This window comes from Parasteatoda tepidariorum, chromosome 8 (genome assembly GCF_982258835.1).
Source record: "Parasteatoda tepidariorum strain Cologne lab strain chromosome 8, Ptep-v5.0, whole genome shotgun sequence".
Taxonomy (NCBI): Eukaryota; Metazoa; Arthropoda; class Arachnida; order Araneae; family Theridiidae; genus Parasteatoda; species Parasteatoda tepidariorum.
In genome coordinates this window covers 107,861,776-108,005,954 of record NC_141762.1, presented here as the reverse complement: position 1 = coordinate 108,005,954, position 144,179 = coordinate 107,861,776, and the positions used below count along the sequence as shown (strand labels likewise).

At 31.2% G+C, this 144,179-nt stretch overlaps 2 protein-coding genes across 7 annotated transcripts; both read right to left on the bottom strand.

Annotated features, from left to right (window-relative positions):
- Nucleotides 1-24,067: 24,067 nt before the first annotated feature.
- LOC107447168 (major facilitator superfamily domain-containing protein 6) lies at nt 24,068-42,819 on the bottom strand. The gene is made up of 4 exons (XM_016062017.4): nt 42,654-42,819; nt 33,574-33,728; nt 27,891-29,177; nt 24,068-24,386 (listed from the first exon to the last, which is right to left on the bottom strand). The coding sequence occupies exons 2-4, from the start codon at nt 33,710-33,712 to the stop codon at nt 24,199-24,201; spliced, it is 1,614 nt and encodes a 537-aa protein (XP_015917503.1). The 5' UTR covers nt 33,713-33,728; nt 42,654-42,819; the 3' UTR covers nt 24,068-24,198.
- A 12,340-nt stretch (nt 42,820-55,159) lies between these two features.
- On the bottom strand, nt 55,160-135,312 carry LOC107442238 (uncharacterized). Of its 6 annotated transcripts, XM_087149250.1 has the most exons (18): nt 135,025-135,188; nt 134,224-134,374; nt 131,982-133,342; nt 128,876-128,954; nt 124,987-125,050; nt 119,916-120,357; nt 114,081-114,138; nt 107,954-108,131; nt 105,405-105,605; nt 98,602-98,819; nt 94,543-94,698; nt 88,076-88,280; nt 83,722-83,814; nt 82,851-83,011; nt 74,090-74,272; nt 68,563-68,636; nt 63,187-63,291; nt 55,160-55,329 (listed from the first exon to the last, which is right to left on the bottom strand). In XM_087149250.1, exons 3-18 carry the CDS (start codon nt 133,216-133,218, stop codon nt 55,184-55,186), a joined length of 3,600 nt encoding a protein of 1,199 aa, XP_087005376.1. In that variant the 5' UTR covers nt 133,219-133,342; nt 134,224-134,374; nt 135,025-135,188; the 3' UTR covers nt 55,160-55,183. The 6 variants fall into 6 exon arrangements, with proteins under 6 accessions (XP_087005376.1, XP_087005379.1, XP_087005375.1 ...); XM_087149253.1 differs by lacking the exons at nt 134,224-134,374; nt 135,025-135,188 and adding an exon at nt 135,203-135,312; XM_087149249.1 differs by lacking the exon at nt 134,224-134,374 and having other exon boundaries at nt 135,114-135,209.
- Nucleotides 135,313-144,179: the final 8,867 nt, after the last annotated feature.

Sequence of the window (144,179 nt, the reverse complement as noted above, 5' to 3'; positions counted from 1 at the left end):
TGTAAAAATAATTTAAAACAATGGAAATAAGCAAATTTTCCTGGATTTTTCCAGTTTTTACCCATTATTCGCCATTTTACCAATTAAAAACAACTATTTCCTATATGTGGGATCCTCTAAAATATAGAAAAACACATTGAAAAAATATTATAATGCAAAATAGGCTAAAGAAAAAAAAAAGAATTTTTTTTGAAAAGTTGATAAAGCAGGGATTCGAACCTGCTCCTCTTCTCCCCAGCCGTCAGTTACTTCTCCGGTGTCTTGACCACCAGACCACTCGAACAGTAGAAGTCAGTCACGATATCGCTTCAAAAGCCCTCTCACTGTCAGCTATGCAATGGAACTTTGAGGTCCCCCCTGCACCTCCTAATTACCTTATAAAAATTTCCTGCAACAGATATGTTTGGACCATAGACCCCTACTTAGAGAGTCCGAGTTTGAAAAATATAACTTAATATTAAAGGGAATTAGACGGCTTCGAAATTTGAACTCCACCCCGACATTTTATTTTATTTATTATAGTTTTTTTATTATTCCATTATGCGTTCTTTAACAAAGAAAGATGCACAATTTTACTCATAGAACACCTTACGCTTGAGAAACTGTCGAATATATTGTAAAAATAATTTAAAACAATGGAAATAAGCAAATTTTCCTGGATTTTTCCAGTTTTTACCCATTATTCGCCATTTTACCAATTAAAAACAACTATTTCCTATATGTGGGATCCTCTAAAATATAGAAAAACACATTGAAAAAATATTATAATGCAAAATAGGCTAAAGAAAAAAAAAGAATTTTTTTTTGAAAAGTTGATAAAGCAGGGATTCGAACCTGCTCCTCCTCTCCCCAGCCGTCAGTTACTACTCCGGTGTCTTGACCACCAGACCACTCGAACACTAGAAGTCAGTCACGATATCGCTTCAAAAGCCCTCTCACTGTCAGCTATGCAATAGAACTTCGAGGGCCCCCCTGCACCCCCTAATTACCCTATAAAAATTTCCTGCAACAGATATGTTTGGACCATAGACCCCTACTTAGAGACCGAGTTTGAAAATTATAACTTAATATTAAAGGGAGTTAGACGGCTTCGAAATTTGAACTCCACCCCGACATTTTATTTTATTTATAGTTTTTTTATTATTCCATTATGCGTTCTTTAACAAAGAAAGATGCACAATTTTACTCATAGAACACCTTTCGCTTGAGAAACTGTCGAATATATTGTAAAAATAATTTAAAACAATGGACGTAAGCCAATTTCCTGGATTTTTTCCAGTTTTTACCCATTATTCGCCATTTTACCAATTAAAAACAACTATTTCCTATATGTGGGATCCTCTAAAATATAGAAAAACACATTGAAAAAATATTATAATGCAAAATAGGCTAAAGAAAAAAAAAGAATTTTTTTTGAAAAGTTGATAAAGCAGGGATTCGAACCTGCGCCTCCTCTCCCCAGCCGTCAGTTACTACTCCGGTGTCTTGACCACCAGACCACTCGAACACTAGAAGTCAGTCACGATATCGCTTCAAAAGCCCTCTCACTCTCAGCTATGCAATAGAACTTCGAGGGCCCCCCCTGCACCCCCTAATTACCCTATAAAAATTTCCTGCAACAGATATGTTTGGATCATAGACCCCTACTTAGAGTCCGAGTTTGAAAATTATAACTTAATATTAAAGGGAGTTAGACGGCTTCGAAATTTGAACTCCACCCCGACATTTTATTTTATTTATAGTTTTTTTATTATTCCATTATGCGTTCTTTAACAAAGAAAGATGCACAATTTTACTCATAGAACACCTTACGCTTGAGAAACTGTCGAATATATTGTAAAAATAATTTAAAACATTGGAAATAAGCCAATTTTCTTGGATTTTTCCAGTTTTTACCCATTATTCGCCATTTTACCAATTAAAAACAACTATTTCCTATATGAGGGATCCTCTAAAATATAGAAAAACACATTGAAAAAATATTATAATGCAAAATAGGCTAAAGAAAAAAAAAAGAATTTTTTTTTGAAATGTTGATAAAGCAGGGATTCGAACCTGCGCCTCCTCTCCCCAGCCGTCAGTTACTACTCCGGTGTCTTGACCACCAGACCACTCGAACACTAGAAGTCAGTCACGATATCGCTTTCAAACGCCCTCTCACTGTCAGCTATGCAATAGAACTTCGAGGGCCCCCCTGCAACCCCTAATTACCCTATAAAAATTTCCTGCAACAGATATGTTTGGACCATAGACCCCTACTTAGAGACCGAGTTTGAAAATTATAACTTAATATTAAAGGGAGTTAGACGGCTTCGAAATTTGAACTCCACCCCGACATTTTATTTTATTTATTTTAGTTTTTTTATTATTCCATTATGTGTTCTTTAACAAAGAAAGATGCACAATTTTACTCATAAAACACTTTACGCTTGAGAAACTGTCGAATATATTGTAAAAATAATTTAAAACATTGGAAATAAGCCAATTTTCCTGGATTTTTCCAGTTTTTACCCATTATTCGCCATTTTACCAATTAAAAACAACTATTTCCTATATGAGGGATCCTCTAAAATATAGAAAAACACATTAAAAAAAAATATAATGCAAAATAGGCTAAAGAAAAAAAAAAGAATTTTTTTGAATAGTTGATAAAGCAGGGATTCGAACCTGCGCCTCTTCTCCCCAGCCGTCAGTTACTACTCCGGTGTCTTGACCACCAGACCACTCGAACAGTAGAAGTCAGTCACGATATCGCTTCAAAAGCCTCTCACTGTCAGCTATGCAATGGAGCTTTGAGGTCCCCCCTGCACCCCCTAATTACCCTATAAAAATTTCCTGCAACAGATATGTTTGGACCATAGACCCCTACTTAGAGACCGAGTTTGAAAATTATAACTTAATATTAAAGGGAGTTAGACGACTTCGAAATTTTAACTCCACCCCGACATTTTATTTTATTTATTATAGTTTTTTTATTATTCCATTATGCGTTCTTTAACAAAGAAAGAAGCACAATTTTACTCATAGAACACCTTACGCTTGAGAAACTGTCGAATATATTGTAAAAATAATTTAAAACAATGGAAATAAGCAAATTTTCCTGGATTTTTCCAGTTTTTACCCATTATTCGCCATTTTACCAATTAAAAACAACTATTTCCTATATGTGGGATCCTCTAAAATATAGAAAAACACATTGAAAAAATATTATAATGCAAAATAGGCTAAAGAAAAAAAAAAGAATTTTTTTGAAAAGTTGATAAAGCAGGGATTCGAACCTGCTCCTCTTCTCCCCAGCCGTCAGTTACTTCTCCGGTGTCTTGACCACCAGACCACTCGAACAGTAGAAGTCAGTCACGATATCGCTTCAAAAGCCCTCTCACTGTCAGCTATGCAATGGAACTTTGAGGTCCCCCCTGCACCTCCTAATTACCTTATAAAAATTTCCTGCAACAGATATGTTTGGACCATAGACCCCTACTTAGAGAGTCGAGTTTGAAAAATATAACTTAATATTAAAGGGAATTAGACGGCTTCGAAATTTGAACTCCACCCCGACATTTTATTTTATTTATTATAGTTTTTTTATTATTCCATTATGCGTTCTTTAACAAAGAAAGATGCACAATTTTACTCATAGAACACCTTACGCTTGAGAAACTGTCGAATATATTGTAAAAATAATTTAAAACAATGGAAATAAGCAAATTTTCCTGGATTTTTCCAGTTTTTACCCATTATTCGCCATTTTACCAATTAAAAACAACTATTTCCTATATGTGGGATCCTCTAAAATATAGAAAAACACATTGAAAAAATATTATAATGCAAAATAGGCTAAAGAAAAAAAAAGAATTTTTTTTGAAAAGTTGATAAAGCAGGGATTCGAACCTGCTCCTCCTCTCCCCAGCCGTCAGTTACTACTCCGGTGTCTTGACCACCAGACCACTCGAACACTAGAAGTCAGTCACGATATCGCTTCAAAAGCCCTCTCACTGTCAGCTATGCAATAGAACTTCGAGGGCCCCCCTGCACCCCCTAATTACCCTATAAAAATTTCCTGCAACAGATATGTTTGGACCATAGACCCCTACTTAGAGACCGAGTTTGAAAATTATAACTTAATATTAAAGGGAGTTAGACGGCTTCGAAATTTGAACTCCACCCCGACATTTTATTTTATTTATAGTTTTTTTATTATTCCATTATGCGTTCTTTAACAAAGAAAGATGCACAATTTTACTCATAGAACACCTTTCGCTTGAGAAACTGTCGAATATATTGTAAAAATAATTTAAAACAATGGACGTAAGCCAATTTTCCTGGATTTTTTCCAGTTTTTACCCATTATTCGCCATTTTACCAATTAAAAACAACTATTTCCTATATGTGGGATCCTCTAAAATATAGAAAAACACATTGAAAAAATATTATAATGCAAAATAGGCTAAAGAAAAAAAAAGAATTTTTTTTTGAAAAGTTGATAAAGCAGGGATTCGAACCTGCGCCTCCTCTCCCCAGCCGTCAGTTACTACTCCGGTGTCTTGACCACCAGACCACTCGAACACTAGAAGTCAGTCACGATATCGCTTCAAAAGCCCTCTCACTCTCAGCTATGCAATAGAACTTCGAGGGCCCCCCCCTGCACCCCCTAATTACCCTATAAAAATTTCCTGCAACAGATATGTTTGGATCATAGACCCCTACTTAGAGTCCGAGTTTGAAAATTATAACTTAATATTAAAGGGAGTTAGACGGCTTCGAAATTTGAACTCCACCCCGACATTTTATTTTATTTATAGTTTTTTTATTATTCCATTATGCGTTCTTTAACAAAGAAAGATGCACAATTTTACTCATAGAACACCTTACGCTTGAGAAACTGTCGAATATATTGTAAAAATAATTTAAAACATTGGAAATAAGCCAATTTTCCTGGATTTTTCCAGTTTTTACCCATTATTCGCCATTTTACCAATTAAAAACAACTATTTCCTATATGAGGGATCCTCTAAAATATAGAAAAACACATTGAAAAAATATTATAATGCAAAATAGGCTAAAGAAAAAAAAAAGAATTTTTTTTTGAAATGTTGATAAAGCAGGGATTCGAACCTGCGCCTCCTCTCCCCAGCCGTCAGTTACTACTCCGGTGTCTTGACCACCAGACCACTCGAACACTAGAAGTCAGTCACGATATCGCTTCAAACGCCCTCTCACTGTCAGCTATGCAATAGAACTTCGAGGGCCCCCCTGCAACCCCTAATTACCCTATAAAAATTTCCTGCAACAGATATGTTTGGACCATAGACCCCTACTTAGAGACCGAGTTTGAAAATTATAACTTAATATTAAAGGGAGTTAGACGGCTTCGAAATTTGAACTCCACCCCGACATTTTATTTTATTTATTTTAGTTTTTTTATTATTCCATTATGTGTTCTTTAACAAAGAAAGATGCACAATTTTACTCATAGAACACTTTACGCTTGAGAAACTGTCGAATATATTGTAAAAATAATTTAAAACATTGGAAATAAGCCAATTTTCCTGGATTTTTCCAGTTTTTACCCATTATTCGCCATTTTACCAATTAAAAACAACTATTTCCTATATGAGGGATCCTCTAAAATATAGAAAAACACATTAAAAAATAATATAATGCAAAATAGGCTAAAGAAAAAAAAAAGAATTTTTTTTTGAATAGTTGATAAAGCAGGGATTCGAACCTGCGCCTCTTCTCCCCAGCCGTCAGTTACTACTCCGGTGTCTTGTCCACCAGACCACTCTAACAGTAGAAGTCAGTCACGATATCGCTTCAAAAGCCCTCTCACTGTCAGCTATGCAATGGAACTTTGAGGTCCCCCCTGCACCTCCTATTTACCTTATAAAAATTTCCTGCAACAGATATGTTTGGACCATAGACCCCTACTTAGAGTCCGAGTTTGAAAAATATAACTTAATATTAAAGGGAATTAGACGACTTCGAAATTTGAACTCCACCCCGACATTTTATTTTATTTATTATAGTTTTTTTATTATTCCATTATGCGTTCTTTAACAAAGAAAGAAGCACAATTTTACTCATAGAACACCTTACGCTTGAGAAACTATCGAATATATTGTAAAAATAATTTAAAACATTGGAAATAAGCCAATTTTCCTGGTATTTTCCAGTTTTTACCCGTTATTCGCCATTTTACCAATTAAAAACAACTATTTCCTATATGTGGGATCCTCTAAAATATAGAAAAACACATTGAAAAAATATTATAATGCAAAATAGGCTAAAGAAAAAAAAAAGAATTTTTTTTTTGAAAAGTTGATAAAGCAGGGATTTGAACCTGCTCCTCCTCTCCCCAGCCGTCAGTTACTACTCCGGTGTCTTGACCAGCAGACCACTCGAACACTAGAAGTCAGTCACGATATCGCTTCAAAAGCCCTCTCACTGTCAGCTATGCAATAGAACTTCGAGGGCCCCCCTGCACCCCCTAATTACCCTATAAAAATTTCCTGCAACAGATATGTTTGGACCATAGACCCCTACTTAGAGACCGAGTTTGAAAATTATAACTTAATATTAAAGGGAGTTAGACGACTTCGAAATTTGAACTCCACCCCGACATTTTATTTTATTTATTATAGTTTTTTATTATTCCATTATGCGTTCTTTAACAAAGAAAGAAGCACAATTTTACTCATAGAACACCTTACGCTTGAGAAACTGTCGAATATATTGTAAAAATAATTTAAAACATTGGAAATAAGCCAATTTTCCTGGTATTTTCCAGTTTTTACCCGTTATTCGCCATTTTACCAATTAAAAACAACTATTTCCTATATGTGGGATCCTCTAAAATATAGAAAAACACATTGAAAAAATATTATAATGCAAAATAGGCTAAAGAAAAAAAAAAGAATTTTTTTTTGAAAAGTTGATAAAGCAGGGATTCGAACCTGCTCCTCCTCTCCCCAGCCGTCAGTTACTACTCCGGTGTCTTGACCACCAGACCACTCGAACACTAGAAGTCAGTCACGATATCGCTTCAAAAGCCCTCTCACTGTCAGCTATGCAATAGAACTTCGAGGGCCCCCCTGCACCCCCTAATTACCCTATAAAAATTTCCTGCAACAGATATGTTTGGACCATAGACCCCTACTTAGAGACCGAGTTTGAAAATTATAACTTAATATTAAAGGGAGTTAGACGACTTCGAAATTTGAACTCCACCCCGACATTTTATTTTATTTATTATAGTTTTTTTTATTATTCCATTATGCGTTCTTTAACAAAGAAAGAAGCACAATTTTACTCATAGAACACCTTACGCTTGAGAAACTGTCGAATATATTGTAAAAATAATTTAAAACATTGGAAATAAGCCAATTTTCCTGGTATTTTCCAGTTTTTACCCGTTATTCGCCATTTTACCAATTAAAAACAACTATTTCCTATATGTGGGATCCTCTAAAATATAGAAAAACACATTGAAAAAATATTATAATGCAAAATAGGCTAAAGAAAAAAAAAAGAATTTTTTTTTGAAAAGTTGATAAAGCAGGGATTCGAACCTGCTCCTCCTCTCCCCAGCCGTCAGTTACTACTCCGGTGTCTTGACCACCAGACCACTCGAACACTAGAAGTCAGTCACGATATCGCTTCAAAAGCCCTCTCACTGTCAGCTATGCAATAGAACTTCGAGGGCCCCCCTGCACCCCCTAATTACCCTATAAAAATTTCCTGCAACAGATATGTTTGGACCATAGACCCCTACTTAGAGACCGAGTTTGAAAATTATAACTTAATATTAAAGGGAGTTAGACGACTTCGAAATTTTAACTCCACCCCGACATTTTATTTTATTTATTATAGTTTTTTTATTATTCCATTATGCGTTCTTTAACAAAGAAAGAAGCACAATTTTACTCATAGAACACCTTACGCTTGAGAAACTGTCGAATATATTGTAAAAATAATTTAAAACAATGGAAATAAGCAAATTTTCCTGGATTTTTCCAGTTTTTACCCATTATTCGCCATTTTACCAATTAAAAACAACTATTTCCTATATGTGGGATCCTCTAAAATATAGAAAAACACATTGAAAAAATATTATAATGCAAAATAGGCTAAAGAAAAAAAAAAGAATTTTTTTTGAAAAGTTGATAAAGCAGGGATTCGAACCTGCTCCTCTTCTCCCCAGCCGTCAGTTACTTCTCCGGTGTCTTGACCACCAGACCACTCGAACAGTAGAAGTCAGTCACGATATCGCTTCAAAAGCCCTCTCACTGTCAGCTATGCAATGGAACTTTGAGGTCCCCCCTGCACCTCCTAATTACCTTATAAAAATTTCCTGCAACAGATATGTTTGGACCATAGACCCCTACTTAGAGAGTCCGAGTTTGAAAAATATAACTTAATATTAAAGGGAATTAGACGGCTTCGAAATTTGAACTCCACCCCGACATTTTATTTTATTTATTATAGTTTTTTTATTATTCCATTATGCGTTCTTTAACAAAGAAAGATGCACAATTTTACTCATAGAACACCTTACGCTTGAGAAACTGTCGAATATATTGTAAAAATAATTTAAAACAATGGAAATAAGCAAATTTTCCTGGATTTTTCCAGTTTTTACCCATTATTCGCCATTTTACCAATTAAAAACAACTATTTCCTATATGTGGGATCCTCTAAAATATAGAAAAACACATTGAAAAAATATTATAATGCAAAATAGGCTAAAGAAAAAAAAAAGAATTTTTTTTTGAAAAGTTGATAAAGCAGGGATTCGAACCTGCTCCTCCTCTCCCCAGCCGTCAGTTACTACTCCGGTGTCTTGACCACCAGACCACTCGAACACTAGAAGTCAGTCACGATATCGCTTCAAAAGCCCTCTCACTGTCAGCTATGCAATAGAACTTCGAGGGCCCCCCTGCACCCCCTAATTACCCTATAAAAATTTCCTGCAACAGATATGTTTGGACCATAGACCCCTACTTAGAGACCGAGTTTGAAAATTATAACTTAATATTAAAGGGAGTTAGACGGCTTCGAAATTTGAACTCCACCCCGACATTTTATTTCATTTATAGTTTTTTTATTATTCCATTATGCGTTCTTTAACAAAGAAAGATGCACAATTTTACTCATAGAACACCTTTCGCTTGAGAAACTGTCGAATATATTGTAAAAATAATTTAAAACAATGGACGTAAGCCAATTTTCCTGGATTTTTTCCAGTTTTTACCCATTATTCGCCATTTTACCAATTAAAAACAACTATTTCCTATATGTGGGATCCTCTAAAATATAGAAAAACACATTGAAAAAATATTATAATGCAAAATAGGCTAAAGAAAAAAAAAGAATTTTTTTTTGAAAAGTTGATAAAGCAGGGATTCGAACCTGCGCCTCCTCTCCCCAGCCGTCAGTTACTACTCCGGTGTCTTGACCACCAGACCACTCGAACACTAGAAGTCAGTCACGATATCGCTTCAAAAGCCCTCTCACTCTCAGCTATGCAATAGAACTTCGAGGGCCCCCCCTGCACCCCCTAATTACCCTATAAAAATTTCCTGCAACAGATATGTTTGGATCATAGACCCCTACTTAGAGTCCGAGTTTGAAAATTATAACTTAATATTAAAGGGAGTTAGACGGCTTCGAAATTTGAACTCCACCCCGACATTTTATTTTATTTATTTAAGTTTTTTTATTATTCCATTATGTGTTCTTTAACAAAGAAAGATGCACAATTTTACTCATAGAACACTTTACGCTTGAGAAACTGTCGAATATATTGTAAAAATAATTTAAAACATTGGAAATAAGCCAATTTTCCTGGATTTTTCCAGTTTTTACCCATTATTCGCCATTTTACCAATTAAAAACAACTATTTCCTATATGAGGGATCCTCTAAAATATAGAAAAACACATTAAAAAATAATATAATGCAAAATAGGCTAAAGAAAAAAAAAAGAATTTTTTTTGAATAGTTGATAAAGCAGGGATTCGAACCTGCGCCTCTTCTCCCCAGCCGTCAGTTACTACTCCGGTGTCTTGACCACCAGACCACTCGAACAGTAGAAGTCAGTCACGATATCGCTTCAAAAGCCCTCTCACTGTCAGCTATGCAATGGAACTTTGAGGTCCCCCCTGCACCTCCTATTTACCTTATAAAAATTTCCTGCAACAGATATGTTTGGACCATAGACCCCTACTTAGAGTCCGAGTTTGAAAAATATAACTTAATATTAAAGGGAATTAGACGACTTCGAAATTTGAACTCCACCCCGACATTTTATTTTATTTATTATAGTTTTTTTATTATTCCATTATGCGTTCTTTAACAAAGAAAGAAGCACAATTTTACTCATAGAACACCTTACGCTTGAGAAACTGTCGAATATATTGTAAAAATAATTTAAAACATTGGAAATAAGCCAATTTTCCTGGTATTTTCCAGTTTTTACCCGTTATTCGCCATTTTACCAATTAAAAACAACTATTTCCTATATGTGGGATCCTCTAAAATATAGAAAAACACATTGAAAAAATATTATAATGCAAAATAGGCTAAAGAAAAAAAAAAAGAATTTTTTTTTTGAAAAGTTGATAAAGCAGGGATTCGAACCTGCTCCTCCTCTCCCCAGCCGTCAGTTACTACTCCGGTGTCTTGACCAGCAGACCACTCGAACACTAGAAGTCAGTCACGATATCGCTTCAAAAGCCCTCTCACTGTCAGCTATGCAATAGAACTTCGAGGGCCCCCCTGCACCCCCTAATTACCCTATAAAAATTTCCTGCAACAGATATGTTTGGACCATAGACCCCTACTTAGAGACCGAGTTTGAAAATTATAACTTAATATTAAAGGGAGTTAGACGACTTCGAAATTTGAACTCCACCCCGACATTTTATTTTATTTATTATAGTTTTTTATTATTCCATTATGCGTTCTTTAACAAAGAAAGAAGCACAATTTTACTCATAGAACACCTTACGCTTGAGAAACTGTCGAATATATTGTAAAAATAATTTAAAACATTGGAAATAAGCCAATTTTCCTGGTATTTTCCAGTTTTTACCCGTTATTCGCCATTTTACCAATTAAAAACAACTATTTCCTATATGTGGGATCCTCTAAAATATAGAAAAACACATTGAAAAAATATTATAATGCAAAATAGGCTAAAGAAAAAAAAAAGAATTTTTTTTTGAAAAGTTGATAAAGCAGGGATTCGAACCTGCTCCTCCTCTCCCCAGCCGTCAGTTGCTACTCCGGTGTCTTGACCACCAGACCACTCGAACACTAGAAGTCAGTCACGATATCGCTTCAAAAGCCCTCTCACTGTCAGCTATGCAATAGAACTTCGAGGGCCCCCCTGCACCCCCTAATTACCCTATAAAAATTTCCTGCAACAGATATGTTTGGACCATAGACCCCTACTTAGAGACCGAGTTTGAAAATTATAACTTAATATTAAAGGGAGTTAGACGACTTCGAAATTTGAACTCCACCCCGACATTTTATTTTATTTATTATAGTTTTTTTATTATTCCATTATGCGTTCTTTAACAAAGAAAGAAGCACAATTTTACTCATAGAACACCTTACGCTTGAGAAACTGTCGAATATATTGTAAAAATAATTTAAAACAATGGAAATAAGCAAATTTTCCTGGATTTTTCCAGTTTTTACCCATTATTCGCCATTTTACCAATTAAAAACAACTATTTCCTATATGTGGGATCCTCTAAAATATAGAAAAACACATTGAAAAAATATTATAATGCAAAATAGGCTAAAGAAAAAAAAAAGAATTTTTTTTTGAAAAGTTGATAAAGCAGGGATTCGAACCTGCTCCTCCTCTCCCCAGCCGTCAGTTACTACTCCGGTGTCTTGACCACCAGACCACTCGAACACTAGAAGTCAGTCACGATATCGCTTCAAAAGCCCTCTCACTGTCAGCTATGCAATAGAACTTCGAGGGCCCCCCTGCACCCCCTAATTACCCTATAAAAATTTCCTGCAACAGATATGTTTGGACCATAGACCCCTACTTAGAGACCGAGTTTGAAAATTATAACTTAATATTAAAGGGAGTTAGACGACTTCGAAATTTTAACTCCACCCCGACATTTTATTTTATTTATTATAGTTTTTTTATTATTCCATTATGCGTTCTTTAACAAAGAAAGAAGCACAATTTTACTCATAGAACACCTTACGCTTGAGAAACTGTCGAATATATTGTAAAAATAATTTAAAACAATGGAAATAAGCAAATTTTCCTGGATTTTTCCAGTTTTTACCCATTATTCGCCATTTTACCAATTAAAAACAACTATTTCCTATATGTGGGATCCTCTAAAATATAGAAAAACACATTGAAAAAATATTATAATGCAAAATAGGCTAAAGAAAAAAAAAAGAATTTTTTTTGAAAAGTTGATAAAGCAGGGATTCGAACCTGCTCCTCTTCTCCCCAGCCGTCAGTTACTTCTCCGGTGTCTTGACCACCAGACCACTCGAACAGTAGAAGTCAGTCACGATATCGCTTCAAAAGCCCTCTCACTGTCAGCTATGCAATGGAACTTTGAGGTCCCCCCTGCACCTCCTAATTACCTTATAAAAATTTCCTGCAACAGATATGTTTGGACCATAGACCCCTACTTAGAGAGTCCGAGTTTGAAAAATATAACTTAATATTAAAGGGAATTAGACGGCTTCGAAATTTGAACTCCACCCCGACATTTTATTTTATTTATTATAGTTTTTTTATTATTCCATTATGCGTTCTTTAACAAAGAAAGATGCACAATTTTACTCATAGAACACCTTACGCTTGAGAAACTGTCGAATATATTGTAAAAATAATTTAAAACAATGGAAATAAGCAAATTTTCCTGGATTTTTCCAGTTTTTACCCATTATTCGCCATTTTACCAATTAAAAACAACTATTTCCTATATGTGGGATCCTCTAAAATATAGAAAAACACATTGAAAAAATATTATAATGCAAAATAGGCTAAAGAAAAAAAAAAGAATTTTTTTTTGAAAAGTTGATAAAGCAGGGATTCGAACCTGCTCCTCCTCTCCCCAGCCGTCAGTTACTACTCCGGTGTCTTGACCACCAGACCACTCGAACACTAGAAGTCAGTCACGATATCGCTTCAAAAGCCCTCTCACTGTCAGCTATGCAATAGAACTTCGAGGGCCCCCCTGCACCCCCTAATTACCCTATAAAAATTTCCTGCAACAGATATGTTTGGACCATAGACCCCTACTTAGAGACCGAGTTTGAAAATTATAACTTAATATTAAAGGGAGTTAGACGGCTTCGAAATTTGAACTCCACCCCGACATTTTATTTCATTTATAGTTTTTTTATTATTCCATTATGCGTTCTTTAACAAAGAAAGATGCACAATTTTACTCATAGAACACCTTTCGCTTGAGAAACTGTCGAATATATTGTAAAAATAATTTAAAACAATGGACGTAAGCCAATTTTCCTGGATTTTTTCCAGTTTTTACCCATTATTCGCCATTTTACCAATTAAAAACAACTATTTCCTATATGTGGGATCCTCTAAAATATAGAAAAACACATTGAAAAAATATTATAATGCAAAATAGGCTAAAGAAAAAAAAAGAATTTTTTTTTGAAAAGTTGATAAAGCAGGGATTCGAACCTGCGCCTCCTCTCCCCAGCCGTCAGTTACTACTCCGGTGTCTTGACCACCAGACCACTCGAACACTAGAAGTCAGTCACGATATCGCTTCAAAAGCCCTCTCACTCTCAGCTATGCAATAGAACTTCGAGGGCCCCCCCTGCACCCCCTAATTACCCTATAAAAATTTCCTGCAACAGATATGTTTGGATCATAGACCCCTACTTAGAGTCCGAGTTTGAAAATTATAACTTAATATTAAAGGGAGTTAGACGGCTTCGAAATTTGAACTCCACCCCGACATTTTATTTTATTTATTTAAGTTTTTTTATTATTCCATTATGTGTTCTTTAACAAAGAAAGATGCACAATTTTACTCATAGAACACTTTACGCTTGAGAAACTGTCGAATATATTGTAAAAATAATTTAAAACATTGGAAATAAGCCAATTTTCCTGGATTTTTCCAGTTTTTACCCATTATTCGCCATTTTACCAATTAAAAACAACTATTTCCTATATGAGGGATCCTCTAAAATATAGAAAAACACATTAAAAAATAATATAATGCAAAATAGGCTAAAGAAAAAAAAAAGAATTTTTTTTGAATAGTTGATAAAGCAGGGATTCGAACCTGCGCCTCTTCTCCCCAGCCGTCAGTTACTACTCCGGTGTCTTGACCACCAGACCACTCGAACAGTAGAAGTCAGTCACGATATCGCTTCAAAAGCCCTCTCACTGTCAGCTATGCAATGGAACTTTGAGGTCCCCCCTGCACCTCCTATTTACCTTATAAAAATTTCCTGCAACAGATATGTTTGGACCATAGACCCCTACTTAGAGTCCGAGTTTGAAAAATATAACTTAATATTAAAGGGAATTAGACGACTTCGAAATTTGAACTCCACCCCGACATTTTATTTTATTTATTATAGTTTTTTTATTATTCCATTATGCGTTCTTTAACAAAGAAAGAAGCACAATTTTACTCATAGAACACCTTACGCTTGAGAAACTGTCGAATATATTGTAAAAATAATTTAAAACATTGGAAATAAGCCAATTTTCCTGGTATTTTCCAGTTTTTACCCGTTATTCGCCATTTTACCAATTAAAAACAACTATTTCCTATATGTGGGATCCTCTAAAATATAGAAAAACACATTGAAAAAATATTATAATGCAAAATAGGCTAAAGAAAAAAAAAAAGAATTTTTTTTTTGAAAAGTTGATAAAGCAGGGATTCGAACCTGCTCCTCCTCTCCCCAGCCGTCAGTTACTACTCCGGTGTCTTGACCAGCAGACCACTCGAACACTAGAAGTCAGTCACGATATCGCTTCAAAAGCCCTCTCACTGTCAGCTATGCAATAGAACTTCGAGGGCCCCCCTGCACCCCCTAATTACCCTATAAAAATTTCCTGCAACAGATATGTTTGGACCATAGACCCCTACTTAGAGACCGAGTTTGAAAATTATAACTTAATATTAAAGGGAGTTAGACGACTTCGAAATTTGAACTCCACCCCGACATTTTATTTTATTTATTATAGTTTTTTATTATTCCATTATGCGTTCTTTAACAAAGAAAGAAGCACAATTTTACTCATAGAACACCTTACGCTTGAGAAACTGTCGAATATATTGTAAAAATAATTTAAAACATTGGAAATAAGCCAATTTTCCTGGTATTTTCCAGTTTTTACCCGTTATTCGCCATTTTACCAATTAAAAACAACTATTTCCTATATGTGGGATCCTCTAAAATATAGAAAAACACATTGAAAAAATATTATAATGCAAAATAGGCTAAAGAAAAAAAAAAGAATTTTTTTTTGAAAAGTTGATAAAGCAGGGATTCGAACCTGCTCCTCCTCTCCCCAGCCGTCAGTTGCTACTCCGGTGTCTTGACCACCAGACCACTCGAACACTAGAAGTCAGTCACGATATCGCTTCAAAAGCCCTCTCACTGTCAGCTATGCAATAGAACTTCGAGGGCCCCCCTGCACCCCCTAATTACCCTATAAAAATTTCCTGCAACAGATATGTTTGGACCATAGACCCCTACTTAGAGACCGAGTTTGAAAATTATAACTTAATATTAAAGGGAGTTAGACGACTTCGAAATTTGAACTCCACCCCGACATTTTATTTTATTTATTATAGTTTTTTTATTATTCCATTATGCGTTCTTTAACAAAGAAAGAAGCACAATTTTACTCATAGAACACCTTACGCTTGAGAAACTGTCGAATATATTGTAAAAATAATTTAAAACAATGGAAATAAGCAAATTTTCCTGGATTTTTCCAGTTTTTACCCATTATTCGCCATTTTACCAATTAAAAACAACTATTTCCTATATGTGGGATCCTCTAAAATATAGAAAAACACATTGAAAAAATATTATAATGCAAAATAGGCTAAAGAAAAAAAAAAGAATTTTTTTTGAAAAGTTGATAAAGCAGGGATTCGAACCTGCTCCTCTTCTCCCCAGCCGTCAGTTACTACTCCGGTGTCTTGACCACCAGACCACTCGAACAGTAGAAGTCAGTCACGATATCGCTTCAAAAGCCCTCTCACTGTCAGCTATGCAATGGAGCTTTGAGGTCCCCCCTGCACCTCCTAATTACCTTATAAAAATTTCCTGCAACAGATATGTTTGGACCATAGACCCCTACTTAGAGACCGAGTTTGAAAATTATAACTTAATATTAAAGGGAGTTAGACGGCTTCGAAATTTGAACTCCACCCCGACATTTTATTTTATTTATTATAGTTTTTTTATTATTCCATTATGCGTTCTTTAACAAAGAAAGAAGCACAATTTTACTGATAGAACACCTTACGCTTGAGAAACTGTCGAATATATTGTAAAAATAATTTAAAACATTGGAAATAAGCCAATTTTCCTGGATTTTTCCAGTTTTTACCCATTATTCGCCATTTTACCAATTAAAAACAACTATTTCCTATATGAGGGATCCTCTAAAATATAGAAAAACACATTGAAAAAATAATATAATGCAAAATAGGCTAAAGAAAAAAAAAAGAATTTTTTTTGAATAGTTGATAAAGCTGGGATTCGAACCTGCGCCTCTTCTCCCCAGCCGTCAGTTACTACTCCGGTGTCTTGACCACCAGACCACTCGAACAGTAGAAGTCAGTCACGATATCGCTTCAAAAGCCCTCTCACTGTCAGCTATGCAATAGAACTTCGAGGGCCCCCCTGCACCCCCTAATTACCCTATAAAAATTTCCTGCAACAGATATGTTTGGACCATAGACCCCTACTTAGAGACCGAGTTTGAAAATTATAACTTAATATTAAAGGGAGTTAGACGGCTTCGAAATTTGAACTCCACCCCGACATTTTATTTTATTTATTATAGTTTTTTTATTATTCCATTATGCGTTCTTTAACAAAGAAAGAAGCACAATTTTACTCATAGAACACCTTAAGCTTGAGAAACTGTCGAATATATTGTAAAAATAATTTAAAACAATGGAAATAAGCAAATTTTCCTGGATTTTTCCAGTTTTTACCCATTATTCGCCATTTTACCAATTAAAAACAACTATTTCCTATATGTGGGATCCTCTAAAATATAGAAAAACACATTGAAAAAATATTATAATGCAAAATAGGCTAAAGAAAGAAAAAAGAATTTTTTTTTTGAAAAGTTGATAAAGCAGGGATTCGAACCTGCGCTTCCTCTCCCCAGCCGTCAGTTACTACTCCGGTGTCTTGACCACCAGACCACTCGAACACTAGAAGTCAGTCACGATATCGCTTCAAAAGCCCTCTCACTGTCAGCTATGCAATAGAACTTCGAGGGCCCCCCCTGCACCCCCCAATTACCCTATAAAAATTTCCTGCAACAGATATGTTTGGATCATAGACCCCTACTTAGAGTCCGAGTTTGAAAATTATAACTTAATATTAAAGGGAGTTAGACGGCTTCGAAATTTGAACTCCACCCTGACATTTTATTTTATTTATTTTAGTTTTTTTATTATTCCATTATGTGTTCTTTAACAAAGAAAGATGCACAATTTTACTCATAGAACACTTTACGCTTGAGAAACTGTCGAATATATTGTAAAAATAATTTAAAACATTGGAAATAAGCCAATTTTCCTGGATTTTTCCAGTTTTTACCCATTATTCGCCATTTTACCAATTAAAAACAACTATTTCCTATATGAGGGATCCTCTAAAATATAGAAAAACACATTGAAAAAATAATATAATGCAAAATAGGCTAAAGAAAAAAAAAGAATTTTTTTTGAAAAGTTGATAAAGCAGGGATTCGAACCTGCGCCTCTTCTCCCCAGCCGTCAGTTACTACTCCGGTGTCTTGACCACCAGACCACTCGAACAGTAGAAGTCAGTCACGATATCGCTTCAAAAGCCCTCTCACTGTCAGCTATGCAATAGAACTTCGAGGGCCCCCCCTGCACCCCCTAATTACCCTATAAAAATTTCCTGCAACAGATATGTTTGGATCATAGACCCCTACTTAGAGTCCGAGTTTGAAAATTATAACTTAATATTAAAGGGAGTTAGACGGCTTCGAAATTTGAACTCCACCCCGACATTTTATTTTATTTATTTTAGTTTTTTTATTATTCCATTATGTGTTCTTTAACAAAGAAAGATGCACAATTTTACTCATAAAACACATTACGCTTGAGAAACTGTCGAATATATTGTAAAAATAATTTAAAACATTGGAGATAAGCCAATTTTCCTGGATTTTCCTGTTTTTACCCATTATTCGCCATTTTACCAATTAAAAACAACTATTTCCTATATGAGGGATCCTCTAAAATATAGAAAAACACATTGAAAAAATAATATAATGCAAAATAGGCTAAAGAAAAAAAAAAGAAATTTTTTTGAAAAGTTGATAAAGCAGGGATTCGAACTTGCGCCTCCTCTCCCCAGCCGTCAGTTACTACTCCGGTGTCTTGACCACCAGACCACTCGAACACTCGAAGTCAGTCACGATATCGCTTCAAAAGCCCTCTCACTGTCAGCTATGCAATAGAACTTCGAGGGTCCCCCTGCACCCCCTAATTACCCTATAAAAATTTCCTGCAACAGATATGTTTGGACCATAGACCCCTACTTAGAGACCGAGTTTGAAAATTATAACTTAATATTAAAGGGAGTTAGACGGCTTTGAAATTTGAACTCCACCCCGACATTTTATTTTATTTATTATAGTTTTTTTATTATTCTATTATGCGTTCTTTAACAAAGAAAGATGCACAATTTTACTCATAGATCACCTTACGCATGATAAACTGTCGAATATATTGTAAAAATAATTTAAAACAATGGAAATAAGACAATTTTCCTTGATTTTTCCAGTTTTTACACATTATTCGAAATTTTAAGAATTTAAAAAAATTATTTCCTCTAAGTAGGATCCTCTAAAATATGTAAAAACACATTGAAAAAATAATATAATGCAAAATAATCGGAAGAAAAAAAAAGAAATTCGTTTGAAAAGTTAATGAAGCTGGGATTCGAACCTGCGACCCCTCGCCCTTGCCGTCAGTTACTACAGCGGTGTCTTGACCACCAGACCACTCGAACACAAGAAGCCAGTTACGATTTCGCTTCAAAAGCCCTCTGACGGTCAGCTATGCAATACACCTTTGAGGGCTCCCCTGCACCCCCTAATTAACCTATAAAAATTTGTTCCAGTGGACAAGTTTGGACCATTGACCCCTACTTAGGGTTCGAGTTTTAAAATTATAACTTAATATTAAAGAGAGTTAGACGGCTTCGAAATTCGAACCCCCGTCCACCATTTTATTTTATTTTTTATTATTATTCCATTATGCGTACTTTAACAAAGAAAGATGCACACTTTTACTCAAAGAACACCTTACGCATGAGAAACTGTCGTATATATTGTAAAAATAATTTAATTTGCAACATTTTGGATTTTCCAGCATGCATGGGGTGTTTTCTGTGTGTGATGTCCAGCAAAGAAAGCGTAATGGAATAATAAAAAAAGAGAATAAAAATATAAAATGGCTTGAGAAAGATTCAAATTTCAAGACCCCCTAGCTCCCTTTAATATCAAGGTATAATTTTCAAACTCGGACCCTAAGTGGTGGTCTATGGTCCAATCAAGGCTGCTGAAGAGAATTTTTATAGGCCAATTACGGGGGTCACAGTGGGGCCCTAAAGGTATATTACGAAGATGAGAGGAGAGAGCTTTTGAGGCGAAATTTTTGCAGGCTTCGCGTATCACCGTGGACTTAAAGGTAGGCCACCAGACAAGCAAGTTCGCTGCAGGAGGGAGGGGTCCTGGGTTCAAATCCCATATATGATCAAATTTTCAAAAAATCTTCTTTTCTTTTTTTTTGTTTATTTTAAATTATATTATTTTTTTTATGTGTTTTTCGATATTCTTGAGGTTTCTGCAAGGAGGGAAAAAAAATTTTTTATTGGGAAAATGGGAAAAAACTGGAAAAATCCAGGAAAATCAGTTTATTTGCTCTTTTTCGACTTCTTTTGCAGCATTTTGGATATTCTAGCATGCATGGGGTGTTTTCTGTGTGTGAAGTCCTGCAAAGAAAGCGTAATGGAATAATAAAAAAAAAAGAATAAAAAAAAAAAAAAGACTCGAGAAAGGTTCAAAGAACCCCTAAAGGTGTATTGCGAAGATAAGAGGAGAGAGCTTTCGAAGCAAATCTGTGGTAGGCCTCAAGTATCCCCGTGGACTGGAAGGTAGGCCACCAGACAAGCAAGGTCGCTGCTGGAGGGAGGGGTCATGGGTTCGAATCCCAGTTACGGACAAATTTTCAAAAACTTTTCCTTTTTCTTTGTTTATTTTAAATCATATTATTTTTTATGTGTTTTTCGATATTCTGAAGGTTCCTGCACGTAGGGAAAAAATTTTTTTGGGAAAATGAGAAAAAACTGGAAAAATCCAGGAAAATCAGTTTATTTTCTCTTTTTCGACTTCTTTTGTAACATTTTGGATATTCTAGCATGCATGGGGTGTTTTCTGTGTGTGAAGTCCAGCAAAGAAAGCGTAATGGAAGAATAAAAAAAAAAGATTAAAAAAATTAAATGGCTCGAGAAAGGTTCAAATTTCAAGACCCCCAACTCCCTTTAATATCAAGGTATAGTTTTCAAACTCGGACCCTAAGTAGGGGTCTATGGTCCAAACAAGGCTGCTGAAGAGAATTTTTATAGGCCTATTAGGGGGGTCACAGTGGGCCCCTCAAGGTACATTGCGAAGATGAGAGGAGAGAGCTTTTGAAGCTGGAGGGAGGGGTCCTGGGTTCAAATCCCAGGGACGGACAAATTTTCAAAAAATTTTCTTTTTTTTTTGCTGTTTATTTTAAATTATATTACTTTTTTATGTGTTTTCCTTTTTTCTGGAGGGTCCTGCATGTAGGAAATAATTTTTTCTATTGGGAAAATGGGAAAAAGCTGGAAAAATCCAGGAAAATCAGTTTATTTGCTCTTTTTCGACTTCTTTTGTAACATTTTGGATATTCTAGCATTGTTGTGGTGTTTTCTGTGTGTGAAATCCAGCAAAGAAATCGTAATGGAGTAATAAAAAAAAAGAATAAAAAAATAAAATGGTTCGAGAAGGGTTCAAATTTCAAGACCCCCAACTCCCTTTAATATCAATGTATAATTTTCAAACTCGGACCCCAAGTAGGGGTCTATGGTCCAAACAAGGTTGCAGAAAAGAACTTTTATAGGCCAATTAGGGGGGTCACAGTGGGCCCCTAAAGGTATATTGCGAAGATGAGAGGAGAGAGCTTTTGAAGCGAAACTGTGGTTGGCTTCACGTATCACGGTGGACAGAAAGGTAGGCCACCAGACAAGCAAGTTCGCTGCTGGAGGGAGGGGTCCTGGGTTCGAATCCCAAGGAAGGACTAATTTTCAAAAAAATTTATTTTTATTTTCTTTTGTTTATTTTAAATTATATTATTCTTTTTTATGTATTTTTCGATATTCTGGAGGGTCCTGCATGTAGAAAATAATTTTTTCTATTGGGAAAAAACTCGAAAAATCGAGGAAAATCAGTTTATTTGCTCTTTTTCGACTTCTTTTGTAACATTTTGGATATTCTAGCATGCATGGGGTGTTTTCTGTGTGTGAAATCCAGCAAAGACTAAAGTATATTATTATTTAGTGTATTATTGTTTATTATATAGTATATTATATAGTATATTATATAACAGTATATAATTGTATATTATTCATTTAACAGATGCACTTTTATTTCTCCATTGTACCAATATTTTTTTTAAAAAAATATCCCTAATGAAACTAATATTCTCTAGAGGCTTTTGTTAAGAGCTCTTGCCTTGTTTACTGATATTGGTTTATAATTTTTAATTTCCTTATTATTATTTTGCAGAAAAAATATAAGGAGTTGTTTACGGTAAAGCTTATCAACTTACCTTTTTAATGCAAAAAGGTATATGTTAATACTCAAAATGAAAAATTAAAATTAATTTTTATTTTATTTAGTTCTTTGTTTGTTAGTCTGTCTTTTTAGGCACAAATCAAAAAATTCTTCAGTTCTCTCAAAATAGCTAGTCTTAGTCTTCCACCAAAAAGAAAAGGTTTTACAATTTATATACTTCTTACAGAAATCTTATCATTTATTTTAAATACTATAAATCTTCTTCTTGTTTTTATTTTAGGTTTTGAATTTGTAGGCTTTAAAACAGAAAAAGATATGAAACAAGCCCTGATTAAAAATAAAGGGTTTTTAGGTAAGCCTTCTAATTAGAATAATTTTAAACGTATTATGATACATCATAGTTAGGTATAAACAAAACTAAGTTATAATTTCAGTACTGCATCATAGTTTTGTTTCTACTCAACTTAATTTTGTATATATATTCCAATTGTTTTAATGTCTAACATATATTTTTCCTTTTCAGAAGTGTTTTTAAACAAAATTGCGTAATGTGACTGATGCGCGTTAAATCTGTCGAGTCACAAACTCCTCCATGTTCCCATACCAAATTATACCTATGGGAGTACTGAACCAGAAGTTTCCTTGTCTTCTGGATTGGTTCAAGGCTACAGAGTTGAACATTAGTAGTCGTAAACCCAAAATTGGGTCGGCTGTTCAACGGCGGTTATAAAGTAAAATATTAATACATGTTATCTACTCATGTATGAAAACAATTCAATTATGATGAATGGTGACCACAATGGTGACCTCCGGACGTGGTATGAACATTCCAACATTGAGTGATGATCCACATTAAAGAGTTGATTTGCTTAAAAAATATACTGCTCAAGGAGGAAAAAAATCCGGTGAAGTAAATAAAGTCTCCCGGTTAATAAACAATATTGAAAAAATAATAATGAGCGAAATGCTATGTAACAAAAATAAGGGGGGGAAAATGAGCGAAATGCTATAAAAAAAATGAAGAAAATAATAATAATGCGAGAAATGCTATAAGCAAAAAATGAAGGGGAAGAAATATATATAATGAGCAAAATTGATATAAATAAATGAACAACATGAATCAACTAGTGGTAACAGTTCATCGAATTCTATCTGTGATAAAATTCTGGAAGGGAAGTAATGTGTCGTAACTACCACTACAAATATTAAATACCAATTCACTAGTATACAGGGTGATTCTAAAAAGATGGGAAAAATTTTAGGAAGTGATAGTACACACCCAGACAAACAATTTTTATCAAAGAATGCATGGTCGAAAACAAAACGCAGAGGTGCTGGCGCATTTGGAAAGTTTTTTCATGCAAACGAGAAAGCTCCATTCCTATTGCGAGTTACTGCACTACGTTATTTGTCGCCAAGCTTTCGGCCGCTGCAGGGAAAGTTCGCCTATCTTTTCTTCGCCGTTGTACCAGCATAGCCGCTGCCGGCCACTGTTTTCAACACTTATTGTAATCACATGCCGTTACATTTGCTTTTATAACTTAACTTCATCGTTCTTTGTGTGTTTTTGCCTCATATAAGAACATAAACTCTGACGCCCTCTAGCGGTTTTGGGTTTTGTTTCCGATCATACATTCTGTGATAAAAATTGTTTGTCTGGGTGTGTACTATCACTTCCTAAAATTTTTCCCATCTTTTTAGAATCACCCTGTATAAGATATGTTAACTAGATTCTTTCCCGAGGTACCTTTTGATAGATGAAGGTTGACATTGTCGATAATTAATTCCCCACAAGATAAATTAATTGGGGTTCCCACTACAAACGGACTTCTTGTTATAAGTCTCACACCCAGGTGAACCGATATGGGGTATGAAGCCCCGGTGATAATTCTTTCTTCTAAAATTCTCTCTTTTACCTTCTGTGCGAATTTCAGGACTCTCAACCGAGTTATGAATGAATGACGGCTTTTATAAATGTGCATGAACTTAAGGAAGTTGTTTTTTATTTTGTTTCTAATAAGTGTAGACTGTACAGCAGATGTTTTCAGAGAAGTTACAACATCAAGTTGGCGAAATGATTCTTCTTCTAAAAGTTCACTATTCAGGAGTTATGACGTTGACTTGCGAAAGAGTAAGAACTTCGCTGCTACGTCTATTGAGTAGGTATGTATTCACAGCATTAAAGATGGCGGCACAAAAACCCATGAGACTGACATAGAAGAATGTTTGGTGACTTCCAACCAGATCAAAGCCAATACCAGCCAAAATGCAGCCAAGACCAGCACCTAAACACAGAGATCAGTTATGTTATTAAATGTTTAAAAGTTTTTCATTTTTACCTATTTTCAGAATACTGCCTCTACAAAGATTCTACAGTAACATGCACCTAAATTGCAGCTTTTTCCTCACAAAATAGTCTCGAAGAGTTAAAAATAAGTTCTACCCAGGTGGTAAAAATGAAGGTTTAGATCAGGGGTTTCCAACTTACATTAGGCCGAGGGCCGCAATTAAAAACACCAATCAAATGGCGGGCCACAACTTTATCAAAGTTTTATATAGGACTCTTTTATGTTAGAAAGAACATTAAATATTGCTGTCATATTTTTATCAAAGTTTTTTTAATATTAAAAAACAAAATTACAAGCATTACAAATAATGCTAGATACGTATCATTTTAAATCAAAAACTTAGGGACAAGATTTTTTTTTATTTTAAATTTAATTCTGCGATAAATTAAATTTTTTTTCGACTTATTAGGAATCATAGCAACAACAAAAAAATTCTCAAGCATCTGAAATTAATTTTTTTTCCTCTTTTCCGCTCATGCGATATTCAATTCAAGGACTTTAGCTAAAACATGATATTCATTCCCTCTTTCATACGCTTTAAAATTTACAAATGTAAATAATTTCGTCCAAAATGAGTGGTTTCAAAAAGTTAAATCGGAGAATTTCTTCGAGAAAATTTCTGATGCGTACCTGCTAAATTATTTTCACAAAATACAAAAAAATAAATAAATAAATAAAAAATAAAAAAGAGCAACATACACGATTATTTTTGTATTTGAATAAATAATTTCTTGGGTGTAAAACCTGAGAAATTTTTTTTTTTTGCACCGTTGGAATGTTAAATTTCACAGAAATAAAAAAATTAGTTTTTTATTTTTTTTTTTTTTTTTTTTTTTAACGAGAAAAGTATTTTGAACCCTTATAGATTTTTTACGAAAATTGTCCGCACGAAAAAATGAAAACTGATATATTTTAGTTCGTGGGCCACAAAAAAAAGGCTTCGAGGGCCGGATGCGGCCTGCCAGTTGGAAACCCCTGGTTTAGATCATGTGATGTTGTTGCCGTTTTGGTTGACGATGAAACTTGGTATAAAAAATCAAACTTAATTTCGCTATATTTGTGTAAAATACCATTGCTTAGCAAGCTTGCGGAATCTTCCATTCATTACGTTGACAGTTAAACTAAAAGTTGTATTGAAAAGCATAATAATATTGGATAATTCAAGCTTAAGGAATAACCCGGAAGTCTTGCACTAATCTTAAAACTGTCCATTCAATCACATGATTCTGGTTCCGCAGATGTATAGTTTGTCTAAAGACCCATTCGTCTCGACCCGTGACTATGGTAACGAACTATTTCAACTCGGGTCACTGCTTGGGACAGGTTTTGGTTCGGGTCGGTCTATTGTGTTAGCCCTAGAGTAAAGAATGAAATGTGCTATTATTGTTTCCCTAGCAGCAGACGGCCTCAGACTTTGTGGCGGGGGGAGTTCTAACTGTAGACAAGATATAAAATATCCCCAATAGTTCATGGGACATGATTTAGAATCTCCTTATTGTTGCACTATCTGTGGCAGGTATTCGTGGTTTTCCTTTCAATGTAAAGCAAATGTGGGTTATATTTTGCTCAGAAAGTCCTCCATGAAGATGAGTTTTTCTACCAATGCCCAATTTCCTTATAGTCTGATTCAGGAGTTGAGGTTTGATGTAGCTTCTTATATTTTTAGGCTGTTCAATGACAGTGAGAAAATTAATAAAAAGCGCATGTTCAAAACGCTTTGCTCTACCACACAGTTCAATGGCTATTGCGGCAATGTCGCGAATTAAGCTTGCTTTCGATATAAATTTATTTTATATATCGTCTTTGCAGAACTTTCCAATCTTCTTAAGTTTAAAAAACCATAATCTTTCTTCTGACCATTGATATTCTTGCATTAACTGCAGCTCTGATAGAGCAACTTTACGTTTGCCCATTCTTCTGCGCATGATTTTATTTTCCTTGGTATTGGCTTTTTAGCCTACAATGATGCCAGCCAAAAGATAAACAAACTGGGATATTTTACACAAATATAGCCGAATAAAGCTCAAAACATGGCAAACCTTATGCTTTACTTACGCCGTGATATTAATTTTCTTAATTTTGTTTTATGCTCACGACCAATTAGAATTTATAAATTACCGAAAACTCTTATGAACGGTTAAATTACGAGTAAATTTAAACACAAATCACAATAATAAAACTTCTTAGAATATTAAGCCTGTTGACACATCTCCTCGTAAGCATAACATAAGCGAAGGGATACACCGGAAATTTTCTAAATTTCTTCCAGCATATGGAAGCTTATAATTGTTTAAGATTAAAACTTTCCAATATAATATTGGGATGTTTTTTTAATGTGTACTGCAATGGTTAGAATGGATGACGTTTTCAATATATATGTAAACAATAACAATCTCGAGCATCATACCTGCTCCAGTTCCGGTAAGAATGTTTGCAACTGCTTACTACAGCTTATTCTGCAAGGCGATATTTTCAAACGGATAATTTTGTTTTCGATATAGATAATTTTTTAGCTCAAATCTGCCATATTTCATAAGATATTAATGTTATTAAGTAATTCTGGTAAGTTTGATTGTTGTTGTTGTTCATTTACGTCGCACTAGAGCTGCACAATGGGCTATTGGCGACGGTCTGGGAAACATCCCTGAGGATGATCCGAAGACATGCCATCACAATTTTGATCCTCTGCGGAGGGAATGGCACCCCCGCTTCGGTAGTCCGACGACCTGCACTCGAAGTCGAGCACTTTACGGTAGAACAGTTTAACGAGGACCCATACCGCACACCCTCGGTCCCTACGTAGGCTGATCCAAGTGGTCACCCACCCGCACACTGACCGCAGCCAGTGATGCTTGACTTCGGTGATCTGCTGGGAACCGTGTCTTAACGATCAGTCCGCTGCGGGACCTGGTGAGTTTGAAGTGAAAATTTGTTTTAGTTACTTAGAGATATATCGTTAAAAAAGGTGGCATGTTTGCTAGATTTGGAATAACTCGCTTATTCGGCAGTTCTGTTTTAGCCTCTTTCCATTCGTTTATTACTGTTTGTTCTTGTTGCAAGCTGTGCACCATCTTACGTCCGTGTTAGCACCTTTATTATTGTAAATACGAGTAATAAGAAATCAAATACCATGTTTGCAAGAATTTCAAAACACAATGATCACGTTGTGAGCCAAATGGCTTTAAAATACAATGGAAGCAGTAACCCGGAAGTATAGGCGGCATGGAGCTTGCCGCATTACCTAGTGTAGAAAATACCATCCATTGTTCGAAACATAATTTTTAAAAATTTAAAGACCATTCTTACTGCACTTATTAAAACGATCAAACCAATTAGATTCTTGTATAAACTCCAAGCAAGAATTTTCACTTTAATGAAAAAGCCGGTAATAATAATAGTTAACAATCATTATCAAAACACTAGAAATAAGTGTTTACTTACCTAGGCCTTCATGGGTGGTAAAAAGAATAGACTGGGTAGTTGCTTCAGTACCCGGCTTCGCACTCTTCTTTCCATAGGATGCCACAGTAGGATAAAAGGTACCATAAGTGAAAGCGTGTGCTATCTCCATGGGAAGGACTAGCCAAGGATTATAGAGGTAGCTGTACCACAGGAAACGCAAAGCATAAGAAAGCAGGGATAGGGTGATGAGGTTGAAATGTCCCAGTTTCTGTATAAACCAGCCGGAGAAGTACATAAATGGTATCTCACCCAGGAAGCATTGGACGTAATTCACTAGTCCACAAAGAAACGTGTTGGCTCCAAGACCAGCCAGGAACCACAATAAATAGAACCACATGATGCCAGCCCCCAATCCGTTGAAAAAAACTCCCCATTCAAAAGCGACGAACTCCAATGACTTGAGAACTTTGCCGACGTCTTTTAAGAGATTCTGCGAGAAATGAGGTTTCACCAGATCTAACTGCGAAATGTTCCAAATAGTTATTATTTTCAAAACTGCCATCAGCACCCAAGCCGCGACGTAATCGTGAGTCAAGTCAATCAGGAGTCCACCTATGGCTGACATTGTTCCCCATCCGACTGCCCCGAACATTCTCTGCCTTCCGAAATCGCCTTTCACTTTTTCCACCGTCTCAAAACACGCCGTATCACCGAGGGTGAAAACGGAACTGACGCACGTGCTCATCAATGTCGTCGTTATAGCAAACATCCAAAATTCGAGAGTTGCAAAATCGCTGACTCCTTCACCATTGTTGTTCCTGGAGATCATGCAAGGAAACGTTTCACCCTGATCTAACGGGACGGATTTCAACGTGCCCCAACGCTCGTGGGTATCGGTGACATTTTCCAATGGCACAGGCGTGGCTACTGAGCAACTGCAATTTAATTCTGTTCCATAGACTTCAGGACTATTTTTGTTCTTAAAGCAAAGCGCAGTTGCGTTAGCACTGCTGACGCAGATAAATTCTACATTCAGTGAGGGCCTTGCGATGATCATTGTGAATTCATCCCCCCCGAAATCAATTGTTGTTGACTTGTGGATTGGGGGAACAGCAATGACGAGAAAAAGGGCTATAGCTTGTACTGTCAGGAGTGTTATTATAATCAGTTTCAGTTTGTTGAAGTAATCAGCTACGTATCCAATGACTGGCTTCGTGATGACGGCGAGTAGCTGCTGAGTGGTTAGAACAGCGGCCAATGACGTTGCAGAAAGACCGATCCTGTTCCTGGCAACGATTGGTAAATACGGTAGAGCTACACCCATAGCTGAAAGGAAAAAGAATGAATAAAATACAAGGCGTATCCAGAAAGTAAGTTTCCCGAATTTTTTAGAGAAAAGAACTGGCACTTTCAGGATCATATTTACTGGCAACATGTACAATAATGTTTCAGCTATTTTTCAACATAGCCACTACCAGAATTGAGACACTTGTCGTATTGTGGGATCAACTTTTGCGTCCCTCTGTCGTAACACTTGAAAGAATAAATCTAAGAAAACTAGAGTTATACATACTTGATTATGTAAACTTCATTTGCTTCAACAAAAAAAAAAATCCGAATTGGACATGTTTCGAGACTAAAGAAATAGGCGCCCATTCTCAAGACTAACCAGACGAGAAAGAAGAAAAAATAAGTGAGTTGAAACGGAGAGTGTAAAGTTGCCCTCACAAAAAATGCATAAAAAAAGTTGAAGAAGAAAACAAGAAAAACAGTGGTGCACAATGGGCCAGCATCCAAGGTTTCGTGGCCAAAATTAGTATTTTGATAAAATTTGGGGGGTTTTATGTGCAGGAAAATTGAATTCATAGTTGAAATTTTGAAATACACTAAAAATACCCAAAAAAACAAAATGGCGGCTGACATATGGCGGGCAAAAATAAAAATAATAATTTAGTACGTTTAAATGATTAAATATAGCAATAAAAATATAGTAATTTTCGTAATTTTATATTGAAAATGAAAAGCAAATTATATTTCCGAAGTATAATATTACAAAATAACGCGAAAACATGAAAAAAAACATAACTTTTGTTTTTCGGTATATTTGTCCACCTTTGCTATACGGGCAAAATGGAGCAGGGGTTTTCGAAAGAAGAAACATCAAAGAAGACAACAAAAAAAAAAATGTTTAGCTAATTACCTCGTGGAACTTTCTGGATTTAATTTAATTAATTAATTAATAATAACTAATTACTTAATAATTAGGAACTAATTTTGGAAAGTCATTCAAACATTGTAAAATGTCAGATGATAAGATATAAACTATAAGTTTGTCAAGAGTATTAACTTATCCAACAAATTGAAAAATTGTATTATAATTTAACACTAACTAATTACTCCGATAAAAGTGTAACAGTAAGGTGAAATTCCTAGGTATATGTCTGAAATAAAAATTTAAAAGTTACATTTAAAAAAAATTTTTTTTAAACATATTTTTCATTACATTGTACTCTCGTCGGTCCAAAATGTAAATTATAATGTTTGGAATGATGATGAATACTTAATTTGGGCTATATTAAAACTGCCTACACATATTTTAGCTGAAAATTTAATTTTTGACTTTTGGCCAAAGGTCATGGTCTACTGGCCCACAGTGCGGTGACCGAGAGTGAAACAGAAAATGAGACAAGAAAAACCACAATGGTCGAGAGAAATAAGGGCAAATATTAGTTAGGCCTTTCCACCTACGACGGAGAGGTGGGGAGAAATTCATGTTGTTAACAAGAAAATTCATATGAATAAAACAAGATTCTATCAAGATGTGACGGGGATCGAAAGAATTTTATCATTATTGAAATGGAATTTATGCCCAACGTTCCAATAATGCGCAGCAAGATATAATTTATCGCATCCTTTATGGTGAACATAGCGTTCCTTTAGTTTTAAATTTTAAAGCAAGTATGGTTTGTGCGATGTAGCTAAAGTTGCACTGGCAAGGTACTTTGTAAATTCTATGTGGTAGAATAATTTTCCATTGGCAACCTTACGTATTCTTTTCTCAATCACTTTTGTTTTTTCATTCACGTCTGGCGAGTCATGACAATGAAGTCCTATTTCTCTGCGCTCAAAACATGTTGACTTTTATTACCATCTTCATATGAAGCAAATGAAGTTACCAAGCACAGTAAACAAACATAATCACACAGTATTAGAACCACAGTAGCTCAAGAGATATAACGTTCGCCTCTTGAGGCGGTGAGCCGAGTTCGAATCTCAGTGGAGACTGGTTGATAAAAATTCTGCCCGGCTCGCCACGACAAAAAAAATATCCTCCGGTGCAGGCGTATCATAGGAGAGAAAGCCTTTGCCATCCGACTATCTATTGCAGGTTTTCGGGGTTTTCCTCTCAATGTAACGCAAATGCGGGTTGATTCAATCAAAAAATTTATTTCACAATTGATAGTTTGTCCCAATGCTTGATGCAGGAGTTCTCTTGTCTTCTAAGTCTGGTTCAAAATTGCAAGAATACGGAGTTGAACATTGATGGACGTAAACTCAAAATTGCGTTGAACGCCGATTATAAGATAAAACAAAATTGAAAACTCCTAAATCAAAACTTAGAGCAGAAACAGGAATTAAGATTGTACTTATAGGAACACTGAAGACAGCTCTCTGTTTCACAAAGGTTGGCAAAATTTATGACATGACTGTAATCGGTGGGAATGAAACTTTATAACCTCATCATCATCATAGTTCGCCAGACAGCCCAATGTGAGCCGATGACTTCATCTGAAGATTTCTCCATGACGACTTCCGATTTAACTTTGAGCTTTATTACCTAAGTTGAGTTAAAAAAACCCTACACAAATTTCGGTGGCGTAAATAGTGATGAGCTGACTGCTTTATAATTTATCCGCATTCGTAGGAACAATACTTCGTAACTTTGCTTAATATTAGGCTTAATACTTTTGTTTCATTTGCAATGTTTATTAGTGGCAACACAAGTAAAACTTATAAAAAAAACATTACAACTCAAATACAGTCAAGCAGTGATACTGTTACCAGTAGAAGTCAAGCACTACTGTTAGTAAGTGAACTGCTTTGATCATCAACCTGCGTAGGGACCGAGGGTGCGCACCCATAAGCAGAATATTTTCAAATGTTCTGCAACAGGATTTATTAATTTATACAAATGTTCTGCAAGCATTTCACAGCAAAAAAGTCAACGTTAAAATACTATATTTTCATTGATTAAAATACAGGATCATACACAGATACACTACATTATTTTTTAAACCAAAGCAAACATTCTTGATTTGTTACTTTTTTAATCACTTCTGAAGTACAAAATTTTGTTTATCTCGATGATGATGACTTATTAATAAATGACTATGATATGAAGGTCCGAACATTAAAACTTACACAAACGTTCGCTGGTCTGTTGTTCCAACAATTTCTTCATCTCCATCGAAAGCATATGGTCTTTTAGAATCGCTGTCACTTGTTTAAGATACAAATTGTTCTGCTGGACTTCGTTTGTCCTGTGACGTTTGTCACAGTTTTAGGCACTTTCTGCTTCTGGGGGTGTGCGTTACGGGTCCTCGTTAAACTGCTCTACCGTTAAAGTGCTCGACTTCACGGGCAGGTCGTCGGGTTACAAAAGCAGGGGAGCCATCCTCTCTGCAGAGGATCAAAATTGCGATGTCTTCGGATTATCCTCAGAAATGTTTCCCAGATTGTTTATATTATTTTTAAGATAACTTTTTTTAGCTTTCTTTTTATGCAATTCAAAAGCGAAATTGGTTTTTTCCCATAAAATGTTCTTTACAGATACAGACTAGCCTGCATTAGCTTGACTAATGATTAAGATTGTGCAGCTCTAGTGCGACATTAAATAAAGTATCTACCTACAGCTCAAGTTGTTGTTGTTAATTTACGTCACACTAGAGCTGCACAATGGGCTATTGGCGACGGTCTGGGAAACATCCCGGAGGATGAACCGAAGACATGCCATCACAATTTTGATTCTCCGCGGAGGGGATCCTACAGCTCAAATATCAATGTTTTGGATAAATGTATGATTTTATCATATCGCAAACTATCGCCAATGTTCGTATAGAAGCCGTGTTGGCTCAGGGGATAGAGCGCTCGCCTTCCAATGAGGTGAACCGGTGTTCGATCCCGGCGATGGCTGGTTGATACGAATTCCGCATCCGGCATGCACCGACCCCAGTGCACACGGGAAATGTCCTCAGTGGTAGACGGATCACGAGTTAGAGTCCCCTTGCCGTCAATCTAACCATGGGAAGTTCTCGCGGTTTTCCTCTCCATCTCACGCAAATGCGGGTTAGTTCCATCAAAAAATCCTCCAGGAAGGCAAAATTTCTCCCAATACTTGATCCTGGAGTTCCCTTGTCTTCTGGATTGGGTGCAAAATGACAAGGCTACGTAGTTGAACATTAGAAGTCGTAAACCCAAAAATTGCTGTTCAGCGAGGGTTATAAAACAAAATGAAATGTTCGTGTTGTCGGCAACTCGGAATGGCCCACCTCAAGATCAACTCTAACCTTATAAGGTTACGGAAAATTTGCTCTCATTATTAGATACCAATATTACGGGCCAAAGTTGAATAGATTCTTCTTGCAGAGTTTGCACTGGAAAGTGTTTCTTGTTTTATGCTTAACTAAACTTGCGTAGATAGAGAAAAAAAAATGGAACTTACCACCTATGGATAAGAAGAAATGGGCCTTAAACCGGATCATCTCTCTGTCTATGTGGAAAAAGGATTTTTTTGTGGATTCTTTTTTGGAATCACCCGCGGCTGCAATCGATCCTATGCTCATCTCTTTATTTTCAATCATTTTAAATTTGAACTATCTATAAAACAAAATATTGGGTTATTGAACCATCCACTAAAAATCATTGCTCTAACAAGGGAGACTAGGGTCAATTTTGAAATAAACTGGTAGGAGGAATAATTTTAGTGGGCAACGTTCGTTTTGGCCCATAGAAGGTCCTATGAGATATAAAAAAATAATTCAATGTATAGAACAATCGGTATTTTATTACTTCAATGCAGACTATTAGTTATTGTAATTATCTCATATTCCAATTAGTTTTGTGCGTACTATATAATACATATTTATTGTCAAAATTGATTTCGAAAATTTAATATATCTGTAGTTTTTCAGAGAAACCTGGTCTCGCGGTGGACTGATTGTTAAGACACGGTTCCCAGCAGATCACCGAAGTCAAGCATCACTGGCTACGGTCAGTGTGCGGGTGGGTGACCTCTTGGATCAGTCTGCGTAGGGACCGAGGGTGTGCGGTATGGGTCCTCGTTAAACTGTGCTACCGTAGAGTGCTCGACTTCCCGCGCAGGTCGTCGGGCTACCGAAGCGGGGGTGTCATCCCCTCCGCAGAGGATCGAAATTGTGATGGCATGTCTTCGGATCATCCTCAGGAATGTTTCCCAGGCCGTCGCCAATAGCCCATTATGCAGATCTAGTGCGACGTAAATTTACAACAACAGTTCAGAAAAACCTGTTAGGTTAATTTTAAAAAAAATTGGCATCAAACTTAGTTTTTTTTTCCAAAAACTTTTTCCAAACTAATTGGAGTATGTAATTGCAAATTAATTAATAATTAATTAATTAACCAATTAATTGGAGTATGAGATAACTACCATATCTAATAGTCTGCACTGAAGTAATAAAATACCGATTGTTTTATATATTGAATTATTTTTTATCTCTCATAGGACCTTCTATGGGCCGAAACGAATGTTGCCCCCTAAAATTATTCCTCATAAAGGCATACATCCCACCAGTTTATTTCTAAATTGGCGAGTCACACTTCCCTAGTCTCCATTGTAAGTGGATTAAAATAGCTCCGGTTTATTTTATTATTAACTGTCTTTAAAAACCTTACAAAACTATCATGTACAACAATTTAATGGTAACCAAGCCGAATCCACAGTACAGCTGTATTTAAATATTCCACAACTCTTAAACCCCTCCCCCCCCAAAAAAAACCCACATTAATGTTTGACAACGCATCAATTACAGATTCGCCGACATAATCAAAACATTTCATACAACAAAAACACATGCGGAGTAGATTTTATGGTAAATGGTCCTATGATATCAACGTGAATAATGCCAAATCTTCTCGGTAACAAGCTGAGCACGCGTATGTTGCCCATTGGATGTACGTTGTATCTTCTGATGCGCATGTTACCATCTTTTCGAACGTTTAGCCATTTGTTTGACTGTAGATTTGACACCAGGAGCTGTGAAATATGTGCATTGGAAAATCATGAGAATAAATTTTTGTTGTCGAAATATCGCACCAGAAGAATTGAAATTCAAAGATGGTTCCGAGACGAGTTCAAGTAAGATAATTATTATCGATTACGCAATTTCATCATAATCTATTTCAGAAATAGATTTTATATTCTGGATCTGCAACACTATTTTCTTTTCCCCTTCGATGTCACCAAAATGTGATGAAAATTCTGAAATATATTGTAAAGTGATGCTTTCTCGTTCTTTTGCTGATAGACAAATGGTTAGTACGGATACTCGGCCAGATATGTTTGATTGGAGAGAGTTACCGTTGATATATGCAACATGTGCAGAGGTGCCACATATCTGACAAGCTCAAGCAAGAAGAAGAAGAAGTAGGAGAAGTTACCGTTCTTATGTGCTTTAAGGTGCCCGTCTTCATATTGCTGTTCAACACATCCGAAATTAGAGGCATCTATACGTGAAGCTAATGGTAGATATGGATTTGGGACCCTGTAGCAGAATTTTTCTAGCCATCTGCGACTAATCTCTCTAGCAAAAAATATCTTTCTTCAAGATACTTTTAATTATGACAAACATGTATGTTACTAATTGAAAGTAACAAATACGCTGTGTTTACAAAAAAGACTATATAACTTTTTTTAAATTGAATAAGTAATAATTTTTTATTTAAATATTATGGATGATATTCTCGCATTTCGTTGGTTGAAAATCGCGCAAATTATGTGTGCGCTTTTCCAAATCATTAAATTTTGTAAACTAGTGGGATGCGCCCCCTGCTCGCCAACCCCCGAAAATTGCTACGCAATCTTATAAGGTTTGCTTCGCAAACTGAGATCGCTTCGCACGCTACTAACTTAGGTATATTGCAAAATCATAAACTAACTTAGGTATACTGATTTCGTTAAACCTATTATAAATGTGCTGTATAGTATAAAATCAAAAATCGTCAAATAAATTCGTAATATATAAATTCGTGAAAAAAAGCGCTTTCGACAAAATACTAAAATAGAGATCTATCGACAAAGACTACTCACTTCTGCCTATCTTAATAGTATGAGATTGCCGCAGCTGATAGGGTGAATTTCGGAAGAGATCACATTTGGAGAGAATGCTCTCTCTGGTTATTTCAGTTTCCGTTTTTAAAAGCGCTATATGTTGAGCCACCTGAGCTAGATTTGGCATGTGACATTTTTAGCTGCAATCATTGGTCGATTTTCTAGCGTTGCCATTCAGGGAGTTGTAATGAGGCTTTTTTTGTCGCCGTATAAGAGAAATATATATATAGATAATCATCACAGTAAAAAAAAAAAAGTAATTAAAAATCATGAAATTCACATGGTCCTCATAGCTAAAAAAAAGATCAACGACGATATCACTCGAATCGAACTCCTTAAACGCGTGTTTCGTTTCGAGATTAAGATGCTATAATAAATAATATCGAAAAAAAATATCGGATTTAAAAACTGTGGAGAAATCAATAGCAAAATTCAAAAATTCGATAGAATTATAGCCTTGAAAAGTACTCAAATGCACGATTCGAACTTTCTGTATTGTTTGAAATACAGGGTGATTCTGAAAAGATGGGCAAAATTTTAGGAAGTGATAGTACACACCCAAGCAAACAATTTTTATCAAAGAATGCATGGTCGAAAACAAAACGCAAAACCGCTAGAGGGCTTCAAAGTTTATGTTCTTATATGAGGCAAAACACACAAAGAACGATGAAGTTAAGTTATAAAAGCAAATTTAATGACATGTGATTACAATAAGTGTTCAAAACAGTGGCCGGCAGCGGCTATGCAAGCAGCACAATAACGAAGAAAAGATAGACGAACATTCTGAAACACACCAGGCATGTCACGAACTTTCCCTGCAGCGGCCGAAAGCTTGGCGACAAGTAACGCAGCGCAGTAACTCGCAACAGGAATGGAGTTTTCACGTTTGCATCAAACAACTTTCCAAATGCTCCAGCACCTTTGCGTTTTGTTTTCGATCATGCATTCTTTGATAAAAATTGTTTGCTTGGGTGTGTACTATCACTTCCTAAAATTTTGCCCATCTTTTTAGAATCACCCTGTATATGTAAATTTTTGTAGAAAAGAAAACTGATTTTTTTTTTTTACATTTCCAAAGAAAAATTTTTCTGCAAGAACTCTGTAACGTTCTGCGACAATGTCGCCGCAATTCTGTCACGGAGATTTGGAATGGTTAATAAAGCATAATTGGATAAATCTTTTTTTCACTTTTTGTTCATGGAATTTCCTATCGGTCTTTTTTTTTATTGAACTTTTTAAACATCTATTTTAAGAGAGTTTTAGCTGTGTTTTCCATAATAGTTATTCCCAAAGGAGTTCGTAAATAGTTTTGGGAAGTTTGTAATTTGTCATGGCTTTTACCATTTCAAAACAGATGATTGATGTCATCCCAAACCATGACAGATTTCGATTCAGGCCCGTAGCCAGGGGGGGGGGGACCGTCGGGACAAATTCCCCCCAACCGAAATTCTGGGATTTAAACTTTTTAGACTCTCTTTGAGCCTCTCAGTAAAAAGAAAAACAAAAACTGTCGAATCAAACCTTTTCCCAGTACACCACCTTCGCTAGTGCATCATCTTCACTTGCCCTTTTGGCTCATCTTTCCTTCGGTTAGACTACTCCCCCGAAATCAATCGTTTTTCAGCATATTAATGTATGCTATTTCCGAATCTACGCAGATTTCATTGACATAGAAAACCTCATGGGAGAAATGGAAGTATGGGCATCAAAGTAGAACCTGCGTGAACCCTTTAGTAGACCAGATACGGCACTTTCAGCAATGGAAGAATGTGACAGTATCTTTTTCCCAAACATTTATTGCTTGTTATCAATATTGGCTACGTTGCCAATCACCACAGCAACAGCAGAAAGAACTTTTTCTACTCTTAAACGCGTAAAAACAGCAACAAGAAACGCTACTAAAGAAGAAAGGCTAACAGGGCCAACTTTATTAAGCATATTTCGGGATATTCCGGTTTGCCCTAAAAAAGTAATCGAAAAATTTTCTTCAAATCCCCGTCGCATGTCTTTGTAAACTTTGTTTACAAATTGATTATAATTATTATGTAATATTAATTGAAAAATAATTATTATGTAATGTTTTTTAATTACTAGTTTAACTTTTGCAAACAGAATAAACAATATTTGTTACAATGTTTTCCCCTTACTTTGCATGGACTTTGCAAATGTCCTGGCTACGGCCTTGTTTCGATTAGTTGATGCATAATGTTGGATTCTATTAAATACTTCCATAAAGTGCTATTCCTCATTTTCCGACGCTATTAAGATGTCGTCCAAATAAGGAACATTTAGTATCACGAGAACTTTTTTTTATAACCATCGTTGAACAGTCGACCCAATTTTTGGGTTTCAAACTACTAATATTCAACTCCGTAGATTTGTCATTTTAAAGCAAATCCAGAAGACAAGAGAACTCTTGGGAGTAAATTTGCCTTCGTGGAAAGCTTTTCGATGGAACTGACCTGCGTTGGCGTTACATGGAGAGGAAGACCACGAGAACCTTTCCCGGTTAACCTGACGACAAGGGGACTCTAACCCATGATCCGTCTGTCTCTGAGGATATTTTACGTCAGCACTGTGGACGGTATAAACCGGATGGGGAAATCGTATCGACCAGTCATCGCTGGGATTCAAACCCGGTTCACTTTATTGGAACGCTCAATCCCCTGAGCAATCACGGCTCATGAAAACTTTATTGATAAACATTTGGAAAGTTGCTGGAGCAATTCTTAAGCCGGAACCCATTTTATTAAATTCAAAAAATCTAAACACCTGTTTTTTTTAAATTTTTTTATCTTCCTCTGCTATTGGAATTTGGTAATAAGTTTTAAGTAAATAAATTTTTGTCCTTCAAAATGTGATGGTGGTCTGCAATTCAGTGCCACTGTTACATCATTCGCGCGACGATGATTTCTGCATGGTCTTAGAAAATAGTCATATATTTAAAAATTGAATTTCTCAGGAACTATTCAACCGATTGCTCAAATTTTTGAAGTGATACTTCTTATGCGACTTCCAACAAGGTTGCGTTAAACATTTAACGCTACATTTTTATTGGCCGGGAAATCACGTGGTAGTATCCAGTTTTCCCTCGTTCATTTCCATATTGTTTTGGTTCTCACTAGCATAAAAGTATTGTTTTTCTATAAATATTTTCTTAGTTTGTTTTGATACACATAAAATTTAATAGGGTACTATTTTTTATTTTCAAATTTAGTGGATAACAATTGTAAAAAATGAGTGAAAACAATGCAACGGATTTAAGGTTATGTCAAGGTACATCTCTTGTGAATATCAATTGAATGTTAGGTTTTCTCTTCTGAAATTACATTATGACGCATTCCCATACATTATTAATACAAATACATTTTCCATGGCGAGACGATGAGGCAACCACAAGCACTTTCTCTATTTCGAGAGGTCCACGAGAGAAAAATGCACAATATTACCGTTATTACAGAGCAAGGAAGTGAGCGGAGCAGAAAAAAGAGTCGTTGAATAGAACTAGTGATCCTTCTACGACTGCTGATTCTTCTACAATTAACGTCGCAGGTTGCGAAGTTTAACTTCTTCCGAGCAGAGGGACTCCACGCATTATTTTTTTTTTTATTTGTCCATGTAAAATCATATTCTTTAAAATGACGTAAAATATTGTATACCTTACAATTCAAGAATTTTCGACCATTAATAAATAAAATGTGAGAAATATTTATTTTTTACATGGAGTTTAGCTTCGGACAAACAAACTTTATAATTGTGTGCAAAAATGCTTCAATTCGCTTTGAAAGTTTTCGAGTAATAACGAAGTACGCAAAAAGTGAAATTAACATTAAGGGGTCAAAACTTTTGACCACTCTTGTGATCAAAATGTTGGGACCCTATTTTCCAGATTGCAACTACCTCTATATTTTAGGGGTCATAAATACGAATCCCACGAAAAAAATATGTGTTTATTCAGAGAAAAAACTTTTTTGTGTCGATTTCGTAACTTAAAATATCGTGACCACATGCATAAAAATACACTGCTTTTACCATTAAACATTGCCAACTGACTTTAAGCCACATGGACAACTTTTCGATATAAATTTCACTTGAGCCGTGATGGCTCAGGGGATAGAGCGTTCGCATTCCAGTAATGGCTGGTTGAAAAAATTCCGCATTCGGCTTGCACCGACCATAGAGATTAACTAAAATATCCTTAGTCGTAGACGAATTATGGTTAGAGTCCCCTTGCCGTCAGGCTAACCGTGGGATTTTTTTGTTGTTTTCCTCACAATGTAACGCAAATGCGGGTTAGTTTTATCACGAAGGCAAATTTCTGCCAATACTTGATCCAAGAGTTCCCTTGTCTTTTGGATTGGGTTCGAAATTACAAGGCTACTTAGTTAAACATCAGTTGTCGTAAACCCAAAATTGGATCGGCTGTTAAACGATGGTTATATTATAAGATTATTATCACCTCTTGAATCACTTTCTGACAAATCGACTTACTTTTTGAGGTGGTTGTTAGTGCGTTTAAAGACATTAAAAAAAAAGGTGATATAATCGAAGTAATCTATAAGAAATTCAAAACTTAACACTCGGAATACGTGATCAAAATGGGCTACAGGTTGCCGAAAAATATAACTCTCGACCTTTGGCAACACTTCGTATGCTTTCACCATTAGCGTGTGGAGAGTCATAGGAGTAGGAAGTACGTTAGCTTCTTTCTTGATTTTCAAATAGATTAAAAACTTTTAAGTTAGAAAATTATATGGAACTGACAACTACATTGAACATAATTCCAAAAGAAAGCGTCGTGGAGATTTTTAAATAATATTTTTGGCAAGTAAATACGAAAAATATTAAGAAAGGGGGGAATATGGCAGTACATTTCTATACTACTGAGAAGAGGAGGAGAAGGAAGGGATCAAGCCATGGAGCCGGTCTTCTCCCCAGGTGGCGTAATCGAGCATTGCGATAGCAAATACGAAAATATTTTAAATTTCTGAAATTTTTTGTTGGATAAAAATATTATAAATAATCCAAAAACGCAGTAAATGAAAGACACCGTACTTTTTCAAGTTCAGTCGTGACTTTCTCTAACAGCTGTTATGTATGAGGAATAATATTTCGGTCACTACAAGTTTAGAAATTATTTCTTTTCACAAATTTTTCTACGCAAGTGAATTTTTATCAGCCAAAATATTATGCGTTTTAAAAAAATACCTCTCTGACGGGTTGGTTTTGAAGAAAAAAATGTCTAAAAAAAACGCAACAATGAAACATCTTTATTCAACAGTTCTTTTATTTAACAATTCCATAATATGTCAACTAGCATTTTGACACTTACGTTACGGCCTTCTACTATAATCTATATTGAACCTTTTTTATTTTGAAATTCTTACCAAATTCATTAGTTCAATCAAGTTATTTTCCTATTGAGCGACTATCTCTTGATAACTGCAGAAAATATGAAATGAAAATATCACATAAATGTCGGTAAAGTAGGGAGAGAAAGCAATACTGGGGGAGCTATTTCCTCTGATGCATTCTGTTATTATTACCACTCTTATATCAACTTGCCATCGTGTATGTCTGTTCGGGTGGAATTTTGTAATCGATTTTAAACCAACTTCCCGACTAGCTACAGACTTCAAATTTGGCACCAGAACTGGATGACAATGCACGAAAATGAAGAGAAAAAAAGGCATACAAAGTAAATTAAAATTAAAGAAAAATTAATATTTTCGCTATTGTCTTCTGTTGTCGATTCGATTATTTCAAATAAGTGCCACAAGTCAGTTGAAAAGTTTTGTGTACAGTGAGTGAAGAAATTGAGATTTTGGAAGTGAGTACAAAAAAAAAAAAAAAAAATCAAAATGAAAATAATATTTTTGAAAAACACGTTTTTGTAGTGGAGAATAATAGTTAAAAAACAAAAATTCGAAAAACGAAAAACGCGGGGCGCATGAAATACATAACAGTACATATACATATACACATTTTCTTACTCATACACACGCACAACCACATACACATACATTTACAGATATACATAAACATATTCTCATGAGCACACATACTGTTACTGTTATGTATTTCATGCCTCCCACGTTTTTCGTTTTTTAATTATTATTCTCCACTACAAAAACGTGGTTTTTAAGAATAAAATTTTTTCGTTGTTGTTATAAACGTAGAATTTATAAAATCAGTTTCATATAAGCACAGAAGCTCAATGCATTACACTAAATAAAATTTTAAAAACTCAACCTTTCCATTAAAAAATATGTGTTCAAAATCATATTCCTTTTAAACAATAAGTTAAATGAATTTTTTTTATTTTTAATAAACCAATCTGAATCCCAAAAATATTTTAACTTAGTACTATTAAAAAGTGACCCTATAATGGATAAGAATACACTTAAAATATATGCCAACAATTCAAATCAATTTACCTTTGATAATGCACACCAATAAAATCCAAATCTTTCTGCTCTTCTTTAATAACTACTTCTGTTTCGAAAAATACGAGTGTAAACGTTGTTATAAATTAAAACTGCTTTCTCTTTTCCCCATTCACGAATTCGACTACTTTGTCTTAAAAGATAATACTGAAGAATAGAAACTTACATATACCACAGTTGATAAAAACTTTATATTTACAATCCCCCATATCTCCAAAACAGGTAATTTTTCTTCTTTTTTTTTAGTTTAGTTCATTATGTAATCATACATAGAATAAATTATTTCAGATCGTCTCCCATTTATTTTAATATATATATATATATTAAAATAAAGTTCAAAATGAAGATAAAACAAAGGAAAATTACAGACATATGAAAAAGGGGGGGGGGAAATAATAATTAAGAAAATAACAAACAACTGATTAAAAAAAAAAGATGATTTTTTTTAAAGACCGGAAGAAAAGAAAAGATATAATCTTTTCATCAGCCCATACGATTATATCCGCAAAAAAGAGTGCTTTCTGAAATTGTATCAATATAGCCAAAGCAAAATATATTAATACAATAGTGTGAGGAGCACTCAAAAATTTTTTTTACAAAAATTACAACAAATAAAATCGAACACAATAAGTAAAAATAACACACAAAAATAACTTATTGTTTTTCTTAACTTTTTTCGTGTTTTCTTGTATTTATTTATTTTATTATATATATATGTAATGTTAAAACAATTATATTTTAAATCTAATCCATAAATAGTGCTTGTATCTAAAGCGCAAACGTTTAAAAACCTTTCCCACAAGAAAGTAATAATATTGATCTAACTATCTCAAAAAATGTGATGATGTGGCTTTAGTAGCTTGGGAAATTGATCAGTCCCACGCTACTGAGACCTATTAACATTTAAATATATTGTCCAGAAAGATATAAAAAACCCTCTTTCCAAGGTCAAATGTGCTATTCTCTACCTATCCACCAGCATGTAAATTTGTCATTCTGAGGCTCTGGCCCTTACTTTAATAAAATTATATTATGATTCCTGCATTTTCCTGTATCTTTTTCAAGAAGCACCGGCCACACTACGAACTTACTATGTTTAGGCTTTCAAAGCGTGACATATATATATATATATATTTGAGTTTACGACTACTAATGTTCAACTCCGGAGTCTTGTAATTTTGAACTAATCCAGAGGGCAAGGAAACTCCTGGATCAGTACCCCCCCCCCTCGAGGTATTGATTTGTTATGGGGAGGAGGACTTTGCTACTCAACACATTCAACGTGTATCAGTCACCATTTACTACACGGGGAGTCTTCGGCCGGCTGGGATCGAACCTACGAACTCCTGGACATGGCCCTATCGACCAGGCTATCCCGGCCCTAACTATTATATTTCGGAAAATTGGTTACTTGCACTTCAAGAAAAAGATCGTGATACCCACATATGTGTTGTTGTTGTTAGTTTACGTCGCACTAGAGCTGCACAATGGGCTATAGGCGACGGTCTGGGAAACATCCCGGAGGATGATCCGAAGACATGCCATCAGAATTTTGATCCTCTGCAGAGGGGGTGGCACCCTCGCTTCGGTAGCCCGACGACCTGCGCGCGAAGTCGAGCACTTTACGGCAGAACAGTTTAAAGAGGACCCATACCGCATACCCTCGGTCCCTACGCAGACTGATCCAAGTGGGTCACCCACCCGCAGCCAGTGATGCTTGACTTCGGTGATCTGCTGGGAACCGTGTCTTAACGATCAGTCCACTGCGGGACTCTACATATGTGATTCATGAAGCCAATCTAGTTAATCGAGCCGTGATGGCTCAGAGGAGAGAGCGTTCGCCCTCCAATGAGGGTTCGAATCCCAACGGTAGCAGGATCATACGAATCCGCATCCGACCTGCACCGGACACAGTGCTGCCGTGAAATATCCTCAGTGAAAGACGGATTAAGAGTTAGAGTCCCTTTGCCGCCAGAGTACCCGTGGGAGGTTTTCTTCTCCATGTAACGCAAATGCGGGTTAATTCCCACAAAAAGTCCTCCACGAAAGCAAATTTCTCCCAATACTTGATCCAAGAGTTCCCTTGTCTTCTGGATTGGATTCAAAATAACAAGGCTACGGAGTTGAACGTTAGTAGTCGTAAACCCAAAAATTGGGTCGGCTGCTCAACGACGGTAATAAAGTAAAATAAAATACCAGTTGATCGTTTATAAGCAAAATAGCGTGTTAAAGTTGAGCTATGTTTCTCCGCATAAGTGTCCCGCAGTGGACTGATCGTTAAGATACGGTTCCCAGCAGATCACCGAAGTAAAGCATCACTGGCTGCTGGTGGGTGACCCACTTGGATCAGCCTGAGCAGGGACCGAGGGTGTGCGGTATGGGTCCTCGTTAAACTGTTCTGCCGTAAAGTGCTCGACTTCGCGTGCAGGTCGTCGGGCTACCGAAGCGGGGGTGCCATCCCCTCTGGAGAGGATCAAAATTGTGATGTCATGTCTTCGGATCATCCTCAGGGATGGTTCCCAGACCGTCGTCAATAGCCCATTGTGCAGCTCTAGTGCGACGTAAATTAACTACAACAACAATCTAAACAATTTCTATCAAATCTTTTTTATTTGTCTTTAAGGAATAGAAAGAGAAAGAAAATTATTGTAGATGTATCGTAATCAACAAAATTCTTGATAAAAGGAAAATAAGACTTATTTTTAAACACACTATTACGGAAATTTTCAAACATTGTTTTTTTTTACAACTCAAATCGCAAGACCTTGAAATCGTAATTGTAAGAGAAAGTGTTGGTAATTTTGTGGAACAAATCATCAACAAGATGAGGCAAATAATATAATTTATTTTCACAACCATAGTCCACACATATATAAAGCAATTTATATTTCACCCAGAAAATATAAAAATAAAATAAATACAATTTATGTTTCAGACATACTTAACGAATTTTTATTTTCTTTACAGAGAAGTTATGATGAAGCACACAAGTACATTAAAGCAAGAAAAACATTGAAGATATGCAAATGGGAAAAGCTCATATCAATACCAGTTAACTTTCAATTCTAACTGAGTCTTAATTTATTATGCAATTTCAGCAAACTGTTTATCATTACTAGACTTTTTGACCAACAATTAACCTGCAGAATAGGAGAAACGTACACAACAGGGACATTTAGTTACAAATAATGAATAAAGTTTGAAGCAAAATTTAGAAAACAATGTAAAAGAGGAATAATTGTTTTGGAATGTTTATTTGAGCAGTTAGTTTTATTAACATACATGTTTTAAGATCCAGCTTTGCTTTTAAAACAGACAATGTAAAAATAAGTTATTTCTACTCTCACATAAATACAAAAAACTTAAAATGTAAATTTGTTCTGTTTCAAACACTAAATTTGTTATTTATCGTGTCTAGAGTTTTGCCATAATTTGTTTCATAAATAAAGAGACAAAAAAGAATACAAGAGAGATTAATGAAGAAAAATAACAAGTTTCATTTACTGCGCACAAGCTGCAAGTACACAGAAAACATGAAATAAGTTAAAAATAGAAAGAAATCACAGAAAAAATATATAAATCATTAAAGAGAAGAAAAATTATGACTAGTTTTTTATTAAAATATTATCAAAATTATCTTTTTTATTAAAAATTAAAAGCCAGAAAAAAAAATAGGGAAACAATATAATCTCGTCATCAGCTCACACGATTATATCTATAAAAAGGAGTGCTTTCTAACATTGAATTAATATAGCCAAAGTAAAATGTAGCAATAGAATAAGTGAGAGGAGTGCCAGAAAAATTATAATAGAACGTAAAGCAAAAAATACAAAATAAAACATATAAAGCAAAAAATATGTAATAAAAATTCAAGAAAAATACAGAATAAAAAACAAAATTTAACATATAAAGCGAATTTAAATGCACTTCTACTTCCCGGCATCTTTTAAAAATTATTTTAAATATTTTTGTAACAAGTTTGCCAGATTATAAAATATGAAAATAAAAGCAAAAAAAAAAAAAAATTACATCTGTTGCAATTACATGGGCCCCTGATGGTAAAAGAACAAGAGGAAGACCCAGACTTACCATCCAGCACATGTTTTTGGGCGAATTAAAAGAATGTGGAATATCTGGCTGGGAGGAAGCAAGATCTATTGCTAGAGACAGGAGGCATTGGAGGGATATGCTAGAGGCCTTAAGTGCCCAAAGTCACGTAGAGGATAAGTAAGTAAAAGCAGATAGAGGACAGATGGATGCATTTTATGGTACGTTCTTTAAGTACAGAAGAGAATTTGATTTAGTTACCTTGGTTTGGCCCAAAATTGCATGTGCGCAACAGAACATTATACTGGATAATTCAAAGTTTATAATTAACAAGGTGGAAATTTAACTATAAACATTTAATTTTGATAACTTTTAGAGAAATTATTCACATTTATTGATATAAGTACAGAAAGTGAATTTGATTTAGTTACCTTGATTATGAGTGAATTTGATTACCTTTGATTTAGTTCTTTAAGTACAGAAGTGAATTTGATTTAGTTACATTGGATTGGCCCAAAATTGCATGTGCGCAACAGAACATTATACTGGATAATTCAAAGTTTACAATTAACAAGGTGGAAATTTAACTATAAACGTTTAATTTTGATGACTTTTAGAGAAATTATTAAAATTTATTGAAAAAATCATATAATATAATATTAATCAATTAGATAATATAATATAAATTAGATTTTTAGTCATGGATTATTTTCAATTATAGCATGCAATCAACTCGAATGATTTTATATAGAATCAAAATACATTAGTTGGACATCCAATGCATTTTATCAAATTGTATGGAAGAGTTGGTCCATTTGTTTTTTTGACAAATTCTTTTAATTCTATTCATTTGATTAAAAATAACATTTAAAATCATTTCTTCTATCGCATAAAGCAGATATTTTCTTCTTTTTTAATACTTAAATCAGGGTTCGCATTTAATTTCAGAAGAAAAAAAAAAAATTCTCTGACTTTTCCTGGTAAATTTCAATGAAAACCAATACCATATTTTATCTATGCTACGAAATTTTTCATCAGAAAATTTTGATTCGTATTAGATTTTCTATGTAAAATAAATATTAAATGAGGAAGGAAGCATTTCAGTTTGTCTAAAATGCGAAATTTTTACAATAAATAATTGTAGTAGATGTCAGAATTATTTAACTCAAATCTCAAAAACTGAGTACCGTTACTGACAATTTCTAGACTGGTTTTTTACCAGGTATAATGAAGGAATTTTCCAGGTTTTTGCAAAAAAAATTGCAACTTTCCCTGATTTTTGGAGTTGAAATAAAATTCCCTGACCCATGGAAGGGAACCCTATTAAATCCAAAAAAATTGAAATTAATAAAATTTTCATGATCATGAAGCAAGATTAATTCCTCAGGTAAATATTGTTCAATAAAACCGTAAAATTTTGATAGTAAAAGCATAATTTTTTTTTTTTTATATTAAGTGTATAATTTCTTTCATAATAGTGTAAAAATAAGTTAGCCAAAAGTATTGAGGTATTCCACCTATTTGAACAAATATATATAGATAATATTTCAAATATATAATTTAATATTTTGCCATTTAGCAAACTTGTTACGAATATATTTTAAATTATTTTTAAAAGATGCCGGTAAGGAAAAGTACATTTGAATTAGCTACTCTCTTTATAGATTACATTTTGTGTTTTATTTTGTATTTTTTGCTAAATATGTTCTTTTTTCATTAATACTAAAAGAAAACACAAATATTTTTAATTCAAAATTGAAAAAACTTCTTTAAAAAAATGCGCTAAAAAGCAGCAGAAATTTCAGAAAAAAGTAGCAATAAAAAAAAAAGAAAATGAAGGAAATAAAAATTTCCTTCATTTTCTTCTTTTTTCATTAAAATTTATTGATGCTTCCCACACTATTGTATTATTATATTTTGCTTTGAATATATTAATACAATATTAAAAGCACTCTTTATTGTAGATACAATCAAGCTGATGACATCTTTTTTTTTTTAAAATCTCGTTTTCCGGCTTTTAAATTCTTTTTAAATGTTTTAATATTTTTAAAAAATATTTTATATGCTAATAATTTTTCTTTTTCACTTTAAAAAAGTATAATTTTGTATTGTAGTATATATCTACATATATTAGCGATAGAGACTTGGCCGAATAGCCGATTATTCTGCAAAAGAAATAAGCCGAATACTGAATATTTAACGGCTGAATAGAAACATTTTTTAAAAAAGAAAATCATTAATAAATATTATATTTATATATAAATAAGTTTAGTCATTATGGAAAATCAATAAAAACTTAGCTTTATTATCGGTGTGCATTAATGGTAAAAAATATAATAGTTATCCTTTAGAAATATTTACCATACATAAAAAAAGTAACTAACAGCTATTAAAAGAAGAAAAAAATTGATGTTGTTAATTTGAAGGAAAAAAAGTGAAAAAGAAATAGCAAAATAAATTCTCTTAATTCTTAAGATGAAACTTTAAGGCAAAAAAAATAATATTTTACGAAAAAAAAATATGCACAAAACCTTAAAAGAAATAGTCTATCAGAAACACTTTAAAAATGCCTCACTATTGTAAAAATGCCAAAAAAAAAAAAAATGTTAGATTCAAAAGCAGAACAGAAAAAATAAAAATCGATCCTAATTCTCGAAAGAAAATTTTAAACCTGAACACCTCAGTATTCAGATTATACTGCATTCTAAGCAAAAAGTTAGGAAAAAAAGAATTAAGTCTATTAAAAACCCTTTTTATTGCTGCCTCATAATAAAAACGCCAATAAAAAATCAAAGTTTAAAAAAAAAAAAAAAATGCTAGATAAAAACCAAAACAAAAATTGATTTTAATTTCATGAAAATTTAATGGTAAAAATTTCAAGTTACCTTTTTCACATTTTATTTTATTTAATAACCGTTGTTGAACAGGAGACCCAATTTTTAGGGTTTACAACGACTAATGTTCGACTCTGTAGCCCTGTAATTTTGAACCCAATCCAGAAGACAAGGGAATTCCTGGATTAAGTATCGGGAGAAATTTTCCTTCGTGGAGGACTTTTCGATTTAACTGACATGCATTTGCATTACATGAAGAGAAAACCTCCCATGGTTAGCCTGATGGCAAGGGAACTCTAACCCATGATCCGTCTACTACTGAGGATATTTTACGTCAGCACCGTGGTCGGTGCAAGCCAGAAGTGGAATTTATATCGACCAACCATTGCTGGGAATGGAACCTGGTTCACCTCATTAGGAAGGCGAATGCTCTATCATCCGAGCCACCACAGCGCTACTTTTCATATTGCCGTATTTTTTAGAGAAAAGTGACAATAAAAGAAAAACGTTCATTAAAAACGCTCTTTAAAAAATTTAAAGTCATAATAAAAAGGAAAGTTAATAGAAAAAGACAAACTGAGAAAAATGTCTTATTTCATAAAATATATTTTATCAAAAATCACAGCTTTTTTTTGTTACTGGCTATTTGTCTGACCGAGCAAGAAAAAAATAACTATAAAATTTATCATAAAATATTCCATTCAAATTCAGCGCTATGATAAAAACAGCAAAAATGAAACAAAGAACAACTTTCTCAATTTTTAAAACAAAAGTGTTGAATATAGTAAGCTATATACGTTCGCCTGAATATAATTTTAAAAAAATCTGAAGTACAAAACATGTGGTTCAGTAAAAAGTAATTTAGTTTCATTTCTTAAAATTTCGCTTTTCCATTTGCAGGGCTGCCACAGAAAAAAATGAACAAAATAGTTGCTTTCAGCAGCCTAACACATGAAAATAGTAGCCAAAAACTAGGAAAGTTGCCTAAATACGAACAAAAATATGACTAAAATTTTGTTAATGCCTCAATTGTCATATACCATGATCCATTCAGTCAAGTTGGTGGCAAATATGGTAATTTTTATATAAACGTAAATGTTTATCCATATATATATGAAAAGTGATTACTCAAATTCAAAATTCATGCATCGTAATATCATATTAAATTTTTTTTTTTTAAATCGTGTGGAATTTCGTAGCAATAATCATTGAAAAGGCGATCGAGAAATGAATCAGGCTTACAATGGAGTCTGTGTAGATTGAACGAATTAAAAAGTGCAAACCCAAATTTGCAATTCCAAATTTTTTAATAAAAAAAAAGTTCAGTGTCTTCAGAAACTATCTTGTGGGGTGCAGATTTTCCACCCAATTTATGCTTTAAAAAAAAAACATTGCTAGTAGTACACAAAAGTCTCCCAATAGTCTCCTTTTCCTGAGAATAGTTGCTCTTTTAGCCTTTTCAGGCAAGAAAAGTTGCCATAATTGCCTCATGCCAAAAATGGTTGCATTTTAGCTGCCTGTGGCAACCTTGCATTTGTCTTCTAGAACATAAATTTGCAAGCACATGAATTTTAAAACTCAGCAAATATGTGTAAAAACTATATCAGATAATGTATAATAAAAATATTATTTTAGACTATTCTTTATTTAATAAACTGAAATTCCAAAAAAAAAAAAAACTTGATCAAAAAATATTTTTCTAAAAAAATATTTGACGAAACATTTGGCCAACCGAATATTCGGTAAACGGACTGAACACCAAATATTCGTTATATCTATATATATATATTTATGCATTTTGAAATATGATTATTGCAAAATACATATAATTCCAAAATAAATATGCTTAACAGTTGCCTAGAATTATTTTTTATTAAAAATATATTCTATTTAATAAAGAAGCTTGCTTATTCTAATTCGTTTAATGCTCATTAATATAAAAAAATTCTTTGATAAAACAGTAAAATATAATTAAATTAAAATGTTAAAATCTGATAATGAAATAAAAAATTTATTCGTTTTAATTTTACATTTAAGAATAATAAAAACACATTTAGGAATGATAAAAAGAATTAGTTACAACAGACAGAGATAATGTAAAATTTTAACAGAAAAATATTTATACATTCAATTTGGATTCAAGCAGCATTGTGTAGTTAAATATAACAATTTTAAGTCATTTTGACATACGAAATAAAATATTTGTAATCATATTATATTTTTAAAAAAATTTCTATGTACTACAAAAAAGTTTTTTTTTTAATCATTTCAAATAAAAAATATTACTGGATCATTGTTCATAATGAAATATATTTCAGGTACAATTTTATCCTTCATAATTAGTGATATGTTGTTGTTTTTATTACAAAAAATGAGAGTTTATACAGTTAACTCCCGATTACCAGGCAAATTTATTTATTAATACCTACAGAAAACACGCAAAATGTCACCAGTACACATTGTGTCTTTTGTACCCATTTCATCATTAAACAATGATGAAAAAGAAAAATAAATAATAAAATATTGAGAATTATAGAAAAATAATATTTCTTCAATATCACAATACCATAGCTGCCAACAAGGATAGGAAACAATTGAGTAGATTTTACGAAAAAATATAAATTTCATGGTAATTGTTGCATAATGTACTAAATATTTCACACATAGGGAATTTTATAGTCATCAAATTAGAAAAAAACTGCACTATTTTCCAGTTATGATTGACATTAAACATAATTGAAATGTTATGTATTATGTTTACTCATAATTTAGGTTATTGGCATTTAATTCCTCAAAGATGGTTAAAAGATGTTTTTAATTAATTTAAAAAGAGAGTTCTGAATAAAAATAAATTGAACATTTTAGAACAAAAAAAAAAAAAAGGTTTTGGACTGATTTTTATAAATGAGGTTCACTTCATTATTTAAATATTCTAGCAAACAATAATCTGTACAAAAATTTTATTTCAATAGGGATTTTTTTTATATGAAACTTACTCAATTTTAGAGAATTTTCTAAAATATACAAAAACCAGGAAAATTTTAATTAAACCAGAGAAACTGGCAAAATTCAGTAGTCTACTGGAAAATCCAGTTGAGTTGGCAGCTATGCAATGCTAATATTTTAAATTTTTTTATTACAATACATCATGAATACCTTGCAGATTATTAATTACATAATAACTATCAATGATAAAACAGCAATCATTATTGACAATGCTAAATATCGAATACGATAATTTAGCGAGTATTATTAAGAGTGACAACTTTTCCATTTGATATTATACTGAACATTATCAGCAATGATATGTATGAAATACGACACTAACTCAGTGTATTATCAATCTTGATATTATGCCGATTGACGGTAAATAGTTACTATGCAGGGTTGCCACTCAAATCTGGAGAAAAAAAAATTTCATGATACATATTGTACACAATCTTGTGTATCTTGTATGAGCCTTAGAAGGCTAACTATGTTTATTAGTTTTAATTGCTGGAAAAACTTAGAGAAAAAAAAAGCATAGCTGCCAACATAGACAGACAAAAATCCAGTAGATTTTACAAAATAATATGAATTTCATGATAACTGTAGCAAAATGTGCTAAATATTTTAAACACATGGAATTTTAGAGATTTTTATAGACATCAAAATAGAAAAACTGCAATTTTTCCAGTCATAATTGGCGTTAAATATGCTTGAAATGTTGTGAATTATGTTTACTTGTAATTTTGAATAAGCATATAATTCATACGAAATAATTAAGATGTTTTAATACATGTAATAAAGGGAGTTCTGAATAAAAATAAACCGAACATTTTAGAACAAAAAAAGTTTCAAACTGATTTTTATAAATGAGGATTTCCTTATCATATATTAGTAATGCTTATTTAAATATTCAAGCAATAATCTATAAAAAAAATTCTATTTCAATAGGGATTTTTATGAAACTGACTCAATTTTAGGGAGTTTTCTAAAATGTACAAAAACCAGGAGAATTTTTATAAAACCAGTAGACCAGGAGAAACTGGAAAAACCCAGTAGTCTACTGGAAAATCCAGTAGAGTTGGCAGCTATGAAAAAGGAACAGCTGAACATACTTAAACAATGCTATAAGTAAATGCAATAGCTTAGTATAGCTGAAATATCCCATAGATATCGCTTTATCCCACTTTGAGTGATCATCATTTTTTAAAAGACGAAAATAAGAAACAAAATTCCCAGATCATAAAGGGGGAAAATTTTCCTGTTATTTCAGGTGATTTTTAAAATTCTCTGTATTACCCAAGTTCTCTCTGAGGAGTGGCAAACGTGCTACGGAATTTACTTAGTTGCAGAAATAAATTTTCTAGCGGTAAAAAGTCAGTTGTTCATTCATATTTTAACAAATCAGAATTAAACAAATTTTGCCCTTCACTACAGGGTTGTCACAGGAAAAAAAAAATGAACAAAATAGTTGCCTAAATAAGAACAAAAATAAGACTAAAATTTTATTAAATGACTTAATTGTCATATACCATGAGTCAAGTTGGTGGCAAATATGATAATTTTTATATAAATGTTAGTGTTCTAGCACTAAATTTTTATATATAAAAAAATTTGTATATTTGCAGAAAATTGAATACTTTTAATTAGTAGAATTCATTCAAAAAATACTTTTTCATTAAAAAATACAAACTTATTCTAAGAAATTTTCCCTTTTATCAATAATTGATTTAGCAAATATGTATATATATATATATATATATGCTGCAAGACGCCTTATGTCTGAGAAGACGATGGCGGGCGTAATTTTTTAAAAAAAAATATATATATATAAATTGTGAAATGTCATTACTCAAATTCAAAATTCATGCATCATAATATTGTATTAAAAATTGGATTTTTAAAATTGTGCAGAATTTCGTAGCAAAAACCGCTGAAAAGGCGACCGAGAAACAAAATAGGCTTACGATAGAATCTGAGAAAATTGAATGCATTAAAAAGTGATGATTCAAATTCGCAATCTAAAATTTTTCATTATTGTTTTAATTATTTATTTATTTAATTTTTTTAAAATTTTATTATTTTTATTTTAAATTTTTTAAGAAAAGAAATTCAGTGTGTTCAGAAGATTTTCAACCCAATTTATGCCAAAAATCATTGCTAAGAATACAGAAAAGTCTCCTTTTCCTGAAAATAGCTGCTTTTTTAAGACATTTCAGGCAAAAAAAAAGTTGCCATAGTCGCCTCATGCTGAAAATAGTTGAATTTTAGTCGCCTGTGGCAACCCTGCCACTACCATTAAATAATTTAAACATGAAGGTCAAATAGAGAATTGGTTGAGCTTATAAGTTTCAATAAGTTCGAGCTTCGTTCGTTACCACAGGTATTTCGTATGAAAGCAACCACTGTTGGTGGGTATATAAATTGAAAAAATATTGCAAAACATCCATATTTCCTGATGACGTATCATAAAATTGAAACGTTGATATTGACCAGCATTTTGGTCAAAACATCATCATACAGTATTTTTTCTGGTTTAAATACTGGTAGTAATTAAAATTGTATTCAGGTTTGAGTTTAAATTTGTTTTCTGATTAGATATTTGTGATTAGATATTTGTAATACAGATAATTGGGAGAGTTCATTGCACCTTTATTATGATTTATGGTGAGAAAGCATAAGTAGACGATAACATTGCCGTAAATTGGAAGCTCTTGCACGAGAACAAGGAATGTCCATTGTGTGGGAAGCAGGAAACCAACCCTGAAGACCATCTCTAAGTCTGCGTCCCTCGTACCATCCTGCAACAATATCACATGTCTTAATTAATTCTGAATTTTGTAATAAAGAACTTTTTTTTTTCAATCTCAAAATGCATGGCCTTTTTTTAAGATACAGCATACACTTTATAAAATAACATTAACAGGGTATCTGCTACATTTTAGATTTTCAAATTCTTGACTTTTCATGACAGGGTTCCCACTCTTTCAACAAAGCAAAAACTAAGCACTTTTTTTTGTTGAAAAAATTAAGGGCTTTTTTGAAAAATTAAGGACCTTAAAAATAGTATGATTGTTTATCATCGAATATCCATATACCACCAGTGCCAATTATTTGCCTTTCTTTAAAAAAAAGTCCATGAATAAAAAAAATAATAAAAGACAATTTTATTAAAATGTAAGTACTGATATAATTGTATTAATTAACAGGACTTTCTTTTTCTTTTTTTTAAAAATATTTTCAGAATGTTAAGGGTTAACGACCCGTATGAAACTAATCTGTATTCCATTTTTAATGATTTCATTAAAATTGCATTGTAAAATTAAGAGCAGAAATTAAGAATCGCAATTTTTTTCCCAAAAAAAAGTAAATATACAAATTTGGGAAAAACAGTGAAATAATTATTACAAGTTTTTATATTTCGCTACTAGACATGCATCAAATATTCAGTTTTGGGCCAATCTTGCTAAATATTCAATTACGCAAAAAAAATTCTTTTCTATAATTAAAATGTTTCATTTATAAGGGTACATATTAAAGGAAAGAATACTAAAAAGTCGAATTAGAGTTAGTCATGAGAATAGTTTCTTAACTATGTCATGTCAAATTAAGTTCTATTTCACGTAAAACAGGCCAAAGCACCTTAATTCATTCCACTTTTTTTTCTTCTCAAGCTTAACTTAATATATTTTTTTAAATTCATTGCAATAAATATTTTTATAAAAATTTCTATAGAATAAAAATAAAATTATGTTTGAGAAGATTTATAAATTTCAAACCAAATGTTTTTTATTATATCTAGGTGAAAAAAGAAAGATTTTTTTGTTTTAAAAAATTTAACTTAAAAATTGTTCTTGTGAACTATACCGATGCAGAAAAATTAAGGTCTTTTAAAAACCTTGTATCAAAATTAATTACTTTTAAGGGCCCTTATTTTCCAAAATAAAAATTAAGCAGTTTTTAAGGACTTTTAAGGACCGTGGGAACCCTGCATGATTAATTCCATGAATTTTTCATGACTTAATGAAGTTTCTATTTTCTCCGACAAAAACACAACACTAAATTTAAAAAAGGCATTATAACATTCACAAATGATAGGTACAACCAAACCAGTTATACTTTGCATCTTCATATTTATAGATTTTAAATTCAAAAAAACAGAGCAAAGATAGAGTCAAAGCAATAAAATAGCTGGAAAAAAAAAGCAAATAATTTGTTTTTCTTTTTTTTCCCCTGCAGAATTACATTCTAAAGATACTTTTCTTGTTCATCGGAAAGGAAAGAAATACTCTTGATTTTTCTGTTCTCATTTCGGAATAAAAAAACTCGCCAATGACTGGCTTGCTTCAGCTAAAATTTTAAATTGATAAAATATAAAATAATAACAAAAAGGCTGAAATCACAGAAGTTTAAAAGATATTCGCTCTAGAAATGATGTTTTTTCTTTCATTTTTGGAAAAAACACCATAATTTTTAAAAAACACTATAAAAACATTTTATATTTTTATCAAATATGACTGTGAGTGGGGATTTTGTTACAAATTTAGATATTCTGAGCACCATGAAATTGGTGAAGGGGGCGAATTCCATTTCAAAAACTAGATTTTTTGGCAACCTAAATCTATGACTTTTCATGATTTTTTTTCTTTCAGAAAAATAGTTAAAATCATGACATTTCATGACAAATTTTGTTCAATACCGAAATTCATGACTTTCCAGGTGCGCGGATATCCTGTAAATACTTTATTTAGTTATGTAAAAGAATTACTCAGTCTATTTTTTAGATTTAAATAAAAGTTTTTTACTAAAGCATATTCAACAAAACATTAACAAGATTAATATTAATAACCATACTAAAGTTATAATAATATGTAAAAAACTAAGAAGATAAAGAAAACTTTAATAAATTCATATTACAGGGCTCCCACTCTTTCAACAAAGCAAAAATAAAGTACTTCTTTGAAAAATTAAGGACTTTAAAAAATAGTATGATTGTTTATCATCAATTATACATATGCCACCAATTATACATATGCCAATTATACATATTTATCTTCCTAAAAAATCAATAAATAATAAAAATAATAAAAAACAATTTTATTATAATTAACAGGACTCACCAAAGAATTACCAGGCAATTTTTGCAAAACCGGGTCAGTTTTTTTAAAAAAACATTTTCAGATAGTTAAAAGTTAACATTTCAGATAACATTTTCAGATAGTTAAAAGTTAATATTGTAAAAGTTAACGTATGAAACTAAACAGTATTCCATTTTCAATGATCTCATTGAAATTGAATTGTTAAATTAAGAGCAGAAATTAAGATTGGCAATTTTTTTCATACATTAAAAAAAGAGTAAATGGAGAAACTTGGCAAAAATATTGAAAGAATTATTTCTACAAGTTTTTATATTGCGCTATTAGACCAGCAAATGTGTTACACTTATTTTTATGGTGAACTTAAACAAAATTATCTCCAGCCAAACCTGTTATTAGGATTTAACTTTACATGATGTAACTAAACATTCTGGAGAAAAACCTAAACTAGTTTCAAAGCAACCAAAAATTGAACAAAAATTAAAAAGTGTATTAAGTTGCAATGTTAACTGAATAAAATGATTATTAAAATCTAAAGATCTCTTAGTTGAGTAGATATAAATTTTTATGTAACAATTTGCTTATCCGTAAGAAATAAAAATAATAGTGTAACAATCTAAAACTTCAAAAAAGAAAAAAAAAACATTTACATTACAACAAAACAAATTAGAAATAGTTACCAAATATTTAACTTTCGTGTCAGAAGCAAATCATGCTTTCTTATTCAGTTACTCAGGGAAAAAAGTTTAAAGTATTTGTGAAAAAAAAAAAAAACTTGAGAGGGGGGCTGGGATAAACCCTGTTTTCTACAAATGTGGTTAAATTTTAGTACAGTCATGAATTGTATTAAATTTTATGCCTTCTGTCAATTTACAGTTACTTATTACACATTGAAGTATTACACAAATTTATTTAATTCTTCAAGTCCTTTAGGAAATAGATTTCGTTTTATGGATTCTAGTTCAAAACATTTTCTAATACTTCTTTTTTTAGCATTTTATTTAATTCCTATAAGCAGATGGATTACCAGTAAGACTGAATTCCTTGAATTCTGTCAATTTTGAAGGTTAGGGTGGGTCTTCCAATTAAGTATCTTAAAACAGTCCCCCTCCCCAATGCAAAAAAAGCATTATCTCTTTCATGTGTAGTATCCCCTTTGTCCACACATTACATTGTTGACATAATCTTGTATGTCTTTACAATTTAAAAACTCCTTGAAAAAGTTTTTTCTTTTTTGCAATAACTGGACCCTATTTGCACAAATTCACAAAAGCAGGACCCTGGTTAAAAGATTGTGACTTAACGCTTATTTTATATTCACAAATTATGAGTCATTTTTACAATTTTACAAAAACGGACTTTTAACAAAATGTCTGGACAGACCCCCGATTAATGAGAGGACATGCTTTTTTCCCCATACCTATAGCAACCCCCCCCCACACATAAATTTTTGCCTCTCTAAAATGTTTTACCCTCAATATAGTAACCTAAAGGGCCACATTGGGGGGCCTCAAATAGGCCTATAATTATTTCCTCTGGTAAGGTACACTATTGCTCTGTAATATAATATGTGGTACAGTTTGAATGTTATGGGTCTATTTTAAAGGGAGATATAGGGCCATGTAGAACATAGACTTCAACAGAATATTGACTATGCATAGCTGCCAACGTAGATAAGAAAAAAAAAACAGAAGATTTTGCAAAATAATATACATTTCATGATAATTGTTTCATAATGTACCAAATATTCTATGCATAGGGAATTATAGGGATTTTTATAATCATCAAAATAGAAAGACTGCAAAATTTTCCTGTTATGATTGACTATAAATGAACTTGAAATATTATGCATTATGTTTACTCATAATTTTAAATAGTAATCAGCATTTAATTCATCAAAGACAGTTAAAAGATTTCTTAATCAATTTAAAAGGTTTGGAATAAAAATAAACTGAACATTTTTAGAACAAAATGAAAGGTTCTAAACTGATTTTTATAAATGAGGCTTGCTTCATGAATAAGTATTTAAGTACTATGTATAAGTATTTAAGTACTAATACTTATTTATTTACTTATTTCATTATTCAAGTTTTTTTTTATTAAGTATTATCAAGTATTCTTATTACTTATTTAAGTATTTAAGCAAGCAATAATAATCTGTCCAAAAATTCTATTTCAATTGGAATTTTTTTAGGAAACTTACTCACAATTTTAGGGAATTTTCTAAAACGTACAAAAAACAGGATATTTTTTTTTTAAATCAGTAGACCAGGAGAAACTGGAAAAATCCAATAGTCTACTGGAAAATCCAGTAGAGTTGGCAGCTATGACTGTGCATGGTCTAATTCTATGTGATAAAAGAGCAACATTTAGTTTTAAAAAATTGAACTGAAATTTTTTCCTATCAGCCTTAGTCATGCTAAAAAATTAAGGACTTTTCAAAACTTTGAATCAAAATTAAGTACTTTTGAAGCCCTTTATTTTCCAAAATGAAAATTAAGCAGTTTTTAAGGACTTTTAAGGACCAAGGGAACCCTGTACAACAAATATAAATTAGTGAATAGCCCCTAATAAATTATCATTAAAATTTTTTACTTGATTCAGTATTTCTTTAATGAAATGATTAAAAAATAATAATTTCAAAATGTAAATACAATGAATATTGAAGCTAAACATTATTGACAGAAGTAAATTATTATATGGATCTACAGTCATAATATTTAACAAACCTGAGATAATAGAATTTCTTATTTCAATTGTTTTTAAATCATATTATTAAGAGATAAGTTAAAAGTTTTCTGGAATGACAAATCCTGAACAACCTAAGTTTTTTTCTTTACTACATTTAAAATAGTGAAAATTTCATACTTTTTTTAAAAAATTCCCTAATGCCTCTAAATATTATTTTGTTTTTTCATAAAACAAATTAAGAGCATTGGAAATTTAAAAAGTAATAATACAATAATAAAAATGAATATTGGATAACAATAAAAGTTTGAAACAATTCGGCAGGGTATGTAGCCAGATTTTTCAACAAAAAATAAGCACCTTTTAAGTACATTTTAAGCACTCAAAAATTTTTTTTAATCACTTTCCAAAAAAAAAAAAAAAAAATTATTATTAGAATCTGTGCAGTAATAAAATTTTTTTCTATCATTTAAAGTTCTTAATTTATAAATACATAATAAATAATATTTAGAAACATTTTAAGAAAAATGATGATCATGATAAAATAACTAGTTTCTGTTAAATATTGCAGAGAAAATGGAGAAAATCAAGCATTTTTTTGTAATTTAGAATGACAATTGATACGGCAAAGAAAAATCTCTTTTCAAAACATAAAAAATTAAACACTTTTTACAAACCCTGAATAAAAAAGCACCTTTAAGGGCTTTTAAAAAACTTAAATAAAAAATAAGCACTTTTGAGCACTTTCTAAAAACACTACGCACTTTGATTTATGCAATTAGCGGATGGTCCCTGAAGAAAATAATCTTGTGATTAAAAATTGTGAACGATCCCCTTTGAAGATTACAGGTACTTATCTATAAATTCAAGAACACGAGAAGACCATTAGTTTGCCAGTGACAAAGACGATGGTGCTTCACCAAGAATGAAATTAACAAGAAAAATAAAATTTTCTTTTTCTATTAGGGAAAAAAAGAATCGACAATGTTCAGTTGATACCCATGAGATTTTTCAATACATTTTAGTATTCAATTTCAGAGGGCGGAAAATGAAGCCTGAAATTGATAATCTCTTACAAATTGCAACATTGTTGCACATGAGAGTGCAAGAATTCTTCCCACGGAATCCAGTTCAGCATACGCAGACGAGGACCCAGAAGCGTTTCATCAAGCATGCAAAATAATTGCCGGTTTCATACGCTACGGACCGGTGGTAGGCCGTAATGGATTGTAGTGGAATGAGTTGCGAATACGTTGAACAGGGTGCATAGCCAAATTATTCAACAAAAAATAAGCACTTTTCAAGCACTCAAATAATATTTTTAAGCACTGTAAAAAAATCATAATTAGGTAGGATTAGAAAGTTTTTGACAATTGACGGTTTTATCTGGTTTTAAATGTCCTTTTGGCATTGTCAAAATTTTTGAATCATTTAAATCGAATGGCGTTTTCATACGCTACGGACTGACGATACGTTTAAATAGATTCGGATTGAATTAATTGTGAAAACGCTGAATAAAACAATGTGTTTCTGCACAATTCGTAGCTAAAATCAACAGGGTAAAGGAAAAATCTTATTTTGGAATAGGGAAAATTAAGCACTTTTTAGAAACACCCAATGATAAAAGCACCTTTAAGGGCTTAAAAAAAATAATAAGCACCTTCAAGCACTTTTTAAAAACACTACGCACCCTGGTTGAATAGAACAATGTGAAAACCACACTCATTGCATAGTTCGTGGCGAAAATTGCCATTATTAATAAAAATTAAGCATTTTTAAAAAACCCAATAAAAAAAGTATCTTTTAAAAACAAGCACCTTCAAGCACACAGCTGCCACTGGATGAAAACAAGAAAAATAGTTGCTTTAGTTGCATCATTCATGAAAAAAAGTCTCCTAAATAGTCTCTAAGATATATAAAATGGTTGCTAACATCATATCCTCCTCTAACATAAATTTAATTATTTGTGCTGTAATAGCATAAAATTCAAATAAAATAACATGCAGTTAGATACTCATATTTTATAAAAAAAATGTACATTTATTTGTGGATTTGCCAACAATATATTCTTTCACACTACGCATAAAAACAGGGAGTTTTAGTTTTACAGAACAGTTGAATTTGAAACTTGAATTTCCTTTCTCGGTTCTAATTTGCTTAGTTTAGACATTTAAAAAATAATAATAATAAATATTGCAATTTAATTCCATTTTATTTTGTTTATTTTTCATAACTGACACATTTCCAAATTTTAATGCTCATCAAAAAAATTACGATCACTACTCGACAAAACAAATATCACCATGTACCTTTTTTTCTATTCTAAATAGCTCTAAAAAAATTTACAACACATTTTGTGTAATTAAAGACAATTTTTCTAATTTTGCTACTTCGTTCAAATTAAAAGAGGGGAAAAAACTTAATCCTCAGAGATATTACATTAGCTTTCTGAAGCAGGAGGAGCATTCACGTAGTGCGAATTCCAATTCCATCAGTCTGATTGGTTACATATGTCTGTCATGCTTTTGACATCAAACAGTGAGAAATAATAAAGTTAGGATAAAACGAAAGCGCGGCAAAAAGAAGTGGGGGAACTCATGAAGCTATTCTTCATTTTAGTCGCTTTGGCTTAAAAAAGTCGCCGATTTCAAGCAAATCATTGCAAATTAGTTGTTTTTACTCATATTTCTACTAAAATAGTCGCCATAGTTGCTATTGCTTTAAAATAGCCGTTTTAGTCGCCTTTTTAGTCTCAAATGGCAGCCCTGCAAGCACTTTTTAGAAATGCTACACACCCTGCATTCATATTGGATCTTAAAATATGATAAAAGATCAAAAGTTATTAATTTGTGGTAAACAGAAAAATGGAGTTACCATCATTCATTTTCCTGTGAACAGTCACAACATCAGACTCCTGTAGTGATAGCTCATCAGGCTGTTGAGCAATGTAGTTCTTGAAGCATTGCACTTGAGGACAATCTGAAATATCAACATTTATTAGATTTAACAGCCTATTTGAGCACCCTCTTACATCTCTCTAATAGTAGTAACAAGATACATTTAAAAATAACAATTAAAGTAACAGAATTACTAGAGTAAAGTAACTGAAACATCAACTTCAAAAATAAAATACTTTTCGGATTAAATAAAATAATTTTCTAATTAAATATGAAATGTTTTTTTTAATTCTAATATCATGGGCGATAACAAATTAATTATTTCCTCTTTCACATTTTGCAAATCATCATTACATTAAAAAAAAATAATTAAAACATCATGAAATCCACAGCCCTAACTACCTAAAAAAATCGACAACAAAATCACGTGAATTGGATGATGAAAAGGGTTACTAAATAGTTGTTGTAATAAATAATACCGTATTTCAAAAACTATGTGGAAAACCATAATAATGACTGCATAAAAAAATTAGAACAAAAATTTCTGCAGAAAAGAAAACTACATTTTTTACCCTTCATTATTCTCAAATAAGAATAGAAAAATCAAGAGCATTTTTTTCCACTCCGATGCGCAAGAAAGGCACCTTTTGAATATAATTCTGAAGAAAATATAAAACTTTCGAAAATCTCTGCCGAAAAAAACCCCCCAAAATTTTTTAATTCCCAAAAGAAAAATCTTTCTGCAAGAATTCGTTAACGTTCTGCGACAATATCTACCATGGGGTTTGAGCATACATCCTGAGTATCAACATTGGAGGACATTCTGAACAACATTTAACTCAGCTCGGAGCCTTTTTCTTATCTACCATTATTTTAAATTTCTCTAGGATTTAACTTGTATTGTTTTTATCAATTTTTAACTGATTGTTTTGATTCTTAACTTGTTCTGCTTTTTAACTTTTATAACGAGTTTTAACTTCGAATATTTTATAACTGCTTTACATGCTTTTGCAGTCTTAACATTTATTGGATTTTTGGGTCATTTTGTTCTTTAACCCTTTTACTACTTTACTATTTTAATGGGTTTACATTTGTCTTAATAGATTTGTATTGACTAGTATTTTAGATATTCTGATTATTATACTAGTTGTTGATGTAATTTTTCGAGTTTTATGTATGTATAATGCATGTTTTATGTATGTATCTACTCTTGTATGGCCTTAAATAGTGTGGGTCGAGATACAAATAAACTCATATATCCTGAGTATCTCCAGACATGTGGTTCAAGCATAAGTAGTTACATCCTTCGACTAGAGAACGCATTAGCTTAGCTACTTTGCTTGATTTCCTTAACAAAAACAATTAAAAGCAATTGATCAGCTTGACAACTGTTAAATAAAAGCTGTTGAAAGTGACAAATGTCCTGTTGGAAATAAAAGGCAACAAATTTTAAACTTTGTCAACCACATCCAAGCTCGCAGATTTGTCTGTTTACAATTTATGGACGACCGGTATCGACAAGATAGTTCTGTACTGTGTGTGCGTGTCTACCACTACAAAAATACAATTCCAATTCTCTAATATATAAGATATGTTAACTCGGTTCTATGGTGAGGTATCTTTTCCTAGAAGAAGGTCGACAACACCACTTCCCACATTGATGACCTTTGGACGTGGCGTGAACATACCTACCTTGACAGAAACTCCCACTTCGATATGAACACGCCTACTTTGATGGATGGTCCCCATTGATCAGTTGACATGCTACTTATGGCTGCGACATTATCCACCTCCTAGCGCTGTTGCTACTCAGTCACCATCACACACAAGGTACAAAGTATTCACTGGACTGCTAAAGGCAGCACAGAAGCGATAACGACCGTGAACTTCACACAGCACGCAAAAAGCACGATGATCATAATACAGCTCTCTCTGCTTCTCACAAGACAGCAATCAATCAACTAGTGGTATCCGTTCCTCGAATTCTATCACAGATAAAATTCTGGTAGGGGAGTATTGTAGTGTATCTACCACTACAATTCCAACTTATTAGTATATAAGACACGTTATCGAGATTCTATGTTGGGGTACCTTTTCAAAGATGAAGGTTGACATAGTCAATAACTCTTCTCTCCACAGATCAGTAATGTGTTGCCTTGGCCAACATGGTATTCTCAAGTTTCACCACAAGAGCAGGAATTTCATAACTTGACTTGAAAATGTACCCACTTTCTGATTAATAGCTTCAAGTGTGCAGTCGACATTGTTTAATATTTCTACCATTATGAAAGGCATTTAAACATGCTTACCTGAACAACATGCATTCTCTCGCATTTTTTAGTTCAAATAACCTTTCGTTTGCAGGTATAAGACCACACAATTACAAAAAGCTTAAAAAATATTGGAATTAGAAATTTTGATTTTTATGCTACATCTTGTTGAGAATCTACAATGCAGGAAACAAAAATTAATTTATTATGACCTTTTTTTGAATATTTTAAAGCAAATTTAATCATTAAATTTTATTTCAGTTTGTGAAATTTTACTTAAACATACTAGTAATACTTAAAATAATGCATCATCATCATCATTATAGTTGGCCAGACAGCCCAATGTGAGCCAATGCCTTCCTCTGAAGATTTCTTCATGAGGACTTCTGATTCACCTTTGATCTCCAATTCTTTTCATTAATTGAGAGAAAATCAGACTCCACTAAGTCAGCCTATCTCATTTGCGGCCTTCCCCGCTTTCTTGTTCCAGTGGGTCTAAAAAGCAGTATCTTTTTTATTGTATTGTCATCACTCATTCGAATCACGTGGGCAATCCAATTCATTCTATTTATTTTTATGTATTTGATAATATCAGGTTGTTTATAAATCTTGCACAGTTCAAAGTTAAATCTCCTTCTCCAGTTATTGTTTTCATTTACACCACCAAGTATACTCCGTGAAATCTTTCTCTCAAACGTTGCGATACCTGTTTCCTCCTGTTTTGTCACTGTCCAAGCTTCAGAAGCGTATGTCAAGACTGGCCGGACAAGAGTTTTGTAGATTAAGAACTTTGTTTCTCCAGAAAGAAACCCAGATTTAATGAATCTCCTCAGCCCATCGACAGTCCTATTTGCCAGATAGAGTCGGTTTTTATTACAGGAGTAATTCTGTTGTCAATGGTAATAATTGATCCTAAGTAAGTAAAACTCTTTACTGTTTCAAATCTATAAGAATTTATTTCAAGATAAGGGTCTGGGACTCTGTTTCTTGAGAAAAACATGTATTTTCTTTTCTCTACATTTATGACCAAGCCCATTTGCCTTGCAGCCACCTCAAGGGCAAGAAATGCCTCTTTCAGGGCAGGAAGGGAACGAGCAATTATATCGACACCATCAGCATATGCAAGTAGTTGTAAAATGTGACCACTGGTATTGATGCTTGTATCACAAATAACTCCCTCAAGTGCAATATTAATAAAATTAATGCATGCTATATCAATTTCATGAATTTCTTTACTCATTTCTTATGACAAAAGTGTTTTTGACTGTTATTGCGGAAGTTTTTCACATAGCTTTTAAAATATCAATGTTTCAATACGATGCATCTCGAATTTCAAATGATGCGCTTTAGATAATAATTAAATGTAATTTAATATAGCTGAGCTATCACATACCCCATAGATTGCTATTTAAAAGACAAAAATTCCCTGTTTTTTTCCCAAATTTTAAGGAAAAATCACGAATTCTCTGGCATTTTAGATGATTTTTAAATTCCCTGTATTTTCAATGTTTTCCTGTCAACCCTGTTCTAATCAAAATGCGAGAATTTTACGCAAAATGAATGCGTGAATATTTGGTGATAGTAACCTCCTCACAAGAGAGAAGAATAAAAATACCATAACTTTTTTCACGCTGTACTGAAATACCACTATGAATGCAAATTCCAGATTTTGCTTACATGATAATAATCTTTTTTTATATGATGCAATAGTTAAATAAAAACCATACAAAATAGGAAGAAAAGGCAAAAATTAGAGAGAAAGCATCCCTTAGGTCAGGGGTGGCGAACCAATGGCACGCGTGCCATTTATGGCACCCGACACAATATTTCGGGCACGCAACCGATCACATTTGTTATTACACAAATGGTATTACACTATGAAGCATATGTAACAATTAAATTAAAATTCACAAAAAACACGCAAAATAATAAACAATTATTAATAAAAAATTAACAATTAATGCTAAAAAAACCAATTAATAACCATGGAAAGCAAGCTAACAATAAATTAACTGGCAAAAAAATTAACAGTCCTGCTTAAACTAACATCTTACAACCTAATATAAGTTATTTGTCATCTTATCTGCAACAACAGAAGTCACACTGATGTTACTGTAAGTTGAATTACGCGTATAACTGAGACATTGCAAAATGTTTTTTTTTTATGTAAATAAAGAGTTTTGAGTTGATAGTATTTAGTATTATTATTTTCCCAATAATCACGAAGTCAAAATTATTTGAAGGCACGTCTATGACCTCATCAAACAATTTTTTAGAAAAAATGGCACGTTGGTGTATAAAGGTTCGTCACCCCTGCCTTAGGTGTTATTTATCTACTGTTAAAGGTAGCTTTGTATGTTATGAGAGGTGTTTTTAATGAAAAACACTTATTATCCAAGTTTAAAACATAAATATATATTATACAGATATATGATTGCTGGAAGAGGAAATTATCTGAAATTTTTTTCTCATTGCATAATTTGCTTTTCCTTTTTTTTTAAAATTTTTTTTTCATCTTGTGCACATGTACATAGAAGATTTTTAAAAGACTTACTTTAATGAACAAAAGTAATATTTAAAAAATTTAAAGAGAGAGAAAGAAGTTTCGTTTTATTCAATAATAAGATTAAAATTCGAATTTACGATGGTATCACGTCCGTTGAAAAGTGATTTCTGAAACACGCCATTCGAGAATTACATGTCATTCCATTAAAAATTAAGTAGTATTGTAGCCAAATAAAAAAGGTGGTAAATATATCACATTGATAAAATAATTCTTCTGTTACGAATTGGAATTTTCAACAAAATTGCTACTCGTTAAAATAAAAGTTTTAACAAAAATTAAAAAAAAAAACTCCATTTTTTTTCTATCGAAAATCTTTTAAATGTTTGCCATATCGGGATTACTTTTAACATATGCAATTTAATACTCTTGTTTTTGTCTCAGTCGTTCATTCATTCTAATTACTACAGATTTCCCTCCCCCCCCAAAGTTTATCCGGAGTAGCATTTTTCTCTAACAAATCTGTGTAGAAAAAAGTCAGTATATAAATTGATATAAATTAAGTTAAATATCTATTCACCATATTCCCAGATTTCACAAGGTTTGTTCTGACCCGCAGAATTTATTGCTTCAATCCATCGTGTTCTTTCACTCCTAAAAAGTATACAATAAAATTCATCAAATGACATAGTAGACATAAAATGTAATTTTTTACATTTATTAACATCTTAGTCTTAAACACAAAAGTTTTTTCAGTTTTTTAAATTAAAAAAAAAGAGAGGTGAAAGTTAATAAAAAATTAATAAACACTGTTTTCCAAAGGCTCACTCAATATACAAAACACCTTCTAACAATACTATTAGAAGGTGCTATTTATAATTGTTGTGAATTCATAAAATATTTATAACTGTTATATCTATAGCTCTAGCTAGCAGATCTGGCATGAAAAAAAGTGAGCCTTAAAGCAAAAATTTTTTCTTTCGTTTTCAAATTCTCTATTCTAGATGATGATCATCATCTAGCATGAGATACCTATGCGAAAATAGAATTAATATTTTAACTTAGTTCATCATCAGAATGTAATAATTATCATAATATGTTTTTCCCTTTAAAGAACTATTAAATCCTGAGAGAAATAATACTCTAATCTATGATCATTGTTATATTATCCCATGTAAATCACATGGCTTCTAAGATTTCCCCCTTTCACTTAAGATGAAACACATTAAGAGTGGTTTGAACTCCTCACTATGTTGCTTCAGCATTATTTCCTTATTTGGCCACACTGTTATGACACACACACAAGATATATAAGTTCAAAATGTAGAGAAAACATGGAAAAAATTACACAAGAATGAAAAAAGGGAAAAAGAAAAATAATAATAATAAAAGTCCAGTACTGAAGTAGGATTCTATTTTATTTGTTGTGTATTTCATTTGTTTGCATTCTATTTAATTCGTTGTAAAAGAATTTTTTGTTTTGAGTGCTCCTCACACTATTGTATTGATATTATTTTTGCTTTGGCTATATTGATACAATATTAGAAAGCACTCCTTTTTACGAATATAATCGTGTGAGCTGATGAAAAGATTATATCTTTCATTTTCCGAACTTTTATTCCCCTTTTTTTCAGATTTTATTTTTCTGGATTTTTATTATTATTCTTTTTCCCTTCTTCTATTTTTCTTCATTGATCTGTAATTTTTTCCACGCTTTCTCTACATTTTGAACTTATTTTATGAGTTCTATTTACTTGCAGCTTATGCGCAGTAAATAAAACTTATTATTTTTCTGAATTTTCTTCATTTTTTTTCTTTTTGTATTTATTTATTATGGTGTATATATACCTGTGTATATATATATATATATATATATATATATATGTATATATATATATTATATATATGTATATATATATAAATATATATACATACACACACACACGCTACTGTACAGTGATTGAAGAGACATTCATTCAGTTTTCCACATTCCTTTTTAAAATTTCTCAAAAAACACTAAGACGATTATTTCATCACTTTAGAACCATTTAGATAATGCAATTTCTCATACTTATCAATAGAGCATAAGTTTTTCAAAAGTTTGAGGGACTGACAATAAATTACAAATGAAAAAACTGCTTTTAAACATCCTATGCCAGAAAATATAGCAATAAACTTATATTAATTACTTAAATCATTATATGCAATTGAATAAAATTTCATAAGCCTAGCTTAAATATATACAAACATTTTTATAAAAAACATATTTTTTACATTTGTTTGTTTTTTCTATTACTTTACAAACAATCAATAAAATTAAATTTTGTATTTTGTAACTAATGAAAAAAGTTCAAGTTGAATAATTTAAAATGTATTAAGTAATATTCTAAGCAGCTTTTGTGAATTTTAAAAGAAAGGTCAAAAGAAGTTTTTTACAAATTTCATTTTGTGTCACATGACATCATCGTTCATAATTAGTCCCTCAAACCTCTGAAAGATTTCAACTTTACTTATAAGTATGAGAAATCACATGACCAAAAGACCTAGAGTTGGCAAGATTTAGGACAGAATGGATTAATCCCTAGTTTAAACCATCCTGTGTAAAGCTCCTTTGTCCAAAACTGTCTAAAAATGCCCAAAACCTATTTACTCAAATTATGTCACAATTAAAAAAAAAATATTGTGAAAAATGAAATGTTAATTTTTGAACAAGAAACAAAATTAAGACAAGTTTTTGTTTTATTAAAAATGTTTATTATTATTTTTAATATTGCATTATTTATCCTTATGCAAAAACATAATTTATCAGTATTAAAAGCATATTCATTCATATTTAATGGTATTCACTTTCGTTGTTCAATGAATTCTGGAGCTTCAAAAGTTATAAATATTTTTCTATTATATTATTTTCCTTTAATAAGTTAAAGCAAGATGTATAAAAAGTATGAAATGTTTATTAACATATGTAACTATTATGTGGTGTACAAAGGTTACACATATAAGAATTTTTACCTTTAACCAAAGTTCAAGGTTTTGGACACTTTAAGATAGTTTTAGTCAGTTTAGAACAGTTTAAGACAGAAAACCCAAGTGTCCTATCCAAAACCAATTTAGGTCGTCAAAAACTCCAACCTGAAAACACATCTAAAGTTATAAACTTTAATCCTCAAAGTATTTCTTGAGAAAATTTTTAAAAAATGTCAAAAACTGTGAATGTCTCTTGAATTATCGTACGGTAGTGTGTGTCTACACACACACACTTGTGTATATACAGAAGAACTTTATAACCATTTCATATATTATTAAGCTTACCCATAAATGTGGCAATTTATATCTGAAACAGATTAATATTAAAATAATATTTAAATTCATGTAGTTCATAACATGCACATTATTTACAAAATTTATACATAATATATTATAATACATTATTTACAAAAAAAAAAAAAAAAAATTTAACATATCAGCAGTATTAGAACTAAAATTCAAAAAATTTATCAATTTTTGTCTGCTTTAGATATTGTAAAGTTAACACAGTTTATGAAAAATTTTGGTTTATAGAACATTGCATTATATACATCTGATACTAATATATATATTTTTACAGTAAAACCTCCTGTTATACACACTCCTGCAAAACGGATGCCTCTCTATACGGACATATTTTATATTCCTCGTGAATCGCCTACGAGTAAACCAATATATACATCAGGGGTGATTATGAGCCCAAGTCAAAATTTCGGAAAATTTCTCGAGCTTAAAAACAAAACAGTTTAAATTCAAAAATTAGAAAAAAATTTAAACAAGTTTTTTTCCCATATTCTCAACATTTCCTAGTTTACTTAAAACATATTTAAAATTTTACACATACCTATACCACTGACACATACCAATGATGACCTGGAGAAGTAATTAAAATTTATAAATATGTCTTTCGTTCTTGAGTTTATGATTATAACAACTATTTACTAATAAAAAATGAATATTAATCATGAATATAAGCTTATAAGGTATCTCTCTGGCTCTCCCTTACAAATAAATAAAATGAACTGCGTTTTTAAGTTCCACCTTTGAAAATTTTATTTCCAGAAACTTCTGTAATCAATGATTTTTTGAAACGTCTGGACCTTCGATCTCCGGAAACTTCTGTATCACTGTTAGCGAAAAATCCGGAAATCCGAATTGTTCCGGAGCACAATCAGCCCTGGAACATTCTCCAGACACTGCCGTAACCGAATGTGGTCAGTCATTTCTGCCCTGAAACGTTATTTTCTATCTCTTCAAACTGGACACTACTTTTTCTATATATACTATATTAGGCTAACTACATTTATTAGTGTTAATGGATGAAAAGATTTAGAGAAAAAAAAAGGAACAGTTGAACATACTTAAATAATGCTATAGAGTAAATGAAATAGTTTAGTATAGCTGAAATATCATGGTCAAATATCCCATAGATTACACTTTGAGTGGCCACCATTTTTTAAGAGACGAAAATAAGAAACAAAATTCCCAGTTTGCACAGTGGGCCAGCATCCAAGGTTTCGTGGCCAAAATTAGTTTTCGATAAAATTTGTTTCAAAATTTGGGTTTTTTTTATGTGCAGGTAAAGTGAATTCATAGTCAAAATTTTGAAATACACTAAAAATACCCAAAAAACAAAATGGCGGCTGAAATACGGCTAGCTAAAACAAAAAAATAATATAGTACATTTAAATAATTATACATAGCAATGAAAATACAGTTGGACTTCTATTTAACGAACTTCCATTTTGCGAATTTTTTCGAGGAACTAAGAACATTTTGAAAATTTCTTCGTAAAATAACTTCCAAATAGTGAAGTGAATTTTCTATTTAACAAACTTTTCTTTGATATCCATTTTCCCTATTTCCAAAATTTTTCAGAACATTTCAAACTTTTTACTGAATTTTATGGGGGAAATGACTTTGAATTGATTTTCGAAGCACCTTAACTTTTAGAGAAAGCAGTAAAATCCCTTGCTCTTTTTGTTTGCATTTCAAACGAAAAACTCAGACATAATTAACGGAATTTTAGCAATTAAACCTATGAACGTACGTGGTAATGTATGCTTAAAATTACTTTTACAATAAATGCAGCTGAAAATGTATGTAGCTTGATAGTGTAACACTAGATAATGTTTTGCTCTATTCTTGCTTTCCATGCAGATTTCTTTTATGGTTAAGATTTATAAAATAAATAGTAGATATTAGTTTACAAGATAAATGTGTATTAATTGCTATTTTAATTATATCTAGTGTTTATGAATTTCAAACCTGTTTCGTGTTGTTTAAGTATTTCAAAAGGTGATTTTCTATTCAACGAATTTTTCCATATAACAAACTTATTACCGGGATTTAGCGACTTCGTTAAATAGAGGTCCGACTGTATAATAATTTTTGTAATTTTACATTAAAAATGAAAAGCAAATTATATTTCCTAAGAAATATTACAAAATAATGCAAATTAATTACAAAATAATGTGAAAACATGAAGAAAAAAAACAACATAATTTTTGTTTTTCGGTATAGTTAGTCCACCTTTGCAATACAGGCAAAATGGGGGGGGGGGGGTCGAAACAAGAAACATCAAAGAAGACAACAACAAAAAAGTTTAGCTCATGACCTCGCAGAACTTTTGGAACTAATTTTCGAAAGTCATTCAAACATTGTAAATTGTCAAATGATAAGATATAAACTATAAGTTTGTCAAGAGTATTAACTAATCCAACACATTGAAAAATTGTACCATCATTTCAGACTAATTACTATGATAAAAATGTAACAGTAAGGTGAAATTTCTATATCTATTTCTGAATGAAAAATTTGAAAGTTACATTTAAAAATTTTTTTAAACATATTTTTCATTACATTGTACTCTTGTCGGCCCAAAAAGTAAAATATAATGTTTGAAATGATTATGAATATTTAATATGGGCTATATTAAAGCTGCCTACACTTATTTTAATTAAAATTTAATTTTTGACTTTTGGCCCACAGTGGTTTGTAAAGAAAAAAAAATCGAAGTACCCTGTGGAGCCTAAAAAATAACTTTAAAATTCAATTCATTGAAGCAGAAAAAGACTTACAATAGTGTACAATTAAGAATCATGTCAGTTGGTAGATTCTGATGATTGCTCAATAGTTTCAGGTAAATGAGATATCTGCAAATGTTGGGTGAAATCAAAGGTTGCTGAAGATCTTTCGCATTGATTGCAGTCGCTTGAACTTTCTCACGAAAGCAATAGTCCACAACTGTGTAACAATCATCACTGAAAACAATAAAGGAGAACTTTGTGATGAAAGAATTTACAAATAATATTTTAAAATAGTTATCAATACAAAATGTTTTTCTTCAGCAGATTTAGACTTTGGGAATAACATTTTTTAATCAAAACAAGACATCTTTAGTAGGGGTGCACGACCCGCCGCCCGAGGGTCACGTGCGACCCGCGACAGCTTCTGAACACAATAGTTTTCTTGTTTTTGAAAAGTCAAAATTTAGAATCTTTTTAATTTCTCTTCACAAAATATTGAATCTTAATATGTACTATAACAGTAAAAGTTTTAATTTTTGCTTAAATGCTATAAATTTTTTGAAAAATATTTAGTTCAAATTTATATTACTCATTAAAATAAGTATGTATGCAGTTTTTTTTACACATTTATTCTGTGAGCATTATAGTTATTAAAATATATATATATATTAATAAAAAGGCAAGAAAAATAAAAAATATTAGTTTTTTTTCATTGAATGAATTTTAATAATTAAAGTATTTAATTTTACAAAACTATGTTACTAAGTTTACTGATGAAAATATTTATTATTCAGAGCACCAATTTTGAGACAAAAAATCTCATATTTACCACCAACATGACTAAATATATGTGCGACCCTTCGTTAGTCAACCTGCGCTGTGTAAGTGGCCCTTCACTCAAAAAGATTATGCACCCCCCATCTTTAGTGAAGGACCCTTCTGTGAAACCATTTTCGAGTATACCTTTTTTGTTTTAACACCAAGTGTGGATAAATAACAGCTTTCTCCAATTTTAAATATGCCGTCCAGGTGGCCGAGCGGTCAGCGTGCCCTGTGGCAGAATTTTTTTGGACTTTCTGCGACATACCTCTATATTACTAATAATATCGTTCTGCAAAATACTTTTAATAATATTAATTTTCAAAATACTTTAATAATAACAAATATACATGTTACATAGCTGCCACCATGAATAAGAAAAAATCCAGCAGATTTTACGAAATAAATATAAATTTCATGATAATTGTTGCATAATGAATTGAATATTTTATGCATAGGGAATTTTAGGGATCTTTATAGTCATCAAAATAAAAAAAATTTCAATATTTTCCAATTATGATTGACATTAAACATACTTGAAATGTTATGTATTATGTTTACTGATAATTTTGAATAGTAATAAGGATTTAATTCCTAAAAGATAATTAAATTATTTTAAATTTATTTAAAAAGGGAGTTCCGAATAAAAATAAACATTTTAGGACAAAAAAAGTTTTAAACAAATTTTTATAAATGAGGCTAGCTTTATTATATATAATGTTTATTTTAATTTTCAAGCAAGCAATAATCTGCGCAAAAACCCTATTTCAATAGGGATATTATTAGGAAATTTTCTAAAATGAACAAAAACCAGGAGAATTTTTACTAAGCCAGTAGACCAGGAGAAACTAGAAAATTCCAGTAGTTTACAGGAAAATCCAGTAGAGTTGGCAGCTATGATGTTACTAATTTAAAGTAACCGAAGCATCAACTTTAAAGAAAAAAAAAAAAAAAAAGGAACTCTTTGGATAAAATAATGTTTTTTATTTGAACACGTAAATTTTTTTTATTCTAATATTATAGGCGATATTATCACATTTTGTAGGGGGAAAACACACTAATTATTTATTTTTTCGTATTTTGTAAATCATTATCAAATTAAAAAAATTCAACAAATCGTGAAATCCGTAGCAGTAACTACTGAAAAACGGATCGAAGGTAAAATAACACAAATCGGATTCTTAAAAAAAGGTTCACTAAATGTTTCACTTCAAGATTCAGTTGTTACAATAAATAGTATAAAATAATTAAAAATATAGAATTTTAAAAGCTATGTGGAAATTAAGAGTAATAACTGCAACAAAAAAAATGTAACGAAACTTTCTTTAGAAGAGAAAACCAAATTTTTAACTTCTTTATTTCATTTTTCATTATTCTGAAATGAGAATAGAAAAATCTAAAGTATATATATATATATATATTTTTTTTTTACACTCAGATGCATGAGAAAGGCATCTTTTGAATATAGTTTTGAAGAGAAGATAAAATTTTTCAAAAATTTCTGCAAAAAAGCATATTAAAATTTTTTACTTCTCAAATTAAAAAATCTTTCTGCAAGAACTACATATCGTTCTACGTCAATGTCACAGTGATTCTGCCACGGGGTTAGCGTGCCTGACTTCTAAGTCAATGTCTGAGGGTTTGAATCCCACTTAGGGAAAGGATGTTTCTCTGTCTGTTGTCCTCTGTTGCATGTGAATATGGCCCATCTTATCTGTGGAAGTTTGGGGTGGGAAATGTTGATCGCCACTGTGAGCTTGGTTCACAGATGCCCACCTATGCAACAATTAATGAGCAACAGTTCTAAAATCTTATAAGATGAAAAATCAAAGTTTAGTGCCAGTCGCTATTAAAAAAATAATAACTTTAAATCTCTTAACACTTTTGACCTTTATCAGTTGTTTCCTTTCTTTCATTTTAGTAGTGTATATCTTTAGAAAAGGCCGGGATAGACTGGCAGGTACAGAAGGACACTCGCTCCTGTGAACGGGAATTTGAATCCAGCTAGCAGAAAAATCCCCCTGAATAAAAATGGTGCATGCTAAATCTGTCAGATCACAAAGTCCTCCATGTTCCCATAACAAATTATACCTACAGGGGGACTTAAATTGGAGATTGATCGTTGTCTGGTTCAGGTCAAAATTACAATTAGAAGATGTATCAATGCATCCACTCTATAAAATGGTGGGGCAGAAGTTGAATTGTTGGCCATAAACGGTGCCACTGGAAAACAAGAACAATCACACTCCCTCTGTCTTAATGGCTCATGACTACAACATATCTTTTGACTCCCACTTATTTATGGGCAGATTCAGTTTTATTTACTTCATACTATTTATTTGTAATGTTTTTTAGTACCATTTTCTTTGTATTTTATTTTGTAAAAGTGTTGCTCCAACGCTGCATTGAATCTTGTATGACATTTTAACTACTGCAACAGTTTTGAATTTAACACTGAATTTTTTTCAATGTAACTGTTAAACCTATTTGTTTGTGTTTAATTTATAAAAATGTACTGAAGAGAAACATAATATAAAATAAAAAACACAATATAAAATTTATTACCTATTGATTTTTGCTATTTAGAATATGGTTCAAATAAAATGATTTAATTAATCGATTTATTTATGTTGTTTAATAATATTCCAATATTTTTGTAAACCTATTAAAAGGTGAAATGTTTCTTTATGCTTTCACTGTAATGTAGATCGTTTTATGAAATTAAGCAATGATGTTTAGTTCTTTCTGTACATATAAAGCAACGAACTAGAAAGAAAAAAATAATAGGAAAGCATCAGTAAGTGAACTTTAATGCAGGAAAAAATATGTCAAAATTTGTAATTCAACATTTTCTCTCCAAATAAAATAGAAAATAGGTGACATCTTTCTTTCCGTCTTTGACAACAGAATTACTCCTGAAATATAAAACCGACTCTATCTGGCGAATAGGGCTGTCTATGGGCTGAGAAGATTTATTAAATCTAGGTTTCCTTCTAGAAAAATAAAGTTCTTAATCTACAAAACTCTTGTCCGGCCAGTCTTGATCGATGCTTTTGAAGCTTGGACAATGACAAAACTGAAGGAAAATTGTATCGCAATATTTGAGAGAAAGATTTTGCGTAATTCGCCTGAATCATATCACCAAAATTTTCAACATAGAATAATTAACATTAGATGAGACCTAACATACTAGAGCTAGCAAATCTCAGAAGGAGAAAAAAATTCAGACAAAAAAAAAAAAAAAAAAAAAAACAATTCAAAGACAAAATGCGTAACAACTACATGGTTGCCACAGAAAAAAATGAACAAAATAGTTGCTCTTAGTAGCCTAAAACATGAAAATAGTAGCCAAAAACTAGGAAAATAGTTGCCTGAATAAGAACAAAAATATGACTAAAATATTGTTAATGACTTAATTGTCATATACTATGATCCATTTAGTCAAGTTGGTGGCAAATATGATAATTTTAATTTTTATATAAATGTTATGCTCTAGCACTATTTTCAATTTTATCAATAATTGATCAAGGGAATATACATACACATATATATTGTGAAAAATGATCAGTCAAATTTGAAATTCAAGCAATATAATATCGTTTTTAAAATTGTTTTTTTTTTAAAAATACATGCGGAATTTTGTAGCCATTGAAAACCATTAAAAAGGCATAACCATTAAAAAGGCGATCGAGAAACGAAATAGACTTACAATGGAATCTGTGCAGATTGAATGAATTAAAAAGTGAAGACTCAAATTTGCCATTCAAAATGTTAAACTTTTTTTTATTTTTTAAGAAAAAAAAGCTCAGTGTGTTCAGAAACTATCAGATTTTCAACTAAAGTCATGCTAAAAAAACATCGCTAGGAGAACAGAAAATTCTCCCAATAGTCTCCTCTTCCTAAAAATAGTTGCTTTTTTAGCCTTTTCAGGCAAAAAAAGTTGCCATAGTCACCTCATGCCAAAAATAGTTGCATTTTAGTCGCTTGTTGCAACCCTGCAACTAGTTGACTTTTCAAATCAAAAGTTACAATTAATACTTTTTAATATTGTTAACTTTGAAAGAAAAAAAAAAGATTTGACAGAATTCCAAACACAAATATAACTAAGTGAAACAGCGCAATTTGAAAAGAACAACACTAGGCATTTTATATTTACCACAGAGAAATTCATACAAAATAATAAAACACAACAGCAGTAAATAACTTTATAAGACTCCTGAAATATTACTTATCAGGGGTGGGACTGGACTTCCCCTTTATCACCTATGTCTGAATTTCAAGACCTTAGCATAAGCAGTTCTTGAGTTTTTAGACATTAACTGATCAAAAACTATTTCATTCAAATTGTGGACAGTCGAAAATTACAAAACATACAATTCTGCATATTTTTAAAATAATTTTCACAAGGATATTCAATCGGTCACTCAGCAGTCTCAGGATGAAATTTCAAATTTCCCACTTCGTTTTGACTACTATTCCTGCACAATAAATAGGCTACTGATCAGACTAATATATATATATATATATATATATATATATATATATATATATATATATATATATATATATATATATATATATATATATATATCGGGGGTCTGCTCATACATTTTGTGAAAGGTCCTGTTCTTGTAAATTTGTGAAAAAACTATTCAGAATTTATGAATATAAAATAAGCGTTAAGTCACATTCTTTCAACCAGGGTCCTGCTTTTGTGAATTTGTACAAATAGGGTCCTGTTATTGCAAAAATTGCTAAAACAGGGTTCCCACTCTTTTAACAAAGCAAAACTTAAGCACTTTTAAGGACCTTTTCTTAAAAAAATTAAGGACTTTAAAAATAGAATGATTATTAATCATAGTGTATATATTATATATATATATATATATATATATATATATATATATATATATATATATATATATATATATATATAAATATATATATATATATATACACTACCAATGATAGTGCCAATTATTTACATTTCTTTAAAAAAAAATCAATCAATCAATAAAAAAATAATAAACAATTTTATTAAAATATAAGCACTTAGATAATTGCATTTATTAACAGGGCTCGCCAAAGAAGTACTAGGCAATTTTTGCAAACCCAGGTTTGGATTTTTTTAAAAAGCATTTTCAGATCATTAAAGGTTAACACGTAACGTCATTATTATTTTTAATGATTTCATTGAAATTGAATTGTAAAATTAAGTCCAGAAATTAAGATTTGCAATTTTTTTCATGTATATTAAAAAAAAAGAGTAAATAAAGAAATTTGGCAAAAACATTGAAACTTTTATCACAATAAGTTTTTATATTTCGCTACTAGATCTGCATCACATATTCATTTATGGGCCAATCTTGCTAAATATTCAGTTATGCCAAAAAAATTCTTTCTTTTCCATTAATAAAATTTTTCATTTATAAGGGTATATATTAAAATAATTAATACTAAAAAGTTGAATTAGAGTTATGCTTGAGAATAGTTTTCTTAACTGTGCCATGTATAATTAAGTCCTATTTTGAGTAAAAACAGGGGATACTAATATCTAAGCACCTTAAATCATTCCACATTTTTTTCATAAGATTTAACTCAATATATTTTTTAAATTCATTGCAATAAATATTTTTATGAACATTTTTGTAGAATAATAATACAATTACATTTGAGAAGATTTATAATTTTCAAACCAATTTGTTTTTTATTAGTTCTCTTTTATAAGTTTTTATTAGTTTGTTTTTATTAGCTTTTTATCAATTAGTAAATATGTAAACAAAAGGGTCTAAAACGATTTTTCAGAGGTATCAACATATTCATATGGCCAGAAAATTGATAAGGGCAGATAATTAACAAATACTGATAAATTATTTATATTTTAATCGTTTATAGATTTTTACTAGTAATATTTCTTTATCATTCGTAATATTCTCTAACTGTTATTATGATTTGATATTTTATTTTTATCACAAATTAACAGGTGATATCTGAAAGTGGTATTCTTTTATTATAAAATAATCCTGTAATATTACCTTATCAGGTAATGTTTTGTAAAAAAAATATTGAAATATTTTATGAAAAACATATTAAGAACGGTATGTAACTTAACAATTTTGAAATTATTACTAAACAACAAATGTGCTATATTTACTTTTATGATGAACTTTACACAAAATTATTTCCAGCCAAGCCTTTTATTAGGAATTAACTTTACACGATGTTACTAAACAATCTGGTGAAAAACATGAACTATTTTTAAAGCAACCATAAATTGAATAAAAAATTCAATTATTTTTAAAAAAAAAACAGTATTTTAAGTTGCAATGTTAACTGAATAAAGATTTTATTAAAATTTAAGGATCTTTTAATTGAGTAGATTTAAATATTATGTAACACTCTGCTTATCCTTAAGAAACAAAAATAATAGCGTAACAATCTAAAACTTTAAAAATAAATTTACATTGCAACTAAACAAATTATAAATTGTAAACAAATATTTAACTTTCTTGTTAGAAGCAAATCACGCATTCTTATTTAGTACTCAGAATAAAAATTTAAGTATTTTTGAAAAAACTTGGTTTTCTATCAAAAAGTCAATCAAACCCAGGTTTTTGATGAAAAACATAGGTGGGCAGGGATTTTTCAAACCCAGTTTACTACAGATCTGTTTAATTTTTAGTACAATCATGAATTTTTCAAAAATGTCACTGCTTTTAATAAATTCAGTTACTTATTACACATTGAAATATTATACAAATTAATTAAATTCTTCAAGATTTTATGAAATAGTTTTGGCTATGGATTCTAGTTCAAAAAATATTTCTGATATTTCTTTTTTTAGGGTTTTACTTAATTTCTATAAGCAAATGACCAGTAGAACTGAATTTTTTTAATTCTGTCAATTTTGAAGGTTAGTGTGGGTCTTCTTGTTAAGTACCTTAAAACTGCCCTCCCCCCAAAAAGCATTATGCAAGAACCAATATATTAATAAAAGGACATGCTTCCTTCCCCTCAAACACATTCACTTTTGTCTTTGATGCATGCCCTCTATGCATGGTCTAATTCTAGGTGATAAAAGAACGGTATTTTGTTTTAAAAAATTTAACTGAAAAATTGTTCGATTCCCATCAACTCCAGTGATGCTGAAAAATTAAGAACTTTTAAAAACCTTGTGCCAAAATTAAGTACTTTCAGGGGCCCTGATATTTCAAAATAAAAATTAAGCAGATTTTAAGGACAGTGGGAACCCTATAAAAACCTTCTCAAGAAGTTCTTAAATTGTAAACAGATATAAGATTCTGCTCAACAATTGGTTCTACTAAATTAGAGATGCCACATTCAAATATTTGGTATTTAGCCTACACTGCTCAACACAGAATATTCATTTCGGACGAATAATGAAAACAAAATCACTCACATTTTTAGGAATTTCAATTGACATATTTTAAATAACACAACTCAGTTATGCATAACTTTTAATGTGTTATGCATTAACTTTTAATGTGTTGTGTATTTAAGTTTACTTAATGCATAACTTTTAATGTGTTATGCAGAAAGTAAACTTAAACAATTCTTAAATTTATAATATTTTATTTAAAAAAATTGCCAGAAATTAATTTTTATTAACATAATATTCAATTAATTAATTTTATGAATAAATATAAATTGATCAATTACTTATTTACAAAAAAAAATATCATTTAATATTAATAAGAATGTGCACTCGATGTTTGTAAAAGTAGAAATATTTTCTTAGAATACTACATTCGGAATATAAACTTAGGGAAACTTAGTTTGTCTCGAACCGCCTTTCTTTCCCCGCCCCGGGAAGGGTTTATTAGATAAACAAAACAAAAATGAAGATAAACAAATTTGTGAAGGATCTGATTAAAAGATAAATTATTTTGTGAAATAGTTTATAGTTTTGAGAAATATATATATATATATATATATATATATATAAGGTCTTAAAAACCAAAAAGAGACTCACTTCTTTCTTTTAGTGACGACCAGCAAATCATTGAATAGGAATATGAAAACAGAGACTCGTACGCATCGATTGGATCGACCAAAAGTCTTCTTATCGAACTCAAGCTTCATCAGCTCACCCTTTTTTAATAGCCAACGAGAGGCTGATATTAATGGTATCACCTGCAACATATCAGATAATAAAAATCATGATTTCTTTTTATCAATCAAAGCTATATTAATACTCTTTTTAAAAAAAACTATTAAAATACTTAATAATTTTAACAAAAATTGTTTTTAAATTATTACTAACTAATGACTGAAATAATAAAGTCATGAATGTTTCTTTTCTTTAAAGCTCAATAATCTCACAAATTCGTAAATATAAAAGTCAAATGTATCAGTCAGATATCAAATAAAGAATAAATTAATTTAAGACCAGAAAACAAACAATCAATCATTCTCAATTTCAACTCTTTGCAGAACAGGTCTTTTCCCCCCATTATTTATACACTGCCTGCCAGTTTAATAAATTTTAAAAGCGTTTTTGTTCAACAAAACATAATTCCTTAGATTCTCAAGGCAATAATTGTTTAAATCGGTACAGTTGAAATATGTTTATTAAATATCAAATTATTTCACAGCTAATGGAAAATTATAGTTTAAAAGTTTCACATTACTTAAATCCATACTTAATCTTTTATTATAGTTTAAAAGTTTCACATTACTTAAATCCATACTTAATCTTTTATTATTATTATTATAATTTATATATTTAAGTATATATAAATTTACTCTATTTATAAAATTTTAATAATAATATCTGTACATTGCTTTCTCATTTTTTCTCAGGAAAAAGTTAAATAAAAGCACATCAAGGCTGAAGCACATACCTTACATTCTTTAAATTCCAACTGTTTGTTTAAAACAAACATTTCTTCTAAGCGTTCCATTTTTCTGGCACTTTCATTGCACTCTATGAAAATCTGGAAAAAGTTTTAAAAAAATAATAATTATTGCAGTTCACCCTTTTTTATATGTGTTCCTTTTTATGCAAATTTCTCATTTATGCACACTTTTCTAACAATCCTGACTGGGAACAAGAGCAATGATGATTTTATAATTTTTATTGATTTATGCACCATTCTGAAAAAGCAATCCTTAAATTTGATTCCGCTAGACTAGGTTCTTAGAACTTTCATATTTCTAGGTCCCATTTTACGAAGAGCTGGGTCCTATTTGAAATATTAGTTCCGTGGCTCTTTATCCATCGATTAATATTCAATAATATTCATAATTATTTTATATATTGATATTAAATTCTTTTGTAATTAACATCAACAAAAAAAAAACATTAGCAGACAGAAATACGATTTTACAATATTAACCCTTCGCACTCCAATGTCCCCACAGAGGAACCATCAACAGTCACCACTTTAAAATTAAGAAATTTTATACCTGAATAATAAGTACCCTAATTATTTTAAGAATTTTAAAATTGTATAATAATACTATATTGTGTATTTTAAATGCCATAGTGCTGATATCAGATCAAACAGCATTTAAAAGTACTTGTAGTGCAAAGGGTTAAATTAAATAGTTTTTCTTCTGATTAAGTGAAAAAGATTAGCTAATCTCAAGCCTAAAAATTATCTCCTTCAAGACTAAAAATTATCTCTTTCTTTTTATTGAAAAATTTAAACTTAACAGACTATTTTTAAGTCCATAAGCAATTGCACAATTTAAATCAAACTAATTAAAAAAAAAGAAATATTCTTTTTCAGACAAATCTGTCATCAAGAAAAAACAAAGAGTAATTGACTCATTAGATGAAATGTTTTGTTCTTCAACTGAAACATAAATTAACAATTTTCTGACAAACAGGGTTGCCACAGAAAAAAATGAACAAAATATTTGCTTCTAGCAGCCTAAAGCATGAAAATAGTCGCCTAAAATTATGAAAATAGTTGTCTAAATAAGAACAAAAATTTTCAATAATATTACTAAAATATTATTAAATGACTTCATTGTAATATACCATGATCCATTTAGTCAAGCTGATGGTCAATATGATAATTTTTAAATATACGTTAGTGTTCTAGCACTAAATTTTTATAAAAAAAATTAGTATATTTGCATAAAATGAAATACTTTTAAGTACCAGAACTAATTCAGAAAAATAATTTTTTGTTAAAAAAACATACTCTTTCTAAAAAGATTTTCCCTTTTATTAATAATTGATTTAGCAAATATATGTATATACTGAAAAGTTATTACTAAAGTTCAAAATTTACGTATCGTAATATCGTATTAAAAATAGGGTTCTTTAAAATCATGCAGAATTTCGTAGCAATAACTGTTGAAAAGGCGACCGAGAAACAAAATTGATTTCACAATGGAATCTGTGCAAATTGAGCTCATTAAAAAGTGATGACTCAAATTTGCAATTCAAAATTTTTTATTTTTTAAGAAAAAAAAAATTATTATGTTCAGAAGCTACCGCAGGTTGTCAACCCAATTTACGCTTTAAAAAAAAAACATCGCTAGAAGCACAGAAAAGTCTCCCAATAGTCTCCTTTTCTTGAAAATAGTTGCTTTTTTAGACTTTTCAGACAAAAAAAGTTGCCACGGTTGCTTCAGGTCGAAAATAGATGCAAATAGTCGCATTGTAGTAGTCTGTGGCAACCCTGGCGGGCTCAACACTAAAACCTTATATTTAACATAAATATTTTTAAAATAAGTATTGAAAAGTAAAAGGAAACAGGTACAGTCAAAAATAAAAAATTTAAAATTAAATATGTATGTACATGTGTAATGGTAATGTACATCATGTGTAATGGTAATATATATCTGTTGATATATGACAAACCCTAAAAAGATAACAACTTTAATAAACTATGAAATGTGTGCAATGGATAACATTTCATATAATTTGGTTCATATATTAACAGGTGATGTACAGTAGGGAACCGATTATCCGGAACGATCGGGACCATCGCTATTCCGGATAACTGATTTTTCCGGTTTTCTGGATCGCTACAAAAAGCCGTTTTTTTTTATTGTTAAACCCAACTAAAAAAATAATATTTGGAAATAATCTTAAAAAGAAGAAAAAACGATGAAGTAATACCCTAATGATTATTTCCAAAATAATGGTAAGGTAAACATCTTTCAAAAAAGAAAGAAAAATCCTAAAATCTTATGAGGAAAAAACATTATTTTTTTAAAGAAATGGCGGGAAAATTTACCGAATTTCGTTCCGGTTTTTTGGTTTTCCGGTTTTCTGATTTCCGGATAACGGGTTCTGTACTGTATTACAATTTAGAAACATGGTTTTATTTAAACAGATAATTTACTTTTCAGTTATATTTATATTAAGTTTTGCTTCTCTAAATAAAACAGACAATAAAAATATTAATCCTTCATGTACTTTGTATAGTAAATAATTAACACTTATAGAACAATCTGTCCATTATTTTAAAAAACAAACTGTTTTGATAATTGCAAAAAACAACAACAAATGGATTGGAAATACAATTTGAATTGTTAAAATGTGATGGGGAAAAAAACCACTTGGGTTGAAGGATGGTTTTTTTTTTTTTTTTTTCAAGTGGCTCCAACTTGAAAAAAACTTACTAGGTTTTTTCTGAGCGCAATTTGATTGACCCGATATTTACAATTAAAAGCTTCAGCGTTTCATTTCAAAACAATCTATTATAAATTTTTTGAAATTGTTGGTATGACTTCAACAGGGGTGATTGCGAGCCCAATTTAAAATCCTGAAAATTTCCTGAGTAAAATCATTAATGACTCATTTCAAAAAATTAACGTCTTCATAAATTTAAGACATTGATATTTTCACAACGTGAAATTCTAAATAAATTACATGCAGCATAATTTAAATTAATAATTATGTATTTAGTTTACTTTTTATCTCTAATCACATTTATCACTACCAGATCTTTAATCACATTTACACATCTAATCACTACCAGAAAAAAATATTTACTAATGAAAGAGACGCCAAGTATAAATTCTAGTTCTAATGCTTTTAAATAAAATATACAAGAATTTTTATACATAAATATGATTGATGATTTCTGTAAACTTCTGGACTTTGGATTTCCGGAAATTTCCGAATTGCGGTTTGCGGAAAATCTGGATTTTTTCAGCAGCACAATCATCTCTGCTTTAATTATCTCCATTCCATGTGTGCATTCCAAAAGCGTTTAAACACTGAAATTGGATCATCCAGTTTTGTAGAATAGACCCATTATCATAGATAAATTTGAGTTAAAATTCATTGGTTACCAAAATTTCCTTATTTTTTATTAATACACCAAAACAAGTTTTCGTAAAACTAAATAATTTCTGACAATGCCTTTAGAGGAAAGTGAAAGAGGTTGAAGAGAGTTTTGTAAGAGTTTTCGATCCTGGTAGCTGTTAAGTCTTCTCAATGGAGCAGAGGCAAAGTTTGGGGAAAGAAGCGCAAAAATACATAACATTCTTACCACAATTGTTAAAATATAGTAATGTTGAGCTGTTAACATTGAGCGGCCATGGCTGGGAATTGTATGTTTGAAATAAAGCTGCATGCTTTAAAAACTCACTTTTCTGATAATTTTTTAATTAGCTAACAGGGGTCTGTCCAGATATTTTGTGAAAGGTCCGTTTTTGTAAAATTGTGAAAAAATGACTCGTAATGTGTGAATATAAAATAAACGTTAAGTCACATTCTTTCAACCAGGGTCCTGCTTTTGTGAATGTGTGCAAGTAGGGTCCTGTTATTGCAAAAAAAAAATTTCAAGGAGTTTTTAAATTGTAAAGACATATAAGATTATGCTCAACACTGTAAAATTAAAATTAAAAAAAATTAAATTTTCAAAAATAAACGACAATGACGAAATCAGAGATGCGACATACAAATATTTGGTATTTGGCCTATACTGCTGAACGCAGAATATTAATTTCAGATGAATAAAGGAAGAAGCATCTGCCGAAGACAAAACTTAGTTAGCTTACACCTGTCTTTCTTCCCCCACTCCCTTGGGAAGGGTTTATTCGATTAACAAAACAATAATGAAGATAAACAAATTTGTGAAGGGTCCAATTGAAAGATAAATTCTTTTGTGAAGGGTCCCTTTTTATGAAAAGATATTTTGTGAAGTGTCCGTTAACGAAGCCAAATTTCTTCTAAACAGACCCCTGATTAGCTAACATATAACAGGTAAGGTGAAGGGTGCTCACTTTGTGTACAGCTTCTAGGGCATCCTTGCATGTTGCATAGGAGACAGAGCCAGGAGAGAGCCATCGGAAAATGTTGTCCAGGAGAAGTGGAAGACGAGCTACGTGTTGCATGGGAAGAAACAAGAAGGATTCCAGACCCAGTCCTTGGCATATCGGGTGACTCTCCAGTTTCCTCAGAGCTTCCAGGAAGCACATCCTACTCTCCCTGACAGACACAACAACAAAAAATAAGCACATTTTGAGTACTTTTTAAGCACTCAAAAAATATTTTTAATTACATTCCTTAAAAAAAATTATTATTAGGATCTGCGCAGTCATAAAAAAAATTTTTTCTATTGTTTAAAGTTCCTAATTTATAAACATACAGGGATGCTACTCGCAAAATATCAAATTGTCTCACCAGAAATTGCATTTCGTCTCAGTTAAAATCTCATTTTGGCTCAGTTTGTCTCAGCTAAAATTATTTTTTTTCACTCAGTTTATCTCAGCTAAAATGATTATTAATCAGTTTGATAACAATATAAAGATAATTTTCAGGATCCATAAAACCATTAATAGCATACTAGGAGTACTACAATTATACATACATTCACTAGTGCTAGGATTTTAAAAAACCTGCATATGATTGATTATAAGAGTCCACAAAATTGTTTTATGGACTCTGTTGTTTTCATATATATTGCATTTATCATTTATGCCAATGAATAGTATCTGTTCCAGAATTTTACAAAGTAAATTTTAACTTTCTTATTTTTTAAAATATAATGGTGTTAACTTTCTAAAAAGAAATATCTATTTAGTTTCAGTAATTCAAAAGGGACCCATTTTATTTTGAGCTCAAATTTCATTTCAAAATATATAACTATTCAGTTACAATGGAAGGTCTACAGATTTCAATAATTAAAAGAGAAATTCAGTAATTAAATAATGAGAGTTTAAGAAAATGCAAATAACACAAAAAAAAAAACACTCTTTGATAGAATTCAGGAGGTGCAGTGAAATTTTGAAATATTTTAGGTAGGAATTTTTCAAGAAAATTTTAGGGAGCACTTAATAGCCAAAAATTAGCATATATACATTTTTATATCAAAACAGAAATATATAAAAACTATTATAAACAATTTAAAAAGACACATATAAATATAATTTTCTTTCTAAAATGACTTGCATCCTTTATTAAGTATAAAAGTAAACTTTTTAGTTAATTGGCATTGACTAGTAGATTGTACCTTCTTGCATTCACAAGATCAGTTAGTTGACTATGTTCTTTTAATTTATATAGCTAAATATACAATCATAAAACGTGATTATGAATGCACTTAGTAATTGTTTAAATGCAACAACTGTAGAAAAATATACCACATCTTTACAGTAACTAATTCAAGAAAAACTTAATTCTACTTCTTTCTAGAATCGTGATACTGGATTTTAAAATTGTGTGAATATGAATTGCGATTTTGGGTTTTAAAATCGCGTGAATATGAATCGCGATATTGGATTACAAAATCGTGTGAATATGAATCACGATATTGGATTTTAAAATAGCGTGAATATGAATCGCGATTTTGGATTTTAAAATTGCGTGAATATGAATCGCGATATTGGATTTCAAAATCGCGTGAATATGAATCACGATATTGGATTTCAAAATCGAGTGAACATGAATCGCGATTTTTGATTTTAAAATCAAGTGAATATGAATCACGATATCGGATTTTAAAATCACGTGAATATGAATCGTGCGGTTGGATTTTAAAATCGCGTGAATATGAATCGCGATTTTGGATTATAAAATCATGTGAATATGAATCACGCTGTTGGATTTTAAAAACACGAAAATACAAATCACGATATTGGATTTTAAAATCGCGTGAATATGAATCACAATTTTGGATTTTAAAATCGCGTGAATATGAATCGCGCAGCTGGATTTAAAAAACACAAATCACGATATTGGATTTTAAAATCGCGTCAATATGAATCACTATTTTGGATTTTAAAATCGCGTGAATATGAATCACGATTTTGAATTTTAAAATCACGTGAATATGAATCACGATTTTGAATTTTAAAATCACGTGAATAAGAATAGCGCTGTTGGATTACAAAAACGCGAAAATACAAATAGCGATATTGAATTTTTAAATCGCGTAAATAAGAATCACGATGAATAATTTTTAGATCACGTGAGTACGAATCGCAATGAGTAATTTTTAAATAGCGTACAAATACGAAAAACGAGATCTGATATTACAACTGCGTGATAACGAATCGCAATATTGGATTTAAAACGTGAATACGAATCGCGACGTTGGATTTTAAACTCGCGAGAATACAGATCGCGATATTGAATTTTTAAATTGAGTGAATAGGAATTGCTAGTACGATTTTTAAACAGCGTAAAAAAAATCGCAACACATAAGTTTTAAATCAGTTAAATACGAAAATCGATGATTGATATTAAAATCGTCTGATTAAAAATCGTGATTTTAGCATATTCCAGCGCAGTTCCTAATATTTAAAATTCCGAAAATCAGCCAAACGAAAAAAAAAAAAAATCAAATATCGGTGGTAGAACGAAACGCTTAGACTCCTTCCCACTCTATAGCGGAAGTCGCGGGAATCCGACTATCGTTCCGGCGGCTTGGGTTTCTCTAATTGGACTCCCTAAAAATTTTAGTTTTTGGAACATGGTCGAAAATTTTAAAAATTGGGAGAAAAAAGCGGATTTCCGCTTTTTTGTGGAAGTCTTTTATCCCGTGGAGACGTGAACGGCAAAATGATCTCCATTGACTCACGGCAATGCAGATTAATATTTGAAACTGCATTCAGGTTTGCCAAATTTTGGACGTTTTGTCTCAGAATGGCGCAGCTTTGGCAGAAACTTAGCTGAATGTCGCAAAATGGCGCAGTTATGCCGTTTTGTCTCAGTTTGTCGCAAATGGCGCAGGCGTAGCATCCCTGAATTTATAAACATAAAATCAATAACAACAAGAAATTATCTGAAATTATTTCCTTAATTCTTTTAACGCTTTTTTTAATACACAGAAAATAAATAAAAGACTAATTTTAATGCACAAAAGAAACATTTATAAAATTTAAAGAGAGAAAGAAAATTTTTCCTTGTCTAATAAGCTTTCTTTCTTTTCAGCACATAAAAGAATATATGCATTGAAAAAAATTATGTATTCCTTTTTTTTTTCTTTGTTGCACTTTATAAGTCATTATTGCATCACAAAAAATATATTAAACCGTGCAATATAAGGCACTAACTGAATAAAGATTAATGCTAAAACAATGTGTATGCACATTGAAATCACATGAATTGGAAGAGTGAATTAAATGTAAATTGTGAGATTTAAGTGTTGTAATAAATAATATATTAAAAATATCAATTTTAAATTTTAACCGAATAATGACCCTTAATAACCGTATAAATTTTAAACGAAAATCAATAGTGATAACAAAAGTTACTGGAATGAAATTATGAAAACAATTACCATTACAAAAGTTATGAAAAATCAATAGGGAATATTCAGGTTAACTATTTCAATTCCCTGTAACATAATATATTTTGTGTAAAAAAGTAATTATTCAGGTGTGTGATTCAAATTACTTATTTCTTAATAATATCGTATAAAAGTATTGATAGTTTATAGAAAAAAAACATGTTAATATCAGTAGAAATAATTATTAAAAAATCATTTTTAAAAAAAAGTGATATCGTCACAGTAAAAAGTGACTAATAAATGCACAAATTGAACTTTGCATTTCGTAATAATGCTAAACAATACAGGGATTTTAAAGGGGAAAAAAAACAGGAAATTTGCAGCAAAAATAGCAGATAAAATGACCGAAACACAGCTTGGATTTATGATGATTTTGACGCACTAGAGCTCATTAAAAAGTAATTACTCAAAAGCGTGATTTTATGTTTCATAGAAGGTTTAAAACCTATAGGGAAATCAATTAAATTAACTGCAAAAGAAAGAAGACAGGCATTTATGCATTATCAAAACACGCACTTGTGATGGTATCGAGCGTGGTTTGATAAGTGTTGACTGAAATTAACGATTCAAAATTTCCATGTCATTACATCACATTAAAAATTAATTCGCTTCAGGGTGCATAGCCAAATTTTTCAACAAAAAATAAGCACCTCTTAAGCACTTTACAAGCACTCAACAAATATTTTTAAGCACTAAAAAATCATAATTAGGAAGGTTTGGCAAGTTTTTCCATCATGTCAAAAAAAAAAAACTTTTGTTCATAGTTTTTGACAACTGTAAAAAATCACAAAATTTTGAATCATGTAAAGCGAATGGCGTTGCCATACACAGCGGACAGATGGCACGCCGAAATAGATTGGAGTTGAATTATTTTGTGGAAATGTTGAATGTGAAAATTGTCTTTTTGCATAATTCGTGGTAAAAATCGACATGGTAAAGGAAAAATGTCATCTTGGAAAAGGGAAAATTAAGCACTTTTCATAAACATCCAATTAAAAAAGCACCTTTAAGGGCTTTTTAAAAAACGAAAATCAAACATAAGCACCTTTAAGCACTTTTTAAAAATGCTTAATTCTTCTGTTACAAATCTAGGGGGTGATTATGAGCCCAACTCAAAAGTCCTAAAAATGTTTTGAGCAAAATCTTTAATGACGCATTTCAAAAAATTAATGTCTTCATAAATTTAAATCATTGATATTTTCAAAACATGAAATGCTAAATAAATTATATGCAGCATAATTTAAATGAACAATTATGTATAAGCTTATTTTTATCTCTAATCGCATTTTTTATTCGACCAGAAAAAAAAATATTTACAAATGATAGAGATACCAAGTATAAATTCTAGTTCTAATATTTTTAAATAAAATATACAAGAATTTTTAAACATAAACGTGATAGATGATTTCTCGAAACTTCCGGAACTTGGATTTCCGGAAACTTCCGGATCGCAATCAGCAAAAAATCCGGAACACAATCATCTTTGCAAATCAGAATTTGTAACAAAATTGCTACTTATTAAAAAAAAAGTTTTTTTTAAGAAAAAAATCAAATCAGAAAAAACACTAATTTTTCTAGGATTGATTTCTTAAATGTTTTACATTTCGAAATTACCTTTTAGATTATCAATTTTATGTTTGCCTCAGTAGTTAAAATTCTAACTGAAGTTATGGAATTTTTTTTTCCTTGTGTTCTTGAAATTTATTGAAAGCTGTGATTTTCTTTGATAAATCGGAGTAATAAAAAAAAAATCGTGATCACACGGGAATAAGAACTTGGGGGGGGGGGGGACTGGAAACAAGTCTTAGTAACGAGATTCGACATAAGTAACAAAATTTAAATTTTAGATCAACAGAGCTTCAAAACAATTTTGAATATAAATCATTGATTAAAAAAATCAGTAAATCAACGGTTTTGAGATTAGCGAAATTCTGGTAACTCTCCCCGAGGTTAGCTACAAATCCTGTGGCAGAAATTTTTCGGGATTTCTGTGACAAAACACTCTTGCACTAATATCTTTCAGCAAGATACTTTCAATAATAACAAAGAGGTATGTTACTAATTTAAGGTAACAAAAATGCTGGGTTTACAAAAACAAAAAACTATATAATTTTTTAAAATTGAATATGTAAAATTTTTTGGATTCTAATATTATGAGCGATATTCTCGCATTTTGTTGGGGGGAGGCAGTAATTATTTCCTTTCTCGTATTTTAAAAACTATAATCATATTAAAAAAATAATTAAATATCATGAAATTTGTAGCAGTTATTACCGAAAAACAGATCTTCAAAAGGGGTCACTCGAATGCATGTTTCGTTTCAAGATTTGATTGCTGCAATAAATAATACAGTTTAAAAAATATCGGGTTTTAAAAACTATGTGGAAATCAAAAGCAACAACTGGCAAAAAAAATCTATAGAATTATTCCCTAAAAAAGTAAATGATCAAAGGTGGAATTTGAATTTCCCACATGGCCTGAAATGTATCGGGATATCTAAAAGCCAGGTGAAAATCAATGCCAATAACTGCTGAAAATACAATCAATATGGATATCGGCATAACTCGAGCGCTACAAAAAGTGATTGCTTAAATACTAGATTCAAATTTTGTATGTAAATTTCCGCAGAAAAGCAAACCAAAATTTTTTACTTCCCAAAAGAAAAATCTTTTAGCAAGGAATCTGTTGAGTTCTGTGACATTGTCACCACGATTCTGCCATGGAGGGCTACAAAACATGTGTTTTAGAGAATAAGGGTTTGCCTTTTCAGCAAACAAAAAAAAGTGGTTATGGACAGATAATTTTTTAATCACTCTTTTTTCATATTTTAGTTGCCCTGAGGCCAGTGGTGATGCTTTATTTTTCTCAATAATAACGAGCATGATTTTTGTGACAAGGATAATAAAATTAAATATTAAAATGGCTAAAGAATAGAAATAAAACAGATGTAAAACTCACTTGAGCTCCTTTAGAGTCCGTTCCTGATACACTCTGTTTGAGCAATATTTTACGTATATTGAAAAAGAGGGCAACTGGGCATGATGCAAGATAATATCACAAATATCTGGTATCAAAATACTGTCACCCCATCTTGCAGTCACATCGTACAGTATTCTGTAAGAATGAGGAGAAAATACGTTAATCAAGTACAATTTACATTATAAATGACAATATACAATCTTTCGAAATAACAGAATATACAGTAGAACATTGCAAATATAAGCCTCAATAATTTGAAACTTTGTTTTAAAAAGGCAGGCATATGAATCTATTTCCCATTAGTCTCAGAAACGTCGGAATTGATACTCTCTTTTCGTCACCCAGTGGGCACCCGTTTCTGAGTTATGGCAGTGAAATGGCGTATATATAATACAATATATATAATTTATTATATAGCATAATTTCTTTGCTTAATTCATTTCTTTGCTTTATACAAACTTACTTAATGATTATTATCACCAATGTGTGCATACATCAAATAAGATAGTTTCCCTTTACACAGAGATAGTAAGGTTTTGAAAAACTGAAATGGTGGCAACAAAACTGTGTTCAAATCACTCACATAAAATTTTTTTTAAACAGGGTCTGTAGTCAACTTTTTGAACAAAAAATAAGCACTTTTCAAGAGCTCAAAAAATATTCTTAAACTATTTTTAAAATACACACACACACACACACACACACACACACATATATATATATATATATATATATATATATATATATATATATATATATATATATATATATATATATATATATATATATATATATATATATATATATATATATATATATATATATACAGTGAAACCTCCGTTAAGCGGACATTCATGGGACCAAAAAATTTGTCCGTTTATGAGAGTTGTCCGTTTACGGGAAGGGTACCCTAATAACGAAATTTAACACCGTAAATTGTTTTTAGATTATTCTCAAAGATGTAGAAATAATTAAATAATATCTTCAAGGATACCGTAAATATCTACAAGAATATTTATTTAAACAATAAGAAATATATAAAAGAGATAAAAAAGAAGTTTCTTTATATATTCTTTTTTATATAATAAATATAAAAAAAGAATATATAAAGAAGTTTGATATAAATACAAAATTCTGGATGTAGCTACAGATAAATAAATATAATTTTCCTATTAGCATAGAAACTCACGTTAGACATATGATACCGGGGAATTAAAAATAGACATATGATACGGGAGTGTCCGCTTTGCGGAGAATGTACGTAATGGTTTATTCATAGAAGATTCCCGGGGAATTAAAAATATGTCCGTATTGAGAGGCGTCCGTTTTGCAGGAGTGTCCATAACAGGAGGTTTCACTGTATATATATATATATATATAGGAGGATATATCTGTATTGCGATCTGTCGCGCCAACTACAATCGATAAGCTGCTGAATAGCATGTCGAATGTAGAGGTTTGCTCAGGGTAGCTAAGGGTTGTACCTTTCGTACGGGTCCCTTTCTTAGATGTTTTTTCAGTTCTCGAGGGCCACTGCCCGAAAGTGACCAAGACTTGGCGATTATTCTGGCACTGATCACGATACAGAAATCTTCCCAAGTATATTTAGGCTATATGCACTAATATACATACATACACACTACTGGCCATTAAAATCACAACACCAGGAAGGCAACACACCATGAATGTGAAATTTGCAGGACGGATAAAGCATGTTGCGGTATGTAGATGATTAGCTTATCAGAGCATTCATGCAATGAAAGAGGTGGAAGCAGCACCTACAATGTGTTTAAAAGAAGAGATCTGACAGTAAGTTTCTCATACAGAAATTGAATTTGAGCATGGCTCTTGTGTGAAAAAGAACGGACCTGAGCGTGCAAGAAAGAGAAATGCCTACCAACATGCGCCTGAGTTTGATCGAGGTCAAATCGTGGCCTACCGGGATTGCGGCTTATCGTACCGAAGTATTGCTGCTCGCGTTGGTCGAGATCTCACAACTGTCAGCAGAATATGGAATCAATGGGCTTGTGACGGTCGCACGGAACGCCCTGCAATCTCAACGATCCCCCCATCACTGACAGCCGAGAAGACAGACATATTATCCACAAGGTTTTAAGGGATAGTACAGCTACATCACAAGCCCTGAGTCAACAAGTAGGGTCATTTGTAACCTTGCATTTGAAGTGTTGTTTTATCCCCTTAATACAAGAGAGACTTCCTCAGAAGGTTAGCAAATATTTTATTCACCATAGCTGTTCCATTTTTCCTCCAGACTGTTGCCATCCAACATATAAGAAATAATTTATAATCATCTTGCTTAATCGATTCCTTATCGATTAAGAATAATACTACAGAGTATCCCCCCAGTGACATAGAATCATACTCTGAAAGGACATAATATTTCACATAAAATTTTGAATATTACACTATTTACATCATTGATAAATAATATTTTATACTAAACAACCTTGCTCAGTTAATAATGTTAATAACAAGCAGAAGTTGCCAGTTTTGCTGGGAAAGTGTACATGTCTTCCAGACCTAGTCACAATTTTGTCGGGTTCCATGGGAGAATGATTTTTTTCTGTACGTAAGGATTTGGAACTTCCAGGTTTTACAACCCGTAAGTTTGATTCAACCTTCTCTGTAGTAGGAATCAAATAGGGTAAACTAACCAGTGAAGGAACAATTAAGCTTCGCTTACCTTTTAAAAAACCATATTAATTTCAAAATTCGTAATTTTAGTTAAATGACAGTGTCAACATATTTGTTACTAATTGCAAATTATGTAAAAAAAAAATTGTAGAGAACTTACATAATATTGTTTTAAAGCTTTTGAGGTTCAAATAACAAGTAGTAAGAAGATCAAGTGAAGGAACAGCTCTTACCAGTGAAGGAACACCCAGTAAAGGAACACTTAATTTTGGTTATTTCTTAACGCTCTTTATGAATTTATAAGCCATACAAATATTTAAAAACAAGCCTTTTCTTGAAATTATAACATATAAATACTTGGAAAATGTTAACCTTTTTTTGTAATCATGAATTGAAAATTAAAGTGTCAACATATTAGCACATACTGTTCATTCACTGGGAAATCTATGCCCAGTAAAGGAACATGCCTGTTCCCTTACTGGTTAGAAGTTGTTTTTCGTATTTTTAACATACTTTTGATGCGGAACATCACTAAAGGTACAAGAAAATTAAAGTTTATCTTTTATTTTCATTAACTTAGAAAAAAAAAACCAGTGAAGGAACATTTGTTCCTTCACTGGTTTTTCATCGTTTGGTGATCCAGTGAATAAACACCCCCTTATATCAGTACTTTATTATACTATGAAGCTTAAAAACAATAAAACATAACTTCAATAACTATGTTTTGAATTTTTTTTTTCACAGTGAGAAAAATAAAACTATTACAAGCAATTAATTCTACTTCAAACATATAAATACAAACACTCACCTTATAATTTTTTCAAAGAAACAAGGTGTTGCAGAGATAATAACAAATTCAAAATTTTTTCTCTAGAAAAAATTTTGAATTTGTTATTATCTCTGCAACACCTTGTTACCTGGTCAAATAGACTTCTCTAGAAGTCTATTTGACCAGGTAATCCAAAACATTGCTAGATGACTTCCTATTGTTTGGCAGTAAGCTATTGTTACTAATCAAAGAAAAACTTTCAAATTCTTATTTTTAATCAATATATTTGAAATGTTCCTTCACTGGTTGGTTTACCCTATGCTGGCTTTACACGGTCTATGGACACAGTAGATTGCCTACCATTTAGTTGAATTGTAACGTTTTTAGCTGACAGTTTCAAAACCTTATATTCCACATAAGATGCATTTATGTCGTTTCAATTGGCAAGTTCATATCACATCCAGGTCACAAATGAGGGGATTCAATTATCAATTAAAAATAATACTACAAATTTTATAACAACTTTATAACCTTGAATGGTGGCACTGTATTTGTGACTATTTCAATACTGGTTAATCAGCTAACCCTGAATAATATGGAAAAAAAAGGATTACCTGTCGCTCACTTCCTTGAGGTGAATGATGTCTGAAAAGAGGACGTCCTGTTCGTGTTTACTGAGGACGGATGAGAACTCTGGAGCCTGAATGAAATTCTCGTAGAGGACTTTCAGGCTCCTCACGTAGGATGCCTGAGACTGGATGAACTCAAATATTCCTTCCTGAAGTTTTAACTCTTGGGCAGATATTCTTTCCAAAATTCCACTCTCTTTCACCTTTCATTATATAAAAACAAATGTTGAATATTTGCACTTCAATTCCTGACAATACAGTTTAGTAAAATACCACTGAAATCTGGACCATTATTTTCTGGGGCTTACGACTTCCTATCACTTTCACATAGTTTTAAAACCGTGAACTTGATTGGGTAGAGCAGTTTTTTCCAAAGTGTGGTACACGTACCCCCAGGGGTACGGAAACAGTTTAGCGGGGGTACGCATTTTTACGCGAAATATTTTGCAACAAACGAAAATTTAAACAAATTTTATTTAAAAACAAATCTAGTCATGAAAATTTACGATGTCGTATTTTCCTTTGAGCTATTTTTCGCAGATTTAGCAGTTAATAATTAGTGGTGTCCACAGTCAGTTGTGATTTTTAACTTTTGCGCAATTTTTTTATAGTAAAGGTTTGAAATGAACTCTAATTATTTTGATTATTTTTATAAAATATAATTTTTATCCCTAACATAGAATTTTTTACCGAAAACTTTGTACCAAAAAAGAAAAGTAAACATATTTTTAAAAAAATACATTCATTTTATTATTAGTGGTACACAGCGTTACGAAAAATTTAGAAAGAGTACTCAAAAGTCATAAGTTTGGGATAAGTGATAGAGCTTCGCGTTTCCGCGCCACAGGTCCTGGGTTCGATCCTCAGGCCGGGCAAGGTCGACTCAGCTTTTCATCCCTTCAGTGGATCGATAAATGAGTACCGAGCTTGCTGGGGAACTAAACACTGAGGGTTCCACGTTCGGCTAGGCATCTGACCGGAACATCTGCTCCTGCACCCCAGAGCCCAAGGTCAAGAAAACAGAGATGGGCACAGTAGACCTTTTCCCTCTATGGCCTGTCGCGCCACTGAGTTTAGTTTAAATAGAAGAGTATAAGCTCAAGATTAAATGAAGGTTGTTCTTACTGCTGAGGTTGAAAAATAACAGTGGAAAGTCCTATATCGTTCTCACTTTAATAAGTACATAATTTTTTTTCCTTCTTAACATTAGGGTTTTTAAGGTAAAAAAAAGACATGTATTATTCAATTAAAGATACATTATTCAAAATATAATGCAATAAAACACGCATTCTTCAATATAATAAATTTATGAATAACACCAATTTTCACACACATGACATTTTATTAGTAATAAAATAAAATTATTGAAAGAATGCTCAATAAAATAAATAATGCTGCTAAAATTTAAAAAAAGAAATAAGCAGACAATAAGTTCACCTTTGTTCTTTATATGAATTAAGACACATTTTTTTCAACTTTTTTCTTTTATACTTAATATAAAAAATTAGCTCAACTTATATTTAAACAAATGACTTTTAAAATAATTTTCAAGTTTGATAAGTAAATTAATCCTATTAAATATTAAAAAAAATTTAAAACATGGAACAGAATTAAGTAAAATTTTTTAACAAAGATACTTCTAATTTAAACTAAAAAAGAGTCTATTTGCTGTTAATATTTAATTTTCATTTATGTTTACAGTTCACAAAACTGCTTCTCAACAAGTGTACTTACTTATGCAGTAAAAAGATTCAGCTATCCTATGTGCAGCAGAAAGAAGAAGAAAAAAGGAATTTTATTTATACATTCATTTTAGAAAAAGAAAAATAAATTTATTAATTGTGATTTTAGTGCAGAATGCAGAGTTCACACACAAAAAAGAAAAAATTTCTTCCTTGAATTTTCCAGGTAATTCTGGGCAAAATTCTAAGCAAAATACTGGCAATCCAGATAATTCTACACAAAATTCTAGGATTGAAAAAAAAAGTCAACTAAATTTATATTTAATAAAAATGTAAATTCAGATTAGAAATAAATTTGCAATTCTAAGAAAACATTAATAAATTATTTCACTTAAAAAAAGTGGGTGATATAATCTACGATTAGAAATAAAAAATTGTCAGAACATGACTGAAAGAGAAAATAAGGGCAACGTTCAAAAAAGGAGAAGAAAAAAGTAATTGCAAAAAAAAAAAATAATAAATAAAAATATATAAATAATCTATGTGTAATTGAAATAAACCACATTTAATTAAAACGTAAGAACATTTCTGAAAACAAAAATGCAATATACAAACAAAATGCAATAAACAAACTAAATACAATAAACACCAGAAAACCTAATTAAGCAATAATTTAAAAAATAAAAATAAAATAAACATATTTTTTAACACCAAATCATCTTAGATGCTAATAAATATATAAACAATCCATATTTAAAGTTAAATCAAATAGAATAAATAACTAAGAAAAAGCAATGCTGTTTATCAAGAGATAAACAAAAATAAATAAAATCATAATAATTAAATGATAAAAATGTAATGTATTTAATACTTTGCTATAAGATAAATAAATAAATTATCCTTAAGTATGAAACAACATTGCAAGAAAACGAAAAAAATAAAAATAAAGAGAGATTTTATTCATAGGTGCCACTCTAAAAATATTTCAAGACGGAACTTATTTTTTTGATAAATGAACACAATCTAGAATTATTTACTAGAATTTTCAGACATTTATAGTTCACCGACTCCAGAATGTATCTTTCTATAATAAGAACTTATATATTATAATTATCAAGTTTTTTTTTTCTTTAATTTTATTAATTTATTTTTTACATCAAACTAGATAAAAATAACAGCTAACCTTGTACATCTTTTTACATCAACCACTGATTAGTAAACAACCAATTTTTTCTAAGCTATACATATCTCCATTTATTTTTTCACTTCATCATTATTTATTTTTTTGTCCTATCTCTATAATTTCCTCTTTTTTTAAAAAATAATAATCTCAATTTAACTTGGGGCAGTATTAAAAAACGCTTGGGAAAAATAAAAACATGAAAATTTAGATAGAACAATAGTACAAATTTTGTTTTAGCAAGCAAGCAAGCGTTGAAGTTCAATCTCATTTTTTCATTAATGAGCTACATCATTACTTGATCATTTCACAGTAATTATAAAGATTACCAATGTTTACAATAAAATGTAATTTTTATTTTTACTTAACAGCAAACATTTGTTACAATTTTAAGGATATACATAAATTTTAATATTAAAAACAAATTGAAAAGAGATATTAAATTATGAAACTTCCAACTACTGATTTTCTTTCAAGACTGATTTCAGTCCCCAGAACTGAAGAGTGGCACCCTTGCTTATTAATTAAAAAATAAAAGAGGAACTTGTTAACAACTAAGTCATACTATCCCGATACAATCAATGAAAATAATAATTTGTGTTTAATTGAATTGGAGTTAATCAACTGTCCAACATTCATAAAAATATAAGATGAAAAAAAAAAACCTATGAAATAAAATTAAAAACAGGAAGAAAAAAAACTCTTAGTAATTTGCATGTATGAGAGTTTTTGTCTTACGACATTATTTTGCCCACAAAAAATTAAACTCAAAGATAATTTCTCTACCGGATACCACAAAATCCTTCTCTCCCATTTTATTTCCATTTAATTTTATAAATTCTTCATTTTAACAAGATGTTGTTAAATTTAGCAATATCTACATAAAATGAAAGAATCTGTTCAAGAAAAAAATTTTAAGAGGTTATACAGATTAGATTGCAAATGGAAAAAATATTTCCGTTTTTCCATTCTTCAAATAAATGCAATAAAATTATTTTATTTGGTCCTTTAAATAAAAATAAAAAAACATTTGAACAATATTTTATAAAATTTTTATTGTCAAATTTATAAAATACAGTCTTTTGGGCATTGCTTTTGCAATGTTCCGCAAACCTTCAGGATTGTTAGAGCCTGGACATTGATCACCAAAAAAATACAGAAAATGCCCTTAAAATGCGAAAAAAAAGAAAGAAGTTTCTTAAAATTGAACTATTATTTAATTAAAACGTTTAACTAAAGCAATGTCACAAAACGTTAAACTAAAACAGTAATATAATGCATGTTTCATATTCACAAAAATTTGAAATAAATGTTAGAAGCTAAAATAAATAAATAAAGGGAAATAAATTGACTCACGAACAATATGTTACGCACATAAATTTTAACACTAACATAAAACCTACAAATGTTATTTATTGTTTTTAATGTTATTTAACCTTCAAATGTTAAATATTAACCTTTTAGACAAGGTTGGTACAACAGTTGTACCCTAAATCTTTTTTTATTATAAAATATTTAACATATCAGAGACAAATAAACATAAAAAAATTTTGTGAGATCACATTTGCTTTTACTTCAACATGGTCAGTTCACACAACTCAAATGTAGAGGAATAAATTTTTTAAAATATATATAGATATACCAATAGGAGTGTAATGAACATGGGTGATTGTGAGCCAAAATTCAAAGTCAAAATTCCGGAAAATTTCCTGAGTTAAAAAAAAAAAAACAGTTTAAATTGAAAAATTAACCTTTAAACAAGTTTTTTCTTCCTTTTTTTTCAATATTTCTCAGTTTACTTATAATATATTTAAAATTTTACACATACCTATACCATTTACATACCTATGATGACCTGGAGAAGTAATTAAAATTCACAAATATGTCTTTCTTTCTTGAGTTCATGATTATAACTATTTGCTGATAAAAAATTAATATTAATCATGAATATAAGCTTATAAAGTATCTCTCTGGCTCTCCCTTACAAACAAATAAAATAAACTGTGTCTTTAACTGTGTATCCAAAACTAAAAAGTTAACTAAATAAATAAATAAAAAATCAAATGACGTCAAATTTGAAGAGCATATAAAAAGGGGATTTTACAGGTAATTTCAGAAACTTATACAACAGAGTGAAAAAGTGAATAACACCATCTGAAAAATTTCAAATGGATAAGCAATTCACATACTTTTAGAAATTATTTAATTTGCAGTTGTAAGTAATAATTGCCCCTTGTATTAATAAATTTCTTTATCTTAAATTAGCCATTGAGATAAAACTCACTTTAAAAAATCGGATTTAAAAAAAAAAAAAAAAAACTAATGATGGTGCCCGTTGCCTATTAAAATTGAGACCCTTAATTCACTCCTACAGCATCATTCCCTTTTTTCACAGAAGCAGAGATGCCAACTTGAAAATTATGATTTCAGTAATAATCACACATAACTTATAATGATTTTCAGTAATCCTCAGTAATAATAAAGTTTTACCTCATAATTTTAATATTAAAGATTTAATGTTTATTTTAATGGTACTATAAATTAAAAATTAATACGAATTAATTCATTATATAATTATTTTAATAATTAATATTCCAAAACTGTTCTGTTTAAAAAAACATAAAATTTGAGTTTAAGATTCACCTAAAAAGGTACATAGTAATTCACATATTTTTAGAAATTATTTGATTTGCAGTTGTAAGTAATAATTGTCCCTTGTATTAATAAATTTCTTTATCTTAAATTAGACATTGAGATAAAACTCACTTTAAAAAATCGGATTTAAAGAAAAAAAAAAACTAATGATGGTGCGCGTATTAAAATTGAGACCTTTAATTCACTCCTACAGCTTCAGTCCCTTTTTTCACAGAAGACACAGAGAAATTTGCTATTTACATGCTTTCAAAGCTAAAGAAAAAGCTGTGTTTTTGATCATTTTAAACAAACGTCCTATAGAATTAGATTTTACAAAACCGTCATCACGGTTGCATAAAAGGATAGTTTTATAATGATTTTATGAGTAGTGGTCAACGTATAAAACTAAAATTAGGGTCGTTTCTTTTTTAATACAGTAAGCTCTCGCTACTACAACATCCGATACAACAATGACTCCCTCTATTACAATAATGTTTTGTGGTCCCAACGAACTTGCATAAGAATTAATGTTATCCTCCTCTCAATGTTGCGATATTCTTTAAAGTAATAAACCCCTGTAAAAAAAATTTTTCTTCATATTTCAACCTTATTTTCTCCATTTATTATTGGCCCCATTATTCATTTAATGTAAAAAATCTTACTTTATCATAATTTGCTATCCCCCCCCCCCCCCGTCTTTTCTGACACGAGAAGACTCACGGCTGATTATGTATGAACTTATCTTATTTCTTTTCGCCACAGTGAATGGCTTTAGTATTCAACGTACATAGACCACCCCAAGACCTTCCACTCTTAGAATTGCCCCCCTAATCTCTTTGGAAGTCACTGATTTCATATTTAACCACGATTAACACTCTGCAAGTTAAATTTTTATATAATATTTAAATAGATTTATAGTTAATACATATATAACATTAACATTTAAAAAAAAATCTTACTGTGTCTGTTAAAGTGCCATCTATACGAGCCTTGAAAATGTGTTTCTTTGAAGTGCCCTGTGAAATCCCCCCTCCGTGTGTACGTGTTAGTGAACACCACGTGAAGAGCGCCAATAAAATGAGCGTTTTATATACAGTCCTCGAGAGTGTTTTAAGTGGAGTGTGATTTCATACCCAGCTGGCCCAAACAGTGTCCCCAAAGTATGAAGGCCCTCAATATAACAATATATCCCTCTACAACATTATTTATTTATTTGGGTCCCTAAAATATTGTTGTAGCGAAGTTTAACAGTACAAAAAATCCTTTTTACCAACCAATGAAAGGAAACTCACCTCAGGAAGTTCACACCAAAGCATTTTGATGTCAGCTGCTTCTGGACTCAGTTGCTCGACAACCGAGAGTTGTGGAGATTTTGCTTCACTCGAAGAAGCCTCGGGAATCCACATGATGGGAGACAAATTTTTTGAGCCACTTCGACAAAACGAAACACGCTCCTTCACGTTTCTTTCGTAAAATTGGTACAGAGGAACTTGCTGTAAAAAAAAAAAGACATAAATAATTCATAATACCAAAATTAATATTTTTACTAAAATGATAAGCTAAGGTCAAGGACATTTTTTCTGTTTCGGAAGACGCGGTTTGAAACGCATTGGCCTATTTCGAAACGCAACAGAAAAATCTACGTAAATGACAAAAATGGATTATTACCAATTGGCAAAATGGGTCTTAGTTTGGATTTGATGGCGTCAACACTTTTCAACTGTGTTCAAGAGTAATAGTAAACAGTGTGCATGTGTAGTCATTACATGCGTTGCTATGGAGACCTCTGCTGTTTTTATCTTTATTTTCACTAGCAGGCATTCTTAATGTATTTACAGAATAATAATTAAAAGTATTTTTACATTCTTTTTATTATTAACTTATAATGACTGGCTGGACGATGATTTAAAAATAAATATGAATGCTGAAGAAGGAAAAGTATTTCGAAACACGTACATAGGCAGCATATGAAAGAGGACAAACATCAATTGAGACAGTCCATGATTTGAAATGATTAACGGAGTCAATCCAGAAAGAAAAAGCATTTCACCAATGGGTAACCAGTGATTGTAATAAGGCGATCACAGCTTTTTTCTATTTTTTTAAATTCCGTATTTTTCAACCCTCCTCCAATCCTTTTAATTAACACATTGCTAATTTTACATGGCTTGCCCATCTGGCCAAAATGATTTTTGTGGGTTCTACGTTGCATTAATTTCTTCAAATCATTTTCGTAACGTAACGATAATAATATAAAAAAATTAAAAGCATTACAAATTTACTCCAATTATGCGTTTCTAATAATCTTGGCTTTGTCGGTCACCGGTGACCTCCGTGGCGCTACGAACAAACTCGGTGCCGGTCACCTGTGTCCCCCATGACATTCAACGTGTCAACCAGTTATTTTTCAAATTTATTTGGTATTATTGTTTGATAAGCCACATTTTTCAACAAAGAAAAAAAGATCAAAAATATATGCTTTGTAATTAGTTTTTTGAAATTCTGTTTTAACATTGCACAAGCAAGGGAAAGAAAATAGCTGTCGAGCTACTTTCCGCAAAATCTATCAATCGTAAGAATCAATCTATCAAATCGGCATATCGTGCAATGGTAATAAGCCAGAGAAAAAATATAGTGAAGTAACGCAACAAGTAGATGCATTGTGTATTGCATGCACAAATCTATTATAATTTATTTTATGCACAAAGATTCTGGAGTAGAAAAATCTTTAAACGAATTAAAATAAATTCTCTTTTTTAATGCCTACTAACGAGAATACTGCTTCGTATGATCACCGCTCACTAAATTTTATTTTCAGTCATAGTCAATTGTTTCATGTCCATTAGTTGTTAAAGACAGCGTTTGCTTTATTTTTAATGAAACATGAAGCCGGAGAATGGATTTAAAAACTGCATTCACTGGGGGGAGGAGAGGGGGAAATGTACTAAAAAAGGAAAGTTTAGCTGAGGAGCGAGAAAAAAGAAATTGAAATAAGTAATAGCTGTTATTTTAGATCACACAAAATTCTTATCCTACACTTTTTTCAGAAATGTATATTAGCACTTTAACTATACGAATTAAGCTTCTTCCTTTTAGCACATGCATGAATAAAATTTGAATTGGCACAATATTATCAAAATTTTAATTTAAAAAAATTCAAAGTGCCAAAATGCTTATATATTTTTGGTCTCTCAGAATAATTGAATAGAAATAAGACAAAGGGGTAAGCTGTATTGCCACAACAGCCTGCTGTGTGACAGGAGATAATGGAGGTTAAGGTTCCACAATTTCGCGACCCACCGCTTGAGTAGTCAGCATTATGCGCAGGTCACAGGGCGGGCTTTTAACCGCCATCGAGGATCGGACTCCGGTTCTTCCCAAGGACAGTTTAGAGCCTAACAAACTGTGCCACCACAGTTCCAGAAAAAGATAGTTTACATATTATCTGTAAAAGTTGTCAACCCTGAAGTTATCTTTCTGGAAATGTTGATTGCAGAATTGAGACTGGAATAATTTTGCCAGAAAAAGCAGTTTGAAAATTTAGAATATCAACTACAAGATCTTCCCAGTGAATATAGACTGATAGATCTGGACTTGTTAAAGTTAAATAAAACTTGTTTAATAAAACTAAGTCCATTTTAATTCTACCTATCTCAAAGGGCCATCACAGTTTTTATATAAAAAATAAATAAATAAACAATATTATTCCTGATTTTTTTTTTTTAATGTTGCTATTCGCTCACCGAATATTTGGTACTCTGGCTATTTTTTTGGCCAAATATTCCGTATTTAGTTATTCAGCCAAATCACTATTCGTTACATCGCTGCATTATAAACTTACATCTTCTTTGATTGGAGTGAATAGTATGTAGGTGTGTTCACTGTTTCCTGAGTGCCTACACACTCTTTCAACAGACACATCAACAATGCCAGGTAAGCTTGTTTTTCTCTGCTTAGGAAATTCAACACTTTCCAGTTCATCTGCTCTCACATAAGACACTGAAGAATTCCTTGACAGCCTGGAATAAAGGAACAGTTATTCTACACAGAAAAGGAAAGCAGGGTTTAGCACATGAAAAATAAATGGGTTAAAACTATGAAAAAGGAAACCATATTCTTATAGGATAGTCACAAAATCAGAATGCATATGAAGTCTTATATACATATATATATACATATATGTGTATATATATGTAACATGTGAAATAGCTTAATAAAATCAAAAGGACTTTAAACTTAAAAAAAGAATTACATTTTAATTGCAGACTAGCCTTTCAGATTGAAGAGAACTTTAAATAATGTCTTTCACATTATTAACTTTGCTCTTTGCATATATATTAACTTTAATTGAATAGAAATGTAATTTTTATTCATAAAATGAATCCATACTGCCTTTAGTAAATCCATACTGCCTAAGTAAAATGCCTTTGTGACACCGAAAATCATTCAAATTAATAAATATTTTGAGATATTAATTCATCTTCGTCCGGTCGTATGATTACATCTTACGGCGCCAATTCTAAAGAGGAAGTCTGGATATTATAGATCACATGACATAAAAGAATAACTATATGCTACATGTGAAAAAAGCGCACACTTGTCTTTTGGAAATCGTAGAGTGAATTTGTGTCCAGGAGCCACGTAAATTGTCTCCATTTAAATTTTTAAAGAGCTTTTCTTTACTCTTTTCCTCGATAAATGTTTAGTAAAAATTATTATGGATATATCCTTTCAAAACACGACTGCAAATTAACAATCAGAGGGATAATTGTTAGAAAATGAACTTTCTCCGTATTGTGATAAATTAAATACTTGGCTCAAAAGTACGGCAGAAAGCTCGAAAAGAAAGCATTACAAATATATGTATATATATATTAGATCTATACAGTGAAACCTCGGTTAAGCAGACATTCTTTGGACTTGAAAAATTTACATGAAGGATACCCTAATAACGAAGTTCAACACTATAAATTGTTTTTATAATATTTTCAATTGTGTAAAAATAATTAAATAATCTATAATAACTATCTTAAGGGGCGTAACCAAATTTTATAACAAAAAATAAGCACCTTTTAAGTACTTTTTAAGCACTCAAACAATATTTTTAAGCACTATACACATCAACAAAATACAAAAAAAATTTCAAAGACTTTACACGATCATGATAAAATAACTAGTTTCGGACAAAGAACTCTTTTCTTGATTATATTAGCCATCATAAAATGATCGAGAGATTTTTCGGTTCGATATCAGAGGGTGGAAAATGAAGTCTGAAATGGAGAATATCTTGCAAAATACAGCAGAGTTGCGCATAAGAGTGCAAGAATCTCACTGAACTCAGCTCAGTAGACGCACATGAGTATTCATAAATATTTTATCAAACATGTAAAATGATTGGCGCTTTCATACGCTAGGGAGTGAAGGTAAGCTGAAATAGATTGTGGTTGAATGAATTGTGAAAACATTGAACAGAACAATGTGAAAAGCACGCTTTTGTATAAAATGTGGCAAAAATTGACATGGTAAAAAAAAAAAAAATCTCATTTTGGAAAAGGGACTATTAAGCACTTTTTTAAAAACACCCAATGAAAAGCACCTTTAAGGGCTTTTAAATAACGAAAATTGAAAATAAGCACCTTTAAGCACTTTTTAAAAACGCTACACACCATGTATCTGTGAAGATATTTATTTAAACTTTAAAAAATACTTTTTTCTTTAAAAAAAGAATATAACTTTCCTATTATCACAGATATTCAAGTTAGTCATATGATACTGAATAGGAGCGTTTAGTCCTTAGTCGGTTTCAATTATTAGATTTCACACCCCCCTAACCCATCGCTTGATAGGTCCTTGAAAGTAAACTTCCAGCAATTCACTGAAGAAGAAAGAAAGCAATGCTTATGTGTAAGGCAGGAGAACGTACACAGTTGATATATCATCATCAAGAAAAAACAAAGAGTAATTGACTCATTAGATGAAATGTTTTGTTCTTCAACTGAAACATAAATTAAGAATTTTTTGACAAACAGGGTTGCGACAGAAAAAAATGAACAAAATAGTTGCTTTTAGTAGCCTAAGGCATGAAAATAGTAGCCGGAAACTTTGAAAATAGTTGCCTAAATAAGAACAAAAATTCATCAAAAATATGACTAAAATTTTGTTAATGACTTAATTATCATATACCAAGATCCATACAGTCAAGTTGGTGGCAAATATGATAATTTTGATTTTTATATAAACATTATGCTCTAGCACTATTTTCAATTTTATCAATAATTGATCTAGGAAATATATATTGTGAAAAATGATCAGTCAAATTCTAAATTCACGCATCGTAATATTGTTTTAAAAATTGTTTTTTTAAAAAAGCATGCGGAATTTCTTAGCCATTGAAAAGACGATCGAGAAATGAAATAGACTTACAATGGAATCTGTGCAGATTGAATGAATTAAAAAGTGAAGATTCAAATTTGCAATTCAAAATTTTAAACTTTTTTTATTACTTAAGAAGAAAAAAGCGCAGTGTGTTCAGAAACTATCGCGGGCTGCAGATTTTCAACCCAACTCACGCTAAAAAAAACATCGCTAGGAGTACAGAAAAGTCATCCAATAGTCTCCTTTTCCTGAAAATAGTTGCTTTTTTAGCCTTTTCAGGCAAAAAAAAGTTGCCAAAGTCGCCTCATGCCAAAAATAGTTGCATTTCGGTCCCCTATGGTAACCCTGATATATTCACAAGTGTCATGTTTTATTGTTTTATTTATATGAACACCTCAACAAATGTTTTATTTATATGACCACCTCAAAGATTATATTTCTCTTATCTTTCTTTTACTCCAGCTGTGTTAAATACAGTCACAGTAATATCATTTTCTCTTTTTTTTTTTGCAAAGATAAAGTAACAGGAGAAAGATTGATTCTTCAGCAGTGAATTAACTAAATAATATTTTTAGTTATGGATAAGGCAAAAACTTTGAATGCTTTAAAAATGGTGAAAATATGCATAGTTTTTTTCTCCGGGCAATTTTAAGCAGAAAAGGTTTTCTTTTCAGGTGTAGAAAAAAATAGTGTCCGGTTTGAAGAGATAGAAAATAACTTTCCGGGGCAAAAATTATTATCCACATCTAGTTGAGGGAGTATCTTCTTTGTGGAGAATGTACATTATGGGCTATTCATAGAAGATTCACATGGAATAAAATATATGTCCGTATTGAGACGCATCCGATTTGCAGGAGTGTCCATAATAAATGTGTAAAAAAAAAGACTGCATACATACTTATTTTAATGAGTAATAAAAATTTGAACTTGTTTATTGATCATAAAACTAAGTTTATTTAATCAAAACACTGTACTATGGATTAAATTCCATTAACAAGTAAAATTTCTCAAAAATTTAAAATTTAAGATTGAATATTGCACTCTCCTTATAATCGAATAACCCGTTTAATTGCATAGATTTGGCTGGAACCGATGGTATTCCTTTAAGCGGGGTTGACTGTATCAGAATTTTGATAATTTTCCCTTCAATTTATTTATTATTTTTTTACTGCTTTTTTGAAAGAAAGATTAGTATTATTTAAATTCCTAAAAAATCAAGTACTTTTCAAGTACCCTATGGCAGAATTCAAGGACTTTTCATGTCCCTGATTTTTTTCAACAAAATTCAAGGTTTTTCAAGTACCGTGGGAACCCTGTACTTACACTTTAGTGTAGAAAGGGGAATGTTGTTAAAGAGATCTTGGAAAGCAAAAGTCGCAATTGAACTAATATTATTTTATTTAATAAATTCTAATTTTGGTTGATCATTAGTAATAATCCGAGAAAAGCCTTCATCTCTTCTTCTTCAATTGCGACTTTTGATTTCCATGAACTATTTCATAGCATTCCCCTTTTATAAACTAAAAGATGTTCTTTTGAGTTATTAACTATGATTATAAAAATATCTTTAATTGTGATTTTAAATATTCTAATTAATTTTTGACTTTTTAAAAATTATCTGTACAATGGAAAACATATTTTTGTTAAAATTGATGGAATACCACAAGGATCTAATTATTCATCAATGTTAGATAACTTATTTGTACGCTATTATGAAAAAAATTATGCTGTTGATTTTAAATTTGTCTTTAGATTCATTGATGGTTTAATTATCAAAATTACATAATTTCGTTAAATAATGTTTACGCCGAGGGATTAATCTGGCTTCATAATCATAACGATAATATTAATTTCAATTTTGCAATCAAAAAAGGAAGAAAATATCTGCATTGTTGATACATACTATAAAAGAAATGAATTTAAATTTCATAAAAATAAACTAATTCTAAAGTTCATTTATTTAAATACCACTTTTAATCAAATAAATAGAACAAAAAGAATCTGTAATAATGGTTATTTATCGAAAGAACAAATAATGTTTAATTGGTCTTTTTCTCTACACAACATTTTCTGAGGGAATACAATTATTAAAATTTGGTGTAAAGATTGAATTTTGTGACTCCTTTTTTTTTCTTCTGCGAAATGAATATTATGGTAGGTGTTGTTTTGAAAAGTTAGTCAAATGTGCATTAAGAAATAAACATTTGTAGTGTGCGAAGATTTAGTATGATTTTTGAGTCAATTTTTTATTGCTGTGCATTTGCTAAAATGATGATCAGACGTAAGTTTAATTCCAAGGTATTTTAAAGAAAAGAAATAGGATACACATTTTAAAGATAAGTAAGTAATTTTAAAGTGTTTATTATTGTATCTTTCTTATTATGCCTGCTTAGAGTTGTTAAATAATATCTTTGTGTCTAATATTTTTAGTCTCTATAGGTTTGCTAATTTTAAGCAACTGCCTGGTACACCTTACACTGGTGCTTTTTTTTAAAGGTAAAACCAGTGAACCACTGTGCCGCCAAATATTAGAAATGATACAATAAAAATTATAATGCTTTTTTTTTATTAAGAGTAAAGTTTCAATTAAAGAAAAGTGTATATATATATATATAATATATATATATATATATATATACTTTTTATAATTTTCCACGCTTCAACAATGAGAACATCTTTGTCGGCGATTGTCTTGTCTCTGACAATCTTAAAATAAGTTAAAATAAGATGGAAGTGTTTAAATTGTCTTCGATACACAATTTCAAAAAATGTTGAAATGAGTAGGAAATTTAATGACTATTAAAATTATTAATTAACAAAGGAAAGCAAACTAAATATTAACTTTCAAGCGGAAATAAAAGCTAATCATTAAAGTAGGCTATGGAATTAATAAACGAATTAACAAAGGATAACTAAAAACACAAATATGTAAAATAACAAATTAACAAAGGATAACTAAAAAAAAATAAGCTAACAATTAATAATTAGCAAAAAAAACTAGTTAACAAGAAATCACAAAAATAACAGTTAATGTAAAAAAACTAACAGTTAATAACTATGGAAAACAAGCTAGAACAATTAATAACTAGCAAAAAAATAAATAACTGTTACTAACTAATAAAAAATTAGTCGAAAGAAATAATTAATCCCTTAATAAACATGCTTTTGTAGTACATATTATTTTATTTCACATTCAAAATTATTATCGCAAACTATTTAACACAGTGTATTATAGGTAAGTAAACAACTTTTAATCTAATTTTTTCAATTGTGTGCCGTCAAATTTTGAGCTTGTTAAAAGTGTGCCACAACAAAAAAAGGTTGAGAATCACTGGGTTAAACCCACTGCCCGGTAGCAACAATAAAAATAGCTTGTTTAACCTGAATCCTTGAATGGTATTTCTCATAAGTGCAGCATGGCAACTAATTCGCTGACTTACAAAGTTTTAAATTCTATCTCAAAGTTAATTGAATATTTTAAATCAAAGTAAGTCAACCAATATATACTATTTTAATTGAAGTCAAATTGGAGATATTTTACAGCTGGAAGTAACAAAAGAAGTGAAAATCAAAACAAATTGTTGCATACTCACGAGGAGGAGAAGGATGGAGGATCCTCTGGGCTCTCTGGCAGCATTTTGGATGACTTGTCTTTAAACGGAAGAAATATATCAATATCAAGCATTTTATTAAGTATGTACTTAATTTATTTATCTATTAGTGTAAAATTCCTACAAATAATAAAACCTCAATTATATATATATAAGTTCAAAGTGTAAAAAAAAAACAGGAAAAAAATTACAGAACAATCAAAATAGGAAAAAAGAAAAATATTAGGAATTTGGAGAAAAAAAATTCTGAAAAAAAAAGGAAAAAAAATTAATAAAAATCCGGAAAATAAAAGATGTAATATCCCCTAACACGATTATAATCACAAAAAGAAGTGCTTTATAATATTGTATCAATATAGCCAAAGCAAAATATATCAATACAAAAGTGTGAGGAGCAATAAAAAAAAAATAGTATAGACATAAGACATATAGATACACACACGCACGCATTAATTTTTAAATATTTTTTTAATAAATATTTTTAGTAAAATTTCTTTTTATTCTTAATATTTTTCCCGTGTTTTCTCTATATTTTTAACATATATATATGTATATATATATATATATATATATGTGCACATCCATTTTCGGGCCCATCCTTGGTAACTAACAAATCAAACGCACTTCAGTAATGCAGCAAGAACGCACTTTAATACAAAACTCCCCTAGTTACGCTTTTAGTTCAATTTACGGTTTTGTTTTCATTTTTTGCAATCTGGCAATCTTGTTAAGAAAATATTTTAAATCATTCTTAAAAAATTTCAAGTTCATGTAAGTCCATTTGAATTCGCTACTCGCTTTATAGATTTCATTTAATTTTTTATTCTGTTTTTACGTGATATTTTTACTTATTGTGTTCTATTTTATTTGTTCTATTTTATTTTTTGTAAAATTTTTTGAGTGCTTCTCACACTATTGTATTGATATATTTTGCTTTGGCTATATTAATGCAATATTAGAAAGCACTCTTTTTATGGATATAAGTGTGTGAGGATTATATCTTTTATTAATCTTTAAGATTATAAAAGATATAATTATAAAGATATAATCCTATATAAAAGATAAGAAAAGATTATATCTTTTATTTTCCGGATTTTTTTATAATTTTTGTCCCTTTTTTTCGGATTGTTTTTTTTCTTTCCAGTTTCTTGTTATTTTCATTTTACTTAATTTTTTTCCCTCTTCCTTCATTGTTCTGTATATATACATATATATATATATATATATATATATATATATATATATATATATATATATATATATATATATATATATATATATATATATATATAATAAATAAATAAATACAAGAAAACACTAAGAAAGTTAAGAAAAACAATAAGTATCATTTATTGCGCTTAAGCTGCAAGTAAACAGCACTCATTAGATAAGTTCAAAATGAAGAATGAAACAAAGAAAAATTATAGACATATGAAAAAAAAGGGGGTGGGAAATAATAAGAAAAAATAACAAACAACATTTTATTTTTTAAAAAAAAATGAAATGTTAATTAAAAAACTGGAAAAAAAAAAAGATATAATCTTTTCTTCAGCCCACACGATTATATCCGCAAAACAGAGTGCTTTCTGATATTGTATCAATAAAGCCAAAGCAAAATATATTAATACAATAGTGTGAGGAGCACTAAAAAAATTTTTTTATAAAATAACTACAAAAAAATAGATCATAAAAAGTAAAAATAACATGTAAAAACGGATAATAAAATAAAATAAAAAACATTAAAAAGGGGGGACTTTTGTTTTCATATTTTGTAATCTGGCAATCTTTCTGCGAAAACATTTTTAAATCATTCTTGAAAAATATCCGTCCAAGTAAGTTGTTATGATTTTGCTACTCGCTTTATAGTCCCCCCTTTTTGATGTTTTTTCTTTTTCTTTTATTTTATTATCTGTTTTTACATGTTATTTTTACTTTTTATGATCTATTTTTTTGTAGTTATTTTATAAAAAAATTTTTTGAGAGCTCCTCACACTATTGTATTAATATATTTTGCTTTGGCTTTATTGATACAATATCAGAAAGCACTCTGTTTTGCGGATATAATCGTGTGGGCTGAAGAAAAGATTATATATATTTTTTTTTTCAGTTTTTTAATTAACATTTAATTATTTTTTTTTTTTTTAAATAAAATGTTGTTTGTTATTTTTTCTTATTATTTCCCACCCCCTTTTTTTTTCATATGTCTATAATTTTTCTCTGTTTTATTCTTCATTTTGAACTTATATATATATATATATATATATATATATATATATATATATATAAAAATAGAGAGAGAGAGAGAGAATTCAGTATTGTATAGAATGGCCACCAAAGTATTGAAAGATAAAACTATACCTGCAAAACCATTTTGAGTGAAGATTCACTTACACAGCATGATGAGCGACAAATAGTGTTATAGTACAGTACAGAACCCGTTATCCGGAAAACCAAGGAACCGGAACAAAATGCGATAAATTTTCCCGAAATTTTCAAAAAAAATTTTTTCTTCCTCATAAGATGTTAGGATTTTTCTTTCTTTTTTGAAAGACGTTTACCTTACAATCATTTCAGAAATAATCATTAGTGTATTACCTCATCGTTTTTTCTTATTTTTAAGATTAGTTCCAAATAATTTTTTTTTTAGTTGGGTTCAACACTAAAAAAACGGCTTTTAGTAGCGATTCAGAAAACCGGAAAAATCAGTTATCTGTAATAGCGATAGTCCCAATCGTTCCGGATAATCGGTTCTCTACTGTATTTAATAGTGTTTAAGCATGGTAGTTTTTTATTTAAACGTTAGTCATTCAGACAACAAAATACCTTTTTATTTGCATAAAATCAAATATTTTTAAACATTAGAATTAATTTAAAGCTGAAAAAAGAAGAAGCTGATATTGTTTTAACAAATATTTCCTTCTTATTAAAAAGAACCGATTATCAAAATATATATAAATATTGGGGAAAAGTAATGTTTCTTTTTTTTTTAACACATCACATAATACAAAAGTTTGTACCCCATGGAATAGCTCTATTGTTCATATTATATTGCTCACTAGTATTTGTAAGATTTATGTATATACATAATTTACATTATATAATTTAAATTACATTGTTTCATTATTTATATTTCCAATAAAGTAAATACTATTTTGTTCAACTATATTTGCCAACTGTTTAAGGTGATTTTTGCGTCCCTAAAAATCCACCGTCAGGCATCTTTGCTTACAATCATTATTCATGAGAAGTTATATCTTTACAGTATGTGAATTGTTTAAAATACTTTTGGAAAAATTTGTATTCATAAATAATATTAAATACAAGACTTTACAAAAAAAAAGGTAGATTCCATATTTCTAAAAGATTGCTACAGAAAATACAAAGGTTGGGTAAACATTGGCAGTTCCAGTGCCTTTACTTTTAAATGTTTAAGAATACTATAATAATTAAACAGTGACCACCATAGTACCCCTATCTATTTTGATGAGGGGGGGGTTTGAAGTGTATCTGCTACATTTTAGATTTTCAAATTCATTACTTTCCACGACTCATTCCAAGAAATTTTCACGACTTAACGAAGTTACTGTTTTCTCTGACAATTACACAACAATAAATTTAAAAAAGCATTATAATAACATCAGTTGAAATGACAGGTATAACAAAAACTGTTATACTCTGTATCTTCATATTTATTGACTTTATAAAAAATAAAGAAAGAGTTGAAGCAATAAAATAGCTTTAAAAAAATACAAAAGCAAATAACTCAATACAGTCAGAAATATGTAGTTATTTTAAACCTGTTTTATTTCTTCTTAAAGGTAAGTGTAATATAAAAAGCCTAAACAAGAATTTTACATCAATAAAATAAAAAAATAATAAATAGATAAAAAAAAAGAACCTCTAAAATCAGGGAAGTTTAAAAGATAATTCGCTCTAGAAATGATGATCTTTATTTCATTTTTGAAAGAACACCATAATTTTTACAGAACAGGACAAAAACATTTTATACTTTTAATAAAATAAAACTATGAGTGGGGATTTTGTTACTCTGCATCTGTATATTTATAGATTTTAAATTTAAAAAGCAGAGTAAAGAAAGAGTTGAAACAATAAAATAGCTGAAAAAAATACAAAAGAAATTTTTTCTTCTTTTTTTGTGCACAATTATATTCTAAAGATACAGGTTTGTGGTTGTGTGACATGGGCGACGCTGCTCCACCGTCGTGGTTCCGCCACAGGTGCCCACAGGCTAACGAGAAGAGAGTAGGAGTTCTGGCATTTCTGTGGCCAATGGGACAAACCCAAAGTGCCCGCCATTAAAATATATATATATATATATATATATATATATATATATATAATATATATATATTCTAAAGATACTTTTCTCGTTCATCTGAAAGGAAATGAATACTGCTGATTTTTCTGTTCTCATTTCAGAATTAAAAAAAATTTGCCAATGACTGGCGTGCGGCAGCTAGAAATTTAAATTGATAAAAATTCTGAAATCACAGAAGTTTAAGAGATAATTCGCTCTAGAAATGATGTTTTTTCTTTCATTTTTTGAAAAAACACTATAATTTTTAAAGAACATGATAAAAACATTTTATGTTTCAATAAAATATGACTGTGAGTGGGGATTTTGTTACAAATTCAGTTATTTGGAACACCATATAATTGGGATGGGGGTAAATTCTATTTTAAAAATTAGATTTTTTGGTGACCTAAATCTATGACTTCCCGTGATTTTTTTTTTAACAATTAGCTAAAATCATGGCAAATTCTGTTCAATACCGAAATTCATGATTTTTTAGGTGCGCAGATACCCTATTTATAAAATGAGCACCGGGGCAGAATTTTTTCAGTCTTTCTGCGACAAATCTCTCCAGCACTAATATATCTTTCTGCACGATACTTTTAATAATAACAAAGATACATGTTACTAATTTAAAGTAACAAAAGCGTCAACTTCAAAAGAAAAAAAACTTTTCGGAAAAAAATAATGTAATTTTTAAAATTGAATATGTAATAATTTTTATTCTATTATTATGAGCTATATTTTTGCATTTTACAGGGAGAAAATACACTAATTATTTGCTCTTTCTTTCTTTGTAAGTCATTATCGAATTTAAAAACAAATAAAAAATAGTGAAATCCATAGCAGTAACTAACAGAAAAAAAAGATCGACTGTGAAATCATGCCAAATCGAACTCTTTAAAAAGGGGGGTTACAAATGTAGTGTTTTCATTTCGAGATTCAGCCGTTGTAATAAATAATATCAGTTAAAAATAACAGATTTTAAAAAATATGTGGAAATCAATAGCAATAACTGCAAAAAAAATAATAAACTAGAACGAATATTTCTGCAAAAAAGAAAACCAAACTTTTTATTTAATAAATTCTAATTTTGGTTGATCATTAGTAATAGTCCGAGAAAAGCCTTCATCTCAATGAAAATCAATTATACTCAAATGAAAATAGAAAAATTACAAGCCTTTTATTCCAACTCAGATGCGCAAGAATGGCATATAATTTTAAATATTATCCTGAAGAGAAGATAGAAGCTTTCGAAAATTTCTACTTCCCAAATGAAAAATCTTTCTGCAAGAACTCAGTATCATTCTGCGACAATGTCGCCACGGGGAAAATGAGAGGGGACTTAAGTATCCTCTGCTCCCCGGCCCCTGTTATGAAATAATTTATATATTTAAAATAAGCATTCTATTGCATTTGAATTATTTGTATTTGAATAAGAAGAAAAAAATTTTACAAATTAGAAGAGAACCCAAACAACTGATTAATGTGAAGATAATTACCCGATTCAACATTTTTGCAACAAGTTTCTTTAGAAGAAAGATTCCTTTTACTACTCCTGGAAGACAGTTTGGTGGAAGGTTTATAATTACTTGCGTCTGTGGTAACACAATATTCATTATTTGACACGAGCCAGGGCACAAAGAAGTTGGACATCCGTCTTTTCTTGGTCCTTTTACCTAATACTGATTTCATGAACGTTTTCTTAGAGGTTTCCTCCCCGCTCACAGTGTACCTCGAGAAAGCATTCTGTCGATTGTTTTTCTCAAAAGATTCGTTAAAGACGGGAGAACTACTCTCTGTAGACCATTCTCCGCTGTCGAGTTCATTCTCGGGAACAGGATCGTCTTTCGACGAAGCGACGGGTTCTTGCGACTCGATTTCACTTATGCTTTCGTAAAGGTGTTCGGTAGAGCACGCATCAGTCAGCTTCAAGTCAGAGCACTGGGGAAGAAAAAGAAATTATCAAAAAAATATGGCAATTTAAAGCATGCATAGCTGGCAACATGGATAGGAAAAATTCCAGTAGATTTTATTAAATAATATAAATTTCATGATGATTGTTGCGTAATGTAATGTACTAAATATTTTACACATAGAGAATTTTAGGCATTTTTACAATCATCAGAATAGAAAGACTGCAATATTACCCAGTTATGATTGACATTAAACATACTTGAAATGTTATGTTTCCTCATAATTTCAAATATTAATAGTCATTTAATTCCTCTAAGATAGTTATGAGATTTTTTTTAATTAATTTAAGAAGAGATCTCTGAATAAAAATAAATTGAACATATTAGAACAAAAAAAGTTTTGAACTGATTTCTATAAATGAGGTTTGCTTCATTATTTATTAGTAATACTTATTTAAATATTCAAGCAATAATCTCTACAAAGATTTTTATTCAATTAATAGGGATTTTTTTAGGAAACTTTCTCAATTTTAGGGAATTTTTTGAAATGTACAAAAACCAGGAGAGGAGATTTTTTATTAAACCAATAGACCAGGAGAAACTGGCAAAATCCAGTAGAAATGTGTATATTACAGGGTAGCCACTCAAATCTGAAAAAAAAAAAAAATTTCCTCGTACACATTATACACACTATATTAAGAGGAAACAACAATGACTGTGGTCTTGTGTGAGCTACATTGGGATAACTATATTTAATAGTTTTTAATTGCTGAAAAAACAGTGGAACATACTTAAATAATGCTATAGTAAATGAAATAGTTTAGTACAGCTGAAATATCATGGTTAAATATCCCATAGACACTTTGAGTGGTCTTTTAAGAGACAAAAATAAAGAACAGAATTCCCCGTATTTTCACAGTTAATTTAGGTGATTTTCAAATTCCCTGTATTTTCCAGGCTTCCCTGTGGAGTGGTAACCCTGTATTAAAACACTCAAATAACTTTTAGCAGCTCTAGCATTGGGAATGGAGAAACAAATGCAAATCCTGACAGCCTCTGATAAAATCACTGATTTATAAAAATCAGCCACTTTTCAAAATCAAAGCTGAAAAAAAAGACTCATTACAAATGTGAAACACTTTAAAACCATTCTTTATTATCAATGTTTCATGTGGTAATATTTGATAATATAATGATAATATAATGATAATATTTTGATAATAATTGATAATATAATGGTTATGATAATATTTTTAAATATGCTCTCTTGAAAGGCATGTTTAAAAATATTATCATAGCTGCAAAAGGAAGAAATCCAGTAGATCTTATGATAACTGTTCCGTAATATCTTTCATGTGAGGAAGTTTAGGGATTTTTATTGTCATCAAAATACAAAAACTTTATTACACTAATAAATGGCCTGCAATATTTTCCATTTATGACTGCAATTAAATGAAATTGAAATGTAATTCTTATTATGTTAACTTTTAATTTTAAATAGTATTTGATAAGTAAATCAATATTGTTAATTAAGAGATTTTACATTTTAAAAAAAGAGAGTATTGAATAAAAACAAACTGAAATTTTAGAACAAAGAAAAGGAGAAGCTTTAAAGTGATTGCTATATGTTAGGCTCGCTTCATTATGCACTGGTTATACTTATTTAAATATTCAAGCAAGCAATATGTATAAAAATTCTATTCTAATAGCTAAATCTTTTAATTCGCATAGCCAAATCTTTTAACAAAAAATAAGCACCTTTTAAGCACTCAAAAAATATTTTTAAGCACTATATACATTAACAAAATGCAGAATAATTTTCAAAGACTTTAGATGATCAATATAAAACAACTAGTTTCTGACAAAGAAACTTGTTTTTGTATCCCCGTAAGAAAAAAAAGAAAGTGCTTCATCAGATAGTGCAGAGTATTTTTTTTAAAAATTAAAGCCTCCCTCTGTAAACTTTACAAGAAGTTGAAATTCGAACATTATTCTAATCTTTCGTACATTCTAAATTTATTCTAACAGACCTTTATTTTTTTTATGAAAAATTTTTTTCTTCGTGAAACTTGTTTCTATATGAACCTATGGGAATGTTCTCATAATGAAAATAACTTTTAGTGCAAGTACTGCTAAATGCATGTTCGTTTATTATTATTTTTTTTTTAAATTTAAGTTGAAATTTAACAGTGGCCAATGATTTTCATGAATTTTTAAATTCTAATCACAAGTACATTGTTCTATATTTATTCTAACAGACCTTTATTTCTTTATGAAACATTTTTTCTCTGTGAAACTTGTTTCTATATGAACATATGGGAAATGTTCTCATAATGAAAATAACTTTTAGTGCAAGTACTGCAAAATGCATGTTCGGATCCTTTTTTTTATTTTTAAATTTAAGTTGAAATTTAACAATGGACAATGATTTTTAAATTCTAACCATTCGTACATAGTTCTAAATTTATTCTAACAGACCTTTAATTCTTTATGAAACATTTCTTCGCTGTGAAACTTGTTTCTATATGAACCTATGGGAAATACTCTCATAATGAAAATAACTTTTAGTGCAAGAACTGCTAAATGCATGTTGCTTTTTTTTTTAAATTTAAGTTGAAATTTAACATGGACAATGATTTTTAAATTTGGATACAATTTTAAGCTCAAAATTTTACAATAGCAAAACTATTTTTGAATATGCGGGGGAAAATATATAAAAATTTACTTCGAAAATATCTTCTTACTTCGCCATATTTTTGTGTTGATTTTTTAATATAATTTTTAATTTTCACAAATTATGTCTAAATTTTCATAAAATAGGTACCTCTCATAAAAACCTAGACATACCCCTGACAACTTTGAGGGAAATTGAAAGGTCAGAGTTAGAAAAGAAAGAAACAATGAGGGAAAATGTAAAAGAATCCAAACAAAAAGCTGTATTTTAAAAGAATTAAGGAATGCTATTTTCTGCCCATCATTATTTAATGTCAATGATCGTCATTTTACCCTCCTCAGAGTTAAGAGAAAATGACCACAGTAAATGATTCAAATATAAATAAACTTAAGAATGCTTTGTATATTTTAATGAGATAAACTAAGCCATACAACAAACTTTCTGTTAGTTATTTAAAAAATTAAATATAAAGATATGGGGACAGAATATCACTGAAGAGTTTTAAGCAAATATATGATCAACTTAAAGATGATTCAGACAAATTGAAGCTGAGGTTAGATTACTTAATTTATTTGTTGGCAAAATTGAAATCTTTAAGATAAATTCGAAATTATTCTTCACACGCAAGGTAATATTAAAAGCAATGATTAAAAGTAATATTAACTTTTATGAACTTTAAAACAATGTTGAAACTTAACATAGGAGAAATATAATAACGGAGATTTTACTAGCGACATTTTGAGTAAAGTTTTGATACATCATGCGTAATCATGCAAGTCAAAAAGAGAAATTCAAAATTGGAAATAAAATCCTAATTTGAAGAAGATTTCCTTAAACCATTATTTATAGTTACTTAAACTATTTTATAACTGTCGTTGAACTGCCGACCCAAATTTGGGGTTACAGCAATTAATGTTCACCTCTGCAGCCTTGTCATTTTGAACCCAACCCAGAAGACTAGGGAACTACTAGATCAATCGAGTATTGGGAGATATTTGACTTTGCTGAGGAACTACATCGCAACTGCGTTACACAGAGAGGAAAACCAGGAAAACGTCTCACAGTTAGCCTGACTGCAAGGGGAACTTAAACTATCAACACTCAACATACTGCAGTACTGGCAATAGCACTATCTGTTGAGGAAGAAGAGAAGTATTTTTGCAATCAGTGGGTATTTCATTGCCAATTTTTTTTCAAGATTTCTTTAACAAATATGGAGAAATTTAAGAATATACAGGTAAACAGGAGATAGTTGTAAAATACGGGAGACTTTGCAGGTATGCTTAAATTTCAAATTCTGCTATTAAAAAAATATGTTAATATAGTTTTCTATAAACTTAAATTTGAAACATCTTTTTCTTATAAGTGTACAACAGTCCCCGGCCAAATTATTAGATGCACTATAAAATTCTATGTAAAATCTTAATTATCAGGTGATACTGTACAGCTGTATTGCTTTTACTCAGATGAAACCAGTTTGCACTTGTTTACGTTCGTGTATCAAATGGTTAAATTAGGCGATACATCATATAAATTCGACGGTCCAATAAATTAGACGATATATTATATAAATATAGGATATTTATTATATCAAGCATTATATTAGTATATTATATTTGTATCAAATTATTAGACGCACTGTAGTTTTTGAATAATGACATGTTTGGCACGAGTTGATATACAATACTTTTATATTTGAAGACACATGTAATGGGTTTTTATTCAGCAGACTTTTTATATACTTCTTATTTGTATTTATTTTTAACATATTGCACGACAATGTTAACCCATTGATAGACGAACGAAAAAAAGTGCAAATCGCGCAGAAAACAATAAGGCTGTATGGTATCACTTGATAATTATGATTTTACATAGAATCTTATAGTGTGTCGAATAGTTTGGCCAGGGACTGTAGATATCCCAACTTATAAAATCAAATATGAATCAGAGTGTAATTAAGTAGAGAGAGAGAGAAGCAAATACCTCTGCAATGATATCAACAATTTCAAGAGACAAATTTTGATCATCAAGAGGCGGATGAATAGTCCTGTAAACAAAATATATGAGTAAATTATCATGCAAACAATCATGCAGATTACTTATACTAATCTTGAAACATTAAAGAATTATTAATAGATATAAAAAACTCTTCTTTTTTAAAAAAAAAACCTACAAAAAAAAATTGGGGGGGGGGGGAATGTGAGGAATCAACAAGTTTTTTTATTTTACTTATAGATGCAAAGAACTAAAACAAAATGTAATACCCAAGTTTTAACACGTTCGCTGCCACCGACGCACTAGCACGTCAGAGTGGCACCTCCTGGTATGCCGACGATGCGCTAGCGCGGCGATCAACTATGATCAGGGTTGGCTTTTTGCCGGCAGAAACTGTTTGTAACCGGCAAAAACTGGCAGAAACTAAAAAAACTTTGATGTTAGTTCTGGCAATTGCTTAATGACATTTCGGTTAAGTAAACTGAAAAATGTAACTGTAACAAACTTTTTAATTCATTCTTTGTAAATATATATTATTTTGTTTATATTAAATACATGGAGTGCATTATATCAAATATTTATATTAAATAAAGAATAAAGTAATGCAATAATAAATATAAATACTAAATTTTAGTTTATTATATTAAACTCTGAAATTCAGTAATTATTATCATTTAACTCTTTATGTAACTGAATAGAGCTACTTTCAAATAGTTTTTTTTTTTCTGTTCAAGACATAATTTGCATGGCAACAATCCAATTATTATAACAGTAGCAGTTTTAATCTTTGCTGTATGTAACAGGTAATATAATTGGTTAGATTCACTGATTCATAAATGTAGACAGCAATTTCACTGATCACTTTGTTTAACATTTAAATGTTTTTTCTATGAATTATCCAATGTATGTCAATCTCAGTACTTAACTTTTATGTCATTTTCTAAATTTCTGCCACAAATGTGGCAGAAAATGGTTTCTGCCATGCCAGTTTTAACCGGTTTCTACCAGTGGTTTTAACCACCTCGGCAGAAACTTGCCAATCTTGACTATGATAAGTTATATGCTTTGTGTTTAGTGTGGCTTTGGGAGCTGAACGTAGAGGTTATTTCGGCACGTTAGTGAAGCATTATTTTTTTTATTTTTTGTGGTTGGTTTTCAAAATTTTTGCTTGAATTTTTTTATGTGCATGACTGCCAATATTGTGCTTATCATTTTAAATATTTTCAGTATTGTTTCAGAAATGGTACTACATATACTTGAATGGTATTCCGTTTTATTCCTTTTAAGCTGCTATTTTATGCAATATGCCAGCAATTTCTGAGAATATTGATCAGACGCGCTGGAGCGTCAGTGGCACTCACGAAGACAGGTTGGGTCTGTGTGCCACTGACGCTCCAGAGCGCTCTCTAAACAGGAAAATTATGTTTATTTGTTTTTCTGGTTTTCCTAGTAAAATATAAGGAACATTTAAACTATTAAAACCCTGTTTTGTAATCCAGCTTCTGAGGATGGAAATATCATTTTTAGTGGCAGCGAATGTGTTAAGCTGAAATTCAACTTTTTTTTTGTGTATAAAAAACATTTAATTTGCCATCAGTATACTATCCAGAGTTATCACGGATGTTAAAAATGTGAAAAAACTATTCATAATTTGTGAATAGAAAATAAGCGTTAAGTCACATTCTTTCAACCAGGGTCCTGCTTTTGTGAATTTGTTTAAATAGGGTCCAGTTATTGCAAAAATTGCTAAAAACCTTTTCAAGTTTTTAAATTGTAAATAGATACAAGATTCTGCTCAACAATTGCTGCAACTAAATTAGAGATGCAACATACAAATATTTGGTATTTAGAATATACTGCTCAACACAGAATATTCATTTCGGAAACAAAATCACTCACATTTTTAATAATTTCAATTGACATATTTTAAATAACACAACTTAGTAATGTATCACTTTTAATGTGTTAAGCATTAAGTAAACTTAAACAATTCTTTAATTTATAATATTTTATTTAAAAAATTGCCAGAAAGTAATTTTTATTTACATAATATTCTATTAATAAATTTCATGAATAAATATAAATTGATCAATTATTTATTTACAAAAAAAATTATGATTTAACATTAATAAGAATGCACACACAATGTTTGTAAAAGTAGAAATATTTTCTTAGAATACTACATTTGGAATTTAAACTTAGGGAAACTTTGTTTGTCTCAAACAATCTCTCTCCTCCCCCCCCCTCCTTCGGGAAGTGTTTATTCGATTAACAAAACAATAATGAAGATAAACAAATTTGTGAAAGGCCTGATTAAAAGATAAATTATTCCTGATTAAAAGATAAATTAAGGCCTGATTAAAAGATAAATTAAAGGATTCGTTAGCGGATCCAAATTTCTTCTCAACAGACCCCTGATTGTAGTAAAAGGTTCTACCTAGTTGAGTTTATTTTTTTTTAATTGATTTCTTTTTTATCCTGTGTTAAGAGTTATTTTATTGAAATATATATGTAGACTAGCCTAAAAACATAAAGCTATGGTTAAAAAACAAACAACAATCTGGCGAAAAAAATTATTTGTGGAATTCATGAAGAAAAATTTATAGGTTTCATATAAAAAGCAAAATAATTTGAGTATAAATCATACTACAATAAAAGTTATTTCATAAAGATTTTAATTCAAAATAAACACAGACAGAGGAAATATGTTATAAATCGATCACGTTATGAGTGTTATAACCAGGGTTGGAGTTTGTGCCGGCAAACACTGGTAAAATCCGGCAAAAACCAAATTACATACATTGCTGATTAGTAAATATTATTACAAAATACTTGAAATAAATTTAAATCAATCATAAGGAATAATAATTGATACATTACATGAAAAAATTATTTTTAACACATTAATAATTAATATAAAGGCAATAATTTTTAAAACATTAAAGTTTTTGACCTCTTTTCATTTTAGATTCCTTAAATAAATGTTTTTTTACAAATAAATAAATATTATTATTTGTATAATATTATTATTATTATATTATAAAAAATTATTATTTGTACAATAATTAACTACAAATCTTGATAGATTTTATGCTCTAAATTATAGTTATATTAATTTAAAATAAGTTCATTTCACTGGAAAAAAGAGAATTGCAAATCTTCCAATCAATAATGTTTTAAACTAGTAAAATGATATATTATAAAATTATAATTTAATTATGAATAATAATTTTATTAATTTTTTTGTAATCATTTATATTTATGGTATATATTTAAATTTTAGGAATAATTTTGTACCAAAAATGTGTTTTTGTCCTCTCATCTTGGAAAATATAGGTTTTTGCCATTTTTTGCCAATTTGCTTGGCAAAAACCTGCTTTTGCCAGGACAGTTTTTACCAATGTTTACCATGGTTTTTTCCACCTGCAGCAAAATCTTGCCAACCCTGGTTATAACACAATCTAGAATTGACTGTATGGCTATTGATTAGTCAATGCCTTTGATTCGCTTTCTATGCAACAAAAAAAAAATTTCCTCAAGAATTTTTTAAGATTAAAATATAAATAAAAAGTAATCCTGCGTAAAAGTAAGTTTCAAATGTGTGATCTATGTGAGTACACATAACATTTTGTAATGTGATGTCAGAAGAAATGTTTTTCAGACAATTTATTCGCATTAATTATTAATTACACTTTAATAACCTACATGTTAAGTCAATTCATAAAATTAAACTTTATTATTAATATATGCTTTTTTAAAATAAGGTACTTGTCCCTGCCCTCTCTTTCGAAAAAAAAAACCCCAATAAAACCAACTCGGGATGGGTTTTTTGTAACCCTACCCACATCACAATGTGTCAAAATAAAAAAGAAATCACCTCTCTGATAGTGGAGAAGATTTTTCATCTTCTGAATCAGTCACATCAACCCAACCTTCATCACTTTCATAAGACTCTCCTAAAAAAAAAACATAGAAATTACATTTTTGTAACAACATACAGTGGCTTAACTAGAAAACATTCCTGTGTAGTTTTTCTTTCTTTTTTAAAAAAACTGGACCATAATTTTTTAAAATTGAAATATGAAAATATTTTATGGAAAATGTGATATCTATATATATATTTCTCTTACACGGCGACAAAAAAAGCCTCATTACAACTCCCCGAATGGCAACGCTAAAAAATCGACCAATGATTGCCGCTAAAAAGTCACATGCCAAATCTAGCTGAGGTTGCTCAAAATATAGCGTTTTTAAAACCGGAAACTGAAATAACCAGAGAGAGCATTTTCACCAAACGTCAGTAATCACACTAACAGCAGCGGCAATCTCATACTATTAAGCTAGGCAGAAGTGAGTAGTCTTTGTCGATAGATCTCTATTTTAGTATTTTGTCGAAAGCGCTTTCTTTCACGAATTTATATATTACGAATTTATTTGACGATTAATTATAGCCTAAATTTTAACCTTTTTAAAGAGATATCAGTTTTAGAATTTTTATCTTAAGATTTTATACTATAGCACGTTTTTAATAGGTTTAATGAATTACATGTCATTTATTTGAATTCAAATTTATTTTAATGACTTAGCATTTAATAAAAAGATGTTATTTTTTTTAAAAAAAAAGTTGTTATATGGATTTGAATGATTGTTTTGAATTCTTAGAATTTTGTGCATTTGCAATGTACCTAGGTTAGTAGTGAGCAAAGCAAACCATATAAGATTGCGTAGCAATTTTCGGGAGTTGACGAGCGTTAGCGAGCAGGGGGCGCAGCCCACTAGTTATAAAAAAATAGTTTTTCAACTTTGATAAAAAAAAAAAAAATTTTTTTTTGAGCTTTTAATCCATCTTTAAACTAGCATTTGTGGCAGATGATTTCACAACAAGAATGAAATCAAAATCTACAAATTACAGATATTTGCTAAGGAACAATGTGATCAAGGACACATCATATAAAATAAACAAACTTGAGATGAAAAAAATTTGCGTTTGGTAACTGAAGGGAGAGTCATTCTGAAGATGAAATAACAGGCAATAGAGTAGACATCATAATTTAGTTATGTTTATATAAGCTGAGTAACGACATTATTCTGATTGGTATTTGTAAAAAGCTTTCTAAATTTTTAAGAATGTACAAAAATTAGAAGAATTTTTAATTAAAACCAAAAGTGAATGGTGGCAAAGAGGATATTTCCTCATCATGATCTGTGTAAGAATAATTGCCAAGTTTTGGCAACTTCCGGGCAACCACCAGCAACAAATTTTTAAAAAAAAGACTACAGATAGGTACCAACTCGAAAGATATAATTCGTTTAACATTCACAAGTTTTTTGTAAAAAAGATTTGCAAATTTAAAATCTATTTGGCAGCTTGGTGATTGTAGATGGAAAGAAAGATCACGATACAGAAATATCCCCGTGGCGAAATCTATTATTTGTAGGGTATCTGCTCAATTTTAGATTTTCAAATCCATGACTTTTCCTGAATAATTCCAAGAATTTTTCATGACTTACCGAAATTACTATTTTCTCCGACAAAAACACAGCAATAAATTTAAAAAAGGCATTATAACAACATTAATTGAAATGATAGGTGTAACCAAAACTGTTATATACTGCATCTTCATATTTATTGACTTTATAAAAAATAGAGTAAAGAAAGAGTTGAAGCAATAAAATAGCTAAAAAAAAAAAAAAAATACAAAAGCAAATAACTAAATACAGTCAGAAATATGTAGTTATTTAAACCTGTTTTATTTCTTCTTAAAAGTAATTGTAATATAAAAAGCCTAAACAAGAATTTTAAATCGATAAAATAAAAAAAAATAATAATAAATAGATAAAAAAAAAAACTCTGAAATCAAGGAAGTTTAAAAGATAATTCGATCTAGAAGTGGTGTTCTTTATTTCCTTTTTTGAAAGAACACTATAATTTTTAGGAACACAGGATAAAAACATTTTATACTTTTAATAAAATATGACTATGAGTGGGGATTTTGTTACAAATTCAGATATTCGGAAAACCATGAAATTGGGAGAGTAAGTTCCATTTTAAAAATTAGATTTTTCAGCAACCATGACTTTACATGATTTTTTTTAAAAAATAGTTAAAATTATGGCGTAACTACCGCTACAAATATTAAATACCAAATCACTAGTATATAAGACACGTTAACTCGATTCTATCTTGAGGTACCCTTCGATAGATGAAGGTTGACATAGTCTATAAATAAATCCCTTCATTGGTGACCGGACGTGGTATGAACATTCCAATATTGATGGATGATCCACATTAAACAGTTGATTTGCTTAAAAATATACTGCTAAAACTCTCCCGGTCAATAAACAATACTGAAGAAGGAAAAAAATGAGCGAAATGCTATAAACAAAAATAAGAAAAAATAATGAGCAAAATACTATTAAAAAAAAATGAAGAAAAAATATATATTGAGCGAAAATGATATAAATATACAGGGGTCTGTCTAGGCCGAATTTACTACCATTTAGCGGTACCTTCACAAATTCATTGTTAGGAATAACGGTAGTTTCACAAAATTCTTTTTCTTAAAGTTTTACTTTTGTATCACTTAAGAAACGATAAATTTATATTTTTACCATGTTTTTGTGTTGATTTTTAAATATAATTTTTCACAAATTATGTCTAAATTTTCACAAAATAGGTATTTTTCAGAAAAACCTAGACAGACCCCTGATATATAAACAGCATGAATCAACTAGTGGTAATCATTCATAAAATTCTGGAAGAAGAGTAATGTGGCGTAACTACTACTATAAATATTAAATACCAAATCACTGGTATATAAGACATGTTAACTCAATTCTATCTTGAGGTACCTTTTGATAGATGAAGGTTGACATAGTCTATAAATAAATCCCTTCAAAATCATGACGAATTTTGTTCAATACCGAAAACCATGACTTTCCAGGTGAGCGGATACCCTGTAAATTATAACAGCTGAACTTACCATTCATTTGTTTGGCTGTATCTTTTTGCCTAGGGGACATTGAGTGGCAATTCGATAAGTTTTCGTATTCCTTCTGCGAGGAATCAATTTTGGCACTTTTTTCAATATCACAGTTTACGACACAAAGGCGGCCATTCTGCTCGCAGACGGGCCTCCGCCTCGACTGTCTCCAACTTTCGCGATTGGGCAGGTTGAGGCAACACAGATTATAGTAGAGATCGTCTTCTTGCTTTGCCTGCAACACAGAACAACTGAACACAGAATGCTGGCAAGAGAAACAAATGCAGGGCGGGTGGTGATGGGGCGACACTTCGTGGCACTTAACTTCCAGAATTGCACTGTCACGTAACTTGATGGATGGAATGGCTTTGCAAGCCGCACACGCGGAAGTTTGCCCCTCATGAATCTGATGCAGAACGTCGTGAATCCTATTCAGCCTGTCGTAAGGATCGTCGAGAGACGCAGGAAAAGTGGAGAGTGTTTGGTAAACATTTTGATTTCCCTCCTCGCAGTCGCTGGTTTCTTCCTTCTGACTGACAGGAGCTGGAGGACAGTCCGAAGGGAGTTTAGACCTTCGAAAACTACTTCTCCGTTTGTGAATTCTCTTCGAAAAAGTCTCTTCTCGTTTGACGATTTTGTGATGACTCCCGTAATTTTTAGCAGATTTATTCTTTTTGGGACTTGAAGACGACATCCCTTCGTAGAGTTCGATCGCCTTTTGAACGCTAGTCTCCTTGCCGGACGGCTCTTTCGACAGAAGGTTCTGTCGTTTAGGGCTGCTCGTCGGAGCAAGCAGAAAACTTTGGGTTGCGGGAGATACCCCCCTCTTGGGAAGGGGTGGTGGAGACACATTTTCTAATCCTTTAGAAATGCAGAATTTATCAGAGTTTGATTCGCAAACTAGTGTTTTTGTCAAAGCTTCCACACCAACCAAGCTCTTTTCATCGACTGATGGTGATGAGAAAAACTTTGATGCTTTAACAGAATTTCGATTCACGTGCAAAGAATCTTCTCCTTCTGAATGACGACGTACCTGAAATCCTTCCACTCGAGATAATTTCAAATCAATATTCAGTAATTCGCAAAAGGTATTGGCTTTCGGGAGATCCTCTTCCTTTGAAGCATTTTCGAACTGTTGACGGATTTTCATCAATTTTGGATTATCACGTATGCTTCCAACTTTTCTCCTCTGAAAATGATCCACTCTTTTCCGAGAATCTGAAGTGCGACCAGGCATTGTGGGTAATGAATATTTGTTCGGACTAACCAAAATTGGTATCTGATATCACTCTGTGTGAATTTTGTAAATAGATCAAAAATACCATTATGATAGTCTCAATAATAACCAGGCAAAAAGAAACCTGCAAAAAATAAAAATATTAGTTCTCTTAGAAACATTGAGTTCCTCATCAATCAATAATATTATACAGAGTACATAGCCAGATCTTTCAACAAAAGATAAGCACATTTTAAGCATTAAAAAAACATTTTTAAGCACTGTATAGATTAACATAATGCAAAATAATTTCCAAACATGATCATGATGAGATAACTAGTTTCTGACAAAGAAGTCTTGTCTTGATTATATTAGCCGTAATAAAATGATTGAGAGATTCTTCGGTTCGATATCAGAGGGTGGAAAATGACGTCTGAAATTGAGAATATCTGGCAAAATGCAACAGAGTTGCACATGAGAGTGCAAGAATCCAGTTCAGTAGACGCACATGTGGACTCGCAAATATTTCATCAAACATGTAAAATGATAGGCACTTTCATATGCCACGGACCGACGTCACGGCGAAACGAATTGCAAAAATTTTGAATAGAACAATGTGAAAAGCATGCTATTGCATAGAACAAGGCGAAAATCGACATGGTAGCGTAACCTTTCGAGTCGGTCCCTTCCTGTGATGTTTTTTATTTCAGTTTCTCACAGGCCACTGCCCAGAAGTTGCCAAGACCTCACCGAATATTCTGCCACAGATCACAATACGGAAATCTCCTCATCTTGAAAGTGTAAAAATGTCTTAACACCAGTTTTTTGAGTAATTTTTGGGGTTTCAAAAAAATGACACTAAATTTAGGGCACTCTATCAGAATGAAGCGTTTGTAAATATTTCTGTAACATGATCTGTCGAACCAAGTACAAACTTTTTTTTACCCGTTAGTATGTTAAACATGCAAATTATTTTTTAAAATAAAAGGAAGTAGATGTTTGACCGGAGGTGGCTGCAAGTTATACCTTTCCAGTTGTTCCCTTCCTGATGTTTCTCTTTTATTAGTTCATCGCGGGTCACAGCCCAGAAGTTGCCAAGACTTGACCATTTTTATGAGGGAGACAACGATTGGGAAACCTTCTCAAAGGTTTAAATGGCAATTAAATTAACATTCATCTATGGAACAGCAAACAAGACTTCATGTAATGATCACACTAATAGGAGGTCATACATTGAACATAAGAACATACATAGTAGTAGAAAATATTTTTAAGACTTGTTAATGAAAAAGTATGCAAGTGAACACACAATAATAATAATTTAACAAGAAATATCAGGAATGTTTCTGTTTCATTATTTGTGCCAAAAGGCTTTCCAATTTAAAAAACGTATAACGGTTTGTCCGGGAATAGTTATGAGTTATACCCTTCAAGTTCTTATTCGGTTATTTTCAAAGTTTTTGGCATGTTACCGCCAAGATTGAGTAGAAAATATCTAACGTAAAGACAGTTTTATATGTTAAAAATAACGCATTGTGAAAAATAACACGGAATTAAAAGAAAAAAACTTTACTTCATTTAGTAAATTTCTTAGTTTAGCGAAATTAAAGGCATTAACCTAAGAAAACATAATTTAGAGAAATTAATTTAAATACTATTTCAATGGAAATACAAATCAATATTTATTTTAAATACATCTCTGAAATTAATTTATTCACACACATAACCGGACAATACAATTTGATCTGAAAAGAGCTAACCAAAACAAGAAGTTGATGCAATAAGCCAGATAAGAAATTCCAAAATAAACAATGACACGAAACTCACACAAGAAACTACTGTACCCTAGATTACCATAATTATGCTGTGAAAAAATAAGCAGTTATATTAAAAATTATCAAATGATTTATTCGTACATTTAAATAATATGATCAAAACAAATGCCATTTCAGCCTCTAGTTTAACCAGTCTAAACATCATCAGTAAACAATACGAGGGGACTTACTTATTTCATCACCAGATGACAGCACTGCATAAAAGTGCAGCTCTGTTAATAGCTCAAATCGTAAAATCAAATTTTAGAATCTAAATTTTTACAATAAACTACAATCAGCTATGTTTCCAATTAAGTAAAATACTCAATTAATTTTAAAAGTAAAAATATATACCTAATTATTTTTTATTGCATAAGTTCCTTTCCCAGTTCCTTATGCGAGATCCTTTTTATCTTCTGGCTGTTGCTTGGCTGACCGACTTTTTAATAAATAGAGGCATTTGATTGGTCGATTACATCATCGTTTTCATCGTTAACGCTTAATCGTTTTGTCAGGTTTACTAGAATGGCGTTTTTAGCATTTTTGTCACAATTTCAAGACAGTGCGCTAATGATTGAGTACTTGCACTCCAGATGCAAAGCCCTACATAATTAATTCAAAATGTTAGTTAACGTTAAATAAATTGAATACAGAGCCGTATAGAAGCACATCGAATTTGTTGAAATATAATTCTTCCTTGTCTACTTCTTTTATTTAACTTAGGTCCGGCAGTGGAGTTGTTGTTCATTTACGTCGCACTAGAGCTGCACAATGGGCTATTGGCGACGGTCTGGGAAACATCCCTGAGGATGATCCGAAGACAATTTTGATCCTCTGCAGAGGGGATGGCACCCCCGCTTCGGTAGCCCGACGACCTGCACGCGAAGTCGAGCACTTTACGGTACATCACTAGCTACGGTCGGTCAGCGGGTGGGTGACCACTCTGATCAGTCTGCGTAGGGACAAGGGGGACATGGTATTGGTCCTCGTTAAATTGTTCTACCGTAAAGTTCTCGACTTTGAGTGTAGGTCGTCGGGCTCATAGAGTATTGAGGTATTGTTTTATATAGTGTGTCGGGCAATGGTCGGGCTACCAAAGCAGAGATGCCACCCCCTCTGCAGAGGATCAAAAATGCGATGACATGTCTTCCGAAGCTCCTTAGGGATGTTCCCCAGACCATCGCCAATAGCCCATTGTGCAGCTCTATTGCAACGTAAATAAAGTATCTGCCTTTACTTTCTTCAGATTTATTATTTGTTTAATATATTTTATTATAACCGACATATATTTTTGATTTACGTACCAGGTAACTTCAACACTTCAATGCATGTTTCTACTCCTAGAGAAAACCTGTAAACTCGCGCTTTCGAACGGATTTTGCTAAGGGGCTACGATCTTTATTTTTCATCCCATATATCGGAAGACTTTCACTTAACAATTTTCTGAAAGTTTTGCAGGCTATTCATTGCAGGCAACAGAGTGGTTATTAGTAAAAAGAAAGAAGAAAAAAAACATTAAAAATAAAAATTAATAAAAGGTGAGAAAGGAAAGAACAAATAACGTATCAGTTACATATTAGAAAAAAAAATGTTTAAAAAATATGAGGGAGCGTTAGAGCTTAAATAATAACAGAAGAGAGTTTTGAACTGCCTGGTACTTTGAAAGTGTCACTGGGCCTCCCTACCTGCAAAGAGGTGGGACACCATCTTCCTACAACGCCCAGTGAACTTTCTATATAGACAACAGCATTGCAGGCAACACAGTGGTTATTAGTAAAAAGAAAGAAAAAAAACATTAAAAATAAAAATTAATAAAAGGTGAGAAAGGAAACAACAAATAACGTATCAGTTACATATTAGAAAAAAAAATATTTAAAAAATATGAGGGAACGTTAGAGCTTAAATGATAACAGAAGAGAGTTTTGAACTGCCTGGTACTTTGAAAGTGTCACTGGGCCTCCCTACCAGCAAAGAGGTGGGACACCATCTTCCTACAACGCCCAGTGAACTTTCTATTTAGACAACAGCATTGCAGGCAACACAGTGGTTATTAGTAAAAAGAAAGGAAAAAAAACATTAAAAATAAAAATTAATAAAAGGTGAGAAAGGAAAGAACAAATAACGTATCAGTTACATATTAGAAAAAAAAATATTTAAAAAATATGAGGGAACGTTAGAGCTTAAATAATAACAGAAGAGAGTTTTGAACTGCCTGGAACTTTGAAAGTGTCACTGGGCCTCCCTACCTACAAAGAGGTGGGACACCATCTTCCCACAACGCCCAGTGAACTTTCTATTTAGACAACAGCATTGCAGGCAACACAGTGGTTATTAGTAAAAAGAAAGAAAAAAAACATTAAAAATAAAAATTAATAAAGGGTGAGAAAGGAAAGGACAAATAACGTATCAGTTACATATTAGAAAAAAAAATGTTTAAAAAATATGAGGGAACGTCAGAGCTTAAATAATAACAGAAGAGGTTGGTTGGTTGGATTTTATTGGCGCAAGAGCCAGAAATGGCTATACTGCGCCAGGCACTAGGTTAAACTACGGTGTTATTTTTTAAAGCAGAGAATAAAGTCCTATGACTTTGAGAAATTTTAAAAGATTGTGATGTATAGGGTCACCAAGTAAAGATTGAAGATCAGGGTTAAAACTGCCAAAAAAAATTTTTCTCAAGTATTTGAATCGTCTGCAGTCAGTAAAAATATGCTTAATGGTGATAGCAACTTGACAGCATGAACAAACAGGCGCAGGTTCGTTTTTCAATAAGTGCATATGGGTATATCGTGAGTGGCCAATGCGTAGCCTGTTTATTAAAACATGAGTTTTACGGTCAATGGGCATTATTTTATTGTTATCAATAGAAGGGAAAATTCCATGTAATTTATTATCATTTTGTGTATTCCAGTGTTCTTTCCAGGCTTGATAAATTGACAATTTACAAATTCGCTTGATGTCCAATGGTGCTAAAACATTCCTGCTTATGTTATGAGTACTTTTTGCAACTACATCAGCACATTCATTCCCGTGTATACCGACATGGGATGGTATCCAACAAAAATGAATATTGAAACCTCTGTCATATAGTCGAGCGATGTATTTTTGGATTTTGAGTATGATTGGGTTTAGACCGATGTCTGGAATACTTGCTATAAAACTACGTGAGTCAGTATATATTATCCACTTTAGATAAGTTTGGTCAAAAATATAGTTAAGGGCTAGTAAAATAGCATAACATTCGGCAGTAAAGACTGACGAATCAGGAAACAGTTGCTCAGATACAGTAGAATTTTCGGTAACAACACCACAACCAACATGATTATCGTGTTTTGATCCGTCAGTAAAAATTGGTTTAAAATCGATATATTTATGTCGATGTTCGTAAAATTTTTGAGTGAAAACACTTGAGCTAGTGTCAGATTTTTTAAAATTATTAAAAACGTCTAACACGCATACTGAAACATCAATCCAAGGTGGGATGATGCCTGTGTTAGTAAAAACCTCAATATCTAAAATGTTAAAAATCATTTAAAATATTGGTGATTCTAATACCAAACGAAGGTATATAAGATGGACGCGAGGAGAAGTGAGTGGTGTATTGTGGATGAACGACACATGAGTATAGTGGATGAAGTGACTTCGATTTAATTTTAAAATAATAATCCAATGACAGTTTAGAGCGACGGAAATGAAGAGAGGGTTCCGAACATACATACTTTCAACTGGTGAAGTCCTAAATGCACCTGATGATATTCTCAATCCTTGATGATGGATAGTGTCGAGGTATTTTAAAACGGATTGACGAGCCGAAGAGTATATAGGAATACCATAATCTAGTTTGGAACGCATAACTGCCCTATATATTTTCAACATTGAATCCATCCCCATGAACAGTTAGCGAGGACTTTAAGAATGTTTAATGATTGAGAGCATTTTCTCCTAATGTAATTTATATGAGGTTTAAAAGTTAGTTTAGAGTCAAAAATCATTCCCAGGAATTTTGTTTCTTCAACAACAGAAATAGCGTTATTATTTAAAATAATTTCAGGATGAGGATGAAGACCACGTCGTCGACAAAAATGAACACAATGAGTTTTTTGAGGAGAGAAAGTAAAACCATTTTCATTTGCCCACTTTAAAATTTTATTTACAGCTAATTGCATTTGTCGCTCAATTAGTGCCATATTAGTGGATCGGCATGAAATCCGAAAGTCATCCACAAATAATTCACCATATACTGTTACAGGAAGTTGAGTTAAAATGTTGTTTATTTTCAATATGAAAAGCGTTACACTTAAAACACTTCCCTGAGGAACACCTTGTTCCTGAGGGAAAATATCAGATAAAATGGAATTAATTTTGACCTGAAAAGTTCTATTGGATAAAAAGTTTTTAATAAAATAAAACATATTACCACCTATTCCACAGTTTATAAGGTCCTTAAGTATACCATAGCGCCAAGTTCTATCGTATGCCTTTTCCATATCAAAGAAAATTGAAACTAAATGCTGATTTTTTAAGAATGCGTGACGAATGTCAGTTTCGAGTTTTAGCAGATTATCTACGGTGCTCCGCCCTCTGCGGAAGCCACTTTGGTATTGGGAAAGGTGATTTTCGGTTTCAAGTAAATGCATAAGGCGCCGATTTACCATTTTTTCAAAGAGCTTGCACAGGCAGCTGGTTAAAGCGATGGGTCTGTAGCTTGTGGTTTCTTCTGGATTCTTTCCTGGTTTGAGAATGGGTATTACGTAAGCTGTAGACCAGTTTTTAGGAAAAATTCTTTCTGTCCAGATTCGGTTGTATATTATTAAGAGAAGACTTAAGGTTTTATAAGGCAGGTTTTGAATCATAGAATAGTGAATTTCATCAGGACCAGGAGTTGTAGAGTGGGTATTTTTTAAAACATATTGAAGTTCGTTAAGAGTAAAAGGTTTATTATATTCGCTGTTTGTGTTCTTTGGCGTCAGTTTAATCTTCTCACTATTTCTTTTTATCGTGGCAAATGGTTGTTTGTAAGCAGAGTCGCTTGAAACTTTAGCAAAAGCATCGGCTAGTGCATTTGCTATATCGTGAATATGAGATATAAGTGAATTATTACATCTGAGGATAGGAATATTATTTGCCGTGTATTTACCAGATATTGCTTTTATTTTATGCCAGATAATGTTTGACGGTGTGTTATATTTGATTGACGTAACATAATTTTTCCAAGATGTTTTTTGGGCATTACGTCGAATTCTGCGTGCCACGGAGCGAGCTTTTTTGAATGCAATTAGGTTATCTGCTGTTGGGTGCTTACGGAAAACTCCCCATCGCTGTTTTTGCTCTTTCTGTGCTTGATTACACTCCTGGTTCCACCACGGTTTCGGTTGTTTTGGTAATTTCGTTGATGTCATTTTTGTACTGTGTTTGGCTGCTTCAAGTATTTTATCTGTAAAATGCTCAACTACAAGATCTATATTATTTTGATTTATAAGATTTTCTTCCAGTTTTATGCTAGAGGTAAATTTAGTCCAATTTGTTGTATTCATTTTGAGTCGCGGGGTTTTGGAATGCTGATAATTATTTGTGCCTGTATGAGTGAGTATTAATGGGAAATGATCACTATTGAAGAGATTATTATATACGTGAAATGACCAGTATGGATACTGAGATGAACTGCAAATCGCTAGATCTACGGCATGAAATGTTTTTGAGGGGATGTGGAAATGAGTGCTTTCTCCTGTGTTTAAAAGGCATAAAATATGGTCATCGATAAGTTTTTCAATCATAAGTCCTCTATTATTTGAATCAGGACTTCCCCACATAGGGCTATGGCCATTGAAATCACCGGTTATTATGAAAGGTTGAGGAAGTTGTGAGAGTAAATTGTCTAAATCTAATTGGCTCAGATTATCATGAGGAGGAAGATAAATACAACAAACAGTGAGAAGAAATTGAAGAGATATTTGAACAGCGACTGCTTGTAAGTTAGTTTAAGTGATACTATACGAGTTGGATACAGAGTGGAAGTCATAATCATGACTCCACCACAAGCTTTATTTCTGTCAATGTTATCTTTTCTAACTGAATTATAACCGCGAAGTTTAGCATTTTGGTTAGGTTTCAATGAGGTTTCTTGGAGACAAATGCAACATGGAGAAAATTTATTCACAATATCAATGATGTCAGGTTTTGTAACATTATAGCTTCTGCAATTCCAAGATATTATTTTTGTCATTATTACCTTCGAATTTTGAGTTTAGTATTTTTCGGACACAGATTTTGTGGAATCTCCATCCCATCTTCAGTTTGCATTTGAGAATTAGGCTGCTCGTCGTCCTTACCTTCATCTGTGCTCATTGCATCAGATTCTTGTTCAGAATGTTGTTCTTTACTTTTTAAATTTTTTTTTCTGAATAACAGAAGAGAGTTTTGAACTGCCTGGTACTTTGAAAGTGTCACTGGGCCTCCCTACCTGAAAAGAGGTGGGACACCATCTTCCTACAACGCCCAGGGAACTTTCTATTTAGACAACAGCATTGCAGGCAACACAGTGGTTATTAGTAAAAAGAAAGAAAAAAAACATTAAAAATGAAAATTAATAAAAGGTGAGAAAGGAAAGAACAAATAACGTATCAGTTACATATTAGAAAAAAAATATTTTAAAAAAATGATTGAACGTTAGAGCTTAAATAATAACAGAAGAGAGTTTTGAACTGCCTGGTACTTTGAAAGTGTCACTGGGCCTCCCTACCTGCAAAGAGGTGGGACACCATCTTCCTACAACGCCCAGTGAACTTTCTATTTAGACAACAGCATTGCAGGCAACACAGTGGTTATTAGTAAAAAGAAAGAAAGAAAAAACATTGAAAATAAAAATTAATAAAAGGTGAGAAAGGAAAGAACAAATAACGTATCAGTTACATATTAGAAAAAAAAATATTTAAAAAATATGAGGGAACGTTAGAGCTTAAATAATAACAGAAGAGAGTTTTGTACTGCCTGGTACTTTGAAAGTGTCACTGGGCCTCCCTACCAGCAAAGAGGTGGGACACCATCTTCCTACAACGCCCAGTGAACTTTCTATTTAGACAACAGCATTGCAGGCAACACAGTGGTTATTAGTAAAAAGAAAGAAAAAAAAAACATTAAAAATAAAAATTAATAAAAGGTGAGAAAGGAAAGAACAAATAACGTATTAGTTACATATTAGAAAAAAAAATATTTAAAAAATATGAGGGAACGTTAGAGCTTAAATAATAACAGAAGAGAGTTTTGTACTGCCTGGTACTTTGAAAGTGTCACTGGGCCTCCCTACCTGCAAAGAGGTGGGACACCATCTTCCTACAACGCCCAGTGAACTTTCTATTTAGACAACAGCATTGCAGGCAACACAGTGGTTATTAGTAAAAAGAAAGAAAAAAAAACATTAAAAAACGGTGAGAAAGGAAAGAACAAATAACGTATCAGTTACAGATTAGAAAGAAAAAAAATATTTAAAAAATATGAGGAAACGTTAGAGCTTAAGTAATAACAGAAGAGAGTTTTGTACTGCCTGGTACTTTGAAAGTGTCACTGGGCCTCCCTACCTGCAAAGAGGTGGGACACCATCTTCCTACAACGCCCAGTGAACTTTCTATTTAGACAACAGCATTGCAGGAAACACAGTGGTTATTAGTAAAAAGAAAGAAAAAAAAACATTAAAAATAAAAATTAATAAAAGGTGAGAAAGGAAAGAACAAATAACGTATCAGTTACATATTAGAAAAAAAAATATTTAAAAAATATGAGGGAACGTTAGAGCTTAAATAATAACAGAAGAGAGTTTTGTACTGCCTGGTACTTTGAAAGTGTCACTGGGCCTCCCTGCCTGCAAAAAGGTGGGACACCATCTTCCTACAACGTCCAGTGAACTTTCTATTTAGACAACAGCATTGCAGGCAACACAGTGGTTATTAGTAAAAAGAAAGAAAAAAAAACATTAAAAAACGGTGAGAAAGGAAAGAACAAATAACGTATCAGTTACATATTAGAAAAAAAATATTTAAAAAATATGAGGAAACGTTACAGCTTAAGTAATAACAGAAGAGAGTTTTGTACTGCCTGGTACTTTGAAAGTGTCACTGGGCCTCCCTACCTGCAAAGAGGTGGGACACCATCTTCCTACAACGCCCAGTGAACTTTCTATTTAGACAACAGCATTGCAGGCAACACAGTGGTTATTAGTAAAAAGAAAGAAAAAAAAACATTAAAAAACGGTGAGAAAGGAAAGAACAAATAACGTATCAGTTACATATTAGAAAAAAAAATATTTAATAAATATGAGGAAACGTTAGAGCTTAAATGATAACAGAAGAGAGTTTTGTACTGCCTGGTACTTTGAAAGTGTCACTGGGCCTCCCTACCTGCAAAGAGGAGGGACACCATCTTCCTACAACGCCCAGTGAACTTTCTATTTAGACAACAGCATTGCAGGCAACACAGTGGTTATTAGTAAAAAGAAAGAAAAAAAAACATTAAAAAACGGTGAGAAAGGAAAGAACAAATAACGTATCAGTTACATATTAGAAAAAAAATATTTTAAAAAAATGATTGAACGTTAATAATAACAGAAGAGAGTTTTGAACTGCCTGGTACTTTGAAAGTGTCACTGGGCCTCCCTACCTGCAAAGAGGTGGGACGCCATCTTCCTACAACGCCCAGTGAACTTTCTATTTAGACAACAGCATTGCAGGCAACACAGTGGTTATTAGTAAAAAGAAAGAAAGAAAAAACATTGAAAATAAAAATTAATAAAAGGTGAGAAAGGAAAGAACAAATAACGTATCAGTTACATATTAGAAAAAAAATATTTAAAAAATATGAGGGAACGTTAGAGCTTAAATAATAACAGAAGAGAGTTTTGTACTGCCTGGTACTTTGAAAGTGTCACTGGGCCTCCCTACCTGCAAAGAGGTGGGACACCATCTTCCTACAACGCCCAGTGAACTTTCTATTTAGACAACAGCATTGCAGGCAACACAGTGGTTATTAGTAAAAAGAAAGAAAAAAAAAACATTAAAAAACGGTGAGAAAGGAAAGAACAAATAACGTATCAGTTACAGATTAGAAAGAAAAAAAATATTTAAAAAATATGAGGAAACGTTAGAGCTTAAGTAATAACAGAAGAGAGTTTTGTACTGC

Excerpts from the sequence above, each read along its gene's own strand:
- LOC107447168 (XM_016062017.4), bottom strand. The coding sequence starts at position 33,712 with ATGATTGAAAATAAAGAGATGAGCATAGGATCGATTGCAGCCGCGGGT. Across the intron at positions 29,178-33,573 it reads TTTCTTCTTATCCATAGGTG|CTATGGGTGTAGCTCTACCG; the intron begins GTAAGTTCCATT and ends TTTTCCTTTCAG. Across the intron at positions 24,387-27,890 it reads TACCACCCATGAAGGCCTAG|GTGCTGGTCTTGGCTGCATT; the intron begins GTAAGTAAACAC and ends CTCTGTGTTTAG.
- LOC107442238 (XM_087149253.1), bottom strand. The coding sequence starts at position 133,218 with ATGCCTGGTCGCACTTCAGATTCTCGGAAAAGAGTGGATCATTTTCAG. Across the intron at positions 83,815-88,075 it reads CCCTAGAAGCTGTACACAAA|ATTTTCATAGAGTGCAATGA; the intron begins GTGAGCACCCTT and ends AACTTTTTCCAG. Across the intron at positions 68,637-74,089 it reads ATTCTTAATTGTACACTATT|GAGTGAAAGAACACGATGGA; the intron begins GTAAGTCTTTTT and ends TATACTTTTTAG.